Below are 143,139 nucleotides of genomic sequence, written 5' to 3'. Positions count from 1 at the left end.
CACAGAACTCCAGTTGTATCATGTTTCTATTGCCTTAGCTAGCCAGTAATGATACTTTTCTTAGTGCAGACAGAGTAGAGCGCAGTGGTTGCCTGGGAATGGTGGAATTTGGGGAAGGAATGAATATTTCATTTGTATTATAAGGGTTTGTGGCTAATGAATTTTGGAATTTATCATTTGGTCTAAAAAATAATAATACATTAGCACAGTAGTGTCTGACACAGAATTTATTATATAGATATTGTAAAGAACAGATATATTGAGTGTTCAATACCACACACAGTGATTTTGTTGTTAACAGTTAAGGCTAGATATATTGGCTCTTTCATTTTGCCTCCAATCGTTATTACTCAGCCTGAAAATACTCTAATTTGTTGACCAAAAAGTTGTTTGAGCTCAGCTCACTAGTAAGTCTTTTTTCAACAATTTCTCTGTTCTCATCTGTCAGCTCTCCTGTAGCTGCATCAGGATAGTGCCATAGGAGTTTGCTGAGGACTTCAGTCTCAGCACAGTTCCCATAATGCCACACTGCATTTTGAGGTTCTCTGAATGGAGGGTCAAATGTCACATTCTCAAATATTTCATGGCATTTTTCACAGGGAGGCTTTCTAATGTAATCGTTCTCTTTAATCTGGTAAGCTTGGCATGCCACTGTATCAGAGAACACAGCAGCAGAGCCTGTTGCTTGTGACTGAACAGCAGATGCCGCAGCCTCATGCCATGTTTTTATATAGGATAAATGAATCATTATTAATTTTGCTGCATTCCCCTTGCATGAGAGGGATGCTCCAAAGAAGACAGCATCGTTTGTTACATCTTGTGGACCTTGATAGTTGCTGTGAGCAACAGCGGCAATAAAAAAAAGTGCTGAGTATGAGCTGATTGTTATCAGCTGAGAGTTGGTACATATCTGCATTAATAGTTATCAAGCGACTCATCAATTTCTCTGGGTCTGCAACACCAATTTCTTCTGTCACCTAAAAATGTAAATAACTAATATATTTATATCCATGTCAGACATCATAGTTGAAGGCTGTGTTTAAAGAGAGAAAGTGAATTAAAAATAAGTCATTTATAAAGGAGGGTGGGAAGGGAATGAGGAAGTTATAAAGATTGACCAACCTGCTAGAAAAGGAGACTGTAGTTCAACAATATTGGTGTAATGTACATTCAAAAGAGATCTTTAACAAGAAAATTGAGTAACAACACAAAATATTGTGCTGGAAGAGCTTGCAACGATCATTTGGCCTAACAATCTGAGGCATTCCATAATTTGAAATGCATGTTATTTCAAACCTAATTGTTTAGTTTTCATTCATGAAAGAGGTGATTAATCTGTGTCCATAGAAAATGTTTTCTGTAGAAATAAAATACTGAAGATTTTAATAGCTGTTAGTCTAGAATTGTGTAGGGAAGGCAGTGGCAAACCACCATGTAACAAAAAGTCTACAAAGAAAACGCTATGATGTGACATCACTCCATGGGTCTGTAATGGCTCACTACTTGCACAGGGGATTACCTTTACCTAGAATGATGTAATTTGTATGCCTTTCTTACCACGAAACATGCAGAATACCCTTTTATCTTTAGCTGTGCTTGTTTTTCTGAGTTGTAGAAAGGGATTTTAGGGGTGAAGATAGGTATGCACAGCTTAAGTGGTTAGCCCACTGTGGATCACTACTCCTTTTTTTTTTTGGACTGACGTACAAACTTCAAATTGAACTGGATTTCAGTTTGAACTGAAATTTGAACCACTCAAGATGGTGCCGCGCAGACAGCAGAGAGACTGAAAATGGTGTTGAACAGTGAAAATGTAAAAAAAAAAATTCTTGTAAAGTAAGTAACGTGAGGGGTGCATAATTTGGTGCCCCGGCCAGCCTGCTGCCCTAGGCAATCGCCTAATTTGCCCAGTGGAAGGGCCGACCATGTCCAGACCAAGTTCACCCAGGACATTTCCTTTTATTTTTCTTCACATTTCATATTTTCCTTTGATTCATTGGAGATTTTGAACTCAGACTTCCCAGATAGTAGGTTGATACTTACATTGTTGTCTCTCTGTTCTTGCACTGTCACATAGGAGTTGTAGTTATTTTTCTGGGGGAAACTATAGTTTTGTAGACAAGCACATAGCCCTCAGTCTGTGTCATGGTACTTTTAAGGTGGCACTGCCTTAACATGTTCTTGACCAGTACATGAAGTAATTTATGTACAAAAGCTCACAATGCCTTGCCATTTAATATTTTCCTCTGGGTCTTAGACTTAAGGCATTGACCATGAGATTTCTGTAGTGAATGTCAATACATCAAAAGTACGTTTGCAATTTACAGATGCATACCTGGACAGCATACTCATGCTACAGAACAGGTGTCTCCAGTTTTTGATGCAATAATTCAGAGCAAGAGGTAAGTTTTCAGAGACTGTTACAAAATATTGCAAGTGTGCTAATGTTTTGAACATATTTCATTTTATGTAAAAAAAAAATCTGTAATTGTATTTGTCTGTGCCCTTTATAAAGTTTTTTTTCCCACTACCTGGCATTACATTTTATAACACACATGGCCTGACAAGGTCTAATTTATGTCAATGAGATCAACACCCCTGTTGATACCATCTAAATTTCTACACCCCCCAAAAAAGGAGATTCCAAGTCCGTGCCAGAGTCAATGCTGCTTAGCTTCTAAGATCTGATGAGAACAGGCTTGCCTGGGCTATCCAAGTCAGGGCATCACTTGATACATTCTTGTCTTGCTATGGTGAATCTGTTATTGTTTTGTACAGCTTTGGAACATTATTTAAAAATTAAGTCTATTTTTATTTAATTGTTTTGCACTGTAAACCAGGGCTTGTTTGGTGCTGGTACGTGATGGCCCAGCATACCAGCACCTCTTTTGGCTGGGGTGGGGGGTTTCAGCCATCTTTCACAGCACCAAGCCATGTTGATTGAGAGGGTGCAGCCTGTCCTGCAGCTAGGGTTGCAAATCCCCAGGTGAGGCAGGGGATCTCCGGGTTTGGAGGCCCTCCCCCTGCTTCAGGATCATCAGAAAGCGAGGGGGGGATGGAACTGGCTGCTGGGCATTCCACTATACCCTATGGCAGGGGTTTCAAACTCATTTGTTATGAGGGCCGGATCTGACATAAATGAGACCTTGTTGGGCCGGGCCAGGTCATGTGTGTACCTATTTAGGTAGCTGAGATATATACTTTATAAAGGACCCAGACAAACACAGTTAAAGATTAAAAAAAAACCCCAACTTTAAAATACAACATGCTTAAAACATTAGCACTCGTTGGTCTTAAAAGGTGCTTTCTTTGTATTTCTCCCATGGGATCCAGGTAGGGTTGCCAAGTCCAATTAAAGAAAAAACTGGGGACTTTGGGGGTGGAGCCAGGAGACATTGGGGTGGAGCCAGGAACAAGGGTGTGACAAGCATAACTGAACTCCAAGGGAGTTCTGGCCATCACATTTAAAGGGACAGCACGCCTTTTTAAATGCCTTTCTTCCATAGGAAAGAATTAAGGATAGGGGCACCATCTTTTGGGGCTCATAGAATTGAACCCTCTGGTCCAATTGTTTTGAAACTTGGGGGGTATTTTGGGGAGAGGCACTAGATGCTATACTAAAAATTTGGTGCATCTACCTCAAAAAACAGCCCCCCCGAGCCCCCAATACCCTTGGATCAATTCCCCATTATTCCCTATGGAAATCGTTCTCCATAGGGAATAATAGAGTGCTCAGTAGACATTTCCCTCCCCCCCATGCTTTCTAAAGGGGGGGAGGGCCTCCAAACCAGGGAATCCCCTGCCCCCTCCCTCTCTCACACACACAAATACTTACTAGATCTTCTTCCTGCAGAACTCTACTTGCTGTGAAAACGAACGCAAAAGAAAGGGAGGGGCCGTTCTCCATGGAAACTATTACTGACCCTTTTCAATGAAGCCCTTTCTGTTTCTTGTTTCCTGCGCAGCCTTGAAGGCACACATTTTACAAACGGATCAGGAGCTCTACAACTACATGATGTATACATGCATGTTCCCCCCCCCCCCGCTTCCGGATTTTTGGAGAACGGGGGAGGAGGCTGCAAATCCAGGGGTCCCCTGCCACGGCGGGGGGGGGGGGTTGGGAAGCCTAGATCCAGGGAACTGGGCAAAGGAAGCTCTGGCTCTTTCCTTCCTTCCCCAGGAGACCAGGAGGGGAAGGAGCCTCGGTCAGCAGAAGAAAGAGAGGTTTGGCTCACTAGTTTTCCTGTGCGATTGAGAGAGCCTGGCAAAGCAAGCTCTACCTCCCCAAGGGAGGAGCCTCAGCCAATGGAGAAAACAGAGGTTTTGCTCTGTAGCTCCTGTGCGACTGAGCAAGCCTGGCAAAGCAGGCTGTAATGAAGAAGGAAGCAAGATAGAGGGAGAAGGAAGCAGATGACAGCCAGTTGCTCAGGGGCCTGATAGAAGCCCTTTAGGGGCCTGATTTGGCCCCTGGGCTGCATGTTTGACACCCCTGCCCTATGGAGATCGATTCCCATAGGATATAATGGAGAATTGATCCGTGGGTATCTGGGGCTCCAGAGGGGTTTTTTTGAGGTAGATGCACCAAAAGTTCAGCATAGCATCCAGTGCCTGTCCTTGAAAGAATCCTCTGGTTTAAAAAAGATTCGACCAAGAGGTCCAATTCTATGAGCTACCAAAGAAGGTGCGCCTATCCTCCATTATTTCCTATGGAAGGAAGGCATTTAAAAGGAGCATGGTCCCTTTAAATGTGATTGCCAGAACTCCTTTTGAAGTTCAGTCATGGTTGTCACACCCTTGCTCCTGCCTCCATCCCCAAAGTTCCCGGATATTTCTTGAGTCAGACTTGGCAACCCTACCTGCAGCTGAAGTAATTTTATTTACTTATTTTATTACACTTATATCCCACAAGCATGCTCAGGGCAGCTTACAACAAGATCAACAATAAACATTTAAAACAGTAAAACAATAATCAAATTAAAAACCCCATAATTTAAGATGGCAGAACTAATTCACAAAATTCCCAGGAGCTATTGTGTGTATGCCAGATGGGAGAGTTTTTTGGGAATTAGGTGAGAAACACCATTTATAAGATAGAATATGGAGGAGGAAGTGAAGCAGGGGAGACCAGACCCAGGCACTGGCCATCTCAGCTGAAGGCCTGGTGGGACAGTTCTGTTTTACAGATCCTGCGGAACTGTAATAAATCCTGCAGGGCCCTGATCTCACTTGGTAGAGAGTTCTACCAGGCCAGAGCCAGGGCCTCTAGGTCGAGGCTAGTTGAGGCTAAGCAGATGTAATTGGGGCCAGGGATCAATTGAAGGTGTTGTTCAGAAGAGTGCAAGGCTCACTGGGGGTATCTGAAATATCTGAAGATATCTGCAGGCATGATGATGGCCATTGGCTGTTTCCCCACCTATTTTCTGACTCACCTAAGTTCTGCATTTGTTGGCCTGCTGGCCCTCTGATTTTCCCTTTGCTAGCCCTCTGCCTTCCCTTTCACCAACACACACTGGTCTTCTGCCTTCACCAGCTTGCCTAAGGCCTTCTGGAGCCTGAACTCCATGTTTGGCTGGCTGCCCACCCTCAAGCCTTCTGGGGCCCACCTGCCTCCATTTTCTCCACCTGCCTTTCCTGTGGTCTTCTGTGGGCTGCTTGCTCAAGGTTATCAGCCTTCAGGTTATGGCTGGAGATCTCCTGGGGTTACAATTGATCTTCAAGCTATAGAGATCAGTTCACTTGGAGAAAATTGCCAGTTTGAAAGCTGGACTTTATTGCATTATATCCATTGAAATCCCCCCCTTCCCAAACCCCACCCTCCTCAGGGTCCACTCTCAAAATCTCCAGGTATTTCTCAACCCAAAGCTGGCAACCTTATGCCTGCCTCCATCTTCTGCAGACTTGTTGAACAGCCTGTTTCCTTGTGGCCTTCTCCAGTGGTCTGATGGCCCGCATTACACCTCCTCTGCCATTGGGTTGGGTCTGGGTAGTGAGATCGAAGATACTTCATTAAGAAGCTTTGGCTGAGGGCCTTTGGCAGTTCTTGGCAGCTATGCATGAGGTATAGTGTATGGGTACCTTGAGTGGCCAAGGTGCTGAGGGCATGTTAAAAACTATTCTGCCCCCCAAACTCACTTGATTTAATGATGGTTTTATATAATTGTAATTATCGTGTATGGTTTTATTGTACATTGTATTTATGTGTTGTGAGCCGCCCTGAGCCTGCCTCGGCGGGGAGGGCGGGATATAAATAAAAAGTATTATTATTATTATTATTATTATTATTAGTTTCACTGAACACATTGTTTACTAGTTTGGTGTAGTGGTTAAGTGTGTGGACTCTTATCTGGGAGAACCGGGTTTGATTCCCCACTCCTCCACTTGCACCTGCTGGAATGGCCTTGGGTTAGCCATAGCCCTGGCAGAGGTTGTCCTTGAAAGGGCAGCTGCTGTAAGAGCTCTCTTAGCCCCACCCACCTCATAGGGTGTCTGTTGTGGGGGAGGAAGGTAAAGGAGATTGTGAGCCGCTCTGAGACTCTTCGGAGTGGAGGGCGGGATATGTCCAATATCTTCATCTACCTCACAGGGTGTCTGTTGTGGGGGAGGAAGGGAAAGGAGATTGTGAGCCGCTCTGAGACTCTTCGGGGTGGAGGGCGGGATATAAATCCAATATCATCTTCTTCTTCTAGTTATTTGTTTTGTTGAAACTTATCTGTTTGCTCATCTCACTGAAAATGGAATATGAACTATTTACTCCTTAACTTGTTCCATGGATTTCTAGGAGTGTAAGAGTCAGAAACAACTGGTGCTTGCACAGGGGGACTACCTTTACCTTTTAAAATAAATACTGATACAAAAGCATTCATGATATTAAAGAAACTATGTTTTAATATGTTAATTCTTTATACGGTAATTATTTATTAAAACATCTCTATGCTACCTACCACTCAAATAGGGTTCCCAAGGCTGCAAACATAAGTACCAGCATTACTACTGCTTTCTTTTTTACAAGAGAGAGAGAGAGAAAGAGAGAGCGCGCGCTGTAAACCACCTTGAAGACCCTACTGAAGCAGCTTCTTAATTTTTTTTTCCTCCATCCAAAATTTATCTACTAAGGATAGAAGAAAATGTTGGCGGGCAGAGTGTGAGCCTGTCTAAGAAAGTTACCTTTGGCACGTATTTCCTTTGGATGCCATCAGGTGCATTAATTTCTTCGAGTAACTGACTGAATTTTCTAATGAAACTGGTCCCACTTCGAATTAAATTATTCTTGTCATTTATTTTCTTTTCTCTGTATATTCCGTTAAATAAAAAGATTATTGGTATTGTTTCCATTACAATGTATGGACAAGGTTTATCGCCCACCCTCATGTACATCCTGGCCAGCAGGTGGAGTGTCAGTCTTGCAAGATGTTATGCAAAGCAAACATCATCTTTTGGGTGAGCAAAAGAATTCCTTTGATAAACAAGTTTGGCATGGGTTTATTTCAGAAACTTGACAAAAACTTCTTTAGCCAAAAATGGGACAAAATAAATATGAGTGTATATATATATATATATTGGGGAGGGACGGTGGCTCAGTGGTAGAGCATCTACTTGGGAAGCAGAAGGTCCCAGGTTCAATCCCCAGCATCTCCAACTAAAAAGGTCCTGGCAAATAGGTGTTCAAAACCTCAGCTTGAGACCCTGGAGAGCCGCTGCCAGTCTGAGTAGACAATACTGACTTTGTTGGACCGAGGCTCTGATTCAGTATAAGGCAGCTTCATATGTCCATATGTTTAATTCTCAAAACTACTATGTCTCCAGCATTAAATTTTCTTGAAAACTTTACATCATCAGTTTCTCATCCAAGACTGGCTAAGGTTTTTTTTATTTCCAGGCTATTATTTGTTTTTGTCTTCTCATAAGCAAAGTACCTATTACATGGATATGCATGCAATGGAGCATTAACACTATTTTTAAAACGAGAGGATGGGAGACATGGAGGACAAGAATGATTAACACTTTCCCTGCCAGTTTCTTTGTTCCAAACTGTCTTGTCTCCAGCAACTTTCATCAAAATGAGAGTAAATACACATTTTGAATCTGTTATGTATGTGGACTCAAGAGAAGACTTTGGTGTTTCCTCCTGGCTCATTGGAGCCATACAGACTGAGGTTGGGGACGTGGGAACAAAGGACTGTAGGATTCAAACTCCCACAGCCCAGGACCAATCACAAGCCCCCACCAGTTTGAATGACCCAATAACGTGCTTGCGCAGGAACCGAGATGTATATAAGTTCGGCCCGTGGGCCCCAACGCCAGTCTTGTACTGTAACCTTTTACTATGTAATTCCTATTAAAGAGCTTGTTATCACTTACTCCAAGAGTCTGCCTTGCATAGAACTCACTATATTATAGAATCTCACAAGTGAAAAAGCATTTTGGAGGGGAAACTGAGTCATCCTTTGATTCCTCATCCATGGGTAGCTGCCATTTCCCCTTCAGATTACTTGGGGGGTTGTCCTCTTTAGTGTTCTGGATTGGCCGCCCTAAAGAACGAATTTTAGTAAATGAAAAAACTTGTGACACTTGCAATTGAGCTTGGTAGATTTTTCTCCTCACCATGATATGATACTAAAGTGCTGAAGGAGCAGTAGATGAAACTTCCTCCTCCTGCCTCAAAACTTCTTGCCGTAATCTGTATTGAGGAAACCTTCCTGTCAAGCACCTACTTTATCCAGGGATGTTGTACTATAGCAAAGAAAGCCAAATCTTGATTTGAAAATCTCAAAGCAGACCCAGGACAGTGTGTGTGTGTTGGGGGGGATGTGTGTGTGTGTGTGTGGGGGGGGAGAACACAGATTTGAATATTACCTTTTCCTTTGTTCTTGAGCTTAACTCTGCAAGAATACAAAATAAAAACAGGGCAACAGATTTAACTGTCACAGTATAGCAACTGATTTGTGTCCCTTCTTCCCTGTACTCATTGCTAGAGTATTTAAGTAGTTTGCAAAAAAGACAAGCTATATGTGTTTCTGATACTGAACAGAAAAGGGGGGGAAAGTCTTGACGCCACAGGGAGGAGTATGGGGGGAATAGCCTCTACAATTGTACCGCTAGAATTGCCAGGTTACACCCAGAGATTTGCAATGTACTTTTAAAATTACTAATGATACAGGAGATAGCCAGTGCATCACACCATTGTGGACCCATTGACACATGGAAGTTGAAGGCTGTAGCTCCGCTTAGGATGGCATTTGGAGCCCTGTTATCTCATTCCTTATTAGGTTTTTTGTCTTCCCATCCTCCCTCATATCTCCTCCTTCAGGATTCCAGGACTGAGAAATCTGACACTCCCCCTCCATATTATATGGGTTCAAAAGCAGTTAATAGAGCTAGGGTGAGATTATCTGCCCTGGGTATAACATTAAAAATTAATAAGAATGAGACTTCCAGTTCCGAGTCATGGAGTATTGAGGTGTTCCTCAGTAGAGGAGCAGACCAGAGCCTCTGTTCTGAGCAGAGAAGGCAATTCTAACGCCTGCTGCCTTCTTCTCCCAGGCAGGGAGAAGCGCACGACATGCATATTAAATTCTGAGGGGATTTACTTTGGCTGACGAGGAATTCCAGTGGGGTTCCTTTTTGGCTTTGAAGGGTTCCCGGAGAAGGATTGCATTCCAACGTCTACAGAGGACCTCTGAGGTCATTAAATTGACTTAAATTCACCAGGATTCAAAGCTTCTTTGGAAGTGAATAACGTCTGTTTTTTAAGAGAACGGTGTTTTAAAGGATCGCAATTCAAAAGGCAAAAGATCCTTATCATTCCGGGATTAAAATAAGACTTATTTGAAATAAAGATAAAGGTCTGGATCCAACTATGTTATGTTAAAGTAAGGAAGATAAAGGAGGGGGTAAATTTGGGACTAATGAACTTGAAGAAATAAGGTTAAAAGAAGGAAAACAACTGTTGTTTTGAATTCCTGTGGTCGGGATAGACAACTCCCTCCGAAACAGATCTGCTGACTTGTGGGATGTCACAGGAAATGACGTTATAGAACTAACGCGAGATTTTTCAACCATCGAAAATGAGACTTCGTGGCAAGAAAGGAAGGAAGTGGCCATTAAGAGAAGGGAAAACTGCAAGCCTCCTAGCCCTCTCTGGGATTATAAATAATAGAGAAGTACTGGCGGCCATTAAAAGAAGGTCAAAAGTTTAAAAATGTTTAAAAAGTAAAAGGGACTTTAAAAAATAGTGGAGCTGGTAGATATCACCATTAAAAGGTGAGATCTATTGGTCTAGATGTTTTGATTCAATTTTGGAGCACTCCAGGAGAAAAAGGAATTTTTAAAAAAGGTAACAGAAAAGCCGCGGACGCCATTTTGAAGAAAATAAAACTTTAAAAAATTAATATCTCAACTTAGGATCCTCTGAGAACAGCGATTTTAGGTTCATCTAAAAGGGCATGCCTTAATCTATAAAAAGACATTGAATCCAGTGCCCAAAAAGACCGCCACAACCGCGTTTAACTTTAAAAGGGGTAAATACACTGAGATGAGGAGGCATGTGAGGAGGAAACTGAAAGGAAAGGTAAATACGGTCAAAACCCTTGGGGAAGCTTGGACACTATTTAAAACTATAATCCTAGAAGCTCAGATAAAATACATACCACAAGTTAGGAAAGGCACAAACAGGCATAAGAAAAGGCCTGCATGGTTAACAAACAAAGTAATGGAAGCTGTAAAAGGTAAGAAGGACTCCTTTAAGTGGTGGAAAACCAGTCCAAGTGAGATTAGTAAAAGAGAACACAGGCTGTGGCAAATCAAATGCAAGACTGTGATCAGGCAGGCAAAAAGGGACTATGAGGAGCATATTGCAAAAAACATAAAGACCAACAATAAAAATTTCTTCAAATATATTAGAAGCAGGAAACCAGCCAGGGAGGCAGTGGGGCCTTTGGATGACCATGGGGTAAAAGGATTACTGAAGGAGGATAGGGAAATGGCTGAGAAGCTGAATGATTTTTTTGCCTCCATCTTCACTGTGGAAGACGAGAACTTTTTGCCCGCCCCAGAACCACTAATTTTGGAAGGGGTGTTGAAAGACCTGAGTCAGATTAAGGTGACAAAAGAGGAGGTCCTACAACTGATAGACAAATTAAAAACTAATAAGTCACCGGGTCCGGATGGCATACATCCGAGAGTTCTGAAAGAACTCAAAATTGAACTTGTGGATCTTCTAACAAAAATCTGTAATCTTTCATTGAAATCTGCCTCCGTTCCTGAGGACTGGAAGGTAGCAAATGTCACCCCCATCTTTAAAAAGGGTTCCAGAGGAGATCCGGGAAATTACAGGCCTGTCAGTCTGACTTCAATACCGGGAAAGTTGGTAGAAACCATTATCAAGGACAGAATGAGTAGGCACATTGATGAACACGGGTTATTGAGGAAAACTCAGCATGGGTTCTGCAAGGGAAGATCTTGCCTCACTAACCTGTTACATTTCTTTGAGGGGGTGAACAAACATGTGGACAAAGGAGACCCGATAGATGTTGTTACCTTGACTTCCAGAAAGCTTTTGATAAAGTTCCTCATCAAAGACTCCTTAGAAAGCTTGAGAGTCATGGAGTAAAAGGACAGGTCCTCTTGTGGATCAAACACTGGCTGAGTAATAGGAAGCAGAGAGTGAGTATAAATGGGCAGTCTTCGCAGTGGAGGACGGTAAGCAGTGGGGTGCCGCAGGGCTCAGTACTGGGTCCCATGCTCTTTAACTTGTTCATAAATGATTTAGAGTTGGGAGTGAGCAGTGAAGTGGCCAAGTTTGCGGATGACACTAAATTGTTCAGGGTGGTGAGAACTAGAGAGGATTGTGAGGAACTCCAAAGGGATCTGTTGAGGCTGGGTGAGTGGGCGTCAACGTGGCAGATGCGGTTCAATGTGGCCAAGTGCAAAGTAATGCACATTGGGGCCAAGAATCCCAGCTACAAATACAAGTTGATGGGGTGTGAACTGGCAGAGACTGACCAAGAGAGAGATCTTGGGGTCGTGGTAGATAACTCACTGAAAATGTCAAGATGGTGTGCGATTGCAATAAAACAGGCCAACGCCATGCTGGGAATTATTAGGAAGGGAATTGAAAACAAATCAGCCAGTATCATAATGCCCCTGTATAAATCGATGGTGCGGTCTCATTTGGAGTACTGTGTGCAGTTCTGGTCGCCGCACCTCAAAAAGGATATTATAGCATTGGAGAAAGTCCAGAAAAGGGCAACTAGAATGATTAAAGGGCTGGAACACTTTCCCTATGAAGAAAGGTTGAAACGCTTGGGACTCTTTAGCTTGGAGAAACGTCGACTGCGGGGTGACATGATAGAGGTTTACAAGATAATGCATGGGATGGAGAAAGTAGAGAAAGAAGTACTTTTCTCCCTTTCTCACAATACAAGAACTCGTGGGCATTCGATGAAATTGCTGAGCAGCCAGGTTAAAACGGATAAAAGGAAGTACTTCTTCACCCAAAGGGTGATTAATATGTGGAATTCACTGCCACAGGAGGTGGTGGCGGCCACAAGCATAGCCACCTTCAAGATGGGTTTAGATAAAAATATGGAGCAGAGGTCCATCAGTGGCTATTAGCCACAGTGTGTGTGTACGTATAAAATTTTTTGCCACTGTGTGACACAGAGTGTTGGACTGGATGGGCCATTGGCCTGATCCAACATGGCTTCTCTTATGTTCTTATGTGATTAAAAAAGAATTTAAAAAAGAAAGTGAGGATCTCAGAAAAGACTCCCAAACAGCGTTAAAGAAAGTGCAGGAGGTTGAAGAAAAGGTGAAAGACCAAGACTCAAGAATTGACACAGTGGATTCCAATATAAAAAAAATGCAGGAGAAAACAGCGCTACAAACTGTAAACTAATGGAAAACCAGATACTTTTGAGAGGGGTGCCTGAATCTATTGATACTGATTTAAAGACATACATAATAAGAATCAATGCTGAGTTTTTGGGGGATGACCCTGATGAAAATAGAATGATAATTTGGTACATGCTTTCAGCTGCACGGACATTATATGCGCAGATGTGGAAGCAAGATAAAATACCAGAAAAGTGAGACTGGACTTTAAAAGTTATGCATTGGAGTGAAATGGACAAGCTTACAAGAATCTTAAAAGAATATGATCTAGAGAAGTTTAAAAATGAGTGGGGAAAATTTCAAAAATATGTTGAAAAACAATGGAAGGTTAAAGGATAGCTGGCGATTTTTGACAATGGTTGAACTTTAGAGGAATAATAAATGGACTACAGTCAAAAAGCGAGAGAGACTATGTGAACATATTTTTTCCAACTTTTTTTATGACTAAAGGATTATAATGAAGATGGATTATAATTATAACATATGGTTTTTTCGTTCCTTTTTTCTTCTTGTTTTAAGAATTTTTTATGAGCTTCTTTAACTGATAAAATTACCTTTTATTTTTAGCAATTTAATTAAAATACACTGTCAGGGGTCATGAAAAGGGGGGGGGGAGAAAAATGTAATGCATTTGTATTAGTTTTTTATAAGTATTATTATAATATATTGCAGTATAATCAAATTGGTTTAAACATAAAAATTTTATAAGAATGGGTATTAAATGTCTTATATAAATGTCAGATATTAAAGTATTAAATTATCTCATTTTTTTTGCTTTTGGTTGGCAGTAATTAAACTTTTCTTCATGGTGATGAAAGAAAGGCCAAATATCAGCTTACTCATGAAGCGAGAATTAAAGAGAGAATTAGTAGGCAAATTGATTAACAAAAGCTATTGAGGAAGACTCAGCATGGGTTCTATAAAGGAATATCTTGTCTCTCTAACCTGTTAGAGTTCTTGGAGTGGGGGAACATATATGTAGACAAGGGGTACCCATAGATGTTGTTTACCTTGACTTCCAGAAAGCTTTTGATAGAGTTCCTCATCCAAGGCTCCTAAGTAAGCTCAATAGTAATAGGGTAAAAGGATAAGTCCTCTTGTGGATCAAAAAACTGGTTGATTTATAGGAAATAGAGAGTGAGTATAAATGGGCAAGTTTCACAGTGGAGGATGATAAGAAGTGGGGTACTGCAAGGCTCAGTACTGGGCCCATTGCTTTTAATTTGTTCATTAATGATTTGGAGTTGGGAGTAAGCAGTGAAGTGGCTAAGTTTGAGGATGACACTAAATTGTTCAGGGTGGTGAGAACCAGAGAGGATTGTGAGGAACTCCAAAGGGATCTGTTGAGGCTGGGTGAGTGGGCGTCAACATGGCAGATGCGGGTCAATGTGGCCAAGTGCAAAGTAATGCACATTGTGACCAAAAATCCTAACTATGAATACAACTTGATGGGGTCCAAACTGTTGGAGACTGACCAAGAAAGAGATCTTGGAGTCATGGTAGATAATTAATTGAAAATGTCAAGACAGTGTGCCTTGAGCCTTCTTTGAATATAGTGCCGGTTTGGAAATTGCATTGGAGACTTTTCAGTCCCTATTATTCATTGAAAGTTTTTTGGCAGTTGCGGAACACAGTGAATATATTGAATATTAAGTCTTTCTTGTAAAAACATAATTAATGGAGCAACCTATGCTAGAAGATTGATTGAAGCATGATTATTCAAGTTGACTTCCTGTACATCAGGACTGCGTATATTAGGAATTTGTGCCTTTTAAGCGTTTTGTATTGAATGTTCACACGTTGTTTTGTTAATTTTGATGTTTCATGATTAATATCTTATTAATTTGGTCCCTATAACTTTTTGGTTGTTTCTTCGGTTTCAATATATTTTATTCAGTTTGTAAATAGGGAAGGAGGTAGGGGATACAAAAGAGAAGGGACAGGGAGGGGGGAAGTTAATCATCTTGTTTCTGCATCATAAATCTATAAAGTATTTTCCCATTATTTACATATTCAGGCTCAAAGACTGTCAGTTTAAGACTTCTACTTATTTACACTATAGGGAAAAACTTTTTGGTTGTTTCTTTATACATACCACCTGGAGGTTGGCAATCCTACAGCCAACTGATCTTCCTCCATAGGATCCCCATCTGTGAAGAGAATCCTTCCCTTCCAATCCCCCAAATCCTTTCCCATTCATTCTTTTGCATGTTCTGGCCCCCTTTTGGGGCAATCCCTACACTTATCTTTTCTCTCCAAACTGGTTTCTCTAGACTAGCTACATCGGAGGAATATAATTTCAGGGAAAAAGTAACTTCAATAGTTACTATTATCTATTATCTTCTATTATCTTAAAGTAATAGAACCAAAATTAGAATCATACAAAACTAAATTTTTTTGGATTGCTGCAAATACGTTACTATATTGTTGCCACTGAATTTGTTCAACCTCACAAATTTGCATTGTCTTATCAGTTTGTTTCCCTTTACTATTATGTGTCTTCTTTAGTTCAATAAAGTTATTCCCTGGATAAGCATCTGTCCCCTTTTCCTTTTTTCTTCCCTGGGAGCCCCATTAAGCCAAATTGGGAACTGTGTATATACTAGACTCAAGAGCCCAAAGAATTGGTGTCTTCTTTACACGCATAGGAAACGCCTTCTCACAGGGACCAATTTAGGTAACACTGAGCTTTAACTATGAAGAAGGTAACAGAATATCTTTATCTATCCCATGTCATCTGCTTAATTCCTGCACAGTATGCTTCTATTAAAGGCACGGCTATAGAGATGGACTGAAGCTTTACAGAGCAGTGAACATGGAATTTCAGCAATTAAGTTAGGTATTTTCATGTTGGTAGCTGACATCACAATAGTTGAAGACAATCTTTCCTTTAAGCCCTCTCAGATAAAGAGCCACACTGGAGTCTCTGCAGTTCTTCTTTCTGCAGGAAATGGGAGTTTGCCACTCATGTGACATTGAACTCTATAGTGAGCTCCTATTTGTTGTGAGTGTTGGGTGAAACAGCGCTCGCTCAGCACAGCCCGGGTCTGCTCTCCTCCTGCGCAAGAAACCGGACTTGGCTCGTCGCCACCAACTTCCTGGGATGCAGGAATCTGGAGAAGCTCTTAGAGCAGGCGGGAAGAAAAGGGTGGCATCTCTCGCCTTATAGGCAGATCCGTCTTGTGACGCAACCTCTTCCAGCTTTGAAGACGGCGCTTTAGTCACGTCACTGAGGCACCGTTGGAGTGTATGCCTCCCCAGACTGCAGTTGGCCAAGGGATAGCTTCTGTTCTGGAGAGGCAGTTTGGTGTAGTGGTTAAGTGTGCGGACTCTTATCTGGGAGAACCGGGTTTGATTCCCCACTCCTCCACTTGCACCTGCTGAGATGGCCTTGGGTCAGCCAAAGCTCTGGCAGAGGTTGTCCTTGAAAGGGCAGCTGCTGTGAGAGCCCTCTCAGCCCCACCCACCTCATAGGGTGTCTGTTGTGGGGGAGGAAGGGAAAGGAGATTGTGAGCCGCTCTGAGACTCTTCGGAGTGGAGGGCGGGATATAAATCCAATATCTTCATCTACCTCACAGGGTGTCTGTTGTGGGGGAGGAAGGGAAAGGAGATTGTGAGCCGCTCTGAGACTCTTCGGAGTGGAGGGTAGGATATAAATCCAGTATCATCATCATGTTCTTCCAAGCCTAATAGCAGCTCTGCGGAATGGAATTTCAATGAGTATAATCTATGAGAGAATTAAGCATCGATGTGCCTTTCCCCTCCCCAAAAGGGCCCCGATCCGGCTCAGTCAGGATCTCTCAGTAAGAACTATCCCTAGCCCGCATGAATACATTAACTTTTTTTTTTAAAGAAAAGTGTCCAGTAGCACCTTAAAGACTAACAAAATTTGTGGTGGCGTATGAACTTTTGTGAGTCACTCACTGCTCACTTCTTTGTTACTCTTTAAGACACTTCTGGACTCTTTTCTATTGCTACAGATCCAGGGGTGGCCAAACTTGCTTAGTGTAACAGCCACATAGAATAAATGTCAGATGTTTGAGAAATTGAGAGCCATAAGACATGGCCATCAAAAAATCTGAGGGAGGGAGAGAAGGAAGGAAAGGTGGAAAGAAAGCAAATAGATGGGGGAGGGAAAGGTGGAAAGAAAGAAACTTTAACTAGTCTCCAAGCCACTGGCTTGACAAAGTGATTTAAAGAGACAAATGCGTTCCTTGTGGGAGATGCAAAGTCTGTCCTCTGGCCATGAACACCAAGGCGTTTGTACCTCCTGGCAGTGGACTTAAAGTCAGATTGAGACATTTCAGTACCTGTTCCACGTGTCACGTGGTCTACTCGATCACCTGTGGGTGTGGCAAGGTGTACATAGGTAACACGACTAGACAGATAGGGTCCTGGAACACCAGTCTAGGGTTCGTTCACACAACATGGAGGCTCCTCCTACGGAGCACTTTGTTTCCCATCAGCATTCTGAAAATGATATGAAGTTTTGTGTTTTGTGTAAACATCAGGGTACCCATAGGACAGTGGATGAAATTCAGAGAGCTCTACTTCGTGAGGAGGCCTTCTGGATTTTCAAAATGAACTCTCTTGAGCCCGTGGGGCTTAACTCAGCCTTGAATCTTACTTGTTATTTATAGGTCTTAGCTTAGCCTGAAAAAGGATATTTTGTTAATGTGAGATAGTTTGGGTTATATGGATAGGTTGTAAGTTATTATTTTGGTTTCGGTGTGTCTGTGGTTTCCTGGCTGATGTTATTTCTTTAAGATAAGGAGCAGCTGTTGTGTACTAGCATTTATAAGGATGTACGTTTGTTAGCTATGTTGAGAGTTTCTCCGTGCGTAGTGCTGTGAGGCTGTTACCTGGGCTAGTTGGTGAGCAACTCAAATTATAAATGTTGTATAAAGGGTTTCTGATTTGAGTTATGTATTTTGTATAATGCTGTCAAAATTACTGTGTGGCTCTGTTTCTAGATGAGTGGGAGATGCCTCTTCGATAAAGGACTGGGTCTGAAACGGTGATATATGTGCATTCCTGTCAGAGGTTTTCCATGTAGCCACTGGTTTATTTTCCCAAGAACTGAAGCCTTGATTTTAGCGGGATTGAAATTCTTATTGATACATCTATCAACATTTAAGATCAGTATCGGCCACAGCACTGTTGGAGCACACGAGCACTTCAATCCACCGCAAAAGGAGCGGCAGGATAGTTTTTCTAAACTTTTGGAAGTCTTCTGGAGCAACGACGTACTTTAGGACTTTAATGAACCGTTTGTTATGATTTTTGAGTGAAGTTATCAGTTGTATTGTTGCGTATTGTTGCGTATTGAGGGACGGTGGCTCAGTGGTAGAGCATCTGCTTGGGAAGCAGAAGGTCCCAGGTTCAATCCCTGGCATCTCCAAAAAAGGGTCCAGGCAAATAGGTGTGAAAAACCTCCGCTTGAGACCCTGGAGAGCCGCTGCCAGTCTGAGAAGACAATACTGACTTTGATGGACCGAGGGTCTGATTCAGTAGAAGGCAGCTTCATATGTTCATATAGATGCTGTAGTAATAAGTGTTTTGTAAATTTTCTATGAAATTAATTTTACTGCTGCTTTTTGAATTTTGTTCATAGTATTGGGAATCAGTATTCATTGCTTTTCGTGGTTTTCCAGTTATTATTTTGTTTGCCTTTAACCTTCACTGTGGTTCTCTGGTTTACCCACCTGGAGACTGGCAACCCTAAATCCCATGGAGTAAATGGCTGCTTTGGAGAATGGCGCCTATGGCATTATATCTTGTTGAGGTTCCTTCCTACCTTAAACCCCACCCTCCCAAGGCTCCAACTCCCAGATTTCTAAGAATTTCCTAGCTTCTTTCCTTCCTCTTAGGAATCTCTATATCCAGTCCCTATCTCCTCAGCCACTCACCAACCTACCTTTTATCTACCCCTCATCTTCAGCTATATTTATTCTTTATTTACTTCACTTATCACCTGCGACTCCTTGAGCGCTTTCATCAGCGCTGCCTTCGCACCATCCTCAACATCCACTGGAGTGACTTTGTGACCAACACTGAAGTCCTCAAGCGGGCAGAGGTTACCAGCATCAAGGCACTGCTGTTGAAGACGCAGCTGCGCTGGGCAGGGCATATTTCTAGGATGGAAAACCACCGCCTTCCCAAGATTGCCCTGTATGGCGAACTCTCCACCGGCCATCGAAATAGAGGGGCACCAAAGAAGAGGTACAAGGACTCCTTGAAGAAATCCCTTAGCACCTGTCACATCAACCATCACCAGTGGTCTGACCTAGCCTCAGATCGCAAAGCATGGAGGCACACCATCCACCAGGCTGTCTCTTCCTTTGAGAACACACGCATAGCTGGTCTTGAGGACAAAAGGAGATTGAGGAAGAATCGCACTGCTACAGGACCAACCCTAAATCAGACTTTTCCCTGCAGCCGCTGTGGCCGGACCTGCCTGTCCCACATTGGTCTTGTCAGCCACCAGCGAGCCTGCAGCAAACGTGGACTATTGCACCCTTCTTAAATCTTCGTTCGCGAAGCCAAGCCGAGAGAGACTTCACTTATATTCCACCTTTCTCTACAGTTGGGACCAAAGTTGCTTACATTATTCTCTTTGTGAAGTAGGCGAGGCTGAAAATATGTGACTGGTCCAAAATCACCCAGTGAACTTCCACAGCAAGATGGGGATCTTAACCTGGGTCTCACAAACACAAGTCTAACTGCTACATCACACTGGTTTTCAGAGTGGCTACTGTTGAACAGTAGCAAGCAGCCAGGCCTATTTGAGCCATACAAGTCAATGATATCAAGTCACCCAGAAATTGCTGCCAGGCCTAGGGTTTCCAACCACCAGGTGGGACCTGGTAACCACCCAGAATTGCAACTGAACTCCACACATCTGTACTCCTGGAGAAAATAACTGCTTTGGAGGGTGGACTCTGTGGCATCATACCAAGCTGAGGCCTCTCCCCTCACAACTTCCTGAACTCCTCAGACTTTATCACAAAATCTCTGAGAATTTCCCAACCTAGAGCTGGCAACCCACGTCTGGTCCGACCCCAATGAGTTCTCCCTCAAAGGCAAAAATAGGGCTGGAAAGGATCATCCTCTGCCTTTTAACTGACAGAGACTCAATGCTGAGGTTGCATAGCAACAACCATAGTGGAAATCTGTTGCTTAAAGCTACAAGCACTCCTTTTATCATTTTTTTTATTTTTTACATTGCCCCCTTTTTTAGATTTCATGTTTTCCTACAAACCTTAGGACCCTTTTCAGGTTTGTAGAAACATCTGTCTTGCATGTTCACAGCTCCAGTCACCAGATTTAAGTATCCAAAGATATCCAGCTATTGAAATATACAGTAAGATACAAGCAGGGAACCAGCAAGGACTTGCAGGAGGCATCTAATTTCCTCTTCCTCTATTTCCTCCTTCCCTTCCCTGAAAGCCCCCATAGCTTCCCTTCACACCCAACAGCCAACCTACCTTTATCCACCTATCTTCCTTCAGCTTTCCTTCCCCACCCCCTCCCAAGCAGCCTGTTCTAGGATCAATGCTCCCTCTAGTCTAAGCTGTATCCAAGCACTGTCGTGGAGCCCACTTTTGTGGAAGGGCCCTCCTGAGGTCAAAAAGGCTCCCACACTTCTATCATTCTACAAAATGTGCAAAACAGAATTGTTTAGGAGGGTAGAAAAATTGTTTAGGAGGGTAGAAAAAAATGGGACTGTAGCAAAATTGGAATTGTTCAGGAGAATGTTTTAATAAAGGGATTAGGCTTGTAGTTTATACTATGTATATCTTGTTTTACTGCATTGTCCAATTTCTGTAATCCTGTTTGTGCATTTTGTATGTCATGGTTTATGCTATTTCTGTTGAACTAATTTTGTAATCCAGTTTTGTTACAGCATTTATTTTTATTGCATTACTAAATTTTGTAGTCCTCCTTGAGTCCTCCAGAAATTTTGTAGTCCTCCTTTTATCCTTGAGAGAGACTATAAATAAAGGAGTACGCATTTTGTGCATCCATTATTTACAGGTATGCATGCTGATGCTGTGAAGTGTCCAGGCAGGCTGATAAAACCACCCCTTCATTCCCATCTCCAGTCACAGGATTCTCGGCCAAGAATTCATGGTTTGGTCATGGAATTTCTCCAAATACTGGTGTGATGGACTCAGGAACTTAGCCTGAGTAGCTGGGGGAACAGGCTTGCAGCGATTGGCTGGAATGTTGCCCTAGCAATGAAAAAGTAACAAAATGAGGCTTGCTTAGGAGTAGAACATCTCAGGAGGGGAGTCTTAGCTCGGGAGCCTTCGAGAGAGGTCTTCAGAGAAGGAGTCTGAAGTGAAGACTGTGGGCTGAGGCCGGTCAGTTGTATGAGAGCAACTGGACAAGGGGCTGAGAACACCCAGTGAGGCTGAGCTTCTTGTGGGAGGCAGAGCTGTGTGTAGTTTCTGTCTGAAGAGAGAGTTTGAAGCCAGAAGGGGGCAAAAACCAGGTACCTTCTGTGAAGGAAACTCTCTGAGGGAGATCTGCCAGCACTTCAGGCCATCTCCTGTGTACAAACTAAGATCACACAAATACACACTGAAGGGGAACTGGATTCTGGTGGTCAGCAGGGTTACCCAAGACTCAGACCAGAAGACTAGCTGTGGAGCTGAGACGCATCAGTAGTGAGGGGCTGGGAACAGACCTCAGGGGTGCAAGTCCTGGAAGTTAGTTAGTGGAGTGTCTGTGAGGGAGAATAAACTGGCACCAGTCAGGAGTTCTCTATGAGTGTATGCAAGGAGTGATTGAAAGTTTGTTATTTTTATGATTTTGGAGTAACCAAAGCCTAGGACTAAACAACTGAACTAACAGCATTCTGAGTGCCCAGAAGGCACTGCTTGCCTGTAAAAGAATTCTGTGGAATTCTGAAGCCTGTTAAGCAGTTTAAAAGATCTTCTGCCAGTATTATTTGTTATATTTTACCTCAGCCTGACCAAATCTCTGTGAATTGATATTTGATTATCTGCCAACCATCTGCCTGCCAATTCTTTGTTATTGATTAGTCATAATATTATTTTTGATCCCTCTCCCTTGCCTTTTTGTTATTCAATAAACCTTTTTTTGTGTTTTTGAATTTAAAACCGGATGGTGCCTATTATTTTGGGAGTCTGACAGGATTTCTGAATATGTGCCTGAGGGAAGGTGACTGGGGAGAAATTTAAAATGGTCGCCCTCCCAAGCAGACTCTGACCGGGTCCCTCACAACTGGACTTTTTTGAGGGACTGAAATAAAGAATCTGACGTCAGAAGAATATTATTCTACAGTTTGGTTCCTATGTCCTTATAGAAAAGCAGGTTAAAAATGTGCTAGGTAAATAAAATGTGCCAATAAAATTCATCTGCCTTATTGATCATTCTTATACTAGTTATGTGAATAAGGAAATGAAGCTATGTTTATTTCATGGAACTCATTTCTAATTTCCTCAGTGTGGACAGTTGTAGCTTAAGCCAACTGCCTTCTGTACTGTGAAAGAAACATTTCGAGAGATCATTTGGGAGTGAGGAAATCACTCACTCTTTGTAGGGTTGCCAACATCCAGGTGGCACCTGGAGATTTTCCACTATTACAACTGATCTCCAGGTGACAAATGGAGAAAATGACCACTATGGAAGGTGGACGCTATTGCATTATACTTCGTTGAAGTCCTTCACTCCCTCAAACCCCCCTCAAACTCAGTCCTCAGGCTCCTTCCCCAAAGTCTCCAGGTATTTCCCAACTTAGAGCTGGCAAACCTACACTTCTGCCTTATATCAAGGGCAGAAAAAGACTTAGTCAAATGAACATTGATTTCTAGGTGGGCTGTTATGACTGCATTTCAGAAAGATCATCTCTAAGGAGTTTATATTGTAATGGGCAATGGAGAAATAAGACTAAAAATGGGGGGGAGGACTTACTAGGTGATCTTGGGACAGTCAAATACACTTAGCCTAACCTATGTCAGAGAGTTACTGTGAGGATAAAATAGAGACGGTGAGAATGTTGTAACTACTTTGGGGAGAAAAGTGGGGTACAAAAGAAGGAAAGAACAGTATTTTGTGTAAAATTCTGCAGTTATATCTATAGTTTTGAGGATGGTTCAATGTCACCCTACTTACATATATTTCCGTCTTTATTAATTATTTAAAATATGTTTATTATGGCTTTTAGCACAAAATGCACTCAAAGAGATGAAGTTCAGTAAGGAATCATCCAGATATTAAAACACAATATATACAATATTAAATATTAAAAAACATTTTTATCCTGTCTTACCATATGGATGTTCAAGGCAATTTACAAAGAGTAACAAAAACATAAAAGCAGAATCACAGGGAGAAGAAACTGTTTGTGTAAACTTTTCATTAAGTTTGCATCTAAAGAAGTAAGGCATGACTCACAAAAATTTATGCTGAAATAAACTTGTTAGCCTTAAAGGTTCCAGATGGGCCATGCTGTGGATTTGAGATGGGAACTCATAACATATAATTTTACCTTGATCATATGAACATATGAAGCTGCCTTATACTGAATCAGACCCTCGGTCCATCAAAGTCAGTATTGTCTTCTCAGACTGGCAGTGGCTCTCCAGGGTCTCAAGCTAAGGTTTTACACACCTATTTGCCTGGACCCTTTTAGTTGGAGATGCCGGGGATTGAACCTGGGACCTTCTGCTTACCAAGCAGATGCTCTACCACTGAGCCACCGTCCCTCCCTTGATAAGTAGCAGTAGGTTGTGGGGGCATTTTTCCCCTTTACAACCCCATTTTTCTTTGTGTACTTTTTACATGATAGAAATTACCTCCTACCAGCTGTTACTAGACCCAGCAGGGAAAAAGATGTTGGGTATCATCAGGGCTTTTTTTTTTTTTAGCAGTTCCAGCTGGCTTGACATGGGGGTGTGGCCTGATAAATTTTATAAAGGAAGATCAAGCGGGGTTTCTTCCCAAAAGGCAAATAAGAGACAATATCAGAACTGTTGTAAATATTGTAGAATATTATGAAAGACATCCAGAAAAGGAGGTAGCATTATTCTTTGCGGATGCAGAGAAAGCATTTGACGATTTAAACTGGGACTTTATGTTTGCAGTAATGGAGAAAATGGAGCTGGGAGAAAGCTTTATAAGAATGATAAAAGCAATATACACTGAACAACGTGCAAGGCTATGTATAAATGCAGATCTTACAGAAGATATGATAATCAGCAAAGGTACAAGGCAAGGTTGTCTGCTTTCCCCATTGTTGTTTATAATGACTCTTGAAATATTACTGATGCAGATCCAAGAAGATAAAGAAATAGAAGGATTAAAAATAAAAGGATTTACTTATAAATATAGAGCATTTGCAGATGATATGTTTATAAATGAAAACTCCATACAAGTTACACCTTTGTTGTTAGCCAAAATACAAGAATATGGGGAGTTGGCGGGACTTTGTATTAATAAAGAAAAATCAAAACTTCTATGCAAAAATATGCAAATAAATAAGCAACAAGAATTGCAGAGACTAACGGGCTGTGAAGTCACCTCCAAGGCAAAATATTTAGGTGTGGAGATAACAATGAAGAATATTGATCTGTTTAAAAATAATTATGAGAAGTTATGGCGTAAAATGGATGAAGATATGTTAAAATGGAATAAACTTAATTTGTCACTGCTGGGTAGAATAGCTGCAATTAAAATGAATATTCTACCAAGAATAATGTATTTGTTTCAAACTATTCCCATTGTGAAAGATATTAAACAATTTGATAAATGGCGAAGAAAAATTTCAGAATTTGTGTGGGCTGGGAAGAAACCAAGGATCAAAATGAAAATTTTGACAGATGCAAAAGAGAGAGGTGGATTTCAACTACGCAATTTAAAATTATATCAGGAAGCAGTTTGTTTAGTGTGGATAAAAGAATGAATAACGCTGTTAAACAAAAAAACTCTTAGTGTTGGAAGGTCACGGAAATAAATTTGGCTGGCACGCGTATTTGTATTATGGAAAAAAGAAGATGGACGGTTTTTTCTCTCACCATTACATAAGAAATAATTTGCTAAATACATGGATGAAATATAAGAAATATGGAGATGAGAGAAGACCGTTATGGATAGTGCCAGCTGAGGTAATAAAAATAACGGCTGAGATAGGTGAAGAAAAGTGGTTGTCATATAATCAATTATTAAAAATACAAAGTGGCAAAATATAATTGAAAACTGCTGAAGAGTTGAATAATAAATATGATTGGTTCCAAATGCAACAAATAAAGAGCTTGGTGGATAATGATATCAAAACTGAAGGAATAAGAAAAGAACAAACAGAAATGGAAAAAGTTCTGCTTGGAAATAATGAAAAATTAATTTCAAAAATATATAAATGACTTTTTAAATGGTCTACGGAGGATGAAGTAGTGAAATCTCAAATGATTAAATGGGCAATTAATGTAAATAAAGAAATACAGATGGAAACTTGGGAATACTTGTGGAAGAATTCTATGAAGCTTTCGACGTGTCATAGTATTAAAGAGAACTGTTTTAAAATGATATATATGGTATATGACTCCTAAAAAATTGGCAAAGATGAACAATAAGATGCCAGATAGATGTTGGAAATGACATGGGGGTGTGGCCTAATGTGCAAATAAGTTCCTGCTGGGCTTTTTCTACAAAAATGCCCTGTATGAAGCAATGGTGACATTGGGTGTGTGGCCTAATATGCAAATGAATTCCTGCTGGGTTTTTTCCTACAAAAAAAGCCCTGGGTATCATACAGATAATTTCCCTTCCCCCCATCTCTACTGAAGCCATTAGCAGTTCAGGGAGTTAACTCCATCTTTCTAAGGCTATCCAATACCATCCCCTCAGCTGCATTTTTCAGGTCAAAGAACACAGCAGGAGATCCAGTCACAGATCCTCAACAACTTAGTCCTTAATACAGAGCACAGCCCAATAGTGAGCAAGGACAGACTGGCCCTTTACCCTACTGGCTAGAGCCACCATTTGGCCCATCTTGCTCCTGGGCTCTTTTAACTTGCCATTCTTCCACAGATGGCAAAATGCTGAATTTTCTCTTGCTTTGTACTTTTGCCATGAATTCGGTAATGCAGTGACAATGATCATACTGCGGTTGTCTTTTTTTTTTTCTTTTTTGTTTACTAAAATGCACAGAAGGATTGGTTTTTGTGGCCACAGCCTATAGTGTCCTATTGTTTTGGAAATCCGGGTCTTGCATGATTCACTCAACAATGCATACAATCCAGCCAAACCAGTTACCAACAAAGGAGATTTAAAATGGAGTGTTATACTCTCATTTGAATGAGAAATTTGCAAAAAACGTGTTTAAAAAAAAACCAACTCTGAATTATGTCCCTGGTAGAAAACACACACACATTCTGCTAACTACAAATTCACTATAGAAAGCTCAGAGCAAAAGAAGTAATTAAACCAATAAAAGTGCAGTCAGTGGGTCTTCTCTTCTGAAAACTATCAGTTTCACTATCACTCAAGTAGTTCAGGAAACCTGAGATCTACGTACAAAGTAATTTTTCATTTGTTTATCTGCAGAAGCTGGAATCATCACCAAACACTAGGAAAGGAAGTTCTTGTATTGAAAGTTCCTGTGAAGCTTCTGAGAATGGAGACGTGTAAAGGCCAGCAACTGGAGGCCACAACTGTAGGTTGATGTTTTCAGAAGCATGAGACTATCCCAGAGGGCATTCTAAGAAAGTCCAACATCTCTATTGTCAGCACCCAGGCAGCATTTCAGGCAGAGCACAAGGCTCATCTTGCATGTTCAGTAAGGAATTGCTGGACTGAAAGGGAAAATGTGAGTTGTTATCAACAGTATTAAGTGGTTATGATAATCTTATAATCAAGACAGTGGTCTTAATACACTGCTCAGCTGCCTGCAGCATATCCCTATCTCCCCCCGCCCCCCACACACACTCCTTTCTTTCATTGTTTCTCTTTTCCCAGAAAAGCTGTTAGCAAAAGATCTTCAACCTCTATCTCAGGAGTCCCATTGGGAGGGAATAAGTGACTTGTGCCCTCTGGTGTCTCAGGGAATGGAAGAATTTGAGCTATCGGTTCTGAGAAACAAACTAAACACAACAAATGAACCTAGATTTACAACAGCACAACTCATGGGGTTGAATGTTGGCTATGTTGAATTCTTGTAACGTTGGCAGGGGCATTTAAAGCATAGCATGTGTGGCTAGGAGAGGGTGCTGAACCTGTGCCATCCCAACCACCTTTCCCCCTTTTTTGGTAGGGTTGTTTTGTTACTGTTGTTGGTCTTTGAAACCCCATGGGCAGAAAAGCAGACAGAAAAGGTTACTTTAGATGGAAGAATAAAAGGTAACTCTGTTCACCCAACTATGATGTGTTTTAATCTACTGTAACCGCTTTGCCAAGAATTCAGCAGGAACCTACTTCTGAGGCTGGCTCATCAAGCTAGTCTGCCTATCATGCAGCTTGCTTCCATCAAGGTGGTTTCCCAGAGGGCATTCTAAGAAAATCCAACATCTCTATTGTCAGCACCCAGGTGGTTTCCTGGAAAAAGACCTTTCACAAAGGAAAAAGACCTTTCACAAAGGAAAAAGACCTTTCACAAAGGAAAAAGACCTTTCACAAAGGAAACCGGTCAGCAGGGCTGGCCCTGCCACTAGACAAACTAGGAGACTGCCTAGGGCGCTGGCCTTCTGGGGGCAGTGAATTGGGTGCTCCCCATGTGACTCAGTGACATTATCAGTGGGGGAGGGCACCAGAAGTTAGCCTTGCCTAGGGTTCCAGACAGTCTAGGTCTGGCCCTGCAGGTCCACTGAATAAAACAAGAGAAGCAGGCAACACAGCCAGCAACAGCCTGCTCAGAATGTGAAAACCTGCTTGCTGCCAACTTTGGAATGTTCCAGTTAGAGGGAGGTAGATTCCCTGTTGCCTTGTGTTGCCCACTGCAGTAGTTGGTATTATGTTCACTGCAAAGGGGCATAAATAATAAAGAAACAATCCCATTACTCATCATTCAGAAGCCTCTTCTTGTCTTGCAGGCGGTCTATCTCTGAGCACAGAATGTACAGCCATGAATCCATAGGCTGGATAGACTCCAGACAAAGCGCATACTAGGTTTAACTAAAACTCTGACGTGTTCAGCTGTGGATAAAACTACACAGTCCTGCATTATCTCTTCTGAGCACAGCCTCCTATCATTGCCATGGGACTTAGTGCCAAAGGCTTACCTCATCCTCAATCGCTGCATTCTCATTTTCCATATACAGCATGAAGCTTCTGAATGAGGAATGTCTTGTCTTCGCCTTCCTAGAACAGCAGAAATATTTTAAGGTTAGCAGCAGGAAATGGACTGGAGAATAAATGTCCTGTCCTCTTAAAATAAGGCTTAAAGGGTTGTTATTTTCCAGGTGATGTGATTCGCCTCCTCATCATGATAAGCTTCACCAGCCCATTTTCACACATCAAGCTTCTATTACAGAGACAGAACATTCCCTGCACCCTGGGCCCGCAGTCCTAAGGGTAACACTGATAGCCATTCTCTGAATTCTGCTTGAGTTAACTTATTTTTGAGCTGTTCAGCTGGGGCCTTGTTGAGTCCAAGGAGGTCAGGACAATATCTATAATTCTTCTCCCCTTCTCCATTTCCCCCGCACAACAACTTTCCCCCTTCTTCATTGTTCCCTCACAACCCCTCTATTTCCCCCTCACAATAGCAGGTGAGGCCGAGGGTATGACTAGCTCAAGGATATCCACATAGGCTACACCACCATCTGAGCATGCTCAGCCCATGGAAACTAGCTAAACCAAGCCCAGGGGTTGTTCGTAGAAAAAGAGGTGCTAGAGCTCATTAGCGCAACTCATTTGCATATGCCACACACCCCTGACATAACCAGAAGGTGTACTAAATTATATCAGCTCAGCATCTACCTTAAAATGCTTCTTGAATTACGATGGTCACAATTATTATTAAATTATTATAATAAAACCTTACTCCCATCACACTTTTAAAATTACTTTCTCCTATGTGGCCACAGTAGCATGATGAAGATTTCCATCTGTCGGCTTTATATGTTTGGGTTATTTTCCCACACTCAGAGGCAGCGAGCCTTAGGAATACTCAGATGTAAGTCATGTGAGACTTGCTTACTGGACAGTGTCTTTGCGACTGCCGCCAAGAGAACAGACTACATCCACCATGGTGAATTCAATACAATTAATGGAGCAAATATTTTCTAGAATAACAAAATCATTTTTATTCTGAACCGGGCCTCTGGAAACCCAGGTTTTAGGGTTCAATCTGTACTTGTTCATTCAGAAGCGAGGCTGCAAGCGCCATTGAGTAAAACTACACTTACTTTTGAGTAGACCTGCTTAGGATTCCTTCCTAAGATCCACAAAGCACAGTGAGCTTACTTCTCAAGTAAATGTGGGTCTTGGAAGACAAGATCCTTCTGGCTGGTTCTGTGAAAAGGGTTGGAGGGGGGGAAGAGGAGCTACAAGTGAAAAGCAGTCTGGGCACCAACACGGGGATGGGGGGTGGGTGGGACAGGGGGGGCAGTGCTTGGTTCAGCCTTAGGCAGGTCTAGCATTTTCAGCCGAGAGGTGGAAGTTTTTGAGAATTGAAATTGATATGGAGATTGGGCTTCTGGGTAACCCCTTTCAGGCCTGCACCCACTGCCCACTGGCGGACTGCACCAACTGCCCTGCTCTTGATATGCTACTGCAGTGGGTTTTCTAATAGCTCCCAAAAAAATTTAGGTTTGAAGCGAGGACACCGGACTACCTTTTGTCTCACCTGTGTATGTGGAATTCTGTTCTTTGTAGAAATCCAAAGGAGCAACTAAAAGCTTGGTAATATGAAATGATACGTTTGCAAACCATCCATTCTTGACCTGAACCCAAGCAGTGCTCCTCTCCCTTCTAAGCCTTTCAGCGACCAACCCCTGAAAGGATGCAGAACCCTCCGCACAACTCACATTGGCAATCTGCTCCTTCAGGAGGGAAATGATTCTCCGTTGACCCTTCACCACCTGAATATTGAGGTAGATCACAGATCTGCAATCACAAGCACATGGAATGTAAAGATCACTGTTGGGGAACTAAGAGCAACAGTTACAGCGCTGACTGGCAAGTATGATTCAGTCTGTGTACAGAGAGCATGGCTCAAAGAGGCAAGAATTCATTGGACCATTAGCCATTCCTGCTGCTGGTGTACAGAAAGAGCGAAAAATAAACACAACGAGGATACATGGATCGCTTTTTCTGTTAACAGTTAATTGTGCAAATCTGATTCAGATTTGGGTCACATAAGGAGCAAAGAAGCAATTAAATTATTATTTAGTTGCTTCTAGCCCATTAGTGGACTTGTTATGTATTGGACTTTATGCACGGCGAGAAACTTTTGTGGGGGACCGGGCAACCACGAGAACGCTAGCAACGCGATATTCCGTCTGAGATCTGGACTCCTTTAAAGTAACCAATGAGCGGTCAGGGCGCGAAAATTGACTGCTGTGATTTGGTATGGGAAGTTGGAGGGGGTGGGTTCTTTTGCATGTTCATAAGCAAGGTCTTGGCCCCACCATGTTGTCTTAGTATATAGTTGCCCATAAAGCCAGTTCTGTGTGAACTCCAATGTATCGAACCCAGTACTTAACACGACCCTTCCCCGCTTTCTCCCCTGTGCAAGGGAGGAATGTCTATCCATTTGTCTCCCCACCCCCGGCTATTTAAAATGCTCACAAAACCAGTGGGTGCTGTTCAGCCCTGTAGTCAAAATTCTGGGGGCGGGGGGGCCCAGAGAATAAATTTTTGGGTAGGGGTATATGGGGCTTGGCCCCAGCTCTCTCTCTCGCACACTTTCTGTCACTCTCTCATGCTCTCACTCACTATCACTCTCCTGCTCTCTCTCACTCTTTTGCTGTCGCTCTCTCCTCCCACGCTTTTTCTCTCACTGTCACTCTCTTGTACTCTCTCTCTCTCTCTCATTTGTTGTCTCTCTCCCTCTCTCCTGCTCTCTGTCACTCTTGCTGACTCTCTCGTGCTCTCTTACACTTGTTGTCTCTCTCTCATTTGCTGTCACTCTCTCTCTTGTGCTCTCTCTCTCTCTTGCTGTCACTCTCTGGAGAGCCAGTTTGGTGTAGTGGTTAAGTGTGCAGACTCTTATCTGGGAGAACCGGGTTTGATTCCGCACTCCTCCACTTGCACCAGCTGGAATGGCCTTGGGTCAGTCATAGCTCTGGCAGAGGTTGTCCTTGAAAGGGCAGCTGCTGTGAGAGCCCTCTCCAGCCCCACCCACCTCACAGGGTGTCTGTTGTGGGGGAGGAAGGTAAAGGAGATTGTGAGCCGCTCTGAGACTCTTCGGAGTGGAGGGCGGGATATAAATCCAATATCTTCTTCTTCTTCTTCTTCTCATGCTCTTTCACTTGCTCTCATTTTCTCTCTCTCTCTCTCCGGCGCTCTCTGTCACTTTTGCTGTCGCTGCCTCCTCTCACTTTCCTGTACTCTCTCTCTCTTGTACTTGCACACACTGGGGGGGCGGAATAGCCTGGGAATGGAGGGGGCCTACAGAGTGAAGGGGGGGTTTACACAGTGCAGCCTGGCCCCCCAGGCCCCCCGTAGTCATGGGCCTGGTGCTGTTTATGATTCACCTGGGTTGAGTCCCCTCCTTTTAGCATGCAGCCCTGATCCAAACTGGAGCTCAATGAGCGTGTTTGTATGTGCAATTGACCATCCATGAATAGACACAGATCTGTGATCTTCACATACGTTTTTACTCATAATGCTCATTGGCACTCTCTTTCCAGTGAGCTTCTTGGTGCCTCAGCCATTGTGGGCTACAGCAAATATGCTTGCCTGAGCACAAAACACACACTGTTTGCATGTTTACAATTATATTGTGGGGCAGGAAAGTTGTGTGTTTAGAACAGTCTATGTGGCCTCATTAGTACAAAGTTAGCATGTTTAACATCTATCAATATGTTCCACTGCCTAAATCAATAATTAAGAACAGCCATTCATGGCAGCTAATTAGTGACCCAGCTTGATTAATGAGGAACAGAATCCATAAGCCACCGTTATTAAGAGTGTTAGGCTTAGATACATTATGAAAACCTTCTTGCTTACAGTAAAATTCCAGAGATGACGAACAGGAAGAAGGTGTTTTGGATCATGTGCTGATGGATCCATGTAAACCAGGTAAGGTTTGGGTTAGATTTCTCCAGCTGTTGAACCCACGTCTTCCCAGAATCATAGATAGTTGGAAGGCTTCGGAAAGGCCCACATCTCTCTGATGGTCTAACTCTGAATACACACAAAGCACACACAGGCTACATACTTAAATATATTTATAACCCATCTGAAGGAGCTTACAACATCATTCACCCTGCTATCCTTTATCTGAACAACAATCCTGCGAAGTAGGCAAGGCTGAGAGAGGGTGACTGGCCCCGCATCACTCAGCTTAACTGCTGAGTGGGGATTTGAACCCGGCTCTCCCAAATCCTATTGCGACACAAATGCTGGCTCTGACATCTAATGTGATTAGATGAGGATCTACTTCCTATGCATTTTGAAATGCAAACTCAGAAATGAAGTTTTAGGGACATTCTGGAAAATGGGAGGGAGAAAGAAAACCAAGTAGCTTCGGCTCAATATGTAAAACCTACACAAGTCTTGGTACACCACCAGGTATGCAGTATCACATGTCATGGAGGATATTAGGACAAGCCAGGTATATGTCCCCGCTGTAAAAGGTACTGGAGGGATGGAAAAGAGTGGCCGCTTCTTGACGGATAACAGTACACTGCCATGCTAGAGTAGTACAATGGGGAATATCACGCCTTGAAAACAATTCAAAACTAACAAATTAACAGAAAATATGCAAAAGTCACCAGTGATACTGAAAGAGGCAAGTTTATGTGGTGTAGAGGGTATGAAGCTCATGGCCAGTCACTGTCTCTCAGCTGAACCTGCTTCACATAGCAGTTCTGGAGATAAAATGAGGTGAGGAGACAATTGTTGACCCTTGGAAGCTCCTTGGAGAAGAGCAAGATAAAAATATAATCAATTAACAACTGTTATCAAAAAGGGGGGGGGGGGAATTAAAGAGTAAAAATTAAACTGAAAAAAAAAATCAGCCCCTTACATTCATTCATACACATTCTACACAGCAGTTTCTATTGCACTAGCTGGCTAGAAAGGGAAGAAACTTCATTATTGCAGCTACAAAATATTTCCACATGAGCTCTGGGAAAATGCAGTTTCCCTGTTGCAGAAGTACTGCCCCAAGGAACAACGCCTAGCTTGTATGCTGTAAAGAAACAGTGCCATTGTAATGGAATAAAATTGTCTGGAAAGAGAATGAGATTGGAGTAGAGGTCCTGCCAATTGCATGCTTTCTACAATATCCTTCTAATAATCCACACAGCCAATATCATGTTCTGTCAGTTGTCCTGAATGAATATATATCTATATTTTCAGCGGAAAATTTGGCTTTACACACATTTTCCTATTAAAGAGAATTTTCTCCCTCCTCATTTATTTAGCAATATTTGAAAGGGGTGCATGTTTGACAATGTGCAAATCTGGTATGATTTAACAGAAGAAACCATTCAAACTATAGCCATGTATGATACTGAATGAACGGTATGTGCTATAAACAGAATGCAGTATGCAAGTGCTATTTGTCAAAAGGATAAGGAATATCACATTAACGTGCATATAAAAAGTAGAGTTTATCAGGAAGGCACGGACACAGGGTCACCATTCTAGTTCAGGTTATTATGGCTGAAACACCTTCCACTCTCTTGACACTGTACTTCTACTGGGTGGGAAAGCAGTTTTTCTGAGACAGAGAGAAATGGCTCATATAAGGAACCTCATACCTTTAGTATGAGGTAAGAACCCACAGTCAAAACATTCAGACACGATGGGTGACAGAACTGGAATTATAGAGGAGTGGCAAAAGCAGATTCCCATAATTGCCCTCATCTATTACATTTGTATCTGAGACCTTTTCTAACTGCAGCAGATTTGCAACAGAAAAGCTACTTACGACCAGATGGCGTAGGAGAGGAATATGGAAGCGCCCAGAAATGAAGGGAAGCACAGTAAAGTGATGAAGATGGTGCTCATATGAGATGCACGCCATGGTTTACTGGGAGACTGGCAATTTCTCATCAAGCTGGTCTGGGAAGGAGAAATCCAAATGGTTCAGAGTGTTTCACTGCCCGTGAATGTTCTTACCCATGAATGATTCTAACTGTCGGCAACAAAGCAAAAGACAGGTCGGTTGCTGTGGGACAGGAGCCCCAACAGGCTCATAACCAGCAGTGGGGCAGTGCCGCCTTTTGAATTTGAGGCTCCTCCATCCCCAAAATCCCTTCACCGATCATTGAAACTTTAATGTTTAAAGCTGCGCCCAGTGCGTTGCCACCACACCAGCTGGAACCTTTTTCACACTGTCTTCTCCTCAGTCCTCTTCCCAGAGTAGCGGCTGGACTCGTGGAGCTTGGCATCATGCCCAGTCTCCCCTGTGGACTGACTCACTTTCCCAGTGGAGGAGGCAGAGGCAAGGGCACTGCTGGGAAGGTGGGGACAGCAGAACCTGGGAGGGAGGCCGCCCGGGAAATCTCAGCCTGCAGAGACTGGCTTGGGCAGCTGCAGCTTGCTGGAGTGGCAGCGGAACTGGGAGGCTGGCCTCAGTCCTTTCCACCTGCTTCAGCCTTTGGAAGCCGGCATCCTGTTGCACTCCCATGACGCAGCTTCCTTTGCCCAGCTGCAGCAAAGGCTAAGCACTGCGGCTGATGGCAGCCTCACTGCGCCCAAGCATCCAGCTCTGCCTAGCCTATCACGCTGCAAGGAGCTGGGAGCAGGCGGGGCTTCCTTGGCTGGGCTAAGGGGCAGTGGCAACGGCTAGTGCTCCTGTGGCTCAGGTGCTTATGAGAAGGTGGTGGTGGCTGTGTGCACCCTGAGCAAACCGGCACGATGCCTCCTGCAAACTTTGTAGGGGGCGTGGCAGCAACAGCGAGAAGGTGGTGAGCCAGAGGATGATGAGGCCTGCCTCTGCCCCGCCACCCCAGCCTTGCCACAGGGCAGGGCATATCAGTCAGCCGCTCTGGGTGGGCCGAGGCAGGGAGGGAGCTATGGAGGGAAGACAAAAGTAAGAGAAGGTGGGGTGAGGGTGTCAGGCACTGACAGGCCTCCTCTGCACCGCAGGCCATCACTAATCAAATTAAAGTTACTTTAACCAACTCAAAGTAACTTTAATTTAATTAGCCACTGTCCTCTAAGGACTTTAAATGTCCTCCAATGAAATAAACCCTGTCTACAGGGCTGAGCCCCAGACAGATTTCCACTGCCTTTAACTATTTCCCTAAAAGAAAAGAAAATAGGCATTAGTTTTTTTTTAAAGAGCTGGGTCCAGGTTCCTACATGAAACAGAAAAAAACAGGGAAATAAAATATATTGCTGCCAGCCAGAGATATAAATAAAAATTAATAATAATAATAATAATAATAATAATAATAATAATAATAATAATAATAATAATAATAATAATAATAATAATAATAATAATAATAATACACCCTGTATGGAAATGTTACTAGCCCAGATCTTTAGAGCAAGCTGGAAATCTGCAAGTAATAAACTCTTGGTCTTAACTAGCAGCAGAGTAGCAAAAAAAGAAAAGGAGGAAGTTTTTTTCTCTTCTTGTTGATGAAGGCTGTCAGAGGGGGAGTAAGAAGAAATAGCAATCTTCACTCCTTGGACATTTGACTGTTTGAATTTACTGAGTTGTACACGCTGCTTTTGTTGCTTCTGTTTGTTCCGGGGGTGTTGTCCTGCAGCCTGACTTGAGAAAAGATTCTGATGCTGTTGTGTATGCGGATTTATGTGAATGTCCTTTGTGTTCCTGCCTGGCTCACTGGAGCCTTATGGACTAAGCTTGGGGACTCCAGAACTATGGCAAGTAGGATTCAAATCCCTGCTGCCCTGGTCCAACCAGAAGCCCCCTGCTGATTCAAACGACCAACAGCATCCTAGCGCGGGAACCCAGGACTGTATATAGTTGGGCCCGTTGGCCCAGGTCAGCAGTCTTCTAGTATACACGTTACCCTGCTGTAACTAATAAAGACAGCTATGAGCACAGCAACCTCGTCTTTTCTATGCATTGAACCCATTATATTATAGATGCTTAATGAGTGTTCCTCCCTAATCATCAAGCCGGTATGGAGTTTTGATGACTGTTTGCTCATAGGACTCACTGTCTGTTGCAATGAAAGTTGTGTTTTTGTTTTAATTTGATTCCTCTTTTCTAATAAATCCTTTTTTGGACTTTCATTGAAGGCTGAAGTGTGGAACAGCATTATTTGCAAGTGCCTTTCCCCCCCCTGGAATCAAACCCTAGATCAGAAGGGGTAGATTTTTTGAAGAAGCAACCCCTTGTAGTCAAAATAGACTGGACTTTGTTAGCCTGGAATGCTGAGAAGCCTTAATTGCAGAGGGAAGGGACTCAGGGCGAGACCCTAAACCCATATATATCCCCCTATGCTGTTGTGGCACAGAAAATGGTGAAGGAGAGGCAGGAGCCCTTCCTCCCCCTGTGACTGTGTCCCAAGCCCACCTGGGCTCTCCTGTATTTTTTTAAACATTCCCCATAGCTGCTGTGTGTCTGCAGGGAACCCAGATTCAAGCTAGCGTACATCTAACTTGGCCCTTAGCTATGGTTTTGGAAATGCCCCTCCCTCAATTCAGCCTCCTTTCCCTTCCCTTCCCTTCCCTGAACTACAACCATTTCAGTGATCCTTCTCTGTGCTTGTGCTTGCCAAGGCTGCCTCAGTGTTAGGGAAAGTGCATTACAGCTGGTAGGAGACGGGCAGCTCATTACCTTCTTAACATAGAACAAGAGCACCAACTTGAGGATCTGGACAGCTGGGAGGAGTGGGGCAAAGAAGACCCCCAGCCTGGGAGGAAAGGAGACAAAAGACTGTTAGAACAAGATTGTGTGGTGCACAAAACAAACCCAGATTTTGCAATCAGAGCCTTCCAAGCTATTTTGCATAACTCCAGGATTTTCATAGACTATGCAATGTTCTGCTATGAGGGGAAGGAAAGAAAAGCACAAACAGGTTCGTAGCCATGGGGAGGCTGTGGGGGCCCCCAACACAGGGGCCCCAACCTGCAGCCTACCCTTCCCATCATTGCAGTTGCCATGGCCTCCTCCCTTCCCTGCATCTTTAATGGACCCACTGACCAGCTGATTGGTGGGCCCTTTAAATTGCATAGGGAGGTCTGTGGCTGCTCTTGCCACCCCTCCTCTATGATTGGAATTGTATGGGAGGGAGAGGGCTGCCCTCAAGCTGAGGCGGTTGGGTAGGGTTGTCTCTCTGCTTCTTGCTGCCAGCCAGAGAGTTCTCTGGCCAGCTGTAAGAAGCAGGAAGACTGGGCTGGCCAGCCCCGCCTTTCTCTTTCCCCTCCTGCTCAGCAAGCAGGACAGGAGAGAGCGGGAAGCAGAGGTGGTCTCTGCTTCTTACAGCTGCCTAGGGAGTTCTCCAGCCAGCTCCAAGAAGCAGGAACAGCGTGTCAGTAACTGTGTAGCTTAGAAGTTACTGCATCTTAGATCATCTACTGTCAACTACTGTCAGAGTAATGAGGACAGGTGAATGTGATCACAGGACAGGCTGATGTAATTGCCTGTAGTCACAGTGAGTCAGCATATTGGCTGATTAGTGGGCTGAGCTATAAAAGTGCTACCCAGCAAGGTTACTTTCTCTCTGTATTGATGATAGTTTGGCGTAGCACTTTGGAGGTTGGGATTGTGATTGTACTGCACTTAGCTGTATATATTTGTAAATACACTGGTGATTTTGGTGAAACTGGTGTGAAGACTCTTCTTATCTGCGTTACTCTCCTTATCAGCCTAATAGCACGCCGCTCTGCTAACACGCACTGTCCGTCACAGCGGGCCTGCCAGCATGGGTCTCTGTGCTTCCGGCAACCTGCCAGCTACGAGAAACAGTTAGACCTGGCCTGCCAGCCCCTCCTTTTGAGTCCAGGGGTCTGTTTAAAAATTTGGGTGCCCCTAGAATTTTTTAAAAGGCCCCTGATCTTAAAAATCCTGGCTATGCCCCTGAACACAAATCGTCTGGGGATTGGAGGCAGGTGGGCAGCAGGGCCAATGATAAGGTGGGCAGCTGCGTTGGACAGTGATGCTCCACCTCACACAGAGGCATACATGATGTGAAAGGCTTTACAATATATCTAACATGTTAAAAATTCAGAGTTCGTTCTCTGATCAGACTGGCAACTTTAGCTGTCCACCTCTTTCACTTCTGAGATTCCATCAGGCACTGCCCAAATATTTTCAGACTTTGCAGCCTAGAACCTGAGCATCTAAAACAATGGCCGCGGTCAGACGTACATTTTTATCCGACACAGCAGCGCATGCTCTTCGGATTGAAAGTGCACGTCCATATGACAACATCTGGGAGTAGTCGGTGAGTTGTGGGTATCCCGTCATGCTGCAACTTACTGTCGGACTTTTTTGATAGTGGATAAAATCCGGTTCTAAATGCTTGACGACGGGCCAAAAACAGATTTCCTCTGTCTGATCATGCCAGCGTTAGCGAGTCGTCTCAACTTGCATCCCAGATCAGCGCCATTTTTTTTAAATCTTAGCAATACACGCATAACTGCAAAAGGATCAGCAAAAGGCGGAAGGGCTCCTGGGTGCTTTAAGCACCACAACAGATGAATTCTGAGCAACTGCAAATGTTTCTTTTTAATTTTGTGGGGTTGAATTTTGTGACACAATCATTGTTTAGTCCGTATTTCTAGAAAATAGTCCCTGAGGTTGAGCCAATCAGCGGCATTGTTTATGCACATGCACAAAGGCCGGGCCATCTGATCAGTCAACGACGGGACAGACACTCGGCAAGGTGGAGGACGGGACAAGCAGTCGGCAAAACAGGAACGCCTTGCTGATGGATTTGATGGTGCGTCTGACCGCGGCCACAATCTTCTCCCATGCCAAAACTCCTCCTCTGCTACCATCTGTATAAGCTCTAAAAACTAAAAACTTCAGTGGTAAATCCCAAGGCTGGCTGGCTGGCGATCTGCGGGGAAACTAAAGCCAAACTGTTTCAACAGGCTTTTGAAAGTGGCTAATCAGGGCTGACTAGTTTTAGTATTACTGCTATTGATCATTGCTATTCTTGATGTGTTGGATGTTAACTTGAACACTGTGGATAAGGCTAGGTGCAAATGTCTGAATAAATAAGAAACACATTCAAAAGATGCTCAACTTTCTTTTAAAAATGCTCCGTGCTTCTTTCTATTCAGTGCACAAGGCCTGCATGGATGAGTAAGTGGAGACGTAGTGATCCTACAGATGACAGAACTGAGGATTTCTCACCAGGTCAGAGTTTGTCCATAAATCAGCTCCAGCACATTTCTAGCAATGTCAAACTCTGGCCTCTGCTTACTCTGTTTTTTCTTCTCCAAAATAATCCTGTATGACAGAAACACAGATTAAGAAAACAGAGCAGTCAAAAATTAAAAATTTGGCTGCTGAGTGCCAGATTCCTTGCATCCAGCAAATGAGCAGAGAGCAGTTTTCAAACTCAGCTCCACAGAAACTCAGTACATGGTCTGGGATTCTGTTGGGTTTCTGATACAATTTCACTTCCTGTTGTCATAAGTTAATTAAATGTTTGTATATGCATAATGATGTTTAGCCAGTGAGTAGGTAGAGCCAATGGGAATGTGTACACGAACTTCCCGCCAAGGCTAGGTGTCAATATGCATAGTAACCATTCAGGGAGAGCCCTAATAGGCTAATCCATATATTTGGGTGGTGGTCTAAGGGAAACCATTTGGTCAGTTTCATTGCCCTTTGTGTAAAGCCCTTAGATCTCCATGCAGTTGAAGTTAGGACTCCAGAGAGTCAAGATGTAGCCTAGAAGCTAGAAAGGATATTGAATCCTTCTTTGTTTTCTAGAAATCCCAGTCATACCTTTTCCTCATTAGCAAAGTAAACTACTTTGATTCTTAAGCTAAACCGTGTGCCTGGCTGTTATTTCGTGGTTCTCTCCACGTTACTCTGCGAATAGTATATTTAAATCCCAACAGATCCTTTCCCTGTTCCCACTCCTGATCCTTCCTAGGCAACATTTTCTTCTCAGTTTCCAGCAGTCACCTTTCTAAATGGAGGCATCCACCCAGCAGCAGTAAGAAGCATCTCTCACATCCCCACATTCCACTGCAATTAATAGCAATTTAAATGCACTTGGATAGCACCCCAAGTTCAGAGTCGTCTTTCCATTCACAAACAAGCATTAAAAAATGTAGGACCAATTCTACCATCTCACCAGTCTCTTACTTCTTGACTACAAGTGCATTAAGGCATACACAATCGCTACAAAATGACACAGTGTGTATTACAGATGGAGGGAGGCTGTTTTGGCCTGGCATGTCAGAGAAAATTTTAATATCTGGGAAAGGGGCTAGCCTGAGCATTACCTCCAGATCAGCTCTCCAAAGACGGTATCCAAGAGGGTGAAAATTAAATCCATCATCACTAAACGGTATAGCTCCTGCCCCACAAAGGTCTCCCAACACTGTGGAAAGATATATTAGACATTAGAGCATACAGAAGGAAAGTCTCTTCCTACAACTACTCACACAGCACACACCCCAATTAGGGTTGCCAGCCTCCACATTTTACAACTGATCTCCAGCTGGCAGAAATCAGGTCCCCTGGAGAAAATGGCTGCTTTGAAGGGTAGACTCTATGGCATTGTACCTTGCTGAGGGCTCTCCCCTTCCCAAACTCCGCCATCTCCTGGATCCACCCCCAAATTCTCCAGATATTTTCCAACACAGACCTGGCAACCCTACCCCCAATCAATGTTCCCTTTAAGTTGTAGAGTCTTGTGAGCAAAAATACAAGAGATAGAGTGGGGTCATAAGGGTCAGAGATTGTGCTAGAGGCCAGAAAAGGGAGCCTTGTGATTCACCAATCCCTTAGTGAGCTAGCTCACACTAACTCAGCTTAGAGGGAACACTGTCCCCAATCCTTGCAATATGCAAATGATCAAGGAGCAGTTCTCACATAGTGCTCAGCTCCTGTTCTTCCTTTATGTTTGAGCTATCATGTGAAAGATCTAACCTCCATTCTTATTGTATGTAGCCATTAGAGCTGTGAGTCCCAGTCCTTTACAACCCTGTGGAGCAAATAATATTTTAATAAATAAAAATAGTTTGAGCTGAGCCAGGGCTGATGGACCAGCTCTACCCACTGACCCTTTCATAAAGAGACACAAAGGCCTTTCAACTCTAGTAACAACACATACTGTGCCAGAGTTCTTTCCTTATAAACTTTGGGCGTTTTCCCACAGAGCTTACCTCAGAGCGACGTCCCTCTTCACCGCGCAGCATCTGCGCGGATTTCCCACCAACTGCTCCGCATAACCAGGAAGTGCCGGACCTTTTGCGTCGCAGATGTAAACTGCTAAAAAGCAGTTTACGTTAGCAACGCAAAAGCCGCGGCTCTTCCTGGCTATGCGGAGCAGTTGGTGGGAAATCCGCGCAGACACTGCACGGTGAAGACGGACGTCGCTCCGAGGTAAGCTCTGTGGGAAAACGCCCTGAATCTGATAACTCCCATTTGCTTTGTGACTTGCTGTCAAACAGCAGATGAGGTACATGGGCAGGGAATGGGGAGAAGTGGGTTAGAGCCACTGTTGCTACTCATATGTAGGAGCAGTGGTGGACCTCTGGCCCCACTGGTGGACCTCCTAACAGCACCTGGTTTCTGGCCACTGTGTGACACAGAGTGTTGGACTGGATGGGCCACTGGCATGATGCAATATGGCTTCTCTTATGTCCTTATGAGTGAGCTCAAGGGATCTTTGCTGATGTCTCAGCCAGGGGAATCTAATACAAGAGATACAGTGGGATCATAGGGGTCAGATATTGTGCTACAGGCCAGAAAAGGGAGCCTTGAGACTCACCAATCCCTTAGTGACAACACTTGCCTATTTCTGTTTGCTAATGATGCAGTCATCTTAGGAGTAATAGTATGGAATATATCCATTCTCCTGCATGTGTGTTCAACAACCCAAAGTGTGCATGCACACACAAATCAGAATGTCCTTGCGCTCAATAATGAGATGCTGAACCTATCTGTGCTGAACTTATCAGTGCAAGTTCCCCTTCTTCTGGAGCTCTGTCTGCCAAGCACCTCCTCAATATTTTATGGGAAGGAGTCATACTTGCTCATAAAAGCCTTATGCACTTTACTTTAAGATCTCAGCAGAGCCTGTTTTTGCTTTGTGGAAAGGCCTTTGCCAGTCTGCAAATTCTTCCTGCTTGTTTTTGAGGGAGACAGAGCTCAGTTTGCTACTGGATCAATGAGATCTTCCTTAGTGCAACCAGAAGCCCTTCCTTAGTGCAACCAGAAGAATAAGAAACTCTGTACTCTGTTTTGTTGAATACTGTAGTTGAAATCAGACTGATAATGGCCAGGGACCCATGTACCTTTGAGTGCCTCTCCTGGTATACCCCTCAGAGAGCCTTATGCTCCAGTCACCAACATCTGCTGGTGGTCCCCAGCCCAAGAGACACCAGCTGTCCTTGGCCAGGGCCTTCTCTGCCCTGGCCCCAGTCTGGTGGAACTCTCTGCCAACTTCCATCTGGGCCTGGCATGAACTACTTCTGTTCTGCAGGGCCTGCAAGGCAGAGATGTTCCACCAGGTATTTGGCTAAGGGCAGCTAAAGTTGACATATGAACATATGAAGCTGCCTTCTACTGAATCAGACCCTTGGTCCATCAAAGTCAGGATTGTCTTCTCAGACTGGCAGCGGCTCTCCAGGGTCTCAAGCTGAGGTTTTTCACACCTATTTGCTGGACCCTTTTTTGGAGATGCCAGGGATTGAACCTGGGACCTTCTGCTTCCCAAGCAGATGCTCTACCACTGAGCCACCGTCCCTCCCATTTTATAGGCTTCTACTGAGAAGTTTGCAACACATGTAGTAATATGGGGATTAACATCTTCTAAAAGGTAGGATAGAATTTTCGTTTTAGTAAATACATTGTGTTGGAGATATTCAGCTAAAAATTGTCTACGTTGTGAGGCCAGGAGAGGACATTCTAAAATAATATGGGATATAGAATCAAGAACTCCTAATTCACACGGGCATAATCTATTTTGGAGAGGTATCTGTCTAAACCTACCATAGAAAACTGTCGATGGGAAGGCATTTAAACGCGCCAAAGTAAAAGTCCGACGATGGAATGGGGAGTCTAAAGTAAAAAAATAATGGGGTATCTTCCCAAGTCTTTGGGGTATACCTAGATGGGCTGCAGAGCAAACAGGGGAATGTGAGGGGAATACTTTTTGGTATTCGTGATCCATAAGCCTTGGTTGGATTATATACGATATATAATTCGTCACATAAGAAAAGAGTGTCCACCTCAATACCAAGTTTTTGTAGTTTGTGGGTAAATGTAGAGAGCCAAGTAATGCTACGCCTGCCTTTCATCAGGTAGTATAATAATCTTTCGCCCTCATGAGATAGTGGCACCACCTGGACTTGATGCCGTCTACTTTTAGAAAACTGTAATGTTTTTACTGTTTACAAAATAGGTTTTTATCTCATTTTGAATGAAGACTTGTTGTGAGTGGCACTGAGCTCAGCTATTGGGGTGGTAAAAGAAATTAATTAAATGAAATGCTTTCCTATGGCATAGCACTCAAAAGCATTGCCATAGATGTGAGGGGGCTAGTAGGGGCTTGTCCAACATGGCTGTCCCTCCCAGAAGCTCTCTAGCCCCACATACCTCCTCCTTCCCACCTGCCCCCTTCAGCCCTGCAGCAGGCAAGGGCCTTAACTAGCTGCCACGTCTCTGGTCTGGGGCTCAAACCAGGGAGTGTCCAGTGTAAGCCTTCTGACACACAGCACCCTCTCCCAGTGAGAGCACTGCCAGGTGAATGGTCAAGCTTGAGGGGTGAAGACCCAGGCAGATTAAAACAAACTGTTTTATTAAACTAGGTGGGTAGTGACAAAGAGATGGAGAAAAAAAAACACTTTGGAGCAAAAGCTTTAACGGGGATATATTTTCAGCTAACAGGGCAAAATTAAATCATAAGGGAGCCTCCAAGAAAACACTAAATCTCCCTAATATAGTTGCCTCACTAGTTCCTAGTGTACCTGACTCTTCTGGGTCCAACCGACCAACCTTGGGTCTGGGATCCTCTGAGCTCCTGAGAGAAGATCACCTTCCCTCTTCAGGAGGGTCATATTATTTCTCTCAAGATTCAGCCTCCTTCCTGATGATTGGCTCTCCCTTTCTCTCCAATTTCATACAAGTCCAATCAGAAGGCTCAGAGAATGCCTAGGAAATGTAAGCCTATTGTTTACTCGAGACCTCTGAGGCTTGAGGCCTATAGGTGTTTTTTCTTTAGCCTCAGGCCTAGGATCACCTCTTCCCAACAAATCAGCACTACTAAAATCATGAACAGCCCCATGCATTCAAAATGAACCAGGCAAAGGATTCACAAAACACAATGCAGCCTGCTCTCAGTAAAAGGAGAATTCTATAGAATTTTCTTACAGTTCCCGCTTCCAGATCATATTAAAGGGAAGCTTCACAGAGAACGCAGTTATAGTTCAAATAGGAGGGGATCAGAGCCTAGATGGACAGATCAAGATCAGTATCTGAGAAAAAGGGACAGGATAATTTGACCTAAAGCCCTAATCTTCAAAAAAAACCCCTTCAGTCATATTAAGCTAAAAGACAGGCTGTCTGCCCAGTGACAGCCAGTGGTGCGGCGTGGGTAGGTGGTGTCCCCTCCCTGAAATGCAACTAACCCCCTGCACGGTGAAGGAAGGAAGCACTGATTCAACAGCCAGCAGTGAGCCTGTAGCCATGAGGATAGACTTGCTGCTTGCTGCCGCTGTGGAGATTGGCAAGTAGAATGCCACCCCCCGCCCCAGCACTGGCCCTGCAGGCAGCAGTGAACAGTCTGTGAGGACCAGGGGCATAGCCAGGATTTTACAAGTCGGGGGGCACCCTTTCCCATCCAATGTGGGGCTTGCCGCTTCTCAGAAGCTTTCTGGAGTAGGGGCAAAAGCTGGAGGCTCTGAAAGTGGCCAAGTCTGGCAGCCAACCCTAAAACTTCGGAGTCAAGAAAGGACTACACCGTGTGTGCAAGCAGGGATTTTTTCTTCTGCCTCCCTTTCCCCCACCTCAGCACTCTGCAGCCAGCAGCTCCATCTGACTGCCCTTCCCGGTCCATCCCACGCGGCTTCCTCTGCCTCCCTCTTCTCTGCCTGCCGCTTTTGCTGCTGTAGTGCACTGTACCTTGCTCAGCTCCCCCAGCTGCTGCTGCTGACACTTTGCCAGCTCAGCCATGGTAAAAAAAGGAAAAAAGCAGGCTGTGCCCCAGAGGGCCCCCTGGAAGTCAGGAGGTCCTGCCTGGAAGTTGGGGGCAGTACCTCCACAGGCCCTCAGTGGCTACGGGGCTGATGAAGAACGACTTGGCTTGGCGACAGCCGCACTGCTCTAGCCCAGCCATGTGACCTGACTGTTGGCATCATGTGACCCATGGTGGCTGGGCTGGTGCAGGCACAGTGAGGCCTCTGCCACGGACTGCTTACTGTTGGCTGCTGGGACAGGCCATCCAGCTACACCCGCTCCTCCAACCAGATGGCATCAAAGAGAACCTGGAAATTAGCCATGCTTTTTATTAGGGGCATTCCTTAGATGAAGCAACACATCAAGCTGCTGGATGGCCTGCCGCTGCTCCAACAAGGTCTCTTTATGCTGTTTGGGGGTGGGGAGAAGAGAGGCTGCAGGCTGATGGCTGGTTCTCGTTGGCTTTTACTTCTATTTGTCTTAATTTTTGTGATATCAGAGGAAGAGCCGGCCCTGCAACTAGACAAACTAGGCGATTGCCTAGTGCGCCAGCCTTTTGGGGGTGCCACCCCCCATGTGACTCAGTGACATTATCATTGTAGGGGGGGCACCAGAAATTAGCCTTGCCTAGGTTGCCAGACAGCCTATGGCAAGCCCTGATCAGACATGATGTCACAGTGACCAAACCCCACCAATGCCCCCGCCAATGTTCTGGGTGCAGGCAAAAGGCAGCAAGCAACAGAACCCTTTGTTTTTTTTTTCAGAGCAGTCATCCGTGAGCCTTCGTGCCAGAAGCTATTTAGCTAATGCTGAACCAATGGCAGAGAAAAGGTCTTTTGTCCCAATTACACAAAGCCACTTTTCTCATGCTTTTTTTTGTTGTTATTCTGTGAGATAAGAATTTGGACCAGCCATTGTGGGAAGTATCCCAGCAACTGCTGCAGTTCTCCCAGTTGGGACACTGACCTTGATCTTTGAGGATGTCACTTTCCGGCTCAGCCAATGGTAACACAGTAGGCCTAAAATAACCATTTTCAGAATTAAGTTCCTGCATGGAAAAAGAGAAAGAGAGAGAAAAGAATTCCTGGAGAAGAAATTTGCTTCCCAGTGACCCCGACTTCCCCACTCTTCCAGAACAAGATGACAAGTGTGTGGCAGGATCAGCTTCATCTGAGTTCTCTTTTACTCCTGCTGGGCTACCGAAGAGACATTACATTACATCTGCATTACAACGTGGTAATCCTTGGTTTGTGCCTACAACTCATCTCAGCTATTTGGTCTGGAAGCTCCTTTCTGAAAGGTACTTGCTCACTAGTTTTGGCCCACTGGCTGGAGTGCAATGACTGGTGACCAGTTGGAAGGGGGTAAATAGGCGGTGGCTGCTTTATTACAGACCACTGGATGAGATCACATTTTGATTCTGATTCCTGAAAGTCAGGAAAGCACAACAATATCCCAGTGGAACTAAATCTGCCGGTCATCTTGGAGGGAGTTCTTTCCATTGTGGAAGAAGGACCGCCCCACACAGCAAAGAGATGCAAAAGACAGAAATCTGGAGCAACAAATGATAAAATGATAAAGGATATTAAGAAACTTTTCAGTCAAATTTCTTCTCCTACACATTATTGTAGAGACATTCAATAGTTCAGCAGAGAGCCACACCGCTATAAGAGTGTTGGACTAACTAGGATCTTGAGAGACCCAGGTTCCAATCCCCACTGGGTGACCTCGGGCCAGTCGCATTCTCTCAGCCTAACCCACCTCACAGAGTTGCTATGAGGATAAAACCAAGGAGAGAATTATCATGTCAGCTGCTTTGGGCCCTCATTGTGGAGAAAGATGGGGTATAAATGAAGTAAATACCTGGAATGCATATGAAAGCAGTCCTGAAGCGACCATTTTTAATGTATCATAAACCTTATTAGAGGCACTGCTTTCATCTCTTTTCAACTACTATATGAAATCTTTCTGCTTTGTAGTCACAGAGATTTTGAGATTATTAGAATATTGCCTCTGTATCTTTAATGCTAGCTTCCCCGAGGAAGAACTTGTATGTTTGAAATGAATTTGGGAATAAACCATTGCCTGAATTCACAGCTTGTGTCTTTGCATCTATACACTAAATCCATCCTACAGAGAGAATGAGCTTGCCCTTATGAACCATACCAATACATCTATGCACTAAATCCATCCTACAGAGAGAATGAGCTCGCCCCTATGAACCATACCAATACATTTATGCACTAAATCCATCCTACAGAGAGAATGAGTTCGCCCTTATGAACCATACCAATACATCTATACACTAAATCCATTCTACAGAGGGAATCAGCTTGACCTTATGACCTTATGAACCATACTAAGACCCTTGTTTGTTTCCTCATTCCAAGCAACAAAGAAACATCAGCAAGGAATAGCATGTTTACTATTTTTTTTCAAGATCCTATATCTGCCTATCTCTAGCATACTGCTTTTGTCCTGGTCCCTAGTGCAAATGCTAATGGTTCTGACGGAAAGAAATGCTCAAATTCTTTCCATGTCAAGAGTGGAGGCAATAACACAAATGGAAAACTTCCATAAACTTCCATGGGGGGGATGCCTTTAAATCTTCGTAGCATTCACTACCAATTATCAAAGACCTTAGAAAGGCCTTAGAAATGGGGATCATCTTTCCTCCATAATTAGCACAGATAAAGGAGAAAGGCCATTAATGCATTTAGATATGAGAACTACATGACGAGATCAAAGCCCACTGCCTAACAGCAGCAGCTAGCACAATGCTTAACAACACAATACCTTGCTCCTGGGTCCATCCATGGGACTATCAAGCAAATGTGTGTTGGGGAGTTTTTAGGTAAAACTTTAGGATTCCCTGGTGTGTTGTACACCAATTTGGGTCAGGACCTCTGTATATGGGAAAATGAGACTTTAAACTTTCCCTTCCTGACCCTGCACACCAATTTCCTCACCTGAAATGGTCTCAGGGATTTGCCCTGTTAAGTGATACATGTGTACCTATCAGTTACAAGGGAGTTTAATCCAAAAAGGCCATTTCAGGTTGAAAACAGTATGTGTGTGTGTGTGAAGGGGTGTTAATAAACCTCCTCTTGCTGTACGCCATGATTCCTATCTTAATTGGGCCACTCCTGTCTCGGAATTTAAGTTCTACTCAGAAACTCCTTGTACACATCTGCTTGACAGTCCCTGAGGAACACAATACGTAATGTATTATGTAGTCAAGCCCTGCAATACGTCCAGAAAATGCAGTGAAAGCAATAAACCCATTATCTTTCAGCCCCTCTGATTTAAGTTCCCAGACTCTGGATTACCTGCAGATGGCTACGTATACCTCGAGGACTGGAGACTCTTGCTTCTCCCAAGCAGCCAAGAGGTTGTACAGGTATGGCATAAGCAAGTTAATCAAAGAGACCAGCAGAGGTAGGGCCAGGAGCAAGGCTTCATTCCCATTCTGCATGCTTCTTGTGAGCCTGTCGTGGTGAACCTGAGGAGGAGATACTTAATGTGTTACCTGTCCCACAATTCCTCCTATCTCAAACTGCGCTAGAGAAGGGTTTAGGCCCCAGGAGGACTTCTAAATTACTGAAAACTCACTCAAATTGCAATTCTCTGTCTCAATCTATTTATTACACTGAGAAGAGGCAACATAAATGAATGTTTTAATTTGTCAAACTCTTAATGTGCTATAGTGTTACATGAAGATATTGAAGAAGAAGATATTGGATTTATATCCCGCCCTCCACTCCGAAGAGTCTCAGAGCGGCTCACAATCTCCTTTACCTTCCTCCCCCACAACAGACACCCTGTGAGGTGGGTGGGGCTGGAGAGGGCTCTCCCAGCAGCTGCCCTTTCAAGGACAACCTCTGCCAGAGCTATGGCTGACCCAAGGCCATGCTAGCAGGTGCAAGTGGAGGAGTGGGGAATCAAACCCGGTTCTCCCAGATAAGAGTCCGGACACTTAACCACTACACCAAACTGGCTCTCCTACATGCACAGAGAGAGACATTTAAATTAGGAAGACACATGGGTGAGGACATCAAAGATGAATGCATCTCTCCACTCCATAAGTTTACCCCTGTGTATGGTTCCAGGTTGTTGCCACTACAGTTTAAACACTACCAGTGCCATCCTAAGAAGAGTTAGATCTTTCAAAAACATTTTCAGGATGATGTTTACTGTCAAATATCTGCTTAACAAATGCATGGGCTTCATTGTACAACAGCCTCTAATATGCAGCTTCTGTGCATGTGCATGTATACACGCGATGCTTGAATAGATGTTAATGTCGTCTGTGGAGAACAGAGCTGAAAAATTTTTTTGGATATCCTCACATGACTTTACCCAGTAAGATCCTCCATGGAGGGTTGCGAGGGGGGAGAGAATGTGGGCATACATGATGGAAACAGCAAAGTCATCCCTTCCTGGATAACCCCCCACAGGAATACTTTACTATTTGTTCATGGGATCAAGCACCACACCTTGAGAGTATAGTGAATGGCCCCCTTCCTAGGAGAAACAAAGCTTCCAGGAAATCAGAGATATGATAAGAGACAATAACCCACTGTAGCTAACAGCGTAATAGATTTTGGAATGGGAGATCTTACAGGTCACTTACCTGGTGTATGTATTCAGAGAAGTAGTAGACAGCAATGACACAAGCCAGAACTGTGCCCAGGGATATCATCCAGGCCAGCAGCAGGACTATAAACCTCTGCAGTCTCTTACACAGGTTTAATGTGTGTGACCTGGACTGCCGCTCAGCCAGACACTCCTGCAAAAGTCAAAGCCAACCAGAATGGTTCAGTGCAGGCCTGAATTGTGACTTCCAAAGTAAGTGGCCGTTAGAGAATGAACAGCACTCTAAATGATACACTGTTGGGCCAGCAGCAATTCTATTGATGACAACAACCTGAGAAACTCCAGGGCCAATGGGAGCGAGCTATAAGGCTCTCTAGAACAGGGAGTGAGAGAAAAAAAATTGCAAGAAAAGACAGAGGCATAAAAGAATATAGTCTTCAAGACAATTTGAGCATGGGACAGCTGTGTTAAGTTTGCTATAGTTGAAACAACTTAGTCTTGTGACACTTTAAAGGACATCAGGGCTGAATTTTAGGATGGAAGCCCAGGGCCCTGTTTCAGAAGGTCTCCCCAAGTTATGGCACAGACATTTGTGCAATACTGGAGGTAGGAGACTGATGCTAAATTGTGTGATAATTCTGGACTAGTTTCTTCTTGATACATGAGTGAGGAGGTTCAGGAGTGATAAAAATGGGGATCTTGCCCATTATTTCAGTGTAAATATATATGGAATAACTGATTATCCTTGATTAGTGAGTGTGAAATGCTAGGACTCTGCCTATGTCACTTTTAGGTTGTAACCACGCCTGGGATTGTGAGTAGGAACACTTTTTAATTCAGTACGTTTTTGTAATAGGGTGAAAGTGGGGATTCCAATGCGGATTTTGAAGTGTGACTTTAGAAACAGGCAATAATAGTGATATATTTAAGCCCTGACCAGGATAGCTCAGGCAAGCCTGATGTTGCCAGATCTTGGAAGCTAAACAGGGTCGACCATGGTTAGTACATGGATGGGAGACTTCCCTGCAATACTCAGTCAGGACAGCGGCAGACTTTATTCAGCCACCTCTCTGAATATCCCACAGACCCCAAGTAGGGGTCAGTCGCCAGGTACAGACACACGCACACACAAACATACAAGAATAGTGATTAATTTAACATGGACTACAAAAATGTGATCTTTTAAATAAGGTAGGAATAGCAGTTATGATATTCATCAATCTTGGGTAAAAGTGTTTTATTTTTCCCACAAAGGGTGACGGAAAAACAAAGGAAAATACGTTTTCATTTGTACTATCCAGCAAATAACAGACAGTGCAATTGTGCACATGCACACAATGTTTGTCTCACCTAGGATGACAAAATATCTTGAGCCAGTCTGCTTAAAATTCTTTTTCTGCCACTAGCAGCAGCTTATGTTCTTTCCATCTGTCCCATTCTCATCACCTCACCTGGAAATGTGCAATAATTACCGTATTTTTCGGTCCATAGAACGCACCGGACCATAAGACGCAGGTGCCTGGCTGGGAGACAAGCGGCGAGATCGCTCCCTGCGAAGTGCTGGGTTTGCGATGGGGGCAGAGGGAGTGATCTCGCCGCTTGTCTCCCAGCCAGGCACGCAGGCGCGGGGGAAGCACGCCTGGCTGGGAGACAAGCAGCGAGATCACTCCCTGCGAAGTGCTGGGTTTGCGATGGGGGCGGAGGGAGTGATCTCGCCGCTTGTCTCCCAGCCAGGCGTGCTTCCCCCGCGCCTGCGTGCCTGGCTGGGAGACAAGCGGCGAGATCACTCCCTCCGCCCCCATCGCAAACCCAGCACTTTGCAGGGAGCGATCATGCCGCTTGTCTCCCAGCCAGGCACGCAGGCGCGGGGGAAGCACGCCTGGCTGGGAGACAAGCAGCGAGATCGCTCCCTGCAAAGTGCTGGGTTTGCGATGGGGGCGGAGGGAGTGATCTCGCCGCTTGTCTCCCGGGGGCTGCAGGCCCCTCCCCCCTCATCTTTTAGTATTCGGACCATAAGACTCACGCACTTTCCCCCCACTTTTTTTGGGGGGGGGAAAGTGCGTCTTATGGTCCGAAAAATACAGTAACTTCTACTGAGCAGTCCCTAAAAGGTCCACAGCAGGGGTGGCAAAACTGTGGCTCGAGAGCCACATGTGGCTCTTTCACACATATCGTGCAGCTCCCGAAGGCCAAGGAGGAATTTAATGCAGGCTTACTGTCAAGTAAGCATGCTTGGCATCAGGACCTCAGTCAGCCTCTGAGTGCTGACTCATAAATAGGTGACTATTTCTGCTGTGTGTGAAGTGTGGATGGAGGGGAAAATAGGTAGGCTTGCAAGCTCTTCTCCTCCAACACAGGGGTCACCTAAGGATCCACAGCAGGGAAAGAGAATGCAAGATCCAAAGGAACGACTGGAAGGAGGGACGGAATTAAAAAGCGTGGTGCAGGGTTCCCGCTTAGTTTCATAGCTCTTGTAGGAGCTGTATTTATTAACCTTGGTGTCAAAGCAAAGAGAGATGAATAATAATGCAAATGGGTGGTTAGTGATTTATATGGTGCATCTGTGTTTCCTTCTTCCATTGGTGCCAAAAAATAATTCCCTAACCTTTTCCTATGCTGGTCTTATGGGGACTGTTATCCCTAGCCTGTGTCTTCTTCTAGCATGGTCATGTTGTAAAGCGCATTCATACATATTTTATCTTTCTGTGCAAAGAAAGTGTTAAGAGCTTTAATAAAGATGTTTGTGTAATATTTGTTCATGTCTTGTGGCTCTCAAACATCTGACATTTATTCTATGTGGCTCATGTTAAGCAATTTTGGCCACCCCTAGTCCACAGCATTCTAACTTCTTAAGAGGGATTGTCCATTTTTGAATGCTAAAAAATCAGATATACCTTATGTTATGTGTAGATCTGTATGTTTTGTTTTGAGTTGCAGTAAAACATAAAACTCCATTACATGGAGATAGCCACAGCATGAAATCTCACACCTTGGTTATCTATTACAGTAACCTGCAAATTTGATGGGGTATTAATGAAGAATTTAACAAGTCCAATAATTTCATTATGAATGGTGGCAGAAAGAATGCCATTTTGTCTCAACATCAATTTCTACATTAAAAACAATTAAATAGCTTTTATTAGATGTCACATAAAATAGTTTGGAAAGAATGTGCAATGATAAAACTATTAACAGGAAAAAGGATAGTGCACAGGAAATTACATAACTTGGGTGTTTATTCTCTTAAACAATATAGTGTGTTTTAATCATTGACAAAGCTAATACAGAGAAAATATTTTAAGTAACACATTAAAAAATATTCTGCTTTTGATGCTGTGGTGATCTCACCCTCTCTCCTTCATCACACAAAGGATTTTCCCTCCATTTTTTCTTCCTGTCTGTCTGAGCAGACAGGAAGAGGTCAGGGCCCTGCGGGACTTTGGACAGTTCCGCAGGGCCTGTAAGACAGTCCTATTCCGGTTGGCTTATAACTGACCGGCATTGAAATATTCTGAAGGAAGATAATAAGATAGCATACTGACATTGATTGATACACTGATATACTGGTTGTTTTTAATTATGTAAATTATTATTGTATTTTAATTTTTAAACCTTATTGTTAGAATTATTATGCTGTGAGCCGCCCTGAGCCCGCCTCGGTGGGGTAGGGCGGGATATAAATGAAATGAAATGAAAATGAAAAAATACCTCCCCCTTCCTCTTTACAACTCCACACTATGTTTTGCATACCATACCATTTTTGTGCTGTGTGGAAAATACCACAGGATCTCAAGGAACATGTTTATTAGTCAAGGGGTCCTATGGAAGGGGTTCTGAACAGCCACCCAACTTTTTGATTAGTTTTGAACAGCCACCCAACTACAGTTTGATTAGTTCTACCCCTGATAACAATGTAAAGTATGTACCCCAAAGAAGCAAGCTTTTCAGTGTTATACTAAGAATACTTGAATGGGAATCAACACCACTATATAAACTCCAGTAGGATTCTGAGTACACCTGTTAGTCACCTTTTGGCAAACCAGCTGCAGGGAATGATGATCCATTTCCCATGGTGGTGAGATGTGATGAAGACTGTAAACTAGTAGTAACTGTTTTCCGTTTGTTTGTTTTTTTAAATTCTGTAATTCAATGTCGATTTCTGTAATTCAGCTTCTGTAATTTCAACTTTGTAGATTTTCCCCATTGCCTGTTTTTCCCATTATGTATAGAAATACAGTTATGGCTTATTTTGCCATAATTACCTGAGATAGGGAGAGATCCTGCCCCTCACATCTGGAGCAACCTGTTTAAAAATCCTAAGAACCCCCCACCCTCCCCCCGATAGTGGTAGGGAAGCTACTGAAGAATGGAGTCCAAAAAGACTGGGGATGTACATAGCCCACAGCTGGGGTCAGAGAAGCACAGGGATCTACGATTAAATATAATTACACTCAAGCGTTCAAAAACAAAAACAAAAACGCTGGACCCTGATTGCAATAAAATCTACACTGTAGGTGAAGTTATCTGCCCAAACAGCAGACTGGAGCTGACGCTGGTTAAAAACTACAGTTGGTTTGAAGTGGTATCAGGATTATGGCATAACTGTGAGAACAGTTTGTCAATGCAACTTCACATCTGTGATTTGTACTGCACTGGAGCAGGAGGTGCAGATGCTTGACCTCAAGAGATCCAATATTTTCCCTTTTACAGCCTGAATTCCCCTGCTCAGTACTTACCTTCAGCTGAGTGCAGATGTTTTCACTCTGTACTTGAACAGAACGCGGCTGGATCACCTTATAGTCCCAGGCACAGAAGACTTTAACTGCCAGGTCCCCAGAGGCACTGCCCACACGATAGCTTTCTCCAAAGGAATGAGACATGCTGCAAGGAGAAAGTACAGCAATAATAATGATTTTTTTTTGGCACCTATAGGACAGAAGGTAGCTTTATTTTCAGGGCATGGGTTCAAATCAAGGCATGATGTAGAAACCGTAAGATACCCAGATAGCTTCTGATTGCTGTGCAGAGTGAAGGCAAATATGAGATGCGGTCTTCTACCTGAGAAGACACAAATACAGGGGGAAGAATGTGTCTTAACATCATCCAAAACAAGCAGGGGATGCATCTCACCTGTACACTAGCAGAATGCAGGTCACGATGAAGGAGACTCCAACAACAAACACATACGCCAATGGCATATTGTATGGCAGATGAACGCCCCGGGATTGCTGGCAATGTGTGATGTTAGAGCCAGAAGCACAAGGATCATTTAGAGTGAAATTGCTATAGTAGCCATAATACATCAGTGTGTGACTGAAGTAGCCCTGTAAAGAAAAGAGAGAGTTTGCTAGCTGCGGGTGTGTGATTTGCCACTCACCAGATTATGGTACCTGGATGTGGCTTTGTGGGTGATTTCACACATGCATGCTTGTCACTTACTTAAAGCAATCTAACATACACATGTAAAAGGAACCTGAAAGATAAAATGCTGCAGACAGAATTTGTGAACCTTCTCATATCTAAAATACAGTGCTTTTCTGCATTCATACACATTTAGCCAGTCAAAAGGAAGGCAGAAATAAGAGATGAACAATCTATATCTCTTATCACAACAATAACATTAGACGTCAATTGCCAACTGCCAGTTTCGATCTGATGGGATTCATAGGCTGAAACAGGGCCTCCCTAAGCCTTATCCCACAGAGGGATTGATTTATCGCTGGTATTATACCCCAGATAAACTGTCCAGAGCAAATCCAGAGGTTTCAAATAAATGTTGGAAGTGTAACAAAACAAAAGGTTCTCTCTTCCACATATGGTGGCTCTGTGATAGGGCAAAGAAATATCGGATTCAGGTGTCCATATGGATTCAAAAGATATTAAAAAAACAAATCCCCCATCTACCTGAACTTTACTTACTAAATGTCTGTAAAATTGATGTGTCCAAATCGGAAAAAAAAAGTTCTGCTCCATATACTAACTATTGCCAGAATTCTGTACGCCAGATATTGGAAGACCTATAATATTCCAAATAGGAATGAGTTTATAGTTAAATTAATGGAGACTGTAGAAATGGATCTCTTAACCACGAGGTTGAGAGATGGTAATATTACGGAATGTAATGATACTTGGAAATCGGTGTACGAATGGGTGGAACATTTAAGATTTGAATAGACAGAATAAGATATAAGTGTTAGAAAGTTATCTATACATTCCTTTGTAAATGGTGGTGGGTATGTTGAATTCTCTGAGCATGTATGTTTGGCTATGTTATATGTTGTATGTATAATATAATAAAACAACTTATTTTTCTGGAAAAAAAATAAATTTTCCCCATTCCTTCAATAATATGTAGCTTTTTTATAAAAACACTCTGTTGTACCTAGATACACAGTTGCGGTAGGATATATCATCCGACACATGCCTTTGCTAGAGTTGTGCGAATTTATCCTGGAGGTGGATGAAGATCAGGGTCACAAAAACCTGTTACAGGTACACCTTCTGCATGGCAAGAAGGAGAGCCAGTTTGGTGTAGTGGCGAAGTGTGCGGACTCTTATCTGGGAGAACCGGGTTTGATTCCCACTCCTCCACTTGTACATGCTAGCATGGCCTTGGGTCAGCCATAGCTCTGGCAGAAGTTGTCCTTGAAAGAGCAGCTGCTGTGAGAGCCCTCTCAGCTTCACCCACCTCACAGGGTGTCTGTTGTGGGGGAGGAAGGTAAAGGAGATTGTGAGCCGCTCTGAGACTCTTCGGAGTGGAGGGCGGAATATAAATCCAATATCTTCATCTACCTCACAGGGTGTCTGTTGTGGGGGAGGAAGGTAAAGGAGATTGTGAGCCGCTCTGAGACTCTTCGGAGTGGAGGGCGGGATATAAATCCAATATCATCATCATCATTATCATCATCATCACCTTTCAGATAGGTCTTAAATGAGGGGGAGGGAGAAGAATATGATTGAGAAGAGACCTCTTGGCACTGGCAAGAGCTTGATTTCATCTTATGAATACTCACTGCTCCAGTAAGGGGCTCAAGCCCTGTGAACGTCTCATTGTTTGGTGTGGCAGGAGGGTGAGCAGCCTGCATGGCAACCACGAAAACCAGCAAGATGAAGAACAAGAAAAGATTGAACATGACCAAGGTCTTGAGGAACAGGAAGTAGGAGAGAATGCTGGATCCAAAGCGACCACTGATCTGCTTAAGGGAATAATGCCAGGGCTGGAGAGTATGGAGGAATGAAAGCCAACCGTACCAGAGATTTCGGAACCCCTACAGAGAAAAAACAAGAGAATTCTCTTTAGCTGAGCATATTCTAGCCAGAAGCGCCTTAACTATATGGAATAAAACAACTAACTCCTTTAATTTCTCAAAAATGGAAGCAGGGGCTAAAGTGTTCCTGTACTGAAAAGAAAGCAGCCATTTTACCCTAGGCAGTCATTTCCTATCATGCTTTTGAAAGATGAAGAATCAGACTGGCAGCTTCTGCTTCAGTGGTGAAACACTCTGGTTTCATCTTCCTTTTGTATAGTAACAAAGGAACAATTTCTATTTGGGCAGCTCCTAAAATGTGTTACAGAAGTGACAACTCTTGCTCAAATTTGGTAGTAATGGGAACCTAGTTGAATCCAGAGCCACTCTCCACCACACCTTTTGTCACCATGCAACTGGCAGAAAATACTTGCTTATTTACTCAGTGAAATAACATGGTAAGATCTTTCTAAAAAGTTAGAACCATCTCCCAGTCCTTCTGCAATCAACAAAATCTTCAAAGCTGCAAAAAACATAACGAAATGCCTTCTGCAGTTGTTCCTTTGGCTCTCCAAATAACTGTGGCATTCCCAGAAGAAACTTTTTTCCAGCTTCATATAGGAGGCCACATTTTCCCACAGAAGTCAGTGACGTCAAAGTCTATTTTCTCCTCAAAAGAAGTATTCACATATTCTCAAATATTATTTCTTAGGATATTTGTACAGCTGGGGTATTAAAAAATGAGGAATGATTTTATCCATATAAATGGAATTAGCTCCCTTGCTGAAAGGGGCGGCAGTATATCTTCCACAGGAGTGGTCAGGCCTCCATTTGGCAGCATCTGCATTGAACCTATGCACGGATTTTCCTCTCTGTCCATCGGCAGGTGTGCGAAAGAAAAAAAATACACCGAATGGGGTGAGGTTCAGGACTCACTATGATGATGTAGTATTTAAGCCGGCTGCAATGCGACAAAGGAGCTGTTGTCTTGGGTTTCCTCAAGGTACCCGAGTGCCCACTAGAGTCCTGCCTACAAAGCCAGAAATAGAAAGTACTGCTTAAAAGCTGTGCTTCTGGAGGGAATCAAGTTCTATGCATGACTTTCAGGCACAGAACCATCTGCATACTTCCCTGCTCAAGAAGAACTTGTGAGCAGAAAAGGTGAAGCACACAAGACCACAGGCACTCACCTGAGGCTACGCTTCTCTGCCAGGCTCAGAGGCATAGCTTGCAACATACTAACACGTTGACTTGCTGGCAAGCTCTGGAGTTCTTTTACCAGCAGGCTGCGCTTAGCTAAGGAAAGAGGAACACTGGCAGTTAGAAGGAAAGATATCAGAGCAGGTAAGTACAACAGTATTTTCAGTGAACATCTCAGGTGTTCTGCTGCCTACAGAGGGGGAAAATGTCAAATGCTTGGCCACCTTCCTTCTGCTGGATTCTGGTATGCAGCTCAGTATTTAAAATACCATACAGACATGGAGGCTGAAAACAGGAAAATGGAACTCTTGTGACCTAGAAAAGCAACTGCCTCATGACTGTCAGCTTGTGTTCAATTGAAGTCCAGTACGTTTTTTGAAATGTTTATTTACTGTTAACTAACCTGAATGCCTAGTAAATCTTTGCTCTACTAACCCAAGTGCCACTATAGAATGCAAGGAGGGGGGGAGGAGAAGGCAATCGAAGTGTCAGAGGCCAGTCAGGTCTTTGAAGTGCAAAATGCTCGGCCTGGTTCTCAGGCGCCTGCTGGAGCCGAGCAAGGACACCACCGGGAGGAGTATGCAGGATGTCTATGTGTGGAGATAAGACAGGCGTGTGAAAGTGTTACTTATGGAGGCAGCTTGTAGTTTATTATGAGAAGTAATTTAAAGCCCTAGTCCTCTGAAGTGTATCCATAAATGCCAATGTTTCCTTCTATGCATTATCAGTTTCAATGAGTCCTTGTAGCGAGCAACATTGTTGTAATCAATAAATGAAGCTTTCTTTTGAACAAAGACAAGTCTGATCGTTTTGAAACTTCAATGAACCTTTGCTGACAATGACACCTTTTTGAAGCTGCCCTTGGCTTGTACAACTCCTTGCCCAAGGAGAACATGTCAAGCTGCCTTATACTGAATCAAACCCATCAGTGTCAGTATTGTCTAGTATGCCTGGCAGTGGCTTCTCAGTGTCTCAGGCAGGAGTCTGAGGGAAGAGAGACCTCCATAACTTGATATTGCTGTGTTTAAGGACAGTGGCTATTTCAGACCTAGTGGTGTCATTTGTCTGGAAATATAAATTGCCCCATCTATACCCATGAGAGGGCACTCAGTTTGTAATAATATTTCACAAATAGTTGAAGAGAGGGGCTGTAAGAAAAAATAAAATGAACGATGCCACATGGATTACAATTATTTCCCTATAATGCTGATCCAACTCTCGGGATGGACACTGAGGGCACTTCCTCGCTGTAGTGAGGGCCCAGAATGCATCATTCTCCTAGATCTTTCAACAGACTTACTATCCTCTTCTTCATGACTGGAATCCAGGTCTATTCCAAGTTGCCGGAGGCTAGGCCGCGCAGAGCGGGACACTTCCTGTAATGGGGGACGGGTACTTCTACAACGCAGCCTGGCAGTGCGATTATAATACTGGGAGAGGATGGCTCCTCTACTACGACCTGCAAGCAGAAGACAAGGCACAATGAGGGTCGGGAATAATTATGGGGCCCAGCTAGGGTTGCTGGTGCCAGGTTAGGAATACCTGGAGTTTTTGGGGGTGGAGCCTGAGGAGGATGGTGTCTGAGGGATTTTAATGGGGCATAATGCCATAGAGTCCACCTTCCAAAACGGCCATTTTCTCCAGGTGAATAGATCACTGTTGCCTGGAGATCAGTTGTAATCGTGGGAGATCTCCAGCAACCACCTGGAGGTTGGCAGAAACGAATAACAGTGTCAACACAATAAGGAATAAAAGAAACTTAGTGTGCTGAATTTATTAATGACTTAGATTCTATTCTTTTTTAAAAATATATCTTTTAAAGATATTTAAAAAGAATAGAGTCTAAGCCATTAATAAATTCAGCACACTAAGTTTATTGAAAAGAATGTTGTGTTCTTTACTGTATTGACACAGCGTTATCTGTGTTTCTACCAATTTCTTCCACTGTGTTTCTCTTGTTTGTTTATACCACTTGGAAACTGACAACCCCCGGGCTAGCAGTTAGAAGATTTTCTTCTCTGAACAGCTTTCAGCCTTCACATTTTGTACCCTGTTCTGAAATCCTCTCTCACAAGAAAAGCTAGACTGAGACCAGGGCTGCAAAGGGTACTCCCCTGAAGGCTCCCTCAACTCACCAATTGTACGGCTGGGCATGCTGGCTAGGATGCGCAGTGTAGCTGAGGAGAAGCCAGGATGTTCCTCTGTCTGTTCTGGTGCTTCGCAAGCCTCAGTCTGACGGGCAGGAGAAGCTATATAGGCCAGATTTTCTGAAGGAGAAAAACAGAACCCTTTTTTGTCTTAAAGGCATAGCAGTGGACAGCCTAATCTCCTGTTAGCTGCCATGTTGGAGCTGGGAACCTCCTACTTTTTATTCCTCACCTATTCTCCAGTTTAGCATACACTGACATTTCTCAAACTTTTAGAGCTCAACTGCCCCCTCCAAACTTATTCTGCTTTCTGCCCCCAACTGTTTTGTTCCACAACAGTGCCTACAGAAATCCTTGCAATGCAGCCATGTGCATACAGTATGTTGCTCTGCACAAATTCCTAAGGATCAAGGTGTTAGATCAAGATAGCTTTGACCCTTTCTAAAACCATACACAGAGAAACACCATTAGAACAAGACAGCAGCTCTTCGTGACAAAATCAACTTGAAGTACTATGACAAGTGGGAAAACAGTGCATGAAGGAAGATCCTCTGCTAGAAAGATAAAAATTGCCACGTGGTTGGAAACTGAAGGATCATCCCAGATTCCATCCATATCACATAGTTCACAAACAGTTCAAAAACTGACCAATAGAGGGGAACCCAATGACAACACAAAGAATTCTGAAATCCGCTGTACAGTTACCTCTCAACAAAATGCATTTTAAATGCAAATGTGTCACCTTTTACCCATAGTGAATAATAAATGCTTCTGCTTCCCTGAAGTTCTCAAATATGTCCTGCATGTTTTGTGGGGATTCTGTGTATGATGGAAAGCAAACTAACTGAAATTGTGATAAATTCTTATAAATTCTGAATAGTTTTGGTGTTTCTGCTTTTTAGTTATATTTTGAGTATCGGAGACCTGAAATTGGAAGCTTCACTTTATATATTCCCTCTGAACACATGTTCTGATCTTATGGTCCGACAAGCAGAGCAAGACTCTCTCTCAACACCCATTCTTCTCCATTCGTGTTACACTGTACTGTAGGGAGTATGGATGCCTGTAGAATTCTGAAGACTCAGCATTTATTTAAGAAGAAGAAGAAGATATTGGATTTATATCCCGCCCTCCACTCGGAAGAGTCTCAGAGCAGCTCACAATCTCCTTTACCTTCCTCCCCCACAACAGACACCCTGTGAGGTGGGTGGGGCTGGAGAGGGCTCTCACAGCAGCTGCCCTTTCAAGGACAACCTCTGCCAGAGCTATGGCTGACCCAAGGCCATTCCAGCAGCTGCAAGTGGAGGAGTGGGGAATCAAACCCGGTTCTCCCAGATAAGAGTCCGCACACTTAACCACTACACCAAACTGGCTCTTAAAAAAAAAAAATCCAAGTCCAAAATCCAAAAAGAAAAATATTGGCACAAAAAGGAAATGCACCAAGATAGTTCTGGAACAGCAGGAAAGTAAGAAAAATGAGATGTGAGAAAAATGGTGGTGCAGACAAAGCTGATCCTTCTAAAATAAAATCAACATGTTCTTAAAGATGTCATCCCTCCATCTTTCATCATCATCATCATCATCATCATCATTTACTTTCATAATAGAAATAGTAGCCTAGAAAGCAAGATTACTTCATCTATTGCCATACCAGTCCTGGAAACAACAACAAAAAATTAGCAGGCTATTATTATTGGGCTGGATTCAACTAGCTTTTTAGCTGGTAAAAAAAGGAAGGAGGGAACCCATGTTATCTTGAAAAAGGCTGTGCTGGGGAGCATGGGCAAGAAGCCATGCTGCGTAGAAGTTGTAGTAAGGAGGGGAACAGGGTGAAATTCAGTTTAAAAGTTGGGTGGTTTTGCCTCAGTATTAATCATTGCAATTATTAATCACTCCCCTTTTACTTGATATGGAACTGAGCTATAACAGTTCTCTCACTGCATAAAAACAAGTACAACTACCAATTTGGGTCAGATGCGGATGATGGCCATCATTTGCTGTTCCTGCACTTGGCAAGATGAGAGATGAAACCCATGCTACAGATGTGTTTCATAGACAAAGGAGGCCTGCTGTTATAATACACTTATTCACAAGTTAGTGAAGTTTGTATAATACTAGGAAATGTAATAAGGCCAGTTTTGGAGAACAGAATACAACAGGCTCTACAAAGAGGCTCTGGGTGAGTGCCCCACCACCCTTGCTGTCTTCCCACCACCCACCTCAAGGGGATCTGATCTCTGCCACCTGGAGAACAGTTGTAATTTTGAGCGATCTCCGACTTGTACCTGGAGATTGGCAAGGAAATGGCATTGCACCTGTCTGAGGTCCCATCCCTCCTCAAACCCCACCCTCTCCAGGTCCCACTCCTTCAATTGGAATTTCCTAACCTGGAGTTGGCAACCCTATCTCCTTTCCTTTATCCACCCCTCTGACTTCAGCTTTCTATTGCCTTCCCTCTCCCTGCAGCCTCTACGTAGGTAAAGGACAGTCTTTCTCCCCAGTGGGGAGGGGGAGAACCAAAACAGCTGACATCATTCTTTTTTCCCTCCTTTGATCTGCACAACAACCTTGTGAGGCAGGTTAGTCTGTGACTGGTCCAAAATCACCCAGTTAGCTTCCACAGCAAGAACCTGCATCTGGCAGACCCCACTCTGAAGCCCTAACTTCTATGACCTCCTCAGAGTCCACCACAGAATCTCCAAGAATTTTCCACCAACCTGGAACTGGCAGGTGTAGTCAGGACTGGCCCCAATGAGTTCTGCCTCAGAGGTCTTTAGTGATACTCTTCAGGCTGATAGTCTGTCTCTGATAACACTGTTGGTCTTAAGCAGATAGTCTGTCTCTGATAACATTGTTGGTCTGAAGCAGGACTTCCATCTCTCTCTGTATCTGTCAACCCTGCAAAGCAGCCATTTTCTCCAGGGGAAGTGATCTCTGCCATCTGGAGGTTAGCTGTAATTCTGAGTGATCTCCAGCCCTTACCTGGAGATTGGCAAAAGTGTCTCCCCAGGAGGAAACTGTCAGTTTGAAATCTATGGCATTTCACCTCTCTGAGGTCCCACCCCTCCTCAAACCCCACCCCTAAAATCTCCAGGAATTTCCCAACCTGGAGTTGCCAAGCTTATCTCCTTTTCAGCCAACCATCCTGGGGTGAGACTGAGGGGAGGAGGGAGAGAGGGAGTGACAGGAATGAGGCAGGAAAGACAGTAAAATTGGGACAGCTATGCCCTCTGGGGAAATGCTCCTGGTGGTGGCAGGCCTTGCTGCCTAGTTGTATTATAGAAATGGTGGTGGCTGGCTGCCTGACTATTTTGGTGGCCTTTGGAGGCTGTGTGGGCTGTTGATGGGGCAGGAGAGGTCTGTTGCCAGCAGCAATTGCGATGTCTTTCATGAGGCCGTATTAGAATAGCAGGCCTTTCTGAGGCCAGTTGGCAGAGAAGACACAGATAAACATTGGAGATGTGTCTGTCTCTGAGGTAAGATTGTTTTGGCAGTTTGTTCAACATTCCTGGGTCTGCAGTAGGCACAAGGGAGTCAGCAAATGGGAGGCCAGAGATGGTGACAGCCACTTCTTAAGCCAGTAGTTGATACACCACATCCAACCAATGAGGGAGCTGGGATTTGCCAAGACAAAAAGGAAATTATATATAAAAGATAGAAATTGGGTTGACTGGGATGTTCTAAAATATGGTCCTATTGTAGAAACTAGAAAATATAGTTCTCTGAGTTGTTTGGTCTCTCTAGCTTTCTGAGTAATGTACATCTGTTGAGCTGTTTGCAAAGAGATTCTGAGAAGCACTTGAGAAATTATATTTAATTACTTAGCACAATCTATTAATTTAGCCCAGTGCCTCAATGCCCAGAGGAAATCTCACCTAGTGATTGAAGTTTGCTGAAAACATGGGGCATGCATAAGCCATAAAAGAAATGTTCAGGAGAAACAAAGAAACCAAAACCCCTCATTCTAATGACAATTGGGAATTAACATATAATCATTGACTTGTTTATTAACGTGAATTAATGCGTTTGTAGTTTGGTCCTTCCAGTAACTAATAATTCTGTGGCATTTCAAGCATTTAGCAAACCCAATGAGATATGGGAAATGTATTTATTGAAGATAAAATATTTGCTGTATTTTCCTAAAGTGTCTGAAGATTAAAATTAAAACATTTACTTCTATAGGTTGTGACTTTCTGAAGTTTACTGAAGTAAACACAAATTCTTCTAATATAGAGAATAATTGCCCATGAGTCTCAGGGTCATCCAGGTGAACGACTGTCTCCCATACTAATAACACTGTGAAGAGGCTTAGTACTGCTAACATCAGTGACACTTTCATCTCCATGAAATTAAAAGGGTTGGGAAGTTTTTCTCCTTCAAAATTATGTAATCAGTATGTGCTTCAGTATATAGGAGATAGTGAAAAAATGAAAAATGGAATGGAGGAAAGCCACTGATATTAATAGGCTCCTGGAAGGGGAGAGATTATCAACCTAGTAGGAACGTTCTAAGGCTCGACCAATATGATGACACCAAGAAAAGGATCACTGTCACAGGATGTTATAGTTATGGGGGGTTCGCTTTTACAACAGGGGTTGCCAATGGTAGCTCTCCAGATGTTTTTTGCCTACAACTCCCATCAGCCCCAGCCAGCATGGCCAATGGCTGGGGCTGATGGAAGTTGTAGACAAAAAACATCTGGAGAGCTACCGTTGGCCACCCCTGTTTTACAAGAATTGTGATTTGTTAGCAATATGAGTCAGTGATTCCCTTGCAGTGGGAAACCTTGCTGAGGCAATGTCATCTAGTAGATTCAATGAGTGCTTCACGCTGCCCTGGAATAAACCATAACATCTGGAAAGGCCATCAGATTGACTGAGGGTCAGATATTGTACTTGTCATAGGAAGCAAATGGCAGATTTTACTTGCTAATCAAATGAAAAAGCATACTTTGTTAACATTCTGCTTTCCCGTCGTGTAAAGGTAAAGGTAAACTCAGTAAACCAAACTCTTAATGACAATTTGCATTTAGCTCTGGCACCTAGTCTATGGAGGGGAAATAATCCACAAGCAGGGTAATCATTTAAAACAAGAAACTACTGCCACCCTGACTCTGTAGATGGGCACTGAGAATAAAGTCAGAGTATGCATCAGAAGCACCTTCTCTTTCTCCCTTTCCCTTTCTGTCTCTGCAAGATACATCAGTTTATGAGGAAAAGAACAGTCATACCTTAAACATATACCTCCTACTTCAGAACCAGGTATATCCCCCAGCTCAGTAAGCAGAGCAATAGCATACAGGCACCAAGACTCACCTTTCCCCCTGGAAGTTACATTTGTCATCTCCTGCATCTCCACCAGCTCCTGTTCAGCCAGCCAGCTCTGCTCCTGGATTAGCTGGTGGAAGGAATCATGCACAACGCCTTCATCATAGGGACTTGAGGCCTGGCTGTAGGAATCAGAAAACCAGGATTCAGATCTGTTCACCTAGCATAGATCCAAGATGATAGCATTCCAGCCTTCAGTGGATTCACAGGAAATAATCTTGGAGTTAGATATATATCATGAACAAGCCCAAGAGGGGAAGAAATCTTACCAGGCTGTATGCCTCCTCAGCCATAGCTATTCGTATGGATCATGCAACACATTAGCATAAAATCCAGGTCTCATGTGACGCCTTGGGAATAAGAGAGCCCAGGTCCTGCCAAGCTGCTTCTCCAAAGAGCTACTTCAAACATTATAGCAGAAGCAGGCACACATTACTGGTTTCTAACTCAAATCATATTTCACCCCTCGGACTCTTGACTCAGTTCAGACATAACATGAAACCATGTTTTAATTACACGGTGATGACTCTGATAATCTGAATGCAAGCCACTGCATGAACTCTGATTAGGTAGGTAGGGTTGCCAATCCCCAGGTGGGGGCAGGGGATCCCCCGGTTTGGAGGCCCTCCCCCCGCTTCAGGGTCATCAGAAAGCGGGGGGAGGGGAGGGAAATGTCTGCTGGGAACTCTGTTATTCCCTATGGAGATTTATTCCCATAGAAAATCATGGAGAATTGATCTGCAGGTACCTGGGGCTCTGGGGAGGCTGTTTTTTGGGGTAGAGGCACCAAATTTTCAGTATAGCATATAGTACCTCTCCCCAAAATACCCCCCAAGTTTCAAAAAGATTGGACCAGAGGGTCCAATTCTATGAGCCCCCAAAGAAGGTGCCCCTATCCTTCATTATTTCCTGTGGAAGGAAGGAATTGAAAAGGTGTGCCGTCCCTTTAAATGTGATGGCCAGAACTCCCTTTGGAGTTCAATTATGCTTGTCACAGCCTTGATCTTGGCTCCACCCCTAATGTCTCCTGGCTCCACCCCCAAAGTCTCCTGGCTCCACCCCCAAAGTCCCCAGATATTTCTTGAATTGGACTTGGTAACCCTATAGGTAGGGCATGTCACATCAGAATCCGACACCATGGACTGAAGTTCACCAGTTTGTATGGCTTTGCATGATGGATAAATGCAGGTATCCTGGCCTGCTAGCAGCACCATCTCTCCCACAAGGAAGACAAGATTATCGGATGGCTTTCTGCCGCAGGAGTGAGGGAATGAAAGAAGGCAAGGCAATAAAAAACAGCATTTGTTGAAGCAAACCAGCATTTGACTTATCTGTGAATCAAATCTTGGTTTCACAAGCCACAGTTAGAATAAATCTTGGTTTGGCATTACTTCTCATCAGGCCTATAACTTTTACCTACATCTTGGTCCCAGTACAATAGAAGCAAGAACCTCACAGACTCCCTTCCCCTACAATGGGGATCAGAATTCCCCACCTACAGACCAGTGAGAAGGGTACTCACATAGAATATTGCAGGGGAACAGGCCTCAATCAAGCCCTCAAGGTCCAGCAGTGATTAACCCAGAATTATCTCTTGGAAAAGATTATAGACCTACAGAAGCCCTTTGCTTTGGTACTGAAAGCTGCACCAGAGCATTTCTCGTTTTTTAACCCTTTCTCAGCAACAAAAGGTATTAGTAACTCTTGTTGTTCTAACAAAAAGTGGAAGATCCCAGCCAGGACCTACATTTACTGGAAGAACAAGTCGGAGCTAGGGTTGCCAATCCCCAGGTGGGGGCAGGGGATCCCCCAGTTTGGAGGCCCTCCCCCCACTTCAGAGTCGTCAGAAAGCGGGGGGAGGGGAGGGAAATGTCTGCTGGGAACTCTGTTATTCCCTATGGAGATTTATTCCCATAGAAAATAATGGAGAATTGATCTGCGGATATCTGGGGCTCTGGGGGGGGCCTGTTTTTTTGAGTTGGAGGCACCAAATTTTCAGTACAGCATCTAGTGCCTCTCCCCAAACTATCCTTCAAGTTTCAAAACGATTGGACCAGGAGGTCCAATTCTATGAGCCCCAAAAGAAGGTGCCCCTATCCTTTATTACTTCTTATGGAAGGAAGGCATTGAAAAGGTGTGCTGTCCCTTTAAATGTGACGGCCAGAACTCCCTTTGGAGTTCAATTATGCTTGTCACAGCCTTGATCTTGGCTCCACCCCAATGTCTCCTGGCTCCACCCCCAAAGTCCCCAGATATTTCTTAAATTGGACTTGGCAACCCTAGTCGGAGCACTGAAGGCTTATTATTGTGCAGGCAAAGGAGAATGTGGTGCCATTGCTCTTATAGCTGAAAGGTCTGGTCTATTGACCTATTCAGGGCACAAGACAGGCCTTGAAATTATGTTTATATGCTTCTCCCAGGGCTTTGAATAAGGGTCTTTAAGCCCTGTTTTAAGCAGGAGGCACAGACGGAATACAAAATATCTGCGATGCCCTGTGATAATAACTGTTAGCAGCACTGGAGGTGTGTGTGAGTAGATAAGAGACAAAGACTCCTCAGCTCAGGCAACATATTCAATTAAATACAGACTCCAGGGCTGGAAAGAACCCTGAGAGTTAATTAAATCTGTAACTACCACTTCCCACTCCTCCCCAGAGCCCCATGAATCCCAAATTTCCAAACTTCCAACTCAAAGCTTTACTATTTGTACTGCAGAAACAGTGGAAGTCATTGCTATCAATTTCAACAATAGGCATTGTTTCATTTTCAATGAAAGATCAGCCATGTTAATGGAAGAGAGGAATATTCAAAACTTTTAGATATTAGAATTGGTATCTTTATACTCTGGAAGTCTCAAAATGACAGATACACAAACTAACGTTATAGTGCACTGTTATTGCACATTGCAAGGTATACACTTCCCCTGACACAATCAGTAATGCTTGTAACTGGAGACACAGTACTGGGCTAATAAGTAAAATGCATAACTAACAAAGTCCTATGTCTCTGGCCCACCCATCTTACCTCCAAAGGCATAGGGGGCATGGCTCAGACTCCATTCTGTGTGTTGTTTTCTTTGGGGGGGGTGGTGGTCACAGAGAGTTCAAGGCAGAGAATACCTGACCCCCACTTCCGGCCTACCACCATGCTCCCATGTATGTACCTGCCCACTTGCCTACATGCCCCTACCATGCCCTCTTCCCTGCTTTCTCAATGACAAGTCCAGTTGCCACCCTGCCTCCCAGCCACACACATGCCCTTCTCCGAGAATGTGTGGCTCCCAGAATGGGCAGAATGTGCGGCTGGAAGCACAGGGGGCAAAGACTTGCAAACAAACTTGTGGGTGGAGAAAGGACATGCAGATGGGTGGCGGGGGTCATGGATAGAAGGGTGGCAGCATTCAGCCCTGTCAGAATCCCTGGACCTTGACATCTGCTCCACCCCAGGTTATGCAGGCACCAGCCCTGCCTGCACTGATGGTCATATTTGGATAGGTAGTCTGTTCCCAGACTGCTTATTTATTTATATGCTAGCAATAAGGCCCATTGTAAAAAAAAAAAATACAAAGGGCTCTAGAAAGCAGCTCTGGGTGAGTCCCCCTGACTCTTGCTGTCTTTCCACCCACCCAAGTGAAGGCATTCACTCCCCCCCCCCCCCACACACACACACACTTCAAGGGGAACTGGTCTCTGAAATCTGGAGAGTAGTTGTAATTCTGAGTGATCTCCAGCCCCCACCTGGAGATTAACAACAGTGGTTCCCCAGGAGGAAATGGCTGTTTTGGAGGGTGGAGTCTATGGCATTGTACTGGTCTGAGGTCCCACCCCTCCTCAAACCCACCCTCTCCAGGCTCCACCCCTCAAATCTCCAGGAATTTGCCAACTTGGAGTTGGCAACTGCTAAGTCACACTGGCTGTCATAGGACAGCTGCTGCTGAATAGGAGCAAGCAGCCAGGCCTAGTTAAGTCATGCCAGTCAGGTGGCATCAAGTCACCCAGAGGGTGCTGCCAAGTCTAGGGTAGCCAGCCTTCATGTGGAACCTGAAGATCTTCTGGTGTCACAACTGAACTCCAGAAAACAGATCTCTCTCCCCCTGGAGAAAATAACTGCTTTGGAGGGTGGACTCTATGTTATTATATTCAGCTGAGGGCTCTCCTTTACTGACAGAAGCAACTTTGGCAGCCTAGCAAAAGCCTCTGGCCAGCAGCTTCCCCAGTGGCCAAATCCTCATCTGTCCTGGATGAGGATAAAGGGAGGAGGGAGGGAGGGACAAGAAAGAGGTAGCCACAATGGCCTCTGAGGAAATGCTTCATGAGGCTGCAGTAGAGCGACAGCCCTTTCTGAGGTCAGTTGACGGAGAGGAGACAGAGAAGCATTGGAGATGTGTCTGTCTCTGAGGTTAGACTGCTTTGGAAGTTTGTTCAGTGTTCCTGGGCCTCCAGTAGGCAGGGGACAGAGGAGTCAGTCAATGGGAACCCAAAGGTGGTGACTGATGCATGATGGGCCAATGGTTTGTTGAGTGCACCTGCCAGCCAATGGGAGCACTCCATTTGACAACCAACATTAGGACATTATTATCTTTTATAATAATTCTATACCACTTATTTGGAGTTCTGCTCAAGGTGGCTTACAATTTGGAACCATAGTGTAAGCCCTGACCTGGATAGCCCAGACAAGCCCAATCTCATCAGACCTCAGAAGCTAAGCAGGGCTGAATCTGGCAAGTACTTGGATGGGAGACCTCCTTGGAATATCAGCAGCTGGGAGGACTGGGGCAAGCTTTTATCCTCCAGGCCCCCAGTAGGGTTGCCAAGTCCAATTAAAGAAAAATCTGGGGACTTTGGGGGTGGAGCCAGGATACTTTGGGGGTGGAGCCAGGAGACATTGGGGGTGGAGCCAAGAACAAGGATGTGACAAGCATAATTGAACTCCAAGGGAGTTCTTGCCATTACATTTAAAGAGACAGCACACCTTTTAAAATGCCTTTCTTCCATAGGAAATAATTAAGGATAGGGGCACCATATTTTGGAGCTCATAGAATTGGACCCTCTGGTCCAATCGTTTTGAAACTTGGGGGGTATTTTGGGGAGAGGCACTAGATGCTATACTAAAAATTTGGTGCCTCTACCTCAAAAAATAGCCCCCCCAGAGCCCCCAATACCCACGGATTAATTTCCTATTATTCCCTATGGGAATCGTTCTCCATAGGGAATAATAGAGTGCCTAGTAGACATTTCCCTCCCACCACCACGCTTTCTAAAGGGGGGAGGGCCTCCAAACCTGGGAATCCCCTGCCCCCTCCCTCTCTCACACACACACACTTACCAGATCTTCCTCCGGACAACTCTACTTCCTGTGAAAACGAAAGCAAAAGAAAGGGAGGGGCCGTTCTCAGAAGCCCTTTCTGCTTCCCGCTTCCTGCCCAGCCTTAAAGGGGCAGACATTTTGCAAACAGCTCAGGAGCTCTACAACATGAAGCCTAAAGGTATGTTCTCCCCCCCCCTCCACCCCCCACCCCCGCTTCCAGAGTTTTGAAGAGCGGGAGATGAGGCTGCGAATCCAGAAGTCTCCCGCCAGAGCGGGAGGTTTGGGAAGCCTAGCCCCCAGTAGGGGTCAGTCACCAGAAGTCATCATGACTTTCAGGTGCAGATACACACAAAATACAAAAAAAGGAACCCCCATATTACATAAAAAACAAGCCATTTGGCCATTAAAGTTCAAAAACAGCACCTTCATTTTGGGCCCAGAAACTAAGATGGTCAGGGAAGCTGTTTAAACACTAGCAAGATGTCTTGCCTGTATTAAATAGGTTTTGAACAAAATAAAGTTTCCAGAAAAACTTCTAAGGGAGTTCCACATAGAGCACATTCTAGTAAACTAACTGGGAACATAAGAACATAAGAGAAGCCATGTTGGATCAGGCCAACAGCCCATCCAGTCCAACACTCTGTGTCACACAGTGGCAAAAAAATTTATATATACACACACACTGTGGCTAATAGCCACTGATGGACCTGTGCTCCATATTTTTATCTAACCCCCTCTTGAAGGTGGCTATGCTTGTGGCCGCCGCCACCTCCTGTGGCAGTGAATTCCACATGTTAATCACCCTTTGGGTGAAGAAGTACCTCCTTTTATCCGTTTTAACCCGTCTGCTCAGCAATTTCATCGAATGCCCATGAGTTCTTGCATTGTGAGAAAGGGAGAAAAGTACTTCTTTGAAGTGACATGGCTATGGATCACTATACCCAGATGTTGCTTTTTTAGGAACTTTGATTTATTAGCATGGTTGTTGCCCTACAGCAACTTGAAACTTCATTTGTCTTTGCCTGCCAGAACATCCATGGTGTACTGGCATGACAAGGTCTTAAAATCACGAAACACAAGTAATTGTATCTGTAGGAGGCTGCCAGCCTCCAGGTGGGGCCTGGAGATCTCCCGCTTTTACAGCTGATCTCCATCAGGCAGAGATCAGCTCCCCTGGAGAAAATGACTGCGTTGAAAGGTGGACTCTATGGCACTGTACAATGCAGAGGCCCCTCCCCTCCCCAAGCCCCACCCTCTTCTGGCTCCACTCCCAAACTCTCCATGTATTTTCCAACACAGATCTGGCAACCCTAATAGCTGATCTTAAAGCACCCCCAAGCTGTGAACATGAACTTATGAACATATGAAGCTGCCTTATACCGAATCAGACCCTTGGTCCATCACAGTCAGTATTGTCTTCTCAGACTGGCAGCGGCTCTCCAGGGTCTCAAGCTGAGGTTTTTCACACCTATTTGCCTGGACCCTTTTTTGGAGATGCCAGGGATTGAACCTGGGACCTTCTGCTTCCCAAGCAGATGCTCTACCACTGAGCCACCTGCTCCTCCATCCCTCCAGGGCAGGTTAAACCAGTCTTCTTGATCACCATCACCACTGACCAACAGCATTTTAGATTTATCTGGACCAAGCAGATTTTTCGAGTACTTGGTGTGTCTTGCCCAATTTCAGCTTTCCAGGAGACATGGATATGTATTAACCAATTCTTGTCCCCAGGGGGTTTTTTTTGTAGAAAAAGCCAAGAAGGAGATTATTTGCATGTTAGGCCACAACCTCTTATGCCAAGCCAGCTAAAACTGGGTTCCTGTGTATTCCTGCTTAGAAAAAGCCCAGCTTGTTCCTAAAGACATCCATCTCACCTCCACCAGAGCTAGAACCCTTTTAGCTCTGGCCTGGTGGAACACTCTCCGGAGTGAGATCAGCGCCCTGCGGGATTTCCTTCAGTTCTGCAGGGCCTGTAAAATGGAGATGTTCCACCGGGCCTTTGGTTTGGATGTCTCCTCACTCTGACCTCCCCTGCTCCACCCCCTTGACTTAGTTTATTCAGTAATGGCGTGGCATTCCCACCACCCTTCTTTAATCTTGAGCATTTTATAGACCTATGAGCTGTCTTAAGAACATAAGAGAAGCCATGTTAGATCAGGCCAACGGCCCATCCAGTCCAACATTCTGTGCCACACAGCGGCCATATATATATATATATACACACACACACACACTGTGGCTAATAGCCACTAACATACCATAGTCTTGGTATGTTAAATTATGTTAATTGTAGTTTGTTTTTATTATTTTAGCTACAATTTTAATCAGCTGTGAGCCGCCCTGAGCTCTTCGTGCAGGAAGGGTGGGATAAAAATCCAAACAAGCAAACAAACAATAGTTATTAGTCTCCATTTCTAGTATAAGACACCTGAAAGTTTTCCTTGCTGACTTCAGTAGTAATGAGACAGACAACATACCAGAACTCCAGAGTACAAGCTTTTGTGCGGGAGCGAAATTCACAAATGGAATATCCCCATTTGAAAATCTTCTAGTCATTAGCCATGTGTGCACCACATTTCAGATCTCTAGAAACGACTTGACAATTTTTTTTAAGACTTTGACTCCCTCATTTTGAAAGACAGAAGCATACATGTTTCATTTTCAGATTTTTCAAGAAAACAGGCATGCCCAGGGCTACATATATTTCAGTTTCATTGTTTATATTCATGAGGAAGCAGAATTTAAAACAAATTTTAAAGTGGTGGGAATACAGCTTGACCATCAAATACACATAAAACTGTTACACTCACCTGACATTCTCAGGGCCAAAGCCGAAGCTCAGTGTGTGGGCCATCTTGAGCTCTCACATCCACAACCTCTTGCCGATCAGCTTGTTTCTGTCTTCATTATTCAATTGCAGGCACAGAAATACTGCTTGATGTTACTTGTTTGATAACTGCTTTGGGTCATCACACTGAATGTACAAGACTTCGAGGTCAAGACAACTGACCTGACCTTTTGCTGACTCCTGGGACGGACAAAGTAAGAGCAGGGAACCCGCACAACATGTAAGTAAGCCTCTATGCTACAAGGAACATAAAAAGAAAGAATGAAAAGCTATAAACACCTCCCCACCATCTTCCCTTGCAGGACTTATTACAAAATACCAAGTTTGTATCATGCAACAGCTGTCCAGTCAGCTGTGAAGAAAGCACTAGGAAGAGGAAGGAAGCAAAGTCCAGACAAAGGCCCCAGTTCAGTATGGTGGTGCTGTAACCTTGCTCGGAGTTTCAATGCTCAGATAATGCAAACACAACAGCTAGTTCCAGGCCTGTGCACTTCCCGCCCCTTGGGGTGGGGAAGCAGAGAGGATCATTCTGCCTTTCTGGGAATGGAACTGGAGGGGCACAGGGAGGTCTCCAAGTTTACCTGTAGGTGCTTTTAATCCAGACTGGACAACAGCAGAGTCAGATAAGCAACCAAGGCTAAAGTTTCTTTTGATTCTCAGTACTCACTCAACAACCCTCACCACATGTTGCCAGGGAGATAAGCATTTTTGCAGCCTGAGGCACACGGACAGTGTGGCTTCAGAGTACAGGGAGAGTCTAGCCCCTGTGTTCTGGGAGGAGGGGGAGCACAGCTCATTCACTGCTCTGATGCAGACCTCCCTCACCAATGCTTCAGTTGCTTTGGGCCCTGAACTGCAAGCAAGCAAGACAACTGGCGCTTCCTGACTGACAGGAAACCTCGCCACAATCTGTCCCCCTGCAGGTTGCAGGAGATCTGAAACTGTTTGAGAGGGTGCATGGAACATGAAGCAGGGGGTGACTGGGTGCTTGTAACAGAGTTTACATAAGATAAAGACTGAGGACACCAGTCTCCACAGCCCAGCGAGTGCTCCAAGCTGGCAAAACACTAAATTCAGCCTAGGCTATGACTTTTTCACTTTCCTCTAAGATTCTGTTCACCAAAAGTTGCAACATGTTTTTTCGCTTCGAAGGACATGTTATTTTGCAACCCTACATCAACAGTGCAAAACAAAAAAAGTAATTCTACTGTGTCCCTTTAAAAAAAAAAAAAAAGGTAATCTGGTGGTTTTAACAAGGGTTGCCAATCCCCAGTTGGGAGCCGGAGATCCCCTGGTTTGGAGGCCCTCCTCCCACTTCAGGGTTATCGGAAAGTGGGGTGGAGGGTGGGTTGAATGTCCACTGGGCTCTCCATTATACCCTATGGAGACTGGTCACCATAGGGCAGGGGTATCAAACTCATTTGTTAGGAGGGCTGGATCTGACATAAATGGGACTTTATGGGGCCGAGCCATGCGTGTCCTAAAATGTAATGCCAGATAGAAGAGATATACTCTTTCTAAAGGACACAGGCAAACAATTAAAGATATTATTTTTAACTTAAAATACAAACATGCTTAAAACTCTTGCAAAATTTTGTTTAAAACAGAAAGGTAGGGGAATAGTGGGATCTTGCAATGCAATTTAAAAAATAAAACATCAAGGAAAAGCACAAGGATCACACAGCAGAAAACTAAAATATAAAATGCTCTCAGCCTGGGAAAATACGAAATGGCAAGGCATTGCAAGCTTTTCTCCCCCCACCCCAAGGTCTACTCAGATTAGCAATGGCTTTCCAATGTAATATCCCCCTTTGTCTGTGGGTTCCCAAGTCAGAATACTCACTAGACACTAATCCTCATCTGGACTTTTTTGGTAGAAAAAGCCCAGCAGGAACTCATTTGCATATTAGGCCACATTCCCTGACATTCATGCAGGGTTTTTTTGTAGAAAAGCCCAGCATGAACTTATTTGCATATTAAGCCAAACCCCCTGACATCAAGCCATCCAGAACTGCGTTCCTGCTCAAAAAAGCCCTGGTCCTCATGTCCATTAACAGACAAAGCTGACTCAGAGCATCCATGTTTGATTTGCAAGGACATAACTCCAGGAAACTTCAGCTGGCCATAGGAATGCTGGGAAGTTAAACCTCTCTATTGAAACAAAGTTGCAAGGAAAACATGGATTGGATTTCCCATTCTGGTCTGCTCTGCCCATAGGCCTGAGTGGAAAATCCATTCCGCATTTTTTCTACAGCTTTGCTTCTGCTTTAGCCTCTGCAAAGAAAAGGCAGAAGGAGCTGCGAACACCTGCAGCCTTGGAGCTTTGCGGGGTGAGGACAGGAGGGGGGAGTGGGGATAAGAGGGCTCTGTGGGCCTGATTGAAGTCCTCTGGGGCCAGTTTGGCCCACAAGCTGCACGTTTGACACCTCTAACATAGGGTATAATGGAGAATTGATCTTTGGGTATCTGGGGTTCTGAGGGGGGCTGTTTTTTGAGGTAGAAGCAGCAGACTTTCAGCATAGTTTTCAGATGCCTCTCCTAATACCCCCCCCCCCCCAAAGTTTCAAAAAGATTGGACCAGGGGGTCCAGTTCTATGAGCCCCCCTCCCCCACAAAATTTGCCCCTATCCTCCATTATTTTCCGTGAAGGGGAGGCATTTAAAATGAGCGCAGATCCTTTAAATATGATGGCTCCCTTTGGAGTTCCTTTAAATATGAACTCCCTTTGGAGTTCAATTATACTTGTCACAACCTTGCTCCTGGCTCCACCCCTAAAGTCTCCAGATATTTCCTGAGTTAGACCTGGCAACCATAACTACAACTCAGGACAGTGCCCGCCCCAGTATTTTGAGAATCTTTTGGAAAGAAACTGCAAGGCAGGAGCTTCTCAGCAGGGCCCCCCAGCTTTTAGAATTCCTTGTCCCCTCATTCTTGGCCTTCTGAAAGAATGCTGGTCCTGTGAGAGACAAAGGAACTTATTTGCATATTAGGCCACACCCCCTGACATCACTGGAAGTGCCATCAGCCATTCAGTAGGTTACGTTCCACATATTGACACAGAACAGTACAGTGCCATCAGCTGCATTTCATGAATGTGTGTTCTCACACAGCCCAATGACAGCCATTATTTTTGCGTGTGACTGCCTAGTGCCTTCCCTCTGCCAGAGACCCTTTCTCTTTTTTTGAGCCGGAGCCCCGGCCAAGCCATCTGGAACTGCGTTCCTGCTAAAAAAAAAAAAAGTTCTGGAGAGACACAGATTCACATTTCTGCTTGCCATGAAACTTGTAGGTGATCTGGGCCTGTCATCCTCTTTCCACCAAACCTACCTCACTGGAGCATTGTAAGGCAAATATGGAGGGGAGAACCATGACACACTATATAGCAATAAACAAATGTCAGGCTTTCCTTGACATAATTGCTTTCTAACCCATTTAGCATTTGCTTTTCCACTTCAGCAACTTTTTAGATTAGAGCATCACTGGCTTTCAACTTGCATGTGAATTGTATGAGAGCAGTAATGAAGCCCTAAATGCCAAGCCCCATTTCCTTTTACTCCTTTCCAGAAATTCAGGGTCCCAGCCAATAATGCAAACAAAAGGCATTTGTTTGCCCAATCAGGAATGCCACCTCATCCCACCCCCTTCCTGGACTCTCCCCCGCCCCCATGTGAATGAAATAGCTTTGTTCTCTTTTGGCAGCAGCCCAAGAGTTTAGTGCAGCTAACCAAATAGCCACACCCGTCTCCTTCAATCTAATGGGAATGTTTCCACCTTCAGAGAATATTTTACTTCCAGAAACTGTTTCTGCTCCTCACACACTTATGGGACTACTATCTTGGACTCCCCTAGTAGGATTTGCTCCTGCTCAGTTCTCATATTACATTCATTAAACAAGGCAGCAAAGGACACTTTCAAATGTATGCACATGTAATAAGATATTTTGCACATGCAAATGGTCAATTATGTATTTCTTGTCTTTTGGAAGTAGTGCCATCCCAAGTCAAACAACAGAGAGGCAGTTTCCTTTTTTGCTTTGTAAGAGGTAAGGACTAAAGATTGTGTGTGGCTTTTGATGGGAGCAGTTGTACCCAGTTTTACGCCCCACAAAGTTCAGCAATTTCATAATGCAGACTGGCAGTTCCATAAAGAGGAGGGATAATTCTACTGGCCTGGCTAAAGCTGGACATGAAGGAGTTAAACAATGCAGATTCAGCTTCTCTTCCCAGCCCCCAGGAATTTTAGTGTTTGCTCACCTGCTCTGCAGCAAGTTTAGGCAGAGATCAAGTTAGGCTGGATCTATTATATCACTTTCTATACATAAAAACTCTTTTGAATTTTAAAAAGTATACAGTCTGTTCATCACTATGAATAATATTTGTATGTGTTTGCACCCTTCCATGCAGGGGTCGTTTTGTAGAAAAATAGGTGGTGGAGCTCATCCAGGGATTGTTATGCAGCTGTACCTACTATTCAATGGACAAGGAGGTGGAACTCTCAGGAGGAGGTGGAACTCTCAGAAAGGTTCAGGAGCTGCGCTCCTGTGAGCTCCCACTGAATCTGAGGCCTGCTTCTATGTACATAGAATAGGAAATCTGTGATTTTGTGCTCAGCAGCATCTTCACACATATTTCTGATGCAGAGAAAAATAATCAGAAATGCCAAATTGTCACATCATTATCTGTGACACATCATTACCTGTGCACAATTTCATGTTTCCCATTACATGCAAGGATGTCCATAAGGCACTCATAACATCTGAAACAAACAAGGTCCAAAGTGCTAAAGCTTTTTGTCACATTGTAATAATGACTCCTTAGAAATCAGCCATAGAAACACAGATGCAGAAGCCCTCAAAGAGGAGGAGAAAACAGCCCTGTTATCCTCACCCAAAAGGCACAGCTACAATTTGGAAGCCCTGCCACAACCTGCTATTGGAGGTTTAAGTTTGAGCTAATTCCGTCAGTCAATATGGACCGTGATACAGACGATAAACAAGTATTTTCTCATTGGAAAATAAATACTACATGCTGCCAGCTGAATACTGCAGTACCAAATCAAGAGAGAAGCTGCTGTCAAGGTGTGCCTTTAGTACAACTGGTAGCTCCCACCCACCAAATACAGACAGCTTACTTACCTACATAAGGCTACCCAGAAGATCTTTCATTCCATAGAAATGTTCATTCTTCCAGTGTTAGATACAGCCTACAGCCTACATCCTACTTTCCTGGCAAGCCTCCTGGCAATTTTACATTCTCGCTTGGCCTTTCTATGCAGCAGCTTCTGAAACAATTGAAATGCTGCCTGCAGGGCCAAGGAAGTGTTCCAGGGATCTCCACCCTTGCTGCGCCAGGCATTACAGGCTGCCTTCTCAGCTTCCACCCTCCTCCCTTCTCTGTGCATTTTCTGCAAATGTCTTCTTTCAACGAGCCTGTCTGATGTATTTGGACATCACAGTTCCTCTACCACATCCCATATCCCAAGTCTGCTTTCTTACACTAAAGCTGGGAAGGATCCATATTTACTGCCAAGGAAGTGCATTTAAATTCCTGGTAATTATTTTCAAGTGAATATCTTTGGGATCCAAGCACTACTTTTAGAGTGATTAGAATTGATAACTTTGATATGGCAGGGCATCACCTTCTCTCAATCAGAAGCTGCCGCTCCCACTGAATTGCAGGGCTGGCTTTAAAATCATGCTGTACTTTCTTGCATCTGAAAGACTGGAATAACTGATATAGCTCTGTTCTGTTTTTCATCATAATGGTTAGGTCTCTGAACTCTCTTTAGTATGCAGGAACCATTACATCTCAGATAGCATTTTACAGTGAGTCAATAATGCAAAGTATGGGTTGAAATAAATGAACCCTTAAAATGCAAAACTGCCTACAGTTTCTAAGGATTGTAGGCTAAAGCCTTCATGTTGTCACTTGACAACCACTTTTTGCCTCATCCTTCAAGATAAACACTCTGTCTTCCATTTCCACTTTTCTCTGGCTTGTAATTCTGCAGAAACTTGCAGTTTTATAACCCCAAGAAGCCACTCTCTTCTTGTAGTAGGAAAAAAGGAAGGAGAGGCAAATGTGTATTACATCATTTGTGTACACCAGCAACATTTTTCATTAACCAAGGCCCAGTCTGATGTGAACACTACTGCCATAGAAAAGAAAGGGCTGTATTCTTACCATTCTGGGAGTAAGAAAAGCCCAGGTCACTGCACTGCTTTTTAGGATGGGGTCCTTTGAGTTCAATCTGACTTTTTTCCTGCTTACCCCAAAGTTATACTGTATTAACCTATCTGGGCCATGGGCTGAGAATCATCCATCCAGTGGGTACCGAACCCACATTCAGGACACAGCTGCAGGTCACTGATCTGACACAGGAAATGGCAAAACTTAACAGAATAATCCAAAGTTTACAAAACCAAGAAACAACCCCATCTGCCAAAAATATCCCATGCTCTCAAGCATTACTGACCTTGTAACTTCCTGTGTTTTACCACAAAACTAAATACTCTTAATGCCGCCTCAGAAACTTCTCCAAAATACCTTCCGTGCTTGCAATCACACCCTGTGCCTCACCTGTGCTACAAAGGATTCTGGGAACTGTAGTCCTTTTCTGAAGCATCCTCCTGCAGTAAACTCCTAGGGAGGAGTTTACTCCTTTGAGATGTTAAAAGGACAAATTATACTGTTTTCAGAAGGAGCAACAATGTTGTTTGTTCAAATGAGTTTCCCAGTAGATCTACATCTAAATTGGCTTAAACAGGATTATTATGATAGTCTGCTGCATTTCTTGACATAGGTTCTGGCTCATGAAAGTTTATGCCATAATAACAGTGTAATTCTATATTTCCCTGGTCATATAAACCCCTGTGAGTACACCTGACTTAGATTTGGAATAGACTCACGGAGGCTCAGTCTCTAAATTCAGGTCTTTCAGGTGTTACAAAACTCTTTTTTATGTGCAGTACACTAACATTGCTACCCTGCTGGAAATTATGATCAATCGGACAGGAATTCAAAATGTTAAATCCTGAGTTTGGTTCTTGTAAGATTTTTAATCTAGTCTAAGAAACCCAGATGAACTGTGGGAGACAACGTCTTTGAGCCAGCATCTTTAGAGATATAACACTAAGCCTCAGTACTCTCCAGTAGCTAGTTTCTAAACAAAATAACAGTGAATAGAAGTTTGATGAGGCTGGAAGGCCATTAGAAATAATCTCCTGCCCTTCTTCAATTAATCCATACAATCCAGATCACAGTGTATAATGCAAGCACAATGCATGGCCGATAGGATTGCCAAGTCCAATTCAAGAAATATCTGGGGACTTTGGGGGTGGAGCCAGGAGACATTAGGGGTGGAGCCAAGATCAAGGCTGTGACAAGCATAACTGAACTCCAAAGGGAGTTCTGGCCATCACATTTAAAGGGACGGCACACCTTTTCAATGCCTTCCTTCCATAGGAAATAATGAAGGATAGGGGCACCTTCTTTGGGACTCATAGAATTTGACCCCCTGGTCCAATCTTTTTGAAATTCGGTGGGTATTTTGGGGAGAGGCACTAGATGCTATACTGAAAATTTGGTGCCTCTACTCCAAAAAAACAGCTCCCCCAGAGCCCCAGATACCCATGGATCAATTCTCCATGATTTTCTATGGGAATAAATCTCCATAGGGAATAATAGAGTTCACAGCAGACATTTCCCTCCCCTCCCCCCGCTTTCTGACGACCCTGAAATGGGGGGAGGGCCTCCAAACCGGAGGATCCCCTGCCCCCACCTGGGGATTGGCAACCCTAATGGCAGAATATAATTGGGAAAGTTTCAGATGACGCCAAGAAGTAAGCCAAGTTAGCTAGGTTTGCCGCTTGATTTTAAAAAATATTCCAGTCTGTTCTTGTGCCTTTAATAACAGCTTGGTTTGCAAAACAGATCAAGCAAGGCCTTGGTTGACATGATGAAAAGCATGTCACTTGCTAATTTCCATAGATCAAGCTACTGTTCAAGGCACAGAACCAGAGAGAAGTACAAAAGCTGAGAATCCTGGAGTCAAGGCATGTGCTACAAAGGAAAAAAAACAGGTAAAAAGTTATTTTCCCTCAAAGCTGGTGTGTATGGAATAATCCATTTACAGAGATTGCCATTGTAGTTAAGAGTATGAGTGTCAAAAGCAGAGAATGAGATACAGATAATGGTTGGTGAAATACTTTCTGGTTGCTTTTGCTGCAGTAGAGATGGATACTTATTGGAGGCCTCCAAGCTTCCCTTCACATTGTCCGGTCTCTTACTTCAGTCTTTGGCTTGTTTCTCTACTTCTCATGCTAAGATAGGGGCACCTTATTGTAGCATATGGCGTTCGCAGAACGCAACCATTCCGTTATAACGAAACCATTTCGTTATAACGCAACATCGAAACAGCGTTAGTCCGCACAAACAGCGGAGGCAACTGAGAACACCCAGGTGCCTCCACGCGGGGTGCTAACTGCCCGCCAATCACATCCAGTGGCGGGAAATATGGCCGGCCAGCATTGGACTGGCCAGCGGATAGAATATAGTTCCGGGACTGTTTATATGCGGGACCCGGCCCGCGTGTTCCCTCTCTCCCATCTTGTGTGTACCATGCAATAAACTATGTTGCCTTACATACGTCTCCAAGTCTGGCACATTACAGTGGCGACGAAGGTGGGATTCTAGCCCTACGGACAACAGGGCTACAGAGGAGACACACGGGCAACCGAGAGTCACATCGCTACCTCGCTACATCGCTACTTCGCAACGACCGCCGCCATGGCCAGCCCAAGCGGGAACACCGGTCACATTGAAGCCTTCGACCACACGAATCCCGAGGGATGGGAGTCCTATTCGGAAAGGGTCGATTGCTACTTGAGGGCGAATCGCGTGACCGAGGACAGCATGAAGCGAGACGTTCTTCTGAGCGTCTGCGGGGCTGCCACCTTCGAGATCGCAAAAGGTCTCTCGGCCCCCGACCGTCTCACGGAGAAGACCTACGGGGAGGTCGTCCGACTCCTCACGGGACACCTCCTACCGCAGCCATCGCGGGTGGCCCGTCGGTTCCTCTTCCACAAGAGGGACCAGGCCCAGGGAGAGTCAGCCGCAGACTACCTGGCCGCCCTACGCCAAATCGCCGGAAGCTGCAACTTCCCGAACCTGGAGGAGACCCTGGCCGACCGGTTCGCCTGGGGCCTCCGCGACGAGAGGCTCCAGCAAAAGCTCTTCGCGAAGGAAGAGCTCACCCTCCAGAGCGCTTTTAGCGAAGCGGTGGCATTTGAGAGGACCACCCGGACCTTCCCCAGGGCGAAGACCGAGGCCATCCACCATGAGGAGCTGGACCCCGACCAGCGGGACGAGGGAGAAGCCTTCCAGATGCGCCGCACCTCAGGATCAGCCTCCCGAGCTCCACAGCGCCCCCGAACGAGCGATAGAGCGAACCAACGCAACAACGAAAGAGCGAAATGCGCCAGCTGCGGTGATCCCCACGACCGTCGGGACTGCCAGTACCGGACCTGGGACTGCAGAAGCTGCGGGAAGACCGGCCACATAGCGCGGGCTTGCCGAGCCAAGTCCAACCGTCCGCGACCAACCACGCACCACGAGGCGGCCGAGTCCCACTCCACGGCCTCCACCACACTCCAGGTACTGAACTTGCCCTGTGCCACCCCGAATAAGATCAAGATGGCGGTCCTTATAGAAGGAGCCCCATGCCTCATGGAGGTAGACTCAGGCTCCTCCCTCTCCATAATCGCGGAGGAGACCCTGAGGAAGCCGTGCCCCAGTCGGAGGGTACCACTGCGGCCGGCTGACCTTATCCTACGGGATTTTCAGCAAAATTCTGTACAGATCGTGGGGTGGGCCAGGGTACAGGTGGAGCGGGGGTCCTTCAAGGGTCCTCTGGACATCCTGGTGGTCAAGCGGCCTCTTACCACCCTGTTAGGCCTCGCATGGTTCAGCCCCTTGGGAATTCGCGTAGAGGGGGTAGCGCAAACAGCCTCAGCAGGAGGGTTCGGGGAGGTGTGCAGAGAGTTCCCCGATGTATTTGACGGGTCGTTGGGTAGTTACAAGGGCCCGGCAATTTCTCTCCCGCTCGACCCAACAGTCAGACCGATCCGGCTTAAGGCAAGGAGGGTCCCCTTCGCCCTGAAGCCCAAAATCGAGGCAGAGTTGGACCGCCTAGTAGCACAAGGGGTCCTGGAGCCGGTCGATTATGCCATGTGGGAGACCCCCATAGTGACTCCAGTCAAACCCAATGGGGAAGTGCGGATATGTGCAGATTACAAGTGCACAATCAATAAGGTGCTCCAGGATAACCCCTACCCAGTGCCTGTAGTCAGCCACGTCCTGGCCGCCCTGGCAGGATCAAAGATTTTTGGGAAGCTGGATTTGGCACAAGCCTACCAGCAGCTCCCAGTGGACGCTAAAACGGCTGAGGCCCAGACGATTGTAACCCACAGGGGAGCGTTCAGGGTGAGCAGGCTACAGTTTGGGGTCAGCGTGGCTCCGGGGATCTTCCAGAGTATAATGGATGCTCTCCTCAAAGGGATCCCCGGAGTCCAGCCGTTTTTCGACGACGTTTTAATCGCCGCCCCGGACCCTGAGGAGTTCAGCAACCGCCTCAGGGAGGTGCTCCGTCGTTTCCAAGCTGCTGGACTAAAAGTGAAGAGGGAGAAGTGCTTGTTGGGAGTGCCACGGGTGGAGTTCCTAGGATTCGCCGTGGACGCTGAGGGAATCCACCCGACCGAGGAGAAAACCAGGGCCATCGTCCAAGCCCCGGCCCCCACGTGTAAAGCGGAGCTACAGAGCTTCTTGGGGGTGCTAAACTTTTATCACACGTTCATACCCCACAAAGCGGCCATTGCAGAACCCCTACACCGGTTACTGGACAAAAAAACTCCTTGGTTGTGGAGGAAGAAGCAAGCCGCCGCTTTCCAGGCAGTGAAGGACGTCCTGGTCTCTAACGCAGTGCTGCACCACTTCGACGAGCGCCTCCCGGTCATCTTAGCATGCGATGCCTCGCCGTACGGGGTGGGCGCAGTCCTGGGGCACCAACTACCGGACGGCTGAGAGGTACCGGTCGCTTACTATTCCCGTACACTGACTTCAGCGGAGCGTAATTACGCTCAAATAGACAAGGAAGCCCTGGCCATTGTAGCGGGGGTCCACAAATTTAACGATTATTTGTACGGACGTAGGTTCACAATAGCGACCGACCACAAGCCGCTCTTGGGTCTGCTGGCCCCAGATCGCCAAACTCCCCAAATCTTGTCCCAAAGGGTGCTGAGGTGGAACCAATTTCTCAATTCGTACACATACACCTTGGTACACAGGGCGGGCAAGGCGATGGGCCACGCTGATGCACTCAGCCGCTTGCCGCTTCCAGACACGGGCCCCGATCCTGCCCCAGCACACCATATCATGTCAGTCGAGTCACTCCCAGACCAGCCCATCCACGCTGCAGAAGTGGCAAAGGCCACCGGTAAAAACAAAACCCTAGCAAGGGTGCTCGACTGGGTGGTGAGGGGGTGGCCAGAAAGGGACATGGGGGAAGAGTTCAAGCCCTACAAAATGAAGCGGGAGGAACTCGCAGCCCACAAGGGGTGCCTGCTATGGGGGAGCCGGGTGGTGGTCCCCCCCCTCTACAGAAACGGGTCCTGGAATCACTACATGAAACACACCCGGGCATAGTGAGAATGAAGGCCCTAGCCAGGACCTATGTGTGGTGGCCGGGAATGGACGGGGAGATAGAAGACTGGGTCCGGAGATGCAGCACCTGCCAGGAATCGCGGCCGGACCCACCCAGCGCCCCGGCTACACGGTGGGAAACCATGAGGAAACCGTGGTCCCGGCTCCACATAGACTTCGCGGGGCGTTTCAGGGGCAGATCTTCATAATCATAGTGGACGCCTACACTAAATGGCTAGAGGTCATCCCTGTGGCGTCCACCTCATCAGCAGCCGCCATCCGAGCCCTGCGCAGGGTCCTGTGCACCCACGGCATCCCAGACACCTTAGTCTCGGACAACGGGGCAGCCTTCACCTCGGGGGAGTTCCAGGCATTCCTCCAGAGGTACCTCATTAGACACATCAGGTCTGCCCCCTTCCACCCGGCCACCAACGGCCAGGCAGAGCGGATGGTTCGTACGACCAAAGAGGCCCTGGGCAGAATAGTACAGGGTGATTGGGACCACAGACTAGCCGCGTTCCTCTTTGATAACAGGGTCATCCCAAACCCAGTCACTGGGGTCAGCCCAGCAGAGCTCCTCATGGGGCGAAAGCTCGCCACAAGGCTGGACCGGCTGCACCCCGACCGAGCCTCGGACGTGCGAGGGTCCCCAGAGGTCAGAGACGCGGCAAGGGGGTTCTTCGCTGGGGACCCAGTGTTCGCCCGCAACTACGCCTAGGGACCCGAGTGGTTAGCAGGGCGGGTATTACGGGTCGTGGGGTCCCGCCACTATGAGGTATCCACCGAGGGGGGCCAGATCTTACGCCGGCACATTGATCAGCTGCGCCGCCGGACCCTGCCAGAGGTACCCACGGAAGTAAGAGAAGAGGCAGGGTCCGGGGAGCCACCGACCACCCCTGTACCAGCACCCAGTCCGCAGCCACAAGCAGTGGTGAACCAACCCCCCGAACTGGACCCACAACCCATGGACGCTCAAGTCCCCAGCGAGACCCCGGGAACCGAAGCCACCCCGGCACCGCAAGCAACCCCAAGGTGCTCAACACGGGAGCGCCGACCTCCTGCATACCTCCAGGATTATGTGCCTTAACTAAGGGGGGAGGAGTGTAGCATATGGCGTTCGCAGAACGCAACCATTTCGTTATAACGCAACATCGAAACAGCGTTAGTCCGCACAAACAGCGGAGGCAACTGAGAACACCCAGGTGCCTCCGCGCGGGGTGCTAACCGCCCGCCAATCACATCCAGTGGCGGGAAATATGGCCAGCCAGCATTGGACTGGCCAGAGGATAGAATATAGTTCCGGGACTGTTTATATGCGGGACCCGGCCCGCGTGTTCCCTCTCTCCCATCTTGTGTGTACCATGCAATAAACTATGTTGCCTTACATACGTCTCCAAGTCTGGTACATTACACTTATAAATTGAAAGAGCTCTTATAAATTGAAATTCCTTTTAGTGGGTATAGGCATGTCATGGGCATGCGGTGGGTACAGGCATGTCAATCCCACACAGGAAGCAATTGAACTTTAGTTAGAGCTGTGTCCTGAAGGAAGGCCCTGTGTGGATCTCAAGACTCAGGTCAGCCAATACAAATAAAGGTTCCTTGCACCTTTTCTGTTTGTTGCTTTAATTGGAAATTCTCTTAAATTATCCCTACTCAACCTAAAAATTCTGTCTCTTCCCTTCGAACCTATACAGGTTTTATGTCAGTTTAGCTATCATGGCTTTTTCTTAAAGGATCCTGAATCTGTGGTTTCATCAGTATTGTCTTTCAGAAACCCTGTTCTCCCTCACAGAATGACAGTTCCTATAATATAGTGGGTTTGACGCAAGGAAGAAGCGAGGTGGTAGTGATCATAGCTCTTTATTAAGTACAGCATAGTATAGGGCTGCACTAAAAGACTGGGGAACTGGGCCAATGGGGCCAACTTATATGCACTTTAAGATCCCCGCCCCTAGCACACATTGGATCATTCAAACCAGCAAGGGGCCCTGATTGGAGCAGGGCAACAGATATTTGGATCCTGCTGCCCATTATTCCTGAGTCCCCAAGCTCAGTTGATATGGCTCCAGTGAGCCAGACAGGAACACATATAATAGTCTTCACTTGGGTCCGCATAAATAATATCTCTCCCCCCTAGTTCGCAAGCCTCATTAGATATAGTCCTATAGGTAGGCAGGCTTGCGATGCTCTTGAGTGGACCACCTAAGCGCCAGAGTGGCCGGAGAGGCGGTTGCTGCTTCTGGCACAGCGAGAAGAGGGGCAGGCGATGTGGGTGTTTTGGCCGGGGGTACCAAGTCCTCAGTGGCCACCGACTTGGCCCGGAGGGCGGGAGCCGGAACCTCAGATTCAGCCTGCTCGGTCAGTGGGGAAGTCAGAGCAGCTGGTGGGTCGTCTGGACTGTAGTCCTCAGTCTTGACCTCTGGGACTGTGCGGGACCGTAACTGATCGATGTGTCGCCTTAGGGTGGACCCACCTTCCATGGTCACCTTGTACATTACCGACCCCAAGACCTAGGTGACCCTGGCTAGGATCTAATTTGGGCTGCCCCCAAAGTTTTTAGCAAAGACAAAGTCCCCAGTATTGAACCTATGGGGCACCTGGAGAGCCTCCAGCATCTCCTGCAGGTCTAGGGCTCGGTCTGGGTGCAACCGGTCCAATAGAGTGGACAGCCGCCAGCCCATTAAGAGTTCTGCCAGAGAGTTGTAGACAAGGTAACAGGAACTTTTCCTTGTGGAAACTGTTCTGCGTGCAGTACGGTGTTGGCAACCAAAGAATTTATGAAACCTGTAAGCGGGGAAAGGATTAAATTGTGTTGCTTTGCAAATTGTAACTCAAAACAACTAATTTATGTGGCTATGTGCACAAATTGTAAATTGTTATACGTTGGAAAAACAACCAGAGCACTTAAAGTTAGAATTTTGGAGCATAAGGCATGCTTGGAGAAGGGGGTGCCAGAGACACCGATGTACCAGCATATGAGGGAAAGTGGGCAGCAGCCTAAAAAACTAAGATTTTTCATTCTATATAGATATCAAACTAAACTATTCACCAGTGAGGACACTGATAAGGTCCTTCTTCAACAAGAATGTTACTGGATAGATAGGCTCCAGACACTTGCACCAAAGGGCATGAATTTGAATATGGATTTGTCAGCATTTCTGTGAAGGGTGGGGAAATAGTGTGAAGCCTAGATGGTGCTGTAACTTTAAGACTCAGAATGCTTTTGCTTATCAGTGAGACAAGGGCAGTGAAACGGTGAGAGCCGGAAACAGAAAGAGCAATTAACATGCATTGATCCAAGTTGTTAAATGTTGTATTGAGGGTGCATTGCCATATAAAATGTGTATATTATAAGCATGGTTAATTGTTATTAGTCTGATATATTTTTTGTGCAACAAATAGCTCCAGGATAAAACATTGAGAGAAAAAGGCTGACGAAGGTCTGAAACCGTGAGGAATCCTGGGCTGCGGTCCCTTACTCTCTCGGAGACAAGCTGTGCTGGAGATTTGAGAACTCCACCCAAGTTGCTGAACATAAGGGAGAACAGCAGGAAGGCAATTGCCTCTGAGGAGCTGTACCTTGTTATCTTCAAACAGCAGACAGTGTGGGGGAGTGAAAAGAACTCTTTTTCCAGCTGCGTTTGTATTATGAGCGTTTGTGAATTTAGTACCAGGAGTGGTTCATAAATTACTAATGATGACTATTGCTATGTGTGTATTTTATAAATGTAGGTTGCATATACACTATATTGTGTAAAAGTGCTATTGTTATTTCGGTGTTTTTTGACTTTATTATTCACTTACATCGGAACCTGTTGATATTTACCATTTTCTCCAGGGGAGCTGATCTCTGCCAGTTGGATATCAGTTGTAAAAGCGGGAGATCTCCAGGTCCCACCTGGAGGCTAGCAACCCTGCTGGGTATATTATAAGAACATCCAGAAAAATCAGCCAACACACTTGTAACTCTTTCCAGAATGCAGCAGGGTGTACGAAAGCATCAAAACCTGGGAGTTTTCAGGTCTACACAAAGATGCTGCCTCTGTTGAAGAATAAACATTCTATGTGCAGCATTTCTGCATTTCACACAACATACAGACACTGCTGTTGCTCCCGCCCCACCTTACCCTTATACTAGTAATATGTAAAAATGCTTTCATTGTATGATACCATCCCAGATACCCTGACCTACTGTATTACAGGAAGCCGCTGTTCCTGTCACATGGCCATGTTTCTATATCATCCCCTCTGACAAGGGGAGGAAAAGAGTCATAACGGGTAAACTGCTTGTACTTCCTGCCTATCTCTTGGAGGAACTTCTCTGTCAGACCAGAATTTAGGGTTGATTGAACAGGGTTTGGTGGTACAGTGAACGAGGGTGGCATCTCTTTTTCAGAAGACCTCAAGAAAAAAAGCAACAACCTGTGAGTAGTACTTTTCAGACAGACTGGAACGAAATCCTTTGTTTATACCTTGTATTTCAGAATGACTTACACATGGGAATCCTGGGCCTGGAAACAACCACCTAGGGAATAATGGGAAGGAATGTGGAGTAGTGGTGACATGGTTAACCCCAAAGTGGCTTTATGGAGAGCTGAAACCAGGCACTGGAGCTCCATATGCAAACGAGTGAGCCCAGTGAGATGTAAATTGGTTCTATTTATTGTACCACCTGCTAATCCCCAATCCCCAGTTGGGGGCAGGGGATCTCCTGGAGGCCCTCCCCCCACTTCAGGGGTACCAGAAAGCAGAGAATGGGAATGTCCACTGGACACTCCATTACACCCTATGGAGACCAGTGCTCATAGGGCATGGGTGTCAAACATACAGCATGGGTGCTGAATCAGGCCTCTGGAGGGCTGCTATCATGCTCCCAAGCAACTAGCTGTCGCCTGCTTCCTTCTCCCTCTCTCTTGCTTCCTTCTGCATCACAGCGTGCTTTGCCAGGCTTGCTCAATCACACAGCAGCTACAGAGCAAAATTTCAGTTTTCTCCATTGGCTGAAGTTCCTCCCTTGGGGAGGAAGGGGGGAGGGAGAGCTTGCTTTGCCAGGTCTCTCGATAGCACAGCAGAGCTACTGAGCCAAGCCTCTCTTCCTTCTACTGGCTGAGGTTCCTCCCCCTCCTGGTCCCCTAGGGAAGGAAGGAAAGAGCTAGAGCTTCCTTTGCCCAGTTCCCTGGATTGCATGGGAGAGATACAAAGAAAGCACCTTTAAGACTGAGTGCTAATGTTTTCAGCATAATTTATCATAAGGTTTTTTTAAAAAAATCTTTAATTATGCTTGTTTGTCCTTTATAAAGTTTATATCTCTGCTACTTGGCATTGCATTTTATTACACACATGGCTCAGTCCGACAAGGTCTCATTTATGTCAGATCTGGCCCTCATAACAAATGAGTTTGACACCCCTGCCATTGGGTATAATGGAGAATAGGTGACTATTTCCACTGTGTGTGAAGTGGGGAAGGAGGTGGAAATAGCCAGGCTTGCAAACTCTTCTCCACCACAGAGGTTGCCGAAAGACCTAGAGTGGGGAAAGAGAGGGCAAGAGCCAAGGGAGCCACTGGAAGGAGGGACAGAATTAAATAGGGTGGTGCAGAGTTCTCCCTAAGTTTCATAGCAGTTGGAGGAGCTGTATTTATGAACCTTGGTATCAAGGCAAAAAGAGATTCATAATGATGCCAACAGTGGTCAGTGATTTATATGGTACATGTGTGTTTCCTTCTCCCACTGGTGCCAAAAAATAATTCCTTAACCTTTCCCTATGCTGGTCTAATGGGGACCGTTATTCCCGTTATTATTATTTTGTTTTTTAAAGTCTCCTTCTAGCATAGTTGTGTTGTAAAGTGCATATATATGTATTTTAACTTTCTGTGCAAATAAAGTATTGAGAGCTTTAATAAAGATGTGTGTGTAATATTTGTTTATGTCTTGTGGCTCACAAACATATGAAATTTATTCTATGTGGCTCTTAAGCTAAGTAAGTTTGGCCACCCCTATTCTTGAGTATTCCATGCCCTGTAGCCTGATTTTCCGTTGTTTTAAGGACTTGAGGTGATGGAGGGCTCCCAGAATTTACGACATAGACTTACGCAGCATGATACTCTAACCGCCAGCCCAGACTTGAAGACAGAAACTTTCCTGGAGGGCTTGGATGACCAGCTGCTGTTGCTCAGAGCTGTGCCTTGTTCCATGCAACAGAAGCGTTTCCTCAGGTTCGGAGTGAGATGATGTGGGAAATCATCGTTAGCCCTTTGCTGTCTAACTGCAATGGACAGCTGACCTAGGCCATGGTATTGGGTTAAAACCACAACCCAGTGACGCAGTCACAGGCTGGAAAAGTGCCTCACTTTCTCAGGAGAAGTACTGTTGTGGGTAGAACAGACCCACTGAGAGGGGGTATTTGCTGTGGGAAAATGGTTATGATCCACCAAGAAAGTGTGTGTGTGTGTGTGAAGTCTGTATTTATTGTTTGAGATTATGAATCTATTCTTAATTATGTCTCCCTCTTATCTTGGGAGCCAGGAAACTATCTCATACAGGAACAACGTGTTAGCTAGCTTGGGGTGATGGTGGGTGGTGAAGCACAGAGAGACTGGGTCGCTATTTGGGGTTGGGGGAAACAGCCTCATCAAGAACATGGATATGTGGCTCCCTTCCTAACCGCATTTCCCAAAGCCTTGCAGATTCACAAGACAAAAAGGAAACTCAAACACATCTCCTTTGAGCAGACAGCTGAATGCCTCCACAAGGAGAGAGGCGTCTATTTGGGTTGCCTGGCACCAAAGACAATGCAGGGCCTACAAGCAACTTCGAGAAGGCATCTGGAACCTTGCCAGGATCTGTCAGCTCTGGAAGGGCTCTCTGGATGAGATTGAGGGTAAGAGGAACACTCAGCTTTATAAGTAGGTCTGCTGAAAGAGGCAGAGTGAAGGTCACTGGCTTATTTACGGGTATCTGTGTCAACATTAAAATGGGATGGGGCTGATGAGAATGTATCTGCAGTCAGGGCTGGCGCGTGGGAGTAGGCAGTGTAGGCGGCCCTTAGGGCACAACCCTGCCTGGGGGCACCACTGGGTGCCTCCCCCCATGAGCAGGGGCTCGGGTCCCGCACGCCTTGCAAGAACCGCCGGCGTCCAAGGGGTGCGGGACACAACTGTCAGCTCCCCTCACCCCCCACCCTGATCAGGAAGCCTGAGGGGGGGGGGCTGCTTGATGACATCACTTCCTGTGACGTCATTGTGCTGCGCGAGAGAGAATGCTTTTTTTCTAAAAGAAGATTGGGGGGGGGGCGCTGAACTGAGGTCTGCCTCCAGCGGCAGAAAACCCAGTGCCGGTCCTGTTCGCAGCACCAGATCAGTTGGAACACAAGAAAGAAAAAAGAAGATTCACTGTTGTCATGGAGAAGAGACAGAAGCCTATTACTGCTTACTGCAGAGAAAGTGAGCTGTCAATCTATTAAATTAAATTCGGATTCTGTGCCTGCCGTAGGGAGCATTCTTTTTTCTCCGGTGTATTTATTCCGCAGCTAAAATTTATTCTGCAGCCCTGGCCCCCGCCTGATGGAACTCTCTGCTGGACAACATCTGGGCTCTGCAGGATTTACTACCTTTCCCCAAGGCCTCTAAGGCAGAGATGTTCCGCTAGGTCTTTGGGTGAGGACAACAGTGGGACAGAAAGCAGTCTGATGCTCTCAGGTGTCCACCCTCCCTTACTGGCTATTGGAGGATCTAGGAGCTTCAGTTTCAGTTCAAATTACTTGCCATTTTGGATGCATTGGGTTGTGTGGGGAATGGTGGAGGGTGGTGACTCTTTCCCATTAATCACAATGGCTGATAACAATACAGAAACTACACTCAGAGCTTGGCAATAAGAAAAAGGAGCTTCACAGCTGCTCTAGTCAGTTTCAAAAAGAGTTTGGCCACTTTGGGGAGGTTAAAAAAACACAACTTTGCCTGAGTTCCTTTGTGTTCCCTTTCATTCGAGGAACTGAACCACAAAGATGTAAATGGAAGGTGGCACTTACTTGACGCTACTGTGCAGCTGCAATAAGACAACTGCGTAAATTAAAAAAAAACCTTTGGCTGCTATCCCCACAAGTGATATTCCCACCCAATTAAGCAAAGAAAATGGGTTTTAGTTGTAGCTGCGGAATAAATAGACAGGATACAGAATAAATACACTGGACAAAAAAGAATGGTATATATACGGCAGGCACACAAATCCAAAGTAAAGCTTAAAGGTTTGACTGCTTGCACTCTCTGCAGTAAGCCATTGTTCATCTTTAAAGTGCCTCAAAACTCCTGCTTATTGTGGCTGCAACAGACAAACTCTCAAAAGGAAATCCAGCTGAGTTCATTAAGGCTCCCTATCAAGTAATTAGCATCTGATTGCAAGAAACCTTAGCGCAAGAGTGTCGAGGTTTACATAGAAGTAAATGTCACCAAACTCAAGGGGGCGTAATCTTGTGTGAAAAGGCATAGGATCACAGCTTTGAAGTCCTGCCATGGTTGAGACCAAAGTGCTGGTGTGTCCCGCCCCCCCCCCCCCCCACCAGCATGTCAGGACCAGCAAAAGGGGTGGGGATGACCAGGGCATGCAGAGAGGGAGGAGTGACCTCAATGTAGGCAGTGGACTGGTCTTGGGCAAGGCAGGCAGGGAAAAGGTAGGGGGGGATCCAAGGGACGCTTTTGAATTGTCATCGGCTTGGAAGCTAAACAAGGGGGAAATCAGCACAAAAGCACTCTCGGAAAACAAGAAGAAACACTGAACAGAAAGTAAACTGAGCACTGAAGGGAGGGAAACGAATACAGAATGAAAAGAAAACCCGATAGCGATGCACAGTGAAGCGAGGCAAAACACCAGTGCATAACAGGCACGAGTTTCATAAATACTGGCATGCATATACACTCATAGAGGTAAATACTGGCACTCATTAGCCAGCTAAGCTAATTATTTTTACAACCACTGAACAGGCTGGCGTGAGGCAGGGGGGACCTCTAGAGGCTAGCTGCCTGAAAGTTGTTGAGAACACAGAAAGAAAACTAAATCCTCCTTCATAAATACCATGGATGGTCATAGGGCTGGGGGATTTGTTGGAGATCAGGAAAAGGAGGCAGCTAGTATGTGAGCAAGGATGCTGCTCCTTCTGAAGGGAAACCCCACCTCTGCCTCTGATTTCTCTTATATTGATTACATTGAACTGTATGGATGTTTCTACATGCCCAGTGATGGACAGCAACTCTAACCAGGGGAGCCGGAAACCAACAAGGAGGCCATCACGTATGTGATTGTGAATTTGGGACACAATTTATCTTATGTATCACCTCCTCCTCTTTTCTTCTCAGGGATTTTTGGCCCAGGTATACAGTCCTATTTCAGTTTCCTGAAGTTCCTGCTTGTTATTAACTTCCTGGCTGGGCTGCTCATCACATGCTTTATACTGCTGCCAGTTACCATCTCCCACGGCACAACCAGTTTTCTGAAGGGGCCCGGTGCAGGTGAGTCCTTGCTGAACCTTCCAGCGCATACATACTAGAGTTTACCTTCAGCGCTCTTAACTGGATTAAAAACTACATCGATATCTAACGGCTGGAGGATTAACTGTAAAGCCACCATGATCTTTCTCCTAGAGCTGGAATGCATGAACTACAGCAGTGACATCAGTCATAGATCATCCTGGCAACACCTCCAGGACATCTTCACTGGGGAAGTGAGTTTGCAGGAAATATGGTTTGGAGGTCATTTCCTGGGGAGGCAAGTTTGATGGGGTGGCAAGTATGTGAGGGCTAGAGATTTGGGATGGAATGTACCTGAAGTTTAGAAAACGGTGTGATTGAAAAGAGGGAAAGCTTTGGGCAAAGATAGGCAGCAGTCTCTCTTGGGTTCAAGGTGAACTGGTGGAAGGATTCCCACTCATTCTTTGGTTCCTTAAGATTCTGAATCTAAACTTTAGAAAATGATTAGGTTAGGCTGATCTACAAGCTTTCTCTTATTTCCTCTCAGGGCTATTTGGAGCATTCCTACCTGTTTTATGGTGCTTATCATGGAAAACAGGACAACCACCACCACTATAAAGTACATTTAGCCTACCTGCTTAGCATCCTGGGATACCTCTTTGCTATCTTCCTCTGGATACTCCGACGGTAAGTGGCCCAAATGGAGGCCAGGCCTCAATTGACTAGGTATGAAAGTGTGGAAAGGGGGATCCGGGAAAAAAGTAAGTAGTTGTGGGGCAGAAGGTTTGAGATGTGGAGGGATGGATTTGCATATGTAGTGTCTTAAGACCTCTGGAAATATTAATTTCTCCCTTACCTCAAAAAGTCATTTGTCTCCATAATTCAATCACAAAGAGGCAGTATAACCCATCACTTTTCATAAGCTCTCAGTGAAGAACCTACTGCTACATATTGGGTTGACAGCATGGCCCTCTGCCCAATAATTTTCACAGTTAGAAACATTTATCCAATATAATGTTAACAAGAGATGGGGTTGCAATGGAGGACTCACATTCATCTCTTTCCAGCCCCTACTTTCCTCCATTTACCTCCATCCCACTGGCTCCTCCACCACCAGCTCAGGCTCTGCCCCTCCCCACCATTTATTTTCCTTCTGCAGCTCTTCTCCCTCAGCTTCAACTATGTTTTCCCCATTCTTTTTGTGAAGAGCATTAAGAAGATATTTTGGATTTATATCCCGCCCTCCACTCTGAAGAGTATCAGAGCGGCTCACAATCTCCTTTACCTTCCTCCCCCACAACAAACACCCTGTGAAGGTGGGTGGGGCTGAGAGGGCTCTCACAGCAGCTGCCCTTTTAAGGACAACCTCTGCCAGAGCTATGGCTGACCCAAGGCCATGCTAGCAGGTGCAAGTGGAGGAGTGGGGAATCAAACCCGGTTCTCCCAGATAAGAGTTCACGCACTTAACCACTACACCAAACTGGCTCTCTACGTTACCACTACATTACCAGCATGTTGAATGCTATGGCAACCTAATATGAATGCATTTCAACCTGATATGCCATTTTTGCAATATCTGTACATACTGTTACCTTTTTTTGGGGGGGGGGGGGGGACACTAGCCTACTTTTTAAACATTTCAGATTTTTCTGCAAAACTGGGAATTTCCCAGGGTTTTTAAAGCCTGAAATTGTAGCCAAAGGCTGGCCCCATTTTATGACTATCTTGATCCACACATTGACAAATCTTTGGCTATCAGATATAAAGATAAAATCTCCTTGTCCTTTCCCCATCTCCTCTACATTCTATAATAATCTATTACATTTTTATCCTTCCCTTCCTCTTCTGACATCACCATTGCCTCTCACAGTGGCTGGCCCACTTTCATGGTCTACCAAGCACGTATGTCCGTTCCTGCAGCCTCTTTCTATCTGAAAGGAAACTGGGCATTACTAATGTTGAGTACTGGGTTGATCTTTGTGCTGTGACAAACTCCCATCTTCTCATCGTGCCATCCGTGTTCTATATTGCTTAGGGCAAATGTATCCGTTTGTTAGAAGAAAGGTTTTGCATGTCTGTGACAGATCCATCTAATGTCCCAATATTCAGGATTATGGCCAGTTTGGTGCAATGGCTGATGCTACGATGGGAATTCAAACGATACAACAGTGCCAGGATCTTCACAGAATGGGATTTCTGCATCCAAAGCCCTGAGTTGGCTACCCTCAAACAGAGGAGTATTTACAATGGCTTGAAGGTGTGGTATAGTTTACCTGTAGAAATAGAGTTACCATTCCCCAGGTGGTTTATGGTTTATTAGACATATCCTGTCCTCCCCGCCGAAGCAGGCTCAGGGCGGCTCACGACCAACAAAATCGCAATAACATTTCAACACATAAATTCAACGCGTTAATTACATCGTATTAAAATTAAAATTAAAACACTGACATGTTAAAACAGTCAGGTGCTAATATCATTTGATGTTATTTCATTTCCGATGGTGTTCAGTATTTATAAGATATCATTCCTTACTGCTATATTGGTACTTCAGACTCAATTAAAGGCTAGGCGGAATGGTGTTGTCTTGCCGGCCTTGCGGAACTGGGCGAGGTCTCACAAGGCCCCAACTTCCTCCGGCAACTGGTTTCACCAATAGGGGGCAGCAATCGAGAAGGCCCTGTCTCTGCTGGATTTCAATCTTGCCTCACTAATAGATTTTGCGTTCCAGATCTAAGCACCCTCTGTGGAACATGTGGGGAGAGACGGCCCCTAAGGTAAACAGGTCCTTGGCCATATAGGGCTTTAAAGGTAATAACCAGCACCTTGTAGCAAATCCGGTATACTATTGGCAGCCAGTGCAGCTCCCGCAGCCCCGGCTGAATGTGCTCCCACCTAGGGAGCCCCAATAACAGCCTGGCTGCTGCATTCTGCACTAGCTGTAGTTTCTGGGTTTAAGACAGGGGCAGCCCCATGTAAAGGGCATTACAGTAGTCCAATCTCGAGGTGACTGTTGCATGGATCACAGTTGCCAGGTCGCTGCGCTCTAGGAAGGAAACCAACTGTCTTAACCGCCTAAAATGAAAAAAAGCGGATTTGGCAGTGGCTGCTATCTGGGCCTCCATTGTTAAGGAAGGCTCCAGTAGCACCCCCCAGCTTCTGACCCTAGGCACCGCTATCAGTGGCACACCATCAAAAGCTGGGAGGGGAATTTCCCTGCCTGGACCGCCGCAACTCGGGCAAAGGACCTCTGTCTTTGTCGGAAGACAGAGCATCCTCCAGAAAACTTTGTAACTGTAGCGCTACTGACCTCTCAATAATTTTACCCCAAAAGGGTAGGTTTGAGGTGGGGGTGGGGGATCCCCCACTTTCGCAGAGCTGAGAGGTGGGGGCCATTTAAAGGGTCTGATGACCAACCGATTGGGGGGCCCTTTAAATGGCATGGGAGGCTGGTGGTTGCTCCTGCTGCCCCCCCCCCTGCATAATTTAAATTGCAAAGGGGGAGATGGCCCCTGCCCTCAGTTTTCACCCCACGGCCAGTCAAGGGAAGGTCTGGCATCCTGAATCACTCTGGTGGCGGGGGAGGGAGGAGGGAGGCCACTAAGTGCCCCCAGCTTTTATACATGCCCCCCCCAACCTTTAAAATCCTGGCTACAGGCCTGCACTGATAGAACTGACTTTATTTCTCTTCTGCCTGGGGCAGATTGACCTGGCAGAGCAGACCCGGCGTCTGCAGAAGCAACAGCGGACATGGAAACAGCTGAGTCAGCTCTATCTGCTGCGCTTGCTAATTAATGGTGTCATCTTGCTGATGATGGCTGCTGCTTTCTATTGCATTCACTTGGCCACAGAGGTTTCCCAGGTAGGCTGGCTTTTTCTTCCCGAACGGTGGCAGCTCCACAGCAAGACTATTAGCAGCTAACCCTGAATCTGGATCTGAACTTCACATTCTCCACCCCAGATCAGTTGCTAGAGCTCAGCTGGAGGCTTGAGCTAGCATGATGGCTGAAGCCTGCTATGTAACAGGCTGCAGGAGAAGGCAGAAGGTCAGTTGCCAGAGCTGGATCGGGGTATTTTAGCTCCTTGAGGGTATAATAGGACTGACCAATGTGGGGGCTTTCCCCTGCCTGCCAACTGCAGTAGCCAGTGGTGCACACACACCCTTTCCCCCCTTGCTGTTACCTGAGAAGAGCTTTGAGACTTGAACACTCATGTAGTCCTGGATAACTCACTCAGTTATACCTCAGTTCTCCATCATGACACTAGTTTAAGCCTCTAGTGAGACCCAGTCCTTAATAGGCAGTTAGAAGAAGAAGAAGATATTGGATTTATATCCCGCCCTCCACTCCGAAGAGTCTCAGAGCGGCTCACAATCTCCTTTACCTTCCTCCCCCACAACAGACACCCTGTGAGGTGGGTGGGGCTGGAGAGGGCTCTCACAGCAGCTGCCCTTTCAAGGACAGAGTCTCAGAGCGGTTCACAATCTCCTTTACCTTCCTCCCCCACAACAGACACCCTGTGAGGTGGGTGGGGCTGGAGAGGGCTCTCACAGCAGCTGCCCTTTCAAGGACAGAGTCTCAGAGCGGTTCACAATCTCCTTTACCTTCCTCCCCCACAACAGACACCCTGTGAGGTGGGTGGGGCTGGAGAGGGCTCTCACAGCAGCTGCCCTTTCAAGGACAGTCTCAGAATGGCCTACAATCTCCTTTCCCTTCCTCCCCCACAACAGACACCCTGTGAGGTAGATGAAGATATTGGATTTATATCCCGCCCTCCACTCCGGAGAGTCTCAGAGCGGCTCACAATCTCCTTTACCTTCCTCCCCCACAACAGACACCCTGTGAGGTGGGTGGGGCTGGAGAGGGCTCTCACAGCAGCTGCCCTTCCAAGGACAGAGACTCAGAGCGGCTTACAATCTCCTATGTCTTCTCCCCTTACAACAGACACCCTGTGAGGTGGGTGGGGCTGGAGAGGGCTCTCACAGCAGCTGCCCTTTCAAGGACAACCTCTGCCAGAGCTATGGCTGACCCAAGGCCATGCCAGCAGGTGCAAGTGGAGGAGTGGGGGAATCAAACCTGGTTCTCCCAGATAAGAGTCCGCACACTTAACCACTACACCAAACCTGCTCTCTTCAAGTTTACTTGAACTGCCCTTCACACTAGTTCACTCACAAGCTGCGGGACAGAAAGTAGTTAATTGCGGTCATAAGCTAAATCAGCCACTGGGATCTTGATGGTGTGTGGGTTGGATTACTTTTACAAGTGATTATACAGTTGCATATAGGATCAAAACGCAATGAATGGCCAAGTTAATTCTGGAATAGAAGCCTCACCGGGACAAAGTCCCTAGATTCTGGGAGATGTAACTGTGATAGAAGCATCCCATGCCCATAAATATGGCTGTCTGTGCTAAATCCATCTCTGTTTTCTCTGTTCTCAGCAAGACGCTTTCAGCTCTAGTGTGGTGAAACAGTACCTGCCACCCTTGGTCATCTCCATAGTGAATGTTCTCCTGCCTTTCCTTTTCCATGCTCTGGCCCAGTTGGAGGGCTGCTCTCCCAACACCAAAGTTAACCTCACCCTAGTCAGGTAGGTGCTTCCAAGTTCCAACCTCAGTGGCAAGCAACAGATATTTATTGCAGCAGGAACAGTTTACAGCAGGGGTCCTCAAACTTTTTAAATAGGGGGCCAGTTCACTGTCCCTCAGACTGTTGGAGGGCCGGACTGCCGTTACTGTACAAGGCCGTGGGCCGTCAGTTCTCCGTCTTCTGCATCTCTCTCCCTTCCCCACACCACACACCTCGGCCTGGGAACTCACCTCACCTCGGTATCACCTCACACTCTGTCTCCACCGCCTCAGCCCAGTGCCGGAAGTGTGCGTGGCTAACGCGAGTTTAGGTCGAACGTCACTTCCGGTCTGATTTTGCCATAACCCGGCGGGTTGCATAAACGTCCTCACTGGGCCGCATCTGGCCCGCGGGCCGTAGTTTGAGGACCCCTGGTTTACAGGGAGGAAGTGCTTACAGACTTTGCCTGTGGAGTTAATTCTAAGGTTTCACTTCCCCCCGCTGTGATGTATAAACTAGCCCATCATCAAGCCTAGTCTCTTGCATTGATACTAAGCAGTGACAGACTGAGAGAAAACTATGAACAATTAAGAAGAGGCTGATACCCTTGAAGTCAAGCCAAGCTTTGGGAAGACAGAAATCCTTCTTTTCTCTTACAATGCAGACAGCAGTTTAAGGCAGTGTTTTTAGGTGGGTTTTTAATTGTTATAAGAATTTGATTATGTTATTACAATCTTTATTTGGAAGCCACTCTTGAGTCAGGCCTGTATCTATGGTGGGGCCCTGTGGGGCAGGCCCCTTCACCTTCACCCCTGCAGAAACTGGCTGGCCCCACCGCTTACGGCCGCTGCCATTTCCTGTGCACCTCTGCTGCTTTCTTCTGCAGAACACAAAGCCAGCTTCAGGAGGCGCACATGCTCTTTTGCTGCACTCGCCGGCACCAGCACCACCTTTTTTGTGCTTGCTGCCTCCACTGCTCTTCCTCTGTGTGAGCGAGCCAGCCAGCTATCCAATTGGGAGGGAGGGGTTTCCCCTCCCAGGCTGGGTGCCTGTCTGGGGAGGGGGGAAGGGTGTGTGCGTATCCTTCCTCTGGTTCCCGAGTTGGAGGCTGTGCTCTTGAAGGCATCCCTCCCTGCCTTCTAGTGCCAAGAGCCCAGCCAGGGCCACCAAACCAGGCAGCCCTCTGCTGCCCCCCCCCCCACAAAAATCCTGGCTGTGTGCCCAACCAACTTCTAAATCCTGTCTACAACCCTGCTCTGAGTGTTCTGGTAACAAATGAATACGTACATTCCTCCCAACCACATTATCCACAATGAACCAAACAGCATATACTTGAACTTTTGACCAAGTCCTTCAAAAAACAGTCCTGAATAATAGCACAAAATAGAAATTGGTTAAAAGATGGAAAGCAAAAGGTGGGACCAAATGGAGAGTTCTGGGATTAGAACTAAGTAAGCAATGAGGCCTCACAGAGATTGGTATTGGGACTGGTTCCATTTACATAAATTTGTCCATGAATTATCTGGAACTGAATATGAGCAGCAAACTGGCTACAATGGCAGATGACAGAATGGTTTTCAGTATGAAAAAAATAGACTGTGCAGTGCTCCAGCAAAATCTTTCCAAAGCATGTGAATGGATAACAATATGACAAAATTAGATTAAGGCATTATTAGGAAACAAGAAGAGTAGGAAAGAGTAGGAAGACTAGGAGACTGGAGTCTCCAACTAATTTACAATCTCCTTCCCTACTGTGGTGGAACAGGCCTGTTCAACTTGCAGACTCTGTTTTGCCCACCTCTTCCTTTGGGTTGCCACCTCCTGAAGGGAGCTATTCCTCTTCTTCCGTTAGGGTAGTCACTGCCACCACCTTAGGGGACCTGACTGAGAGGGATTCTCAATCCCCCTTCCTGGTTCTGAAGTAGACTGAGGGAATATCTGGGGACTCTGGAGATGGGGCCAGGGGCAAGGTTGTGATAAGCACAACTGAACTCCAAAGGGAGTCCTGGAAAGGGACTGCATGCCTTTTAAATGCCTTCCCTCTGTTTGGAAATAATGAAGGATAGGGGCACCTTCTTTTGAGGCCCCCTGGTCCAATCGTTTTGAAACTTGAGGGGTATTTTGAGGAAACATGGCAGATGCTATCCTGAAAATTTGATGGCTCTACCTCAAAAAACAGCACCCCCCCCCGAGCCCCAGATTCCCATGGATCAATTCTCCATTATACCCTATGGGAACCGGTCTCCAATGGGCCCTGGTGGTGAACCTATGGCACGTGTGCCAGAGGCGGCACTCAGAGCTCTCTCTCTGGGCACGCGCACCACCTCAGAGCTCTCTCTCTGGGCACTCTCGCTCTCCCTGCCACCCTTTTTCACCTCTCTCACTCTCCCTGCCACCTGTTTTCGCCTCTCTCGCTCTCCCTGCCACCAGTTTTCGCCACTCTTGCTTTCCCTGCCACCCTTTTTGGTCTCTCTCGCTCTCCCTACCACCCTTTTTCACTTCTCTTGCTTTCCCTGCCACCCTTTTTGGCCTCTCCCGCTCTCCCTCCCACCCTTTTTGGCCTCTCTCACTCTCCCTCCCACCCTTTTTTGCCTCTCTCACTCTCCCTGCCACCCTTTTTGGCCTCTCTCACTCTCCCTGCCACCCTTTTTGGCCTCTCTCACTTTCCCTGCCACCCGTTTTTGCCTCTCTCGCTCTCCCTGTCACCCATTTTCACCTCTCTCGCTCTCCCTGCCACCCATTTTTGCCTCTCCCAGTCTCCCTGCCACCTGTTTTCGCCTCTCCCGCTCTCCCCGCCACCCTTTTTCACCTCTCCCGCTGTCCCCTCGACTCGTTTTTGCCTCTCCCATTCTCCCCACCACTCGTTTTAGCCTCTCCCGCTCTCCCCGCTTCCATTTTTTTAAACGAAAACCTCAGTATTCAGGTTAAATTGCCGTGTTGGCACTTTGCGATAAATAAGTGGGTTTTGGGTTGCAATTTGGGCACTCGGTCTCTAAAAGGTTTGCTATCACTGCCATAGAGTATAATGGAGTGCCCAGCAGACATTTCCCTTCCTCCCCACACACCACTTTCTGATAACTCTGAATCGGGGGGGGGGGGGGCTCCAAAGCAGGGGATCCCCTGCCCCCAACTGGGGATTGACAACTCTATGAAACCTGGCCTGTAGGTCTCCTGCTATCTAGCATCTGTTTACCACAGAGACCAAATGCAGCTTTGGGGTTCCCCTGGAGGGTTAGCCATCTTGCACCCTGGATGCTTCCTATTTCCCTGGGGGGTGGGGTGTCTCTTTTGCACAGTAGCATGTCCAAAAGCAGCTGGGGTCTATGTGGTACAAATACTATGGACCAATCTCCAAAATCAAGAAGAATTTATTGAAATCAAGATATTTACAAGCATACTTAAGCATATCTCTGTTCAAGCTATCGCCCAATATCCTTGTTAAATGTTGACAACAAGATACTGACGGCTATATTAGCACAACGCCTTCAATCAGTAATAGCTTCGGTGGTGAACAGAGCTCAAGCAGGCTTTATCAGAGGTCGCTCGGGAGCTGATAATGTTCGGTTAATTACTGACTTAATAGCCACTTATAATGAGAAGCCGGAATCTGCGTTTCTAATCTCTATTGATGCTGAGAAGGCATTTGATCGTGTGGACAGAGGGTTCCTGAGGAAGACGATGACATACCTGGGCTTTCCGGAAGAATTCCTTCGGTGGACCCAGTTGATATATCAGAATGCGACCTCGAGAATTAGAGTCAATGGAGAGCAGTCTGGAGTAGTCGATCTGGCATGCGGCACAAGACAGGGGTGTCCGCTTTCCCCACTCCTGTTCAACATCTGCATTGAGCCTCTCGCCCAGGCGGTGCGCCAAAGGACGAACATATATGGTATGAAGCACGGTCTCAGCGAATTTAAAATTCTGTTATATGCAGACGATGCCCTTTTGATGGTGACTGAGCCAGAGTCCTCTTTTCCAGCAATTATTAAGCTTACTGAAGAATTCGGCCAACTTGCAGGCTATAAAGTGAATTGGGGGAAAACTGAGGTACTCCAAGTGGGCGGTAAGAAGATTCCTGAGGCAGTTGGAAGGCGGTTTAGACTTCAGGAGGACTCGATTCAATACTTAGGAATACAAATTCCCAATCGAAGTCAAAACTTAGTGGGGATGAATTTTAGAAAGCTCCTGGAGAAAACACAAGCTGACTTCACCCGATGGAAACCCATCCCATTGTCATTGTGGGGTAAAGTGAATGCCCTTAAGATGGTTACATTCCCCCGCTTCTTTTATGTTCTCCGAGGTCTCCATCAGTATATTCCGCAGAAGTGGTTTAAAAGAGTCAATACTCTAATAACAAACTTCTTGTGGGAAGGGAAAAGGCCACGACTTTCCTTGGCTAGGCTCCAGCTCCCAATTGATCAAGGTGGCTTTGGTATGCCAGACTTAAGTGTATACCATAGGGCCTATATGTTGGCAAGTGTTAGTAAGTGGAGGCAAGATGTAGGGAAGGAATCTCCAGACTGGGTGGCCCTCGAGGCTTCAACAGTGGCCCCTCTTTCTACGCTAGAGGTTTTGGGTTCGAAGCACTACCAAGGGGAAGTATTGCTTCCAGCAATTCAGGCCACCAGGCGATTATGGCAGCTAATAGGGTCCAAGCAAGGCTTTAACGCCTTCTTACATGGATCAATGACTCTTTGGGGAAACCCAGAATTGAGGATCGGAGGGTGCCAAGTGGTTTGGAAGGGTTGGATTGAAAAAGGGATAACAACTCTTGATCATCTACGAGACCCAAACAGAGAAGAATTCTGGACATTTAAGGAGCTTCAAGACAAGTATAATCTTGAATCTAACCAATGGCTACATTATTACCAAATAAAGATGGCGCTGACGCAGCTGCTGGGTCCGGATGCCTTGGCTGCCCCTGATCCACCATCCCTTTTAGCTGTATTAAGGCGGACATGGCAGCAAGATAATCCAGTGCAAGCCCTGTACACGTACTTTCGATATGGGACGCAACAACAACAGTTAATTGAAGAATTACGGGTAAAATGGGCAGATGAACTGAACCTTAGTATTCTACCATTCCAATGGTTCACAATCAACAGGGCGATCCGAAAAGTTTCTAAAGATCAACGCTTGATATTAATTCAGCAAAAAATTCATTTCCGTATTTACTGGACACCTGTTCGACTACACAAATTTAACCTCTTGACTTCACCAGCATGTTGGCGATGCCAGGGAGGTGAAGCGGGGCTAAGCCACATGATTTGGTCATGCCCGGTGCTGCTTGATTTCTGGGGCGATATACTCAGGTGGATAAACCGCGTATTGGGAGGTCAGCACAGATTCACAGCCATGCAAGTTCTTTTAAACTACTTCCCGTCAGCATGGGTGTTGTCTCGCCCACAGCGATATTGGGGATTTCGGGCACTGATGACGGCAAAGAGGATAATCATGCAGATGTGGAGAACGGAATTTTCAGGAACCGTAGCGCAATGGCTGGAGGACATGCTGCGATTGGCGGTGGATGAAAGGCTGGTCTACCGACGAATGATGCAACAACAACAATTCAAGGACATTTGGGCACCGTTTTTGGCGGCTGTCAATAATTTACAGGGTCCGGGATGTGAATTTGAACATAGTTCCCTCTAGGCTGTGGGGGCCAAGGTGGTCCAGAGAGCTATATCAAGTATTAGGCATACAATAGGCAGAGATAGATAAGTATGGGCAACAAGGGTGACGGGTCACAGGGTGCTGGATGAGTGGATAATTGTGAACTACGTAATTTTTTGTTCGTTTAATTGTTAAATATTTATTATTACTATGGATCTGTTACATATACTAATTTCAATAAATGATGAATATATAAGGAAAAAAAAAAAAAGCATACTTAAGCACAGTACTAAATAAGGAAGAACAAAAGAAATGGGTACAAAATGCAATCCTTCTGTTTCTTTCTCTAAAACATACTCTAACTAGATGTTAAAATTAGAGCAGGCATCTAATCTTAGTTACAGAATCTCTAAAGCTCTTCCTTTACCTTCCGGCTCCCTACAGACAAACAGGCAGACCACATTGTCCCAAATGGTGGTCTGCTTCCAACCTCAGACAAGAGAGCTGCTCAATTCAGCCTCCCAAATAAATGAGACCGCCTACTCTTTGCAGGGAAGTTTTGTTAGTCCTCTGTCTCCACCCTCTTTACATCACTCAACCCACCCCTTTTTGACCCTGTCTGCTCAGGTCACAAGGTGCATCCAGGGACACAGGTGCATTCTGGTTAACCTCCAGGAATCCCTGGAGACTTTCTAGCACCAAATTTCTCAGAGGACTTTCCCAGCCAGGTTATTAGCATTTCTATGCCTGAAATCTGACAGATAATTGCGACAGATTCCCTGCTATGTCCAAAGGAAAAAAAACATGCTTTTAAACTCAGAGGGGGGCGGGGCAGGAATAGGGACGGGACGTCTGCCATGGCCTGCCAACCTTCCTCCAGGATACAGTTCTTTTATTCACACCTAACTCTCCCAACATCACACTCCTTGCAAGGTAGGTGGGGTTGAGAGAGTTATGAGAGAACTGTGACGGGCTCATGGTCACCCAGCAGGCTTCATGTGGAGGAGGAGTGAGGAATCAGACCCTGTTCTCCAGATTAGAATCCACCATTTTTTAATCACTACGCCATGGTGGTTCTCTAGGGGATAGAAATAAAATAACTGCTATTGTAATGCTCTTGTGCAGAAATATGGTGCGTCGACATTTGGAGCATTATGTACAGTTCTCGTTGTCATATCTCAAAAAGGATATTACAGCAATGAAATAATCAAGAGGTCGGAGCACCTTCCTTATGAGAAAAGGCTAAGCAATCTTCCCCATCCCATCTGGTTTCTTTTTTTCTGCACATATACACGTTTATATGTTTATTATAAGAACGTAGTGATACTTTAATGCTATATTTATTTTTGTCTAATTTCAGTGTTTTATAAGGACTGTATATATTTTTCCGACGTTTTATAAGGAAACTTTAATTACAAACGTTTGAAATGGTTATTAATACCAACATAAATGTTTCAGGAGTTCAGAAGACCCAGGAGAGAATCTCTTGCTGAATTTGTGGAAGTCATAGGTTTACTGAAGCTGAAGCCTTCCCCTATAGCTGTGTCTAATTTTGCCCAGCACAGCAGGTCTAGGCATATACCTTAGAACATTTATATGATTAAGGATTTGTAGAGATTCTAAAATGCTAAATGTTGGTTTGTTGCAGCAAAAATAAATAGGAGTTTTGTGACATCTTTAAAAATAACACTTTTTTATCACAGCAAGATAAGGATCTATGCTGCAGGGCAAAAAGTTGTACACAGCAGAGTTAAAATTAGGCAATTTGAAAAGTGTTTGTAGCTCACTAAAACAATAAAATGATTTGCTGAGATAGCATTTGATTACCACTAATCACAATTTGAGATTAGCATGAGTATACAAATCAAAATGGAAGAGGGCAGTTGTTGTTTGCCAGGCCTTCTTGCATGTGGTTATTATGGGATTAATGAAACATACTTTGATGATTCAAATGCTGAGAACTCACAACTATCCACCTCTTTAGTGTGCTAATTTCAAGTTTATTCATCCTGGGACTTTAGAAGGCCCCTTCAAATCATGCTTCTTCATAAGGATTGTGGTATATTTGAAAGGCTAAATCTTCCACTTCCAATGGAAGTTGTAACTAACCCATCTTCCACTATATTTTAACGTATTCTTTTTCTCTATTGGCAAACTAGAATAATGTTTATATGTGTGTTACATGCTTAAATTAAACCTCTGAGAAACTAATGCCCTCATTTTAACCCAGAGCTAACATTACAACAGACTCTTTATTTATTGCACATCACACTCAGGATACCTAATAACACAGACATCCATCTGCTATTCTGACGTATATTACCTTTGTTGTTGTTTCATCCCAGTCAACACAAACTAGCTATCACCAGACCCCAACGTGATTCTTTTAATCTGCTAAGAAATATTTCCATGATTTTGCATACTAATTCACTGCCCACTTTCTCTGTAATGAGGGCTGCTTGCCATTCCATCCTATTGTCTGATGAAGTGTGCTTCTAGCGCACGAGAGCTTACATTCTGAATAAAACTTTGTTGGTCTTAAACGTGCTACTTGACTCTTGCTGTGTTCTAATGGAAGTTGTAATTTAATATACCTTATTTTTGGTCTAGCATAAAGTTCTCATTTTTTAGAAAAATGACAGAGCCCATTTTCTTTAAAAACTTCTTTGAGAAATAGATGTCTTCTTTATCTGTCTAAGTTCCTTTACAACATCCCCATCTTCTTATAGTATACCAAAGCTCTGGTTAATTCCAAGATTGAGGTCTGCACAATCTTATGTTTTCCTGAGCTAGATTAACAGGACCATAGCGGATACAGGGAGGGACACAGGGACTTTGTAACATGTGACTAAGCATTCTTATTACCATGTAGTAACTGATTGTGATCATGTTAACTACTTGGTAAGCTGGTTGTGTGTATCGATTTTTAAAAAGTTTTATTGATTTAAACTACAAAAAAGAATCATTGCAGAAGATGCATAAAAAGAGGGAAAAAGAGGGGAAAGGGGCCTTTACAGAGTGGGAAAAACAGAGACTGAAACCAGTACAAATATATCAATTGTAATCCCACCTCCCAATAAAATGCTCAAATCTTTCTACCTACAAGTATAAAAATCTCCTTAAATATTACCTTCCTTTCTTCTTTTACCAGAATAATAAAAAAGAATAATTCTTTTAATAAACTAGTGAAGCAATGTAAATCTAAACAGTTCTTCTTAAACACAAATTAAATATAACCAGTTAATAAAAAAAGATTTTTTTCTTTCAAAACTGTCTCAACGTCAAGTTTATCTAATTTAACTTACGCCTATAATAAGCACAAATTAAGTTGTTGATTTAGCAAAATCCTTATTAAAAAAAGCACATGAAAATCCTTTCTTTGTTCATTGCAGATTACATGAGATGCATCAAATACAACTGAATGCTTTGTCTATCTCCGTCTAAACCATTTCTTCTGCTAATATATTAAAAGCAAATCTGCCAAATTACCAAGTCTACCAAATTCCACAGCAGTTATGCTATCTGCCTTTTCACTCTTGATCCTATTCTTACATCATTAGAAGCAGTCTCACTAAATAGGCAAACTGTCAATACATCTACTATATAGAGAATTATGTTAACTACACTCATTAACATCACTTCTTCAAGATCTCTCTTATTCTTTTAAAGTTTAACATCTGTTCATTATTAATGGTTACATGTTTATTTCACCAGGAAAAAAAAAAGAACCCAGATTCCAGAGTCCTTCTTCCCAAAGATTAAAAACTTTTAAGTTCCTTTGATTTCTGCACCCAAATTGTATCCGAGGCAGCCCATTTATCCACAGTTTATCTTTTGGTATCACCTTTCACTTCTTGGTCAGAATTCCTTGTTCAGCCATTCACCAAAGCAGAAGCAAAAAATCCAAAATTCTTTTTCCGAATGGCCTTCCAAATCCAAATTTGTTGATTGAAGTGCAGCTTTTCTCTTCTCAACATGGCCTGCCCCCTCAACCACAGGGGGAAGAATTCATCGCCATTTTGACTTCTCCACTTGATTTTACTGCAGCTTAACTTCCAGGGTAGTTTTGAAAGTGCGTCAGAAGAGACCCTCTTATTTTTCCTTTGTTTGTTTCGCAAAGTAACAATTTCCCCTTCTACTTTCACTGACATCAATTCACTCTCTTTAGTACTGTTCCTCTGTAGATTTATCATTTCATTAGCTGTCGGATCTTCTTCCCTCAAATCATTAGCTGTCAGCATAAAATAGTCTCTAAGAAGCTGTGTAAATGAGATAAAATCTTTCTTCAAAGATCTGAGATTTGTGCAAATATCTTTTCCATGTGCCATTTCATTAAACGATGCCATATCAAAACTCAGTCTCTTAGATCAGATTATACATTCAAAACTCAGTCTCTTAGGTCAGATTGTATTTTTGCTTCTCTCCTGTTAGTCCCCGTTCTACAACAGCTTCAACTGAAGTTTTAGAAGGCATTCTTTCAGTTACAGTCAGGTAATAGAGACAGAGCTCTTTTCTGTATATCTCCTTTGTGTTCAGATCGTATTACAAATTCTTGGTAATCTTTTTGATATATATCCAATTAAAGTCCGGGTCAATTTTAATAATTATATTCAATCCAGTTTAAATAGTTAAGACTGCTTGTAGCGTTTCGAGGCCTTTTGAGCTGATCTTTGAGCTAGTCTTTTGTTGTTATGCAGAGTGACCCATCGGTGGGGGGGTAGAGTTAGAAAAAACATCTACTTGTTAAGTAGAAGTGGAAAAATGTTGCTTTAAGGATGTACTGGGGGAAGTGAAAGCATAAAAGTGGTCGGGAGTTCTTCTTTTTCTGCTGATATGCCAGCTTTCATGGCTGCGGAGCTTCAGGACACACGACGAGCACAGAGGGCAGTTGCTACTGACACCCCCCCCCCCTGTGAAGTTCCCATGCCGAAGAAAAAGCCCTCCAGGCTTTTCCTATGGAGGCATCACTTCTGTGACACCCCTCCAACGGCCAGACTCAGAGTTGCCACAGGGAGAAAATCTTCAGGCAACTCTGAAGCCAAGATGACGGATCCTGGAACGGGTTGTGTGTATCATCATGCCAAATTGCAAAGAGATTCAGCTGGAGATATTAGTTGCAGATCATGTGTGGTTAATATGTGGCAAAGCAGTCATTGGTATCCACTCACAGTTAGGTACTCAGATCTTAGAACAGTGGTGTCAAACATGCAGCCCGGGAGCCAAATCAGGCCCCCAGAGAGTTCCTATCATGCCCGCAAGCAAGTCTGCTTTCATCTCCCTCTCTCTTGCTTCCTTCTGTGTCACAGCTTGCTTTGCCAGGCTTGCTCTATTGCACAGGAGCTACAGAGCAAAGCCTCTATTTTCTCCATTGGGGAGGAAGGAGAGCTTGCTTTGCCAGGCTCTCTCAATTGCACAGCAGAGCTACTGAGCCAAGCCTCTTTTCCTTCTGCTGTCTGGGGCTCTGCTCCCCTCCTCATCCCCTGGGAAGGGAGGGAAAGAGCCAGAGTTTCCTTTGTCCCATTCCATCAATCACATGGGAGAGATGCAAAATCTTCAACTGTGTTTGTCTGCGTCCCTTATAAAATTTGTATCTCTGCTACCTGGCATTACGTTTTATGACACACATGGCTTGGCCCGACAAGGTCTCATTTATTTCAGATCCGAACCTCATAACAAATTAGTTTGACACCCCTGTCTTAGAATATATGGTTTAAGTGGCTGGGCAGAATTGTAAACCCTGTGTATAAAGCACAGTGTCTTCTGTCTTACAGGTCTGTGATTCTGAAGCTGTCCAGCCTGGGAATGTTCCTGTTCTTTCTGGGCCAAAGGGTCCTGTGCACAGGGAGCAGAAATGCTCCCCAGTGCCAGCCATGTGGTTACAACAAACTCTATCAGGTAACTGGAGATGCACAGGGTAATCAGGCTGCATGTTTCCTGACAGCAACAAATTGTGACAATGTAATGTACTGAGTGACGAGACGTGTTGAAGGCAACGTGCTTTATTAGCGCGTACATCACAAAGCGAGGCCATGCGGGCCGGGTCCCGATTATATACATACCCCGGAACAGCCCTCAGTCTGGCCAGGTCCAATCCTGGCCAGTTAAACTTCCCGCCGCAGATCTTGATTGGCGGAGCGTATTTGTGGAGCTACATCCGGGGACCAGTGGACTTCCACCGGTCACCTCCGTAGCGTCCGCTGTGTTGTAATTTCGGGACTGAAATGCAAGACACAGCCAAGTAATAATGTGTTCAGATGTGAAATGTTCTGGAATGAAGTATCTGTCTGTATGACAGAGTTAGTTACCCTTGATCCAGGACAGGAGACACGGGTCCTTTGCAATATCCAGCCAGCAAATCTAACTTCAGATTTTTAACAGCAGCAGCTCTTTCACTGGTCTGATCTCTTTTGGCATTCCTTTTCCTGGGAGCTTTCCTTGGACGTTTGTGTCTTTTTTTCACTCGTATTGATTCCAGATTACACCAGACTGCTTGCTTGGCAGCAGTTTTGAGTGATTGTTCTCTTGCAGTAAGGAAATCCTGGTTGATCATGAGCCTGGTTGATTTTTTTCCCACAGAGCTGGAATAAGATGCAAACATATGCTGTCCTTGTATCATCAGCACCTATAAAATGATATTGCACAAGTACACAGTGAATTTCCATTTAAAAAAACAATAACTCCATGTGCCAGTCTATGCATATTATATTGATATAGGATAACATGCCTAGAAATTGCATTTCTTGTGTGAGTCATTTTGTTCTACTGTGCCTGCAGTGTTGGGAAACTCACATTGGACAGGAGATGTATAAGATGACCGTCTTCAGCTTCTTGACCACCTTGGTAGTTGCCTTCCTTATCAGTCTGCCACGGAGGTAAGATAAAAGATCACCACCAGTGTCCATCTATCGTAGGGTTTCCTTGACTGCCAGGTCTACCAAGGGCCAGGCAAATAGACTTCCTTGTTACCAGTGGGTAGGACACTCCTTTCCTTTGGAAATATTACGTGGTAGATCTTCTGTGTCACTAGCTTAGCTCCGGGTAATACTGGGTGGTATAGGGTAGTCTTCAGTCAGCTGTCATTTCATTGTTGCTGATTGCAGAGCACTTTTAAAGCAAGATGTATTGCCGGTGAGAAGAGCAAAATACATTACTTTCTGTGGGTCATTTCCAAAGATACAGCTTAGGTAGGCAACTGCATGCAGTCCTGCTATGACTCTCTCTCTCTCCCCACCCAGGCTGTTGGCTAAGCATTCATCCTGCGCATTGACTCGCTGGCTTGGCAAAGAGGAATTCCTGGTGCCTCATAATGTGTTGGATATCGTTGCAGCTCAAACAGTCATATGGACTGGGATCTTCTTTTGTCCTCTCCTGCCTTTGCTTGGATGTGTTGTCATTTTCCTTACGTTTTATATTAAAAGGGTAAAAAGTCTCTCTGTGCACGCATTTAAAGAGCATGTACTATGAGATAATACCATCGGGTTTTGAGCACAACCTAAATGGACTGAGCCCCCAGCCCTTTTGGTTTGTAAGTGAGATGGTATGATCCTGGCAAAGGGGCTGTGGATTTATAATCTCTTGTGTCCATTTGGCCACCTTGCCCAGTAGTGGCACTCCATAGATGGACACTAAAAATACGGAAAGCAACATTGCCTCTTTCAACTCGGCAGACAACATCCCAAAATTGTCCTCATTTTGAGGCAGCCTCATCAAATTTTCAGTTTTGTATGACTCCATTATTGCTAGCTTGCATGCACCTAAGGCAGCAACTCCCCCCAGTTCCAGCAGTGTGGACACATCAGCAGGAGGGATTAGGAGACCTTCACATCCAAACCTTCCCCAGCCCCATGATGATGGAGGACTTTGGCACTATATATACAGGAGTAGTGGGAGTGAATCTGTCTGTGGTTAAGCATAGAAGCTGAGGCTGCTAGAAGAAGAAGAAGATGATGATATTGGATTTATATCCCGCCCTCCACTCCGAAGAGTCTCAGAGCGGCTCACAATCTCCTTTACCTTCCTCCCCCACAACGGACACCCTGTGAGGTAGATGAAGATATTGGATTTATATCCTGCCCTCCACTCCGAAGAGCCGAAGAGCGACTCACAATCTCCTTTACCTTCCTCCCCCACAACAGACACCCTGTGAGGTAGATGAAGATATTGGATTTATATCCCGCCCTCCACTCCGAAGAGTCTCAGAGCGGCTCACAATCTCCTTTCCCTTCCTCCCCCACAACAGACACCCTGTGAGGTAGATGAAGATATTGGATTTATATCCCGCCCTCCACTCCGAAGAGTCTCAGAGCGGCTCACAATCTCCTTTACCTTCCTCCCCCACAACAGACACCCTGTGAGGTGGGTGGGGCTGGAGAGGGCTCCCACAGCAGCTGCCCTTTCAAGGACAACCTCTGCCAGAGCTATGGCTGACCCAAGGCCATGCTAGCAGGTGCAAGTGGAGGAGTGGGGAATCAAACCCGGTTCTCCCAGATAAGAGTCCACACACTTAACCACTACACCAAACTGGCTCTAGTTGAATTCCAGGATCATGGGAAGTATGGTGAAGAAACCACTACTCCTAACTGAAGCCTTCCTCTCTCTTTCCCCCTTCCTCTTCCCTAACTCCCTGGTTGCTAGGCCAGTACAAAGGGTCCTTGTTGTAATCCACTATATTATAGCCCTCATCCTGTTAAACCTCATGACTTTCATCTCTCCTGGTGACAAGAGATTACCTGTGCTTCAAAACTCTATGTAAAACTGCTCTCTCACACAATCTCTTTCTCTTACCCCAGTACACTGTGTTCCGGAACTGCCAGCCTTCAACTCAGCTGTTTCGAGCATCCCATTCTAAATTCCTCTTCCAGATTATGCTACTACTAGGCCTATTTTTGGCCTGCATGTCTCTGGGTTATGTCATCAGCAGGTGAGTTGAGGGAAGATTTAGAAGTAAACAATTTATAGTGTAATCCTAAACAGAATTAAGCAGTTCTAAAACTATTGATGTCAATGAACTAAGAGTGCTCAGTTTCACTGTTAGGTATAAAGCTTGTAAAACCTTTCATTGACAGTCGCTCTTTTCTGTTCCAGTGTCCACCCATCCCATTCCTGTGGGCTGTTTGCCAACTATTCAACTAACTGGCAGGCAGTGCCTAAAGCTATGTCCCACCTACCTACCTCAGCACGGCTTGTTTTGGATTATGCCACATCCAACGTCTTTTGTTTCTTACTCTTGATGCTGCTCAGGTGAGTCCTATTTGAGGCATAGGTAGAATACCTGGAGGTGTTGGTGGAGGGAGCTGACCACACCTGGATTCCCCCTGCGAGGTGCAATTTGGAATGAGGGATAAGTGTTGGACCTTATACTTCAGGCTATGTGAGATCATGCTTCTTGACCACTTGTATCTCTGAGCAACTTGCTAGTTTTGCACATTGATCAGCCAACTACATGGCCTGCTTAAAGTTTTATTAACCAAAGCAGGTTTACTTGTCGCTTATTGGCTTGGCAACTGTCAATAAAAAAAATGACACAATGAAGTGATTACACTTGGTTGCCATGTCTTCTCCTCTTGCTCGATTGGACTTAATTCAGACCATCAACTTTGAGTTATCGTGACCATTGGAACAAGAAATGCTTCCTTATCCAAGAAGCATGCCCTGGCTTCAAACTCTTTCCAAAACAGGCAAGGTAAAACCATTGACTTTCCTTGGTTTAAGTGCACTTACTGTGTTGGACTATAGCCTCAATGGAATCCAGGCAACCAAAAGGAAATAACTGATTTTTTAAAAAATTACAGAAAGACTCCTAACTATAATTTCCTGCATTGTGCAGGGGGTTGGACTACGATCCAACTCTATGATTCTATAACTGTGCCTATCAAGAGCTATGCTTGAAAACCCAATTTACAGGTGTTCTAGAAAATGTCAGAGTCTTGCCTAGAGCCTATCAATATTATTGATGGCATTTCTGTTGACATTGTAGTGAATGGTTTAGGAGTACCTGATGCTATAGCAATCCTGCCCCGATTTAAAAAAAAAAAGCATATTATGGATATAATGAACCTCCACAACATCTACTAGTTCACACACAACAAACTTCCAAAACATCTACCACCGTCAACATCTACCAGTTTATCTGATTATCAGTTTGATGCCTTGATAATATCAGTAGGACAAAGAGAATCCATAACTACAAATGCTGTAAAGCAGAGGGCTTTTCCCAACAGTTCAACTGTGAATAGGGCATTTTATGCACGAGTCCTTTCCCTAGCATTTCGTTGTAGTTCCCTCGGGTTTTTTCAGTCACTCTGCATGCCAAGCTGCTGTCACCGTGCCTGTCCTGCAGGGTTAATTGTAGTTCTGCGTTCCTTTTCCGATTTCTGCCTCCAACTCCCTTTCCAACTCCATTTTCCATGGGTTTCTCAAGACTGCTTTAATGACAAATTATGTAGTTCCCTGCTTCCAGATCCCATGGTTTCCATGCAAATAGACATATTCATTTGAATGCTTTCCCCCTCCTTCCATGCCCCTTGGTGTTAAGCCAATCCCTGTGAAGTTCCTCCTACTCGTTCATTCATTCGCCTTCTTGCATCTTGTGACCACTGAAGAAAAGACTGATCTGACACTGAGGGGGCAGCCTCTCCTCCCTTTCCCCCTCAAGCATTATTAGTATATCAGTATGAGTTTATGAACATATGAAGCTGCCTTATACCGAATCAGACCATCAAAGTCAGTATTGTCTTCTCAGACTGGCAGCGGCTCTCCAGGGTCTCAAGCTGAGGTTTTTCACACCTATTTGCCTGGACCCTTTTTTGGAGATGCCAGGGATTGAACCTGGGACCTTCTGCTTACCAAGCAGATGCTCTACCACTGAACCACCATCCCTCCCCATGAACATATGAAGCTGCCTTCTACTGAATCAGACCCTGGGTCCATCAAAGTCAGTATTGTCTTCTCAGACTGGCAGCGGCTCTCCAGGGTCTCAAGCTGAGGTTTTTCACACCTATTTGCCTGAACCCTTTTTTGGAGATGCCAGGGGTTGAACCTGGGACCTTCTGCTTACCAAGCAGATGCTCTACCACTGAACCACCATCCCTCCCCATGAACATATGAAGCTGCCTTCTACTGAATCAGACCCTGGGTCCATCAAAGTCAGTATTGTCTTCTCAGACTGGCAGCGGCTCTCCAGGGTCTCAAGCTGAGGTTTTTCACACCTATTTGCCTGAACCCTTTTTTGGAGATGCCAGGGGTTGAACCTGGGACCTTCTGCTTCCCAAGCAGATGCTCTACCACTGAGCCACCGTCCCTCCTGCATATGAAGCTGCCTTCTACTGAATCAGACCCTTGGTCCATCAAATCAGTATTGTCTTCTCAGACTGGCAGCGGCTCTCCAGGGTCTCAAGCTGAGGTTTTTCACACCTTTTTGCCTGGACCCTTTTTTGAAGATGCCAGGGATTGAACCTGGAACCTTCTGCTTCCCAAGCAGATGCTCTACCACTGAGCCACCATCCCTCCCCCAATATCAATTTATCATAAAGAAGAAGTTTATCAATAAAGAAGAAGAAGATAGAAGAAGATATTGGATTTATATCCTGCCCTCCACTCCAAAGAGTCTCAGAGCGGCTCACAATCTCCTTTACCTTCCTCCCCCACAACAGACACCCTGTGAGGTAGATGAAGATATTGGATTTATATCCCGCCCTCCTCCGAAGAGTCTCAGAGCGGCTCACATTCTCCTTTACCTTCCTCCCCCACAACAGACACCCTGTGAGGTGGGTGGGGCTGGAGAGGGCTCTCACAGCAGCTGCCCTTTCAAGGACAACCTCTGCCAGAGCTATGGCTGACCCAAGGCCATGCCAGCAGGTGCAAGTGGAGGAGCGGGGAATCAAACCCGGTTCTCCCAGATAAGAATCTGCACACTTAACCACTACACCAAACTGGCTCTCTAGGAATGTTTAAAATATTTTGCCCTTGCTTCTATGTGAGTCCAATGGCCATTGTTAGGAGAGCACCAACTCCACAGAGACTGCGTGGGGGGAAATTGCAGGAATGGAATGGGAGGCAGAGAAGGAAGAGGAGCCCAGAGGTGGCAAGATACTAATAGTTTCTTCACCTACACTTTGGGAAGCTGTTTCCCTAGCCACATGTCTCTTGAGCTTCCACAGTTCTCTTTAGCCCTGTTTTAGTGCTCCCAGTGTTAACACCAATCCCAACCCTCCCATCTCAAGAGTTGTTCAGTGTAAACAGAGACGAGCCAGTGAGGGAACAAGAGCATTCTCTGTACTCTGCTCTTTTATGGAGTGCTACTGGGGGAGCGGGGGCAAAGGCTGACATAGGTGCTCCAACAGGAAACTCATCTGCAAACATGGCGGCGGTGAGGATCATTAGCGAGGCATGCTGGAGGTTCTGCCATGTGGTGGTGGTTGTTTGAGAGGGCTAATATCATCATCCTTGCTGACATAGCAGATAACAACATTTAAATGGTCAGCGGCGATGGGAAATCGATACAGAAAGCGACGCTGGGAATCTTCCTTTTCAAAAGAGAGAGCAAACTTGAAACTGACCAGTCATCAAAGTGACACTTCACTGACCAATCAAAGGAACAGCACTAGACTCTTTTGGTTGAAATCATCCACGGCTTGCAATGCTGCCTAGTGATGAAGTGATGGACCTACCATGCATAAATAAATAAATAAAGGTTTGTCTATGTGATGCAATAACTGCCATTTCAACCGGGTGTGTAGAATAAACACTTTGCTTTCAAACTCAGAAAAAAAGAGAGATTTTTTTGCAGAACGGAGCACAAAAATCAAGTTTAATTAAGGTGAGCCAAGACCTCTGAAAACTAGTAATAAAAGAGAATGCAAAATGGGCCTATATCTAGAAGCAAGCTCTTGCAACCACATCCTTAAGATCTAAAATGGAACTACTGTTTCCTCTCTGGTGAGGTGGTTGAGTGGGAGCCAAGAACTCCAAAAACTGTTGCCATTAGTATGATGATATCTTCCTTTTCCACAGCCTCATCCTCACCATCTATGTTTCTCAAGCACAAGCAAATAGACAAGAGATTGAAAGGCTCAAGAGGCAACGAGTACAGGTGAGTGGTCCTCAAGTATTACAGAGGAGTGTTAGCTGATCTATAATAATAATAATAATAATAATAATAATATCTATTATTGCATCTTAAATAACTTGTGACTGATTGTCACAGTGGTTGATGTTTGGTGTTCAGTCTGTGTAACACAATCCATCTCTCCTTTCATCCATTTAGTGCATCCAGGGAAAATGGCGCCTGGTAAAGAAACTGGCATTGCAGCTAGTGAATCTTCCATGAGTTTGGTGGGGAAGTCCTCAAGAGGAAAGAAACTTCTTGTGAAAGGTCTATAGTGATATGAACACAGCAGGAAAATTTGCCTTGCTTCTGAGGAGTAACAAAAGGGATAGGAAACCTCTTAATGACAGGAAAAAGGAGGTACTGAATACCCGAGGTCTGGGAATTGTTATAGAAAGTGTAAAGAAGAATACAAAAATTGCAAAAATGTGAAAAAGATAATTATAATTACAAAATTACAAAAACATCATCATGTCCCCATAACAGAAATGATTAGAAAGACTATCAAGGAGTGTTTTCTACAATGTTAACAATTACAATTATATAATAGAACTGCAAAGATAGGAGAACTATTATAGAATAATTGACAGCTGTTGACAACTGGAGAAAAAATGTTGACAATTGGAGAAAAAACTGCAATTAGACATATGCTATAAGAAACAGACAAGCTACAAAAGGCACACAACAGCCAAGAGAGGATGCCAGCTATATTCCTGTTCCAATGTATGAATCTTCATCAGTTGTGAGCGACCATCTGCAAATGATTTTGAAGATAGAAATTCAGAAGCTAATTGGCAATATGCAGTATGAAGTAACTTAAAAGAATAAATATCATGGTTTCAATCTGCATCTGTCACATATGACCTTGCACTTGTAAATTAGGAAGCCCGATATAAACAGTTGTAGATAGATCATAAATTCTAGCACAATTAAAGCAAACCAAGCATCTTAAACATATTATTTAAAGTAAATTGATATACCAGAGACTCATAAAATCAATTTGTAATGCATGGTGCTATGTAGTTTCAAAGACAAACCTGTAAAAAAGATTCATAAGCATCACATCAGTTCAATGAAATCATTATGTAACAAGGTAACTGTGAAAAAATAGAGAACAAAGCCGTAATAATTTGCAATGTAGCTCATGTCATGTCCCTAGAGCAACTTTTGTAAGTATTGAATGAGCATAAAAAAGAATATTGCTTAGAGGGAATAAAAGGAGAGGACACGGCTGCCACAAATCAGCAGAGGAATAGTTAAGGAGATACATGATTATGGAAGAGACAAAAAGCATTTTTGTAATTTTGTAATTATATTATTATAACGATCTTTTTTCACGTTTGAAATTTTTGTATTCCTCTTTATCTGTTTCTGAAGAGGTCAGAGAGCACAGAATGGGCAGAATTTGCTTGCATTAATCATGGAAGAAGCCAGGGAATCCACTTTCCATGGCTGGATTTTTATATTGAAAAAGGCCTCATTGTGATGCAGACAAATAGCTCCTGTATTTTACTCTAACATGCCCTTGATCTGCATCTTTTAAGTATAATATCTATTTTCTTGCTATGTGTACAAGTTGCCTTTGTACTGAATTATGTACCTAATATTATCCCTTCCCTCCCAGCCTCTTGGGCCAGACTCACACTGGAACAACTAGCAAGCCTGTTTCTGTGTGCTAAAAACGGAGCAATTTTGAGAGCAACATGCATGTTAATAAAGATATTCATGCTTATGATACTGACATAAGAATATTTTTTTCTGTATTTAAAACCTATCAAATGGAGCATGCTAATAGTCCTCATTGAAGCAATCTGTTCACTATCTGTATCATATATGCCTTGGTCATGCAAAAGAAATCAGGTTGAATGTATTTAATATCAGAGAAGATGGGTTTTAAAAGTTTGTATATAGATGTATAATATATGCCTATGAGTAAGTCTGTTTATGGGAGGAGCTGACGTGGGGCTCTGTGCTTATTGTGGGTGTACATAGCGGAGTGGGTGTATGCAGGGCTTTTTTTGAGCAGGAATGCACAGGAACACAGTTCCAGCTGGCTTGGCATCAGGGGTGTGGCCTAATATGCAGATGAGTTCCAGTTGGCCTTTTCCTACAAAAAAAGCCCTGTGTGGAACAATGGTGACATCACAGGGTGTGGCCTAATATGTAAATAAGTTCCTGCTGGGCTTTAAAGAAAAAAAAAAAGCCCAGAGTGCATGTATTTATATATTTCTGAATTTGGGGAATGGGACCAAGTCACAGATCAGGCAGTCCTGACTTTGAGCACCTTCTCTGTAACAAGCCAATTTACATTTTACGTAGGCAATGTGAAAGCTGTCATCTGGTCCCATTAATCAGCAAGTAATTCTTCTTGGACTACTCCCCACTCTGTTTGAATTGCCAACCCTCGAACAATAGGAATGACTAACTCCAAGAAGATAAGGCACTGAGAGATAATAGTTCACTTTAGTCCTTAAGCAATCCAGCAGGGCCAGATCTAGGGGGGGGGGGGGCAGAGGGGGGTGCTTGCCCCAGGTGCTGATGGAAGGGGGGGCGCCAAATTGGGTATGGAGTCCATTGTATTCTATGGAATCATAAGATAGAAGGGGAGGGACGGTGGCTCAGTGACAGAGCATCTGCTTGGGAAGCAGAAGGTCCCAGGTTCAATCCCTGGCATCTCCACTAAAAAAGGGTCCAGGCAACTAGGCGTGATAAACCTCAGCTTGAGACCCTGGAGAGCCGCTGCCAGTCTGAGTAGACAATACTGACTTTGATGGACTGAGGGTCTGATTCAGTATAAGGCAGCTTCATATGTTCATGGGGAGGGACGGTGGCTCAGTGGTAGAGCATCTGCTTGGGAAGCAGAAGGTCCCAGGTTCAATCCCTGGAATCTCCAAAAAAAGGGTCCAGGCAACTAGGCGTGATAAACCTCAGCTTGAGACCCTGGAGAGCCGCTCCCAGTCTGAGAAGACAATCCTGACTTTGATGGACCCAGGGTCTGATTCAGTATAAGGCAGCTTCATATGTTCATGGGGAGGGATGGTGGCTCAGTGACAGAGCATCTGCTTGGGAAGCAGAAGGTCCCAGGTTCAATCCCTGGCATCTCCACTAAAAAAAGGTCCAAGCAACTAGGCGTGATAAACCTCAGCTTGAGACCCTGGAGAGCCACTGCCAGTCTGAGTAGACAATACTGACTTTGATGGACTGAGGGTCTGATTCAGTATAAGGCAGCTTCATATGTTCATATGTTCATGTTCAATGGCCCATAAGGGGGCGCCATTTTTTAATTTTGCCCCCCCCCCCCCTCAAAAAACACGTAGATCCAGTCCTGCAATCCGGGTATAGAAATCAAGCACAGGAGTCTGATTGCATTACATATTTGAGTAGCTATGGGATGATAAGGATGAAGTAATACTGAAAACAAAAAAAACCATCAAAACCCATGCAAGATTATTCTTCCCGTTCATTTTCAACACCACTATTTTACCAGTAACATGTACATGTATCTTACCAGTGCGCTTAGAATTCAGATTTCTTAAGACCCCCATGCCCACCGAAATCTGACACAATTGTTCTCACACTCCTCTCTGGGGCAATACCCCTCCCTCCCTTAATGCCATCGAAGTATTTTGTTTCCTTCTAGGACCCATATAAACTTGTAAAACTTAGCATGTCACCATAGCCCTCGTGCTTCAATTCATCACAGTGATATTATATAGAATCATAGAGTTGGAAGGGACCTCCAGGGTAATCTAGTTCAAACCCCCTGCACAATGTAGGAACTTCACAAATACCTCCCCCACGCACATACATCCCCAGTGACCCCTGCTGCATGCCCAGATGGCAAAACCCTCCAGGATCCCTTCCCAAACTGACCTGGAGAAAAACTGCTGGCTGACCCCAGAGTGGCTATCAGAATTTGTCATGCAAATGTACATGTAATTGGGGAGGGACGGTGGCTCAGTGGTAGAGCATCTGCTTGGGAAGCAGAAGGTCCCAGGTTCAATCCCTGGCATCTCCAAAAAAGGGTCCAGGCAAATAGGTGTGAAAAACCTCCGCTTGAGACCCTGGAGAGCCACTGCCAGTCTGAGTAGACAATACTGACTTTGATGGACCAAGGGTCTGATTCAGTAGAAGGCAGCTTCATATGTTCATATATATGTTCAATTTCCCTGAGGGTGTAAGAAAAGACCATAAGAACTAAGCACTGATGCGACCCTTCCTGCCCTCCTTCCCATGCTGTGCTTGGCGCTATAGAAAGAAAATTCAGTATGTGCTGTGTGGCTGAATGCAAATCTTGTTGTATAGGTGGAAGAAAGCTTAGCCATCCAGATAGGCTTCCCAATCCCCAGGTCCCAGCGGGGGATCCCCTGGTTTTACAGACTTCCCCCCTCCCCCAGCCAGCTGGCTGGCGGGGGAAGCCCCCTCCCGCACAGCCATCATGCACCTCTATGAACCATTCCCATAGGGAATGATGGGGAATTGATCCATGGGCATCGGGGGCTCTGGAGGGGGACTGTTTTTTGAGGTAGAGGTGCCAAATTTTCAGTATAGCATCTAGTACCTCTCTCCAAAATACCTTCCAAGTTTCAAAAGGATTGGACCAGGGGGTCCAATTCTATGAGCCCCAAAAGAAGGTGCCCCTATCCATTATTTTCTATGGAAGGAAGGCATTTAAAAAGGCATGCTGTCCCTTTAAATGTGATGGCCAGAACTCCCTTGGAGTTCAATTATGCTTGTCACACCCTTGTTCCTGGCTCCGCCCCAATGTCTCCTGGCTCCACCCCCAAAGTCCCCAGATATTTCTTGATTTGGACTTGGCAGCCCTACATCCAGAACCCATTTTTGCACAAACTCGTCAGATGACACCATATGGGATGATTCTCTGTGAATCTTCTGAATCCCAAAGAGTCCTCTGACTAGGAAATAATCGCCCCGCACAATTGACGAATATACGAACAGGGCAGTCCCAGCTACTGTTCCATTGTGGCTCTTACTGTAAGAGTCTTACAGTCCCTGGCTGTCTGGCAGGAGACTTCCAAGCTTGCTGGCTGGCAGTAGGAAGAAATGCTAAACTCCAAAGACATCTTTACTGCCAGTGTGGTCATGAAATTTCAGCTGCTGTCTTTGATTTTGCATAGTGAGTCAGGTCGGTTATGTCTGTCTTTGTGGCTTTCCTTCCTCACTTGTCCCCCTTGCAAAAAAATCCTACCTTGATCAGTTTTGTTCATATGTAGCGCAACAAGGCCTTCTAGGCTCAGCTGATGTTAGCAGAAAATTTTCTGTTTCCCAAAGGAGACTGCCTAGTTTGATCATTTGTTGAATCTTTGCTTGTGCCTCTGAGTTGTACCCTGTATAAGGGGCCCTATAAAAAGGTGTGGAAATAACGCAGGGGGATCTGTAGATATTGTGCTGCTAGGTCCACTGAATGAATGAAACGGAAACCTGCCAATCACACTGTCCATGCAGCCCTCTCCTTAGGATGTTTACAGTATCGCAAGCCGTGACCCCATGGCTGGATCATGGAAAAGTTCCACTCTTTGTAAAACTCCAGTTCATCTCCAATCCATTGGTGGGATGGGCCTGTTGGGAAAGGGGTGTTCTGCTCCTTTCCTGTCTGCTATTTCCCTAGTCCAACAGTGCAGTTTTAAGCAGAATTGTGTCCTGCACAATACAAGGTTCCTATGTGAGTAGCCAGTAGCTAGAGCAGGGCGCTTTTTTTTCCTGCAGGAGCCCACAGGAGCAGAGTTCTGCCTGGGCTGGTCCAGGCTCCAGCTGGCCCAACCCATCATGCGGTAGCCACATGCTCCCAGGCCCAGCAGTGTGGCCTAATATGCAAATGAGTTCCTGCTGGGCTTTTTATACGGAAAAAAGCACTGAGCTAGAGAACAGTGCAATATCTAGATCAGTGATCTTCAGCACAAAGCTGTGATGCTGTGGCACCCACCAGTGTGTTTCCTGGTGTTCATTTCTTCCTTTCTTATAGCAAAGAGCCATTCCTGATTCTTCTGTACCCTGTACCTCATTGAAACAGTAAGTGCTTCAGATCAGCCCAGGAGACCCCCCCTGGCCTAGACTGTAAATTCCCAGGAGCCCAATCCTGCCATATAACTCTTTGGAGTGTAATCTGCGAGTGTAAGGATTGGGGATTTTTCATGACACCCCAGCACTGCATGCCTATATATGTAGAATGTTTAAGTGTGTTGAGATGGGATAGGAGACAATGTGCATTTAAAGTGGTAGCACTGTGTTCTGTTTTTCATAGGTTTCACATGACAAGGTTTTGCCTTAGTAACACATACACTGGTCTGTTATCCTGCTAATTGCCACCAGTGAGTTAATTATTCTTTTCTTCTATCTGGCTGGTATTCTGGTACAAACAAGAGTGAATTGTCGTCACGTCGAAATGTTAATCTTCTATGTTTTAAAATTGTTTTATGGCTTTTATGTCCTATTATATGTTTATATACCCATGCATATGCATGAGCATGTAAGCCACCCTGAGCCTGCTTCGGCGGGAAGGGTGGGATATAAATGGAACTAAATAAATAAAAATATGTTACTGTATCTGGTTTTACTTTATGAGCCATCTCGAGGGGTTCACAGGAGAGGCAGCATATACATTTTCTATATAAATTTATTTGGCTGGATGATTATCCTTCAAGAGCTGCTGGATGGGATGAATCGTATTTTATCTTTGATAGCTGATATTGCTTTGTCAACAATTGTTTACAGATGGTTGCTTTAAAAGAAAAAGCCAAGATAAAAAAGTATTCCATTGATGATGTTATTGTATGGGGTGGCCTTTTTTGGTTCTATAACACTGCTCCATGGGATCTACCTAAGAAATAGTAAGCTGCTTTTAGTTCTGGATCATGAGAAAGGAGGAATTATTATAGTATTACAAATAACATTCAGCATTGCCAGAAATGCTTTACTTGAGATAGAGAATTAAACACAGCCAAAGGCTGGGAGGCGGATTTAATTGTTTTACAGAGCTTATTATTATGCTATGACACAATGGACACTCCCAGACAGTGTTCCTAAACACACTTATGGCTCATGGTTGCTTAGAAATAAATTCCGCTAAATTCAGTGGCGTTTAGGTGTGTGAATTCACTGGGAATTATGTCTGAATAAACATGTCCAGAACCGGTTTATCAGTTTGTTTGATCCACCCACAGAACAGAGGCAACCCATGTTTACGAACTCACACACATCATATTCCTAAAGCTTTGGGAGTGCAAGTGCTTTGCAATTATACTTTGTAAAGAAGAGGTTTCTGTACTGTTTTAAGATGTATATGCTGCCTTCTCAAAAATGCCAGACAGTAAGTGACAGTAAAAATAACAAAAGGAAACTAAAATAATAGCTCTTAAAGTTTGTGGAAACAGAAATAATCAAGTTCAAGAGTCTATAATAGAAGGGCAATGAAGCATAAATTTTCAAAGCTGTTCTGAAATAAGGAAGTAATCAGTTTCCCCTGGAAAGCACCTAAACAGTGTTTCTTCTACTTCAAGAGGAAGGAAGGAAAAGCCCCAATGGGGGGTGGGGTAGGGTTGCCAAGTCCAATTCAAGAAATATCTGGGGACTTTGGGGGTGGAGCCAGGAGACATTAGGGGTGGAGCCAAGATCAAGGCTGTGACAAGCATAATTGAACTCCAAAGGGAGTTCTGGCCTTCACATTTAAAGGGACGGCACACCTTTTCAATTCCTTCCTTCCATGGGAAATAATGAAGGATAGGGGCACCTTCTTTTGGGGCTCATAGAATTGGACCCCCTGGTCCAATCTTTTTGAAACTTGGGGGGTATTTGGGGGAGAGGCACTAGATGCTATACTGAAAATTTGGTGCCTCTACCCTAAAAAACAGTCCCCCCCAGAGCCCCAGATCAATTCTCCATGATTTTCTTTGGGAATAAATCTGCATAGGGAATAACAGAGTTCCCAGCAGACATTTCCCTCCCCTCCCCCACTTTCTGACGACCCTGAAGTGGGGGGAGGGTCTCCAAACCGGGGGATCCCCTGCCCCCACCTGGGGATTGGCAACCCTAGGGTGGGGTGAAAGGGCCAGGGAAGCAACAGCCACTGCTAAACAGGTCCATCTAATCTAAGCCCAATGGGTATAGAAGGGTTGTAAGTCTGCTTAGGACAACATCATAAGAACATAAGAGAAGCCATGTTGGATCAGGCCAATGGCCCATCCAGTCCAACACTCTGTGTCACACAGTGGCAAAAAATTTTATACATACACACACACTGTGGCTAATAGCCACTGATGGACCTGTGCTCCATATTTTTATCTAAACCCCTCTTGAAGGTGGCTATGCTTGTGGCCGCCACCACCTCCTGTGGCAGTGAATTCCACATGTTAATCACCCTTTGGGTGAAGAAGTACTTCCTTTTATCCGTTTTAACCTGGCTGCTCAGCAATTTCATCGAATGCCCACGAGTTCTTGTATTGTGAGAAAGGGAGAAAAGTACTTCTTTCTCTACTTTCTCCATCCCATGCATTATCTTGTAAACCTCTATCATGTCACCCCGCAGTCGACGTTTCTCCAAGCTAAAGAGCCCCAAGCGTTTCAACCTTTCTTCATAGGGAAAGTGCTCCAGCCCTTTAATCATTCTAGTTGCCCTTTTCTGGACTTTTCCCAATGCTATAATATCCTTTTTGAGGTGCGGCGACCAGAACTGCACACAGTACTCCAAATGAGACCGCACCATCGATTTATACAGGGGCATTATGATACTGGCTGATTTGTTTTCAATTCCCTTCCTAATAATTCCCAGCATGGCGTTGGCCTTTTTTATTGCGAACGCACACTGTCTTGACTGTCTTGACATTTTCAGTGTCATCGGTATTCACCAGTGGGGTCTTCAACGAATGAAAAAGAAAACCTAACCATGAAGGAACCGGACGCCTGCCTTGGTTTTGCCTGCTGCAGATGGAAAGCAGGCCTGCTGTGTCGTAGGCACAACTGGGCGCAGATGAAACGACTCGGCACCTCCACCCCCCAAGAGCGAGGCAGCTTCCCTTCCCTTGCTCTCGGGTCGGGTCTCCTCCCTGAAGGCGGAGCTTGGGGGCGCGCAGGCACAAGTTTGGGCGAGGCGGCTGCAGCGAGTTCCGGGCTGGGAGAGTGCTGGAAAGCAGCGTCAGGATCATGGAGAGCGGCGGGGGCGCCTACGGAGCCAGCAAGGCCGGCGGCACCTTCGACCTGTGGCGCTTTCTGCAGCAGCCTCAGGTGGTGGCGCGCGTCCTGAGCGCGGTGAGTGGAGGGGCTCGAGCGCCGCTCATTAGGAGGCGGGTGGGTCGCTCGGGGCCACGGAGGCCGTCTCGCTCTCCTTCCTGCTGTCCCGGGAGGAGTTGGCGCGTCTGCCCTCGTGCCTGGCGCGGAAGAGAGGGAGAAGGAGTTGCCCTTCACAGCTGACGTGGGCCCATCGCTTCGCAGGGCTGGTTGCAGAGTCCGGCACCCGTGCCGCGACGCCCCTTCCGTGGGGTGGAGTAGCCGAGGTGAAGCAGTTCAGTGTCACGCGCTACTGGTGGAGAAGAATTGCTGGACGCTGAGCTAGGGGAAACTTTCAACCCCGGGAGGCCTATCCCGAACTGCTGTTAGGAGTTTCGGTAGGGTTGCCAATCCCCAGGTGGGGGCAGGGAATCCCCCGGTTTGGAGACCCTCCCCCCACTTCAGGGTCGTCAGAAAGCGGGGGGGGGGAGGGAAATGTCTGCTGGGAACTCTTTTATTCCCTATGGAGATTTCTCCCCAAAGAAAATCATGGAGAATTGATCTGGGGCTCTGGGGGGGGGGCTGTTTTTTAGGGTAGAGGCACCAAATTTTCAGTATAGCGTCTGGTGCCTCTCCCCAAAATACCCCCCAAGTTTCAAAAAGATTGGACCGGGGGGTCCAATTCTATGAGCCCCAAAAGAAGGTGCCCCTATCCTTCATTATTTCCCATGGAAGGAAGGAATTGAAAAGGTGTGCCGTCCCTTTAAATGTGATGGCCAGAACTCCCTTTGGAGTTCAATTATGCTTGTCACAGCCTTGATCTTGGCTCCACCCCTAATGTCTCCTGGCTCCACCCCCAAAGTCTCCTGGCTCCACCCCCAAAGTCCCCAGATATTTCTTGAATTGGACTTGGCAACCCTAAGTTTCGGTAGTGCGGCTGAGCGCTTCAGTTAGGACTGAGGGCTCCGAGGTGGAGACGCAGGTGCCCTTTTGCGCGTTTCCAGAACAAGGCTTGGTCAGGCCGGCGCTCTGAATGTGAAAGTGCCTTGGAGCTGTGCTGGGATAAAACCTAATAAAGGCCACAGCTTTAGGGCTGAGGCGCAGCCTGGTCATGTGGGTGTCAGCTGATGGGCAAGGGGTGAAGGAGGCGGGGGCGACTCCTTTTCCGTGCCTATTTACTAGCTGGTGACAAACATGGGAGTCTGCGTTAGGTTTCATATTACGGTGGGCGGCTACCGCGCTGCTAGGCGCATACGTTTGTTAGAGGAGGGGGGGTGGTCCAGCAATGCTTGTTAGCTTGCTTATACCGTGAGGAAGAGGGTTGCGGCCAAGTTGTGGCAGGCTCCAGACGCTGTAGTTCCTGTTCCTCTAAGGTGCACCTTGCACCTACTGTACTTGCACTCCCAACTTTTTGTTGTGCTTATATTTGATCTGCCTCAGCATTGCCGTTTTTCAGTACAGTAAGTATGCCTAGTTGTTAACAGCGGTGGGTCATTGGGGGGCTAATTTGTAGGACCTGGGAGGGCATTAACATAAATCTGGAGGGGGGTTATCCCCCAGAAAGGGAAATTTGTTTAAGAGAATTCTCAGATGCTGCCTTAAGTATTATGTAGCCTTCTGAGTTTTGTTAGGGAGATATCTTTGATAGTTTTAGCTTCCTTGTCTCCAGAGTTCTGCAGAACTTTTTAATTTCAGTTAGGCATGGTATCTTGCACTTGACTGCAATTACAGCTTCTCTTCTCCTGGGTGTGAGATGAGGTTTCTGCAACTCCATAGTCTGTACAGGGTGGAAACTGCCATGCAACTTTCTGGTTTGGGCAAAGACACATGAGAATCTTGATAAAATAATATTTACCTAGGTGCTTGGGTGTTTGGTGGGAATTGTTAGTGGCTTCATATTTCATTTTGGTTGGGCTGAATTTCCTCCTTGCACAGTGGAAGGTGCTAGTTTTTGTATTCTTCTTTGCAGGTGTTTGCGCTCATAGTTTTCTCCTGTATCATTGGAGAAGGCTACACCAACCGTTCTAGTTCTCAAGATCTCTATTGCATCTTTAACCGCAGTGAGGATGCCTGTCGCTATGGCATTGGAATAGGTGTTCTTGCCTTCTTGGCCTGTGTATTCTTCTTCATGGTTGATGCCTACTTCCCACAGATTAGCAGTGCCACTGATCGCAAGTACCTCGTTATGGCTGACTTGGGCTTCTCAGGTATTTGATGCATTACAGAGCTGTGTATTTGTGCCGCTGCTTCTCCTCCTCTCTCCCAGTTCTCCCTCTCCAAAGTCAAGTGTCTGCCCTTGCCTTGCTGTCAGAATGATGTGTGTGTTTGGATCAGGCATAGTGCCTGTTGGAACCTGGTTTTTTTTATGAATGAAAGCACCCTTACAAGAGAGAAGGACTGAGTTACAAAAGCACTGATACTGCAGTTCTTTGGCAAGGGTGATGCTGGACAATGTCTGGGATCCTGGTGTTCCTCAGCATGGCCAAGCATGCTGCATTCCCTGAGGAAAATGTCAGCAACTGCTTGAATGAGTCTTTAGGGAGGGACGGTGGCTCAGTGGTAGAGCATCTGCTTGGGAAGCAGAAGGTCCCAGGTTCAATCCCCGGCATCTCCAAAAAAGGGTCCAGGCAAATAGGCGTGAAAAACCTCAGCTTGAGACCCTGGAGAGCCGCTGCCAGTCTGAGAAGACAATACTGACTTTGATGGACCAAGGGTCTGATTCAGTGTAAGGCAGCTTCATATGTTCATATATATGTTCTTAGGCACCTGAAGAACAGGGATTTCAGTTCCTGTACAGGCCATATAATAGACTGCATGTGAAGCCTAGGGCTGAGTGAAGTACTACACAAAGAAAACTTGTATCTGCATACTATTATGTGACTAGTTGAAGAGTAAGTCTAGCTTGCTCAGAAAAAAAATTCTAGACAAGTCAGATCATAGTAGAAGCTACTCTCCGAAGTGGTAAAGGGAAGCAACAGCCATGATCCCTCAGTGATAGGGAAACTGGAAAGAGAAGAATGATAGGTTACAGTAAAGAATGCCCATCACTGGGGGGGCTTAGCATGTGAGAGTGATTGCTGCCTGTATGGTGTAAATCTTTCTGTTGAGTTCCCTGCTTCCAAACCAGTAGAGTCCCAGAACAGAAGCGAACAACAGTTTCTATATACTATTCATAACGTGTTGTAGTTCTTTCATCTGTTTCTAAGTATTCTTTTTATTTTCTCTCTAGCTCTCTGGACCTTTTTGTGGTTCATTGGGTTCTGTGTGCTGACAAACCAATGGGCATCAACACACCCTGCCGATGTAGGTGTTGGGGCTGATTCTGCTCGTGCTTCAATTGCCTTCAGTTTCTTCTCCATTTTCTCGTGGGTGAGTGAGGATTATTCTCTTTGGCCCCATAGAGTTCAGACTTGAATCCTGCCAGCTAGCCAATTCAGGCAGTTGTCTACAGACTGTTGGGGACTCAGTTAAAAAAAATGGAATTATGTCTGTTATGTTAACTTAGTACAGTCAGGACCCATTTGAAATCTTACCTCTGCCATTAACTGACTAGGTAGCTTAGACCTTAGACAGTGACATAGAAATAATACTGACTTTTTTTGTGGGGGGGGCAGTGTTATAAGAATTACTGACATGTATGGAATATGCTAAAATGCTTAGTAGGTTTTTGACTATTGTTCCAAAGAAATCAGTGATTTCCAGGAAAGTAATGTCACTTTGAGGAATACCAAGAAACTGTGTGTTCATAAGGGACGATATTGTGATTATAAAGGTTTTCAACTCTCTTTGGTTGAAAAACTTGTAACACATAATCCTGCAGAACTCAGCCCTTTCTCTTTCTCTCACCTAGTTCCACAAACTTAAATAAGAAACTGGAAATAATTTAACAAACATAAAATTCTAATGCAAAAATTGTAAGTAGTGCAGCTTGGAGAGAAGTGCATGAAAAAGAAAGCTGTGAAATCCTTCTTCCACAGAGCCCAGGCTGAAAACTTTATATTTGGTCCAGGGCCAAGATAGTGCCATTGTCAAAGCTACCAGAGAACAAAACCATGAAATGTTGGGGTTCAATTCCAGTTGAGACTCAGCTGCAAGTGATATTATTTTGATTTATCCTATAAAGGCTCAGTGATAGGACTGGCATATGTGAACCAACCCAATTCTGATTTACATGAAAATTTAAATGTAAGGAATACTGCAGAGATCTTTTACCTGGGCAAATAGACTGTGAGCTGCACTATGCTGTGCACTGCCTGGAATCTAGCAGGCCAGCATAGCATGTGGGGTACAACTCTTTTAAGTCTGCAACTCCCTCCTACAGGGGCTGGCTGAGCACAGCAGTGATATTTTCTCCCAGTCCCTGTTTCCTTCAGGCTATTTAACTTCACTGTGGTTCTGCCTTTAAAAGGAAGCAGGCCTCTACTTAAGTGCCTGTCATATGCTTCCTAGAACCAGCTCTTGAAGACAGAGTACAAAAAACTAGAGAACACCCCAAAATGATAAATCTTTCAGATTTGGTTTAATGTGCTCTTTTGTTCTGGTGGAACCTGAGGGTATGTCAAATCCTTATTCTGGACTGGTAGTGTGATTGGAGTTTTATTTATTGTGAAGACCAGTTCAAATGAATATAAGGGAGTAGCTAAAGTCCTGTTTTATTCATGGGAAAAGTTATTAGTTCAAGTTTGGTTTGAGTCCTTGGAAACATACTTGTTATCTCTCCCAAGTGACTTGAGTGGATGAATTATCTTCTTGTTGGCCAAATGGATAACTTTTTTCTTCTGCAGGGGCTCCTGATCACTTTTGCACTTCAACGCTACCGCATGGGTGTGCAAGATTTTGCCCACAGTTACATTGACCCGGCTCCAGACCCTACAACCCCCTACTCCAGCTATCCAAATGTCAGCCACGAAAGCTACCAGCAGCCACCCTTCACTCACATGAGAGAGGACTCAGAGGGCTACCAGCCTCCGCCTGTGTATTGATTTGCTACCAATGTTAAAGCAGCTAACAGGGATCGCCATGTAAATGCAATTGATTCACTGCTTGGCTGGAAAGGGGCATCTACTGTTAAAAGTGGCAAGGGAGCCACAATTTTGTGTGATAGGTTCTGAGATATTCCTGCTGTTCTCTGCCCTTTCTAAAAGGGGCTTCTCTTAAAGAACAGGCTTTATGTTCTGTTCAGCTATGGGCAGTATTCTTTAGGCCTGTGTGTGAATTATAAGGCATAAAAATGGCTGAATCAATGCAGTGGAATCCTCAAGAGTTGGCATCAAATCTCTGTTGTAGCTAACTTATGAGATGGGTGATAATACTTTTTTAAAATGTCCAGGAACAAGTAAATGTGCTGTTCCTTTATTTCCTAGGGAGACTCCTTGATGTTACTAGTTAAATAATATGCTTTCCCCTGAAGTGCCATTATGCCACTGCCTAGATCGCCTTTATTTTTTACGGTATTCACAGCTCCTGTGTAGGGGTTCAATTCCCATGGCTCCTATGGTGCTGCTTTTCTAGGCTGAAGTGAAATACAGTGTGTTCCTAGTTCTGCTTTTCAGTACCATTGGATGGACTTGATGCCAAAGCCTAGGTCTACAGGCCTTTTTTGGTTTTATAAAAACCATTTTGTGTATGAAGATTTGGATTTTAAGTACTGCAATATGAGTAATAGATGTTAACTGCTGTACAGTTTGCTTATTCAGTCCTAGTTCAGAATAGGAGAAAGCAAGCTGCTCTCTGGATTAGGGTTTTCAGACTGTGATCTGAAGTAGAAGGTAGACTCTGTGCCTACTCTGAAATGGAGAAACAACTTGAAGCTTTCAGTGCAACTTTTCCTGGATACGGGAAGAGCTGTGGTCTCCTTCCTTACACTATCTCTGCAAGCAGGGTTGTGTCTATTTATTTCCCAAATGTACTTGATATAGAAAAATTATTCTCTCAAGTTGGAAGAGGGTTCAAACGTATTGAGCACCTGGAAATAAAATCTTTTCACTTCTAGCACTTGGCTTTGTGATTTGTCTTAATAATTAGTGAGATCGTGTACCCCTACATCTGAGAGGGAGAAATGGTGTTTGTAGGGAACATGGTTTTGAAGCCTTCTCAGAAATTACCATGATAGACAAGTATAACACTTGTCTAATTTGTTTTTAGGGTAAACTCAGTTTTTGCTGCTTTTATTTTTTTTCTCCATTAAGTCTATTAATAGCTTTGGTAGACAGATAGCTACTAGAGCACAAATACTCAATACCCTTTAACTATTCAACTCTCTTGGAAGCTTTCAAGGTCTCTGGTCTTTTAGCACTTTGGTCACACTTTAAGACAGGGGTGTCAAATGCGCAGACTGTGGGCTTGATCCGGCCCAGTATCCATCCCTCAAGCAACTACCTGTCTCCTGCTTCCTTCTCCCAGCTGCTACTGAATTGCTAAGACTCTGAGGGAGAAGGAAAAAGAGTGCACACGTGCACCAGAGAAAAGCTCCCCTGCTCTCTTCTTGCTTCCTCCACTGGGGCTGCTCCTGTGTTGCCAAAGCCTGTCTTCCCTTGTTTGGAGAGGGAGGTGGAAAGTGTGCATGTGCGAGAAAAGGGAGTCCCATGGAACTTTCAAGACCACCGAAGTTTTATTCCAGTTTTAAGCTTTTCTGTGCATGCACACTTTGGGGTGGGGAGAGATTATTCTGACAAGCCCTGCTGCACTGTTTCCTTTGAGTCCTGACTCAAAGGACTGAGTTTTTAACATATGCATGTTAAAAAAGGAAGGGGGGCAGGAAAGAGATGCATCTGGTGAGGGGGATTAAAGGGAAATTTTTTGGCTTATTCTGAAGAGGTTTTAAAATTAATTTCTATGTGTATATCTGGGATTTTATTTTCTTTCAAAAACAACCTGTTTAGGAAATATAACTTGGATCGGATTTTATGGTTTAATGTCTGGAAGTAGATGGCTAAGTAGTCTCACTCTCTCCTCTCCCACCTCATTGGCTGCCTTTCTTCACGTTAACCCCCATTGCTTTTTAAACTTTTTATCACTAGCGGAGTGAATTTTGTCCAGTCTGAAAGCAACACAGCATTTCACTTAAAAGAGATCCCCTTTCCGATTCTTACAGATAAAAATAATAAAAGAAACCTAACAGCACCGTTTGCAATCTTTATTAGTGGAAAGGAGCAAGAGTCCAGCAGCACCTTAATGACTAGCAAAATTTGTGGCAGGACATGAGCTTTCATAAGTCACTGCTCACTTCTTCAGATACAGCTAGAATGTGAGTCCATCTTTATATCCTGGAGAGTGATTTCAGATGCCAAATAACAGAAGCCACTGGTGCTGAGAGAAGAAACCTAGGTCTCACAGGAGGATGTATTGCACTTCATTATCAGTTGCAATTCAACAATCTCTAATTTCCCTCTGAAATCCCTTTGTAAGAGAACTGCTACTCTTAAGTTAGCAACTCAATGTCATGGAAGGTAGGTTAAAGTGTCCCCCACTGGTTTTTGAATGTTGTGGTTTCATATAGCTGTAGAAAGAGTAAGTCCAGTAGCACCTTGAAGACTAATAAAATTTGTGGTAGTATATGAGCTTTCATGAGAGACTGCTCGCTTTTACTCCTAGCCTTCGCATCCTCCTGGACCAAACTGAGACCCAGGTTTCCTGTCTTATTACCAGTCATGATATCTCCATGCCTACTACCTCTCTGTATAACACACCTAATCCAATCAAACCTTTTGGCATCTGAAACCATCTTTATTAAGTTTATATCTCTGGAACCTTGTATTACATTTTATGGCACACATGGTCCAGCCCAACAAAATGACATTTATTCCAGATCTGTCCCTCATAACAAATGAGTTTGACACCTCTGTTTTAAGAAATTATGTCTAAATTATTTCTAGGCACAGTTCTGGTTAGAAATTAATAACTCAAAGTACAAGACACTAGGAATGCATCCAGTATTTACCAAATTATTTAATAACTTTATGAGGAGCCATAAAAATAGCCCAGCCTTTAGAAAAGCAGTATCTTCCTAGTAGAGGAGGGTATGGTTAAGTGCAAAAGTGTCAGCTAAAGTAGGTCCAACCCCAACCCCCCATTCCAACTGTTTGTCTTCATACTCAGCTGTCAACAAGCTGAATGTTAAACAGGATATGCCAGAAGTGGGAAACAGCCATTATAAAGGGCAATTGACACTAACACAGCAGTATTAGTCATTAAAAAGCAGAACTTTTAAGCCAAGCTGTGCTATATGTAAATGAATAGCTACTCCAGTCAAAGCCCTTTAAAATCAATGGGCCAAGACTGGAGTTATTCTGTACAGGACTGCACTGTGAATTGGTCTTGCCACAGAACAGAAGAACCACCTTCCATCCCCATAATATTAGCTGACATGAAGTATAGTGAGATGCATGGACAAAACCACCAAATAAAAATTTTTGTTCAGTCTGGTCAGTGTTCCAAAAACTGTCAAATTTTAGGAATTCCCCACTGGAGAAATGGGTTCAAATTTTGAGTTTGTTTTTTAAAAACTGTCTTAATGAAGGGGAATGCCAGAGACTAGAGCGTCAAGGGGAATGCCAGAGATGAGAACACTAAAGTTCTGTTTTTACAATCAAACAGGTTCTGCTAGTGAGCTTAGCTGCCCCAGACTGTTGGGACAGTTAAACCCTGAAGTGAGTAAAAAGAGCAGGCAAGATTCACCCCAGAAGGAAAGACAGCAACGTAGGGAAACATTCCTTGGACGGCAGAGTATTGAAGGGATCTTTTGCTTAAATAAGTAAAACTTGATAGCATGCTGCATTGTGCTCTGGTCTCATTTCTCCCTGCAGCAGCTGCTCTGTTTCTAGAGCCTCAGTATTTATCCTGTGAGGCAAGTCCACTGAGCAGGCAGTCTTGTTTCACCCGATTCAGTTTGATGGGCTCCACTGCATGATCTGACGGGCAGCTAAGACCTTCCTGGCTGCAGTGATCTCTAATGCTTTGTTCCCTCCTGGTAGGTTCTCTTTGTCCTCAAGTGCTGGTTGGTGCGATCGTTTCTTGAAGTAACAGACACGGCAGACTGAATGATACTTATCTGCCCCTCCAATCACTTCTACCTGGTTGGACAAAAGGAGAAGGACTCAAATTCCTTTCTAGTTACATGAAAGCAACATTCTTCAGCTAGTCTGTAACTCCTGTACTTCTGTCACAGATGAGAATCTTTCTAAGGGACACAGTCTTACCTCCTTTTCTGTTCCAAGCCTCTTCGTGTAAGAGGCCTCGCGATAACACTCCATACAGACAGCATTCAGTTTCACCACACTTTCTGCCAAGGGGACCAGCTGCAAGATGTTCCCAAAGGCCTACAGTGAGAAAGCCAGGTATATCATATCTAAAGGATGCCAAGCAAGTCAAAAGCCACAAGGGAGTAAAGGTTTGTCAGTTTACCTTCCTCTGAAAGGTCCCATCAAGGGCTGCAACAATGACTGTCTTCCCTGCATTGGCCATTGCCTCAGAGAACTCTACAATATCTGGAAACTGTAAAATAAGGGGAGAGAAATCAAACTTCTGCAGACCATATACATTTCTCAGAATGCAGTGTGTAGCATTGCATTACTCTCTACAGCTGTGTTAGGATTTAAGTTATTCACCCAAAAGGAAGACAAACCTTGAACATAAGAGGATTCCCCTAATGTTCATTAATGTACATAACTAGCTTGTATGGTAATTTAAGTTGGACCTCTCTTTTTCTGGATGGCACATGTGGAGAACATGTGCCATCCTCTAACCTCATTCAGTACACATTTCACTCTGGCCATGGTGTAGCTCACTCCCTCTGCCACTAGAATTTCAATTTATAAAAGACCAATGACTTTCAATGGGCACGTGCACAAACAAAAGTGCTAGTTGCAGAGGAAGTGAGCTACAATGTGGTCTCAGCAAAGCACATGTGGAAAGCAGTCATAGGATCTAAGCCCTTTGTAAGATAAGGAATGTCCAAAAGTGTTCATGCAGTTCAGAAGTGTCTAAAGCTTATCAAATACAAGCTTGTTTAATTTTCCCTGTTCTGAAGAGCTCCCCAACCCATAAAATAATGGAAAAATTTACAGAGGGCAGCATTTGCATAATAGATCCAGTACTACTCATGGATAACTTTCTGTTAAAACACTGCAAGTAGTAACATCCCGGCTCCACCCCCCCTCCACAACCCTGAGGGTGCATTTGATAAAGCCTACTCTATAGGCAGGAATCTGTAAGATGGTTAATTCCATATTGCTGCAGATGTTTGCTTTTGTTGTATAGCATGGCAACAAAGTTAGGTAAAACTCAAAGAGCCACTGTTGGGGGTAAGAAACAACCATCTGGTAAATTGGTTCAGATCTGCTTTAGGTTTTCCTTCACTTTTTGTTCCCCTTCTGCTATTTAGCAAAGCAAGGGAGGTATTGTGCTTGGGTCTACCTCCTGAGGCAACAACCCTTTTTGTTTGGCTCTGCCTTCTCCAGCAGTGCTTACCATTTCTCAAAATCCCAAAGGTGCCTGCAGGGTCAAAGTTTGGGGACCCTTGACTTAAGTACCCTGCTAGATTAGACAAAGTCCACTAGTCTGTCATTCTTTGCAAAAAATACCACCAGCCATGAGGGTCTACCAAAAACTGACCAGTACTGTACCCTTAGTCTACTTTCTGCATACTTATCTTTTACATGCTATTTAATGAATGGCTATTTTAATCTCACATCAGTATGTTGCTCTCCTAAGTCAGTTAACTGCTAGTTGAACCCCCTTACCACTGTCAACCTTCTTGCAGCAGCTTGGGGGTGAGAAAGACATACAACAATGGTTGTTTATAATGAAAACATCCTTGGAAAAGACAAGTGTTTCATATTCAAGGACACTGATCTAGATTCTTTTATTACTTTCATGAAGAGCCCCATACAACATCAAAACAAAATTAGCAAAGTTTTACTATACAACTGAAGAAAATACAAAGAACTTACAAACTGGCCCTCATCTATGCCAATCACTGCAGAGCTGAGGGCCTCTTGATGCACATCTTTGAGGCAACAAGCTGAAAGGGCCTCCATGGTATTCCTGTCCAGAAAAAGAAATGTTTGTTTTCTGTTCCAGGTTTTCAGTCTTTACATCTGGAGAACTGTCACACAAATGCAATCTAGCTTTGAGAAAGCTGGTTTAGGAGTTGGACAGAGCAGAATCACAACAAATCTTATGCATTGAAACAATATAAGACCTGTTCACATGTTCTAGTGAACATGTGCACATCCATTTGTGAGAAAGAGCCAATAAACATTCATTCTACAAATGAAAGTGGAGATGAGTACCTGGGTATATGTAGTGTTTAAATCACATTAAGCTGTACATGAAATGAGTGTAACAGAATTACTCAACATATAAAAAGAACAAGTGTACATTGTACACAAATTATACATGCCTTCACAAAAACTTGTGAACTAGGCTACTATGTACAGTTTTAAATACAGTAAAATGTTTGTTTTGTATATAAAAAGTAAAAGCCCACTGAGGAGTCCCAGGTTCAAATTCTCACTCCATCATGAAGCATCTTCTTTCAGCTCTACTGTGAAGATAATGGAGGACCAGAGAACTAGCTGCCTTGCACCTTGAGTCTTTTGGTGGAAGGGCAGGATAAAAATGCAGAAATCTGAGAAATAACCTGTCTGCAATTTTCTGTGCGTAAAAACTCATCATATATATATAAATATTTTATAGTGAGAGAAGATGGCATTTGCCGAGGGATTCACCATGCTGAGGAAAGCATATTAGCATACGGAAACTGGGCTTCCCAAAATTTATTTCACCTTGCCTGCCCAGGGACATGTCCTGGGTGGTGAGAAGAGTCAGCTGTCACATCACATGGGATCAATTTATGTCACAGGAGCAACTATGCATCCCTTGTAGTGGTATCACTGCAGATAGCTGAGCAACTGATTGTCAGCTAGAGCTTAAGTGTTCACCATGTTGGCCCTGTAGTCCACCATGCTCCAAAACAGCACATACCAATTACTGTTTTTTATATCTATGCCACTGCTTGTCTGTGCTCATGGCTACATAATAAGTTTTGTGTACAGCAGTCTACGCTACCCATGCCACAGAAATTAACTGCAGAAAAGACAATACCCTATCTACGTTATGATAATAGAGTTCATAATGAAAAATATAAGATGATGTCTTTTCTTGCCTTATTGTTTTTCTTTGGTATGAGCTCGTCTTGCAGAAGTAGCTTCCACTGAGCTCAACAAGACTTACTTTTATAAGACAGCAGCCTGAGTATTTGGTACTAGCGGGAAACAGGGCTATATGCCACAGGTAGACACACACTCCCTGTGCCATTAAAGAAATAGTTATATGCTTGTCTAATGTTCTTTATTGTGCTTGGTTAGCCATTGAAAGGACATGTGTAATGTATCAATAACGTTGGAGCCTTGATCACTGTGGTAGAAGCAAGCACATGTAAAATACACATACAAGCCTTGACGCCCCGAAGTTATGATTCCTGCTTTCTCCAGAAACCACATCAAGATTTTGTTTTTGTAGGCAAGCTGTTCTTCCTTCCCCACTGCCCAAAGGGCAGAGTCTGAAGCAATTTACCTATCATGCGTGGAGACCCCATTGGTAGAGTAGCGTGTATCTTTGGCATACTTGATCAGCAGACATTTGTACTGTGCAATTTGGAAACGACGGACTCGGCGCATGAGTTCAGTGCTGCAATGAAAAAGTAGGAAATGTTCAGTGGCAGGTGATACACAGGAGACTCGCCTGTATATACTGCCTTTTCCCCACCACAAGCACAAGACGGCAATATAAGCTTGGATGGCAATATAAAGAAGCAGGGAATCAACTGTACCCTCCCATGTCCCATAGGATTCACTCACCACCCCAAGAGGAAGATAGGGAGGCAAGCTCATAGGAAAGCCTGTGCTATACATCTTGAATAGATTAGTAAAACTACTTAGAAATGGTGCTACAGATCAGATCCATAGTATAATTCAGAGTCCTTCTGAGGCAATACATATGCAATTCCTCCCCCATCCCTCCATGCCTTGATACAGTTTTGACTGAAGAGATGGAGACCAAGCTGTGGCACAACACTGAGGAAACAGGGCTATATGCCACAGGTAGACACACACTCCCTGTGCCATTAAAGAATAATAGTATACCAGCCTCAGCCTTCAGGCTACCAATTCTAATAGGGACAATATTATTTTGCATACCTTTTCCCAGAGAACATGGGTCCAAAGATAACCTAAGGCAGACAGGGAATAAAGGATAAATATCAGGCATACCTTTATCAAAGCTACTACAAATTGTTTGGACTTCGTTAGAAACATGACAGTGGTGTAGACTCACTCTTGTCCAATTCAGGATTTCTTCTGTGTTCTTAAACTGTTCTGGTAAAGCACAAACTTCTCTACAGAGCCCCTTCTTCAGGTCGACTTTACTAACACCCAATCATACCATGACTAATGTACTGATATTAGTTTTGATTTATGACTTATTTGGGAAACCAAGGTTCAAATCCCATCTCTGCCATGGAAGCTTGCTTGGGTGACCTCGGGCCAGTCATCCATCTTAGCCTCACCCACTTCCCAGGGTTGTTGTGATGAAATAATGGAGGACAGGAGAATGGTGTAAGCCGCCGTTGGCGTTCTTTGGAGAACAGAAAGACGGGCTATACATTTGTTAAATAAATAAATGCTCTCTTCAGTTCCCGAATCCAACAAAGCACCCCAGTCCTACAATCCTACCTTCCCCCACCCCCCTTTCCCAGCGCACCCGCGGCCAAGAGCCTTGGAAGCATTGCCCAAAGTCCAAACGACCTCTCTCCCCGCCCCGGCCGCGAAACTTTACAACTGCAACTCCTTCTTTCCAAAACTTCGAGAAATATTCCTATTATATGAGAAACAGCCCTCCCCCTCCTTCCTCCCCGTGCTTGCCTGTATCTGACCGCGGGCCTTGCAGGGAGACCCTGGCTGCACTCCGGGCATCATTAAGCAGCTCATAACTCCGAATCCGGCTACTGCTTAAGATGACTTTCGGCGCGCGCCGTTCTTGTCTTTTATGCAGAACGAAGACTCGTCCAATCAGAAAGGACCGCGCCAAGAAGCAGACAATCAATAGAATCTCCGCCTTGGCGGGGAAGGCTGCGTGATAATAGTTGCCGCCCGATTCTGTGCTCCCGACATGCTCCGCGCTGCGAGTTTACTTGGGGACAGGACAGGAGCGCGAACTTTAAGGGCCGCGCCTCGCCTCGCCTCCCTTTTTTGTCAACGCCTTCTGCTCCAAGCAGGGTCAACCGTGCAGACTCTCTCGTGCTCTGAGATCGACAGGGCTGCGATATCTTTCCTTTCTTTTTTGCAGGGCTGAGATAGAGGGATGCATAGACAACAAAGAGAACTGGTGTTGGAGATACATTGAGTAATTTAAATCTGTGTGCACATAACTGAAAAATCGAGAAGGCTCAATGGCCCGGTTAGGCAAACTTGGAAAATTCATGGAGA

At 44.8% G+C, this 143,139-nt stretch overlaps 4 protein-coding genes across 6 annotated transcripts; 2 read left to right on the top strand and 2 right to left on the bottom strand.

Annotated features, from left to right (window-relative positions):
* Positions 1-26,353: 26,353 nt before the first annotated feature.
* On the bottom strand, positions 26,354-80,543 carry TMC6 (transmembrane channel like 6). 3 transcript variants are annotated; one of them, XM_060253070.1, is made up of 21 exons: positions 79,132-79,289; positions 73,960-74,177; positions 65,831-65,964; positions 60,504-60,635; positions 59,669-59,827; positions 58,359-58,464; positions 58,105-58,198; positions 56,935-57,189; positions 55,052-55,245; positions 54,658-54,802; positions 49,959-50,114; positions 48,655-48,827; positions 46,292-46,373; positions 40,426-40,523; positions 39,320-39,415; positions 36,794-36,869; positions 33,959-34,092; positions 32,029-32,205; positions 29,883-29,961; positions 28,134-28,212; positions 26,354-26,711 (listed from the first exon to the last, which is right to left on the bottom strand). In XM_060253070.1, the coding sequence occupies exons 2-20, from the start codon at positions 74,001-74,003 to the stop codon at positions 28,156-28,158; spliced, it is 2,391 nt and encodes a 796-aa protein (XP_060109053.1). In that variant the 5' UTR covers positions 74,004-74,177; positions 79,132-79,289; the 3' UTR covers positions 26,354-26,711; positions 28,134-28,155. The 3 variants fall into 3 exon arrangements, with proteins under 3 accessions (XP_060109053.1, XP_060109054.1, XP_060109055.1); XM_060253071.1 differs by having other exon boundaries at positions 26,354-26,706; XM_060253072.1 differs by lacking the exons at positions 26,354-26,711; positions 79,132-79,289 and adding an exon at positions 80,472-80,543 and having other exon boundaries at positions 27,717-28,212.
* Positions 80,544-91,746: 11,203 nt separating this feature from the next.
* Positions 91,747-119,754, top strand: TMC8 (transmembrane channel like 8). The gene is made up of 15 exons (XM_060252476.1): positions 91,747-91,910; positions 92,427-92,575; positions 95,043-95,195; positions 95,328-95,407; positions 95,701-95,840; positions 97,263-97,410; positions 98,854-99,012; positions 100,590-100,738; positions 112,101-112,224; positions 113,104-113,201; positions 113,565-113,748; positions 115,119-115,249; positions 115,414-115,569; positions 119,341-119,419; positions 119,594-119,754. The coding sequence occupies exons 1-15, from the start codon at positions 91,753-91,755 to the stop codon at positions 119,654-119,656; spliced, it is 1,971 nt and encodes a 656-aa protein (XP_060108459.1). The 5' UTR covers positions 91,747-91,752; the 3' UTR covers positions 119,657-119,754.
* Positions 119,755-128,408: 8,654 nt separating this feature from the next.
* On the top strand, positions 128,409-134,644 carry SYNGR2 (synaptogyrin 2). The gene is made up of 4 exons (XM_060253182.1): positions 128,409-128,695; positions 130,623-130,860; positions 131,883-132,022; positions 133,438-134,644. The coding sequence occupies exons 1-4, from the start codon at positions 128,591-128,593 to the stop codon at positions 133,633-133,635; spliced, it is 681 nt and encodes a 226-aa protein (XP_060109165.1). The 5' UTR covers positions 128,409-128,590; the 3' UTR covers positions 133,636-134,644.
* Positions 134,645-136,585: 1,941 nt separating this feature from the next.
* Positions 136,586-142,846, bottom strand: TK1 (thymidine kinase 1). The gene is made up of 7 exons (XM_060252829.1): positions 142,576-142,846; positions 141,853-141,884; positions 141,230-141,343; positions 139,603-139,696; positions 138,056-138,145; positions 137,851-137,970; positions 136,586-137,724 (listed from the first exon to the last, which is right to left on the bottom strand). The coding sequence occupies exons 1-7, from the start codon at positions 142,639-142,641 to the stop codon at positions 137,536-137,538; spliced, it is 705 nt and encodes a 234-aa protein (XP_060108812.1). The 5' UTR covers positions 142,642-142,846; the 3' UTR covers positions 136,586-137,535.
* Positions 142,847-143,139: the final 293 nt, after the last annotated feature.

This window comes from Heteronotia binoei, chromosome 13, assembly GCF_032191835.1.
Source record: "Heteronotia binoei isolate CCM8104 ecotype False Entrance Well chromosome 13, APGP_CSIRO_Hbin_v1, whole genome shotgun sequence".
In the NCBI taxonomy this organism is placed as follows: Eukaryota; Metazoa; Chordata; class Lepidosauria; order Squamata; family Gekkonidae; genus Heteronotia; species Heteronotia binoei.
The sequence above is the reverse complement of the archived record's forward strand: the minus strand, read 5'-3'. Positions and strand labels throughout refer to the sequence as shown.

Bases quoted from the DNA above. Each gene is read 5' to 3' on its own strand.
- TMC6 (XM_060253072.1), bottom strand. From the start codon at position 74,003: ATGGCCCACACACTGAGCTTCGGCTTTGGCCCTGAGAATGTCAG. The intron at 55,246-56,934 runs GTGAGTATTCAT...TTTTCTTTACAG, and splicing joins TTGAGCCCCTTACTGGAGCA to GGCTACTTCAGTCACACACT. The intron at 48,828-49,958 runs GTAAGTGACCTG...TCTCCTCCTCAG, and splicing joins TCTCTGAATACATACACCAG to GTTCACCACGACAGGCTCAC.
- TMC8 (XM_060252476.1), top strand. From the start codon at position 91,753: ATGGAGGGCTCCCAGAATTTACGACATAGACTTACGCAGCATGATACT. The intron at 100,739-112,100 runs GTAGGTGCTTCC...TCTGTCTTACAG, and splicing joins GTTAACCTCACCCTAGTCAG to GTCTGTGATTCTGAAGCTGT. The intron at 112,225-113,103 runs GTAACTGGAGAT...CTGTGCCTGCAG, and splicing joins GTTACAACAAACTCTATCAG to TGTTGGGAAACTCACATTGG.
- SYNGR2 (XM_060253182.1), top strand. From the start codon at position 128,591: ATGGAGAGCGGCGGGGGCGCCTACGGAGCCAGCAAGGCCGGCGGCACC. The intron at 130,861-131,882 runs GTATTTGATGCA...TTTTCTCTCTAG, and splicing joins GGCTGACTTGGGCTTCTCAG to CTCTCTGGACCTTTTTGTGG. The intron at 132,023-133,437 runs GTGAGTGAGGAT...TTTCTTCTGCAG, and splicing joins TCTTCTCCATTTTCTCGTGG to GGGCTCCTGATCACTTTTGC.
- TK1 (XM_060252829.1), bottom strand. From the start codon at position 142,641: ATGAGCTGCTTAATGATGCCCGGAGTGCAGCCAGGGTCTCCCTGCAAG. The intron at 138,146-139,602 runs GTAAGTTCTTTG...CTTATTTTACAG, and splicing joins GCATAGATGAGGGCCAGTTT to TTTCCAGATATTGTAGAGTT. The intron at 137,971-138,055 runs GTAAACTGACAA...TTCTCACTGTAG, and splicing joins ATGGGACCTTTCAGAGGAAG to GCCTTTGGGAACATCTTGCA.